The sequence below is a fragment of the Conger conger genome, chromosome 10, assembly GCF_963514075.1.
Source record: "Conger conger chromosome 10, fConCon1.1, whole genome shotgun sequence".
NCBI lineage: Eukaryota > Metazoa > Chordata > Actinopteri > Anguilliformes > Congridae > Conger > Conger conger.
The window spans coordinates 21,564,485-21,708,663 of NC_083769.1; the positions used below are offsets into that span (position 1 = coordinate 21,564,485).

The 144,179-nt window shown below is 44.3% G+C and overlaps 2 protein-coding genes and 1 non-coding gene across 4 annotated transcripts; 2 read left to right on the top strand and 1 right to left on the bottom strand.

The window, feature by feature from the left end:
- The first annotated feature begins 468 nt into the window (after window positions 1–468).
- Window positions 469–31,264, top strand: calcrl2 (calcitonin receptor-like 2). Its single transcript, XM_061257249.1, has 13 exons — window positions 469–577; window positions 20,342–20,448; window positions 22,106–22,262; window positions 23,616–23,723; window positions 24,148–24,260; window positions 24,673–24,764; window positions 25,304–25,430; window positions 26,076–26,229; window positions 26,872–26,932; window positions 27,484–27,550; window positions 28,073–28,291; window positions 29,083–29,124; window positions 29,350–31,264. Exons 2-13 carry the CDS (start codon window positions 20,389–20,391, stop codon window positions 29,581–29,583), a joined length of 1,434 nt encoding a protein of 477 aa, XP_061113233.1. The 5' UTR covers window positions 469–577; window positions 20,342–20,388; the 3' UTR covers window positions 29,584–31,264.
- Window positions 31,265–35,492: 4,228 nt separating this feature from the next.
- On the bottom strand, window positions 35,493–35,564 carry trnaq-uug (transfer RNA glutamine (anticodon UUG)). The gene has a single exon. It is a non-coding gene; the product is annotated as a tRNA-Gln (tRNA).
- A 17,115-nt stretch (window positions 35,565–52,679) lies between these two features.
- LOC133138521 (vitamin D3 receptor A) lies at window positions 52,680–104,378 on the top strand. 2 transcript variants are annotated; one of them, XM_061257347.1, is made up of 10 exons: window positions 52,680–52,764; window positions 53,791–53,926; window positions 84,330–84,477; window positions 89,905–90,035; window positions 93,120–93,304; window positions 93,826–93,925; window positions 94,112–94,295; window positions 95,724–95,875; window positions 96,122–96,238; window positions 99,371–104,378. In XM_061257347.1, exons 3-10 carry the CDS (start codon window positions 84,332–84,334, stop codon window positions 99,622–99,624), a joined length of 1,269 nt encoding a protein of 422 aa, XP_061113331.1. In that variant the 5' UTR covers window positions 52,680–52,764; window positions 53,791–53,926; window positions 84,330–84,331; the 3' UTR covers window positions 99,625–104,378. The 2 variants fall into 2 exon arrangements, with proteins under 2 accessions (XP_061113331.1, XP_061113332.1); XM_061257348.1 differs by lacking the exon at window positions 53,791–53,926 and having other exon boundaries at window positions 52,686–52,764.
- The last annotated feature ends 39,801 nt before the right edge of the window (window positions 104,379–144,179 follow it).

Here is a 144,179-nt window from a genome sequence, read left to right on the forward strand (position 1 = left end):
TTGCATGTTTGCACACTCGTAGATTGAAATAGCCGAAATGCAAACCGTATTGTACATCAAATATCACTGTGTCACTGCGTGCAAATCTAGGATATATCAGTCATTTGACTATCAATGAAAGCTGGAGGAGTCGGTATTGGAAATATACGCTTAACATCGTGGGTTAGAAACAACGGTGACACGCTTGAAGCAACTCCATCAATTATAAATGAGATGCATATAGCAAGAGGATTTGTGCGCGGCAACTTTGGAGAACGATGTTATGGTGCAGAGTAGGCTATAACGTTAACCTTCCGACTATTTGAATACAAATACTGTGTTTGGGGGAATAACTTGAGAAGAAAAAAACATTTGATTCCAAAGAATTTAAGGGGGTACGAGAACATACCCCTCCCCCAAAAAAAAGAAAAAAAAGAAAACACAAATAGACCGTATTTAACATCCGGCTGTATATTAAAAAAAAAAGTTGGGTCAGTGACGCACAAGCGAGCTTTTCTGAAAATGCACGTTTTAAGTATGCGAGAGAAAGAAGATTAGGGGCAAGAACTAATTTCCACGGACCTCAAACATTTTGAAGGTATGGTGCATGCTTTTATCTATGATTAATGCAAGGGAGCTTGTTGGTTTGTTCTCGTGTTCTGTAATGTTTTACTTAAATTATTTTTTAATTAAATGCTAATATTGTATGGTGGTAAGCAGCCTAGTTAGCGTAAATAGTGTAAAGCAATGTGTCCTCTCTCGTAGCCTACTCCACTTCATACATTAGTATTTAAAAACTATTCCACGATTTTAATCTACAGGTTTAAGATTAGTAATACAAAATGCATAAACGTTTTAGAATTAAAAGGGTGGAACTCGTCTGCGGGATGTCATTAACTGGATCATACTAGGACTCTTTGTGTTGGAACTGATTCTCCTAAAATGAACACACATCAGAAAACCCGACTGATTCCTCCGATACAAATTGATATTGATATGTAAATTCTGATACAGAAATGACACAAAATGCACAAAGAAAATCGTCACCGGCTGGTTAAAATAAAAACCAAATAGAGCTAAACCTTTCTTGTCAGGTTAATACAATATTTTTAAGCTGTTTGATTCCCCCGAACTCGTATTATCACACTGAACATACAAATCTGAATTACTTGTTTCTCAAGACAATACTCACAATTTGAATCTGACACACTTAGTCTGGGAGAAAAAGTGAGTTCTGAATAGTTTTATCTTATCCTCTGGGTGGGCTCTTTAATAGCCGGGTTCAGTTATACACAACTCTTATTCTGGTGTGGAAATGCAGGCATACAAAAAAGGGGGAGTCGGGGGTGGTGGTTGAAGGTTACTTTGAATACAGAATAAAATACAAATTTAATGTGAATCAATTCATGTTAGCTCATTCAAATGTGCCAGTTTAAAATAGCAATGTAAGTGATTGGAGAAGAACACAGACAATGGATGAGCTGCAAGTAAGGACTATATAGAAACATCGAACATTACAGTCTAATCCAACCTAAACAAACTGGTTAAAATGAGACTTAAAAAGTTTATTCACTGTGGTTGTGGGTGCATGCTCTATGAATCCACTTGGATGTGCTTTTAAAAATGGAAGAATAAATTAAATTAGGGCCCTTCTTTCCTTCAGAACACTTCTGCAACTACACAGAAAGATTTTGAGATTTTACCTCTTATAGAGTATGTTTGCTCCCCATTGGACTCGAAAAGAAATTAAGAAATTTTATAATCTCTATAAACTCTGTAACCCTGGGAATTCAATGTGTGTTCTTTGGCACAACAATACAGGAACCAGGAAGTACTCCAATACTTGAATTGTGTTTAAAGTGCAGGACCCCACCCTTGGTGAACTGGTTTCCGCTCATGTGAGATAGAGCTGCCAATCAGTCGAGTCTCAAGCAGTTGGTGGTGAGGCTGACCATTTGAGTTGACAATAGGCGATAACATTAGAAAAACGCAATGGTGGTCCCTCACATTCACAAGTGGGCCATTGACACTTTGAAAAACAAAACCTGTCTGCAGCAATGAGGCCATCCTTTTGTGTGTTGGAATGGCAACGCTGAAGACATCATGGTGGTTACAGAACTAAATATGGTGGCATGGAGCTGGGGCAGTACGCGATGAGGGAATACGAGGGGGGGAAAGATCTCTGGATTCCTCCTTATAGGTTCATTTGGTGGAACAGTGTTGAAGAAGGTGTCGTGGGCCCGGACCCCGTGCTGAGCTCAGACCTCACGTTCCCACGAGCAGTACCCCACGAGGAGGTGTCTCGGAGACAAACTCTCTTTTCCTTTAAGTACTTTCGAACGTCCTGGAGAACTGGTAAGTTCTACTGAACTTCCAGCCCAGTCTCGGAAGTGAAGTGGTGTGACGCAACACTGTTATATGATCTCCTGTATTCACTGTAGTTTTTATAGTTGACTCAATTCCACTCAATTATAATTATGATTAAGCATATTTTATTGTTGTCAAGTAAATAGAATTATACAGTTCACAGGTTAAATATGATCTTTCAGTTTGATAGTCACATACATTGCTTTATATTCTTTCAACCATATACCAGTGCCTTTACGTGATTCATATAAGGTTCATATAACCCCTCTGTTTTTCTAATTCACCTTTCCACCAGATGTTAATGTCAAGATACATCCTTCAAATATCCATCCTCTTTGGCCTTTACCTTATCCTATGACTCCCCCTTCAGGGAGATAAAAGCTATTCCTAGAATATTGTGGGCACAAACACCCCTAAACTTTTCTACTTTATTCCTACCTTATATAGTATCTTACTGAAAAATAAAAGACATAAAAATGAAAGGAAACTTATAACTTTAAATCAACTAACAATGCTACCTTCTACCTTATAAATAATACAAAATATAATTACCACCCATGCCCTAAATATAGCTGTCTTGCGCCGTCCTGCCCTCCTCGTCAAGCAAAGTCCAAAGAGCCTTTTTTTAATGTCTAAAAGCTCACTCCTTATATATCCTGAAACTTGTACAGAAATACAACACTAACTCTCGCGCCCAATCTAATGGGCCTATTCATCATCACTGTTATCTGTCTCACTGCCATTTCCCCATACCTTAAAGGGAGTTTCCCAACACTTTATCTCATATACCCCTCCAGTAGGGAGTTTCCACCATCCTAGCACTTTCTCTAGATGCTCCTTCGTGTGTCACCGTAACGGATCCACAAAGGACATTCAACTTATGGCCGAGTGTAATTCATCCCCCAACTCCTCTACAGTCAGTCCTTTGAATCTATCCGACAAATTGTCTGTGCTATAATCAGGGAGGCCCTTAAAGCCTCTTAATCTTCTTTTGGTATTAACATCCCTCCCTTCTTCCTTATCTTTCCTACATTTTTCCATCTCCTCATACTCTTTTATTTCCCAATTGTCCACATTGTTTTCCTCATCTCTTTGCTTTAACCAGGCCTTATGCTTCTCCCCTGTAGGAGCAAGACCACACTTCTCAACCAAGAATGTTATTATACATTCATGTTATGCATGGCCTCAGTCAGACCTTTAGCCTTGCTCCTTAGTACCCTAAATCTAAGTCCTCCGACTTCAGACTCCTCTGCTGACAAGTAGGGCTGCACATTATCTCTGAACCACATATTTTTCCTCTTACGGGCGTTCTTACTACCACCTCAATGGCGTGTGCGAGGGGTTAACAATGCATTCCTGCCCAACCCATCTTCCATCAATCTCTCATCAGGCGGGCCTAGGGCCGGGTCCTCGACAAAGGAACATGACTCCATTTGGCTACTGTAGATCCAGAAAAGCAGCAGGTCTCCTGTGGAAGACACACTTTGAGGGTGTGCTTGTTTCGGGGTGGAAGCCTGTTCCTAATAAGCACTGGCTGGCTTCAACCTCAGTCACCAAGAATGAGGGACACCCCTATATAGCTAATATAACTCCCCGCAACCCCCCTTGACCACAGCTCTCGTAGTGCAACTTATTGCTTTATGAATGCCTTGTTGTCAAGTGTTCATGTGCTAGGTCAGCCATAGGGCATCAGGTTTGTGTTCTCACCATAAATCAGAAGCTAAAACAAACCAAGGAAACAGGGAGAGTTGAGGTAACTGTGAAACCCATCACTTTGATTGATCAGTGCTGATTAACAATGAACACCAGCTCAACCTGCAAGGACCAGGGCTGGGGCCATTCAGATAGATGGCCTCATTCTAAACATAGCACAATGAGAGTCAAAGTGGTGTGCTCCTACGCAACAGACATACAGTCACACACATCCCCAGTGTGTGTACCAAATTCACCCACTCAATAGTACACGGGTCAGTTTGTTTGCCATGTGTACCTTCACTGTGTGAGATTGACTTGTCCCTTCACTCACCTGGAAGGCAGGAATGCATTACTGAAGGGGAGATACCAATGGGGGAAGGAAAAAATCAGGAGAGATGGCTTCCAGGGCTGGGGTAAAGACCATTTCAGTTCAGTCGATGAACTGACAGTCATTTTCTGTGCTCAGAAATACCCACAATGTTTTATTGGGATTTTTAAAAGGCTCCAATCCTGATATCTGTCTGCAAATAATAAAGCTCAGGAGAAGTGCTGAAGAATGGACATTTAAACTGGATAGAGGTCATTTTTGGTACTTAAAAACCACAGAAATGCCATCTTATGCATACCAGGACCTAAAAATAAAACACTGAATATTTTACTCTCAAATAGCGTAGCGCCTGCTGAACAGCAAAACCATGAACATCACACAGTTTTAGTTATCATGACACAGAAGGGCTGTTTCTATCTGCGGTGGGGCTTATGAAGTATGGTCTATGACATATCCAGGAACTCATCATAGTCTGCCTCAGAGTAACTCCAAAGTGTGTGCTTATGCAGTTGTGGCAAGTGTGATTAATGTTTCTGTACTCTGGAGGCAGGGAGCCAAACTACAACTCAAAGCTGAATTGTCATATTTCATTGTCATTTGATTAATGATTTAGAGGGTTGAGGTTTAACTTAAGCAATGCTGTCGTGCAACAGTATGACTTTTGAGGTATCAGCACCCCATTTTGCTGGACGCAGAAGCAATTTTCAGGTATCAGTTTCAATTTCCCCTGTAATTGCTCATAGTGGCAAGGTTTTTTGGTATCTAGTGCATGGACGTTTTCAGTGGTTCTCTTCACTGATCTTAGTTTTTCATTGACAGTAAAGGATATAGTGGAAGTACAGAATATCAGTGTCGATTTCACCTTGCATCGAAGTTTGAAATGTTTGATGTTGAAGCTGAATGACGGGTAGTTGTGTCAAGAAAGAAAAGCCCAGAGCCCATGTTTAGCCATAGGGTAGCAACAGGAGATTGCTGGTTCTAAGCTGAGGTGTGATGCTGCTTTGGGTATCTTTTTGACAGGCTCTTAAGTAAATGCTGTTTGTAATTCTCTAGTTGAATCAGTATCTATCTCACAATCTTGGTTTTCCTCCTACCTCTCTGGTCATTCCTACCATGTGACTAGGAGGGGCTCAGTCTCTGACCCTAACCCCCTACAAACTGGAGTCCCGCAGGGCTCAGTTCTTGGTCCTCTGCTCTTCTCGCTATACACCATGTCTCTTGGTTCTGTGATCTCTTCCCATGGCTTTTCTTACCACTCTTACGCCGATGACACCCAACTCTTTATTTCCTTCCCCCCCGATACCCAGGTCACCACACAGATCTCTGCCTGCTTGGCTGATATCTCTGCGTGGATGACTTCCCACCACCTGATGCTTAACCTTGCCAAAACTGAGCTTCTCTACATCCCTGCTAAGTCCTCTCTGACAATCGACCTCTCACTGACTGTTGAGGACTTTGTAGTTTCCTCCTCCTATATGGCAAAGAATCTTGGGGTGACTCTTGATAACTGCCTCACCCTGGCTCCACAATATCCTCCACTGCCAGAACCTGCAGGTTCTTCCTCTACAGTATACGCTGTATCCGTCATCTCCTGACGGAGAAAGCCACCCAGCTCCTAGTCCAGGCGCTCGTCATTTCCCGCCTGGATTACTGCAACTCCCTCCTAGCCAGTCTCCCAGCTTGTGCCATCAAGCCCCTCCAGCTGGTCCAGAATGCTGCAGCCCGCCTGACCACCAGTCAGCCCAGGTCGGCTCATGTCACCCCGCTCCTCATTGGCCTCCACTGGCTTCCTATTGCCGCACGCATCCGATTCAAGGCCCTAGTGTTGGCATTTCAGGCTGCTAAGGGGACTGCCCCACCTTACACACAATCCTTAATCACTCCCTGCTTCCCAGCCAGACCACTCCGGTCTGCCAGCTCTGGTCGCCTTACGGTTCCCTCTCTACGAGCACCTAGCGGTCGAGCTTCACTTTCACGCCTGTTCTCCGTTCTGGTTCCTCAGTGGTGGAATGACTTGCCTACCACTGTCAGGACAGCAGAATCCCTCCCCCTATTTGGACGCAGTCTAAAAACAAACCTTTTCAAACTGTACCTTAGTCCTCCCTCCTGATTTCCCCCGCCACCCTTTCTGATATTCCTATCCCTCTTGTCTAACCCCCCCCCAAAAAAAAGAAATAAAAAAATTGCACTTACCGTAAATCCTCATGCTGCACAAAGCATAGGCCTTTATTTGGGGCAGGCTTGTATTTGAGGCAGGCCTTTATTTCTTATTAGGCTTCTGTTGTAGGGCAGGGACATTTTATTCTTAGAAATAAAGTAAAAGGCTACACTTAAAATGGGCCAACACTTTTCAACACTTCCTGTAACCATTCAGAAATCAATTAGTGTAGGCTAATCTGGAACACCGTTTGGTAAGTCATAGTGTCAGTCTTAACAGACTTAGTTTATTGCAAATATTCTCAAACACAATAAATCACATGCAAGTCCAGAATCCATAAAGTAGCAACTTGCCAGACACGCCTTCATGAACAATAACAAATTAGCGTAGATAACAGCAAGTTAAGGATTTTTTTTTCCTAAAGTGCATTTTATTGTGAGACATGCGTTTCGTTTGGAGCAGCATACCGGTAGGCTATCAAAAGATTTTTGCTTTGGTTTGGGATTTAATTTACTTTTGGACTGTTTGATTCTATTGCTAAATGTTGGGACTGATGGGCACTGAAATCTGGGGGGTATTTGATGGTTCAAGTTTTATGTAGTTGAAAGAGTGTCGGGATTTCCACCCATCTGTTTATTGCGAGCCAAGGCAGCCGCTTTCATTCATTCATTGAACGTGAGTTGTGCTGTAAATACACGGAAACCTTATTGCGTAGCCAAGTAGCCTAAATTGAGTTAATTTTTTATTTTGCCTGATTTACTTTTTATTAAATTCGTAGGCTGGAATGCCTCGCGGCAACAATTGTGTTTAAATGTATACTGCTTCAGCCTTTGGCAAGCTACTCAGAAGGGGGCGGCAAGCGACAGGTAGCTTGAGACCAACGTGTTGGAGACCCATGTTGTAGGACAACGACTTTTCATTGGCAACAGTATTAAACCAACCAACAATATAAAATATTAAGAAGAGCTCTTTTATTTCATTGAGTTAAATCGAAACAATGTCTTCTAGTGCTCATGGACTGATAGCCCTACTGGTAGGCAATATTACCTCGGCTTGTATTTGGGGGCCGGCCTTTATTTGTCCGAATCGACCATGGATTGAATTAAAAGCGTCTGCCAAATGACAAAAATTTTTTATGTAAATGTAAACAATCTTAAAAAGTACAAAGTAAATGGGTACGGAGGGGTAATTTAATTCCTGATCCTGATCTGTATCCCATGTGGATACATGATCCATTTGTATGGCTGTTTCTGTCTGTCAGTTTAATTGTGTGTAGGAGTGTGTGTTTATGTGAGTGAGTGCCCCCTCGCTAATATTTTTATTTTGACATTTTGAATCAAGTCCTGGTAGAGATAAAAGATAATGTGATCTAGCAAATAATACAATGAGTTTTCCATGATCTACACAACAACAAATGATCAAACATTTACAATATCCCTGTGGGAAAAACAAGTGCCCCGAGCTTCAGTTACTGGTAAATCCAACTTTCATAACAATGACCTTAATCAAACCTTTCCTGTAAGGGGTGGTCAGTCTTTCCCATTGCTTATGATGAATTTTGAATCACGCTTCCTTGCATGCATTTCTTGCTTCAGACTCTAGCTTTCTTGCTAGCAGAATTCTTTCCACCCATCTGAACAGCCTCTTAGCTGTTTCAGAATATTCTACAGTAGAGTCGAATCCATGGTGGACCCATTGATTACTCACTCACTTCATTTTGCAGTGGGGTTCATCCACAGTAATTTTCCAATATTTATAGTTTCTGGGGCAGTAGTGGTGAGGGGGCAGTAATTTGTGAATAGTTAACTCCCATGGGGGCAGGAGGGTTAATGAGCGATGCGCATGAACTATGCGGAGCAAGTTTAGTCACTGTAATCTACTGTCCAATAGCCAGCCTCAGCAGTCACATACACGCGTTTCCAAAATCAACAATTCACTCAGTATCTCATACTCATCCAATCATGTGCACACATCACCTTTCTGAAACCAAGTCAGACCTTCCCTGGCTGCATGCTTGCTTGTGAAGTTGACTGCACAAATTTCCCTCACCCTCCACCACCCCAGCTACCACCTGTTGTTTGGATCTGCTTCTAGCTACTCAGGGGGTTTCCAGTATTCCTCCTGTTTAGTAGGGGGAATGTATTATGCCCTGTTAGATTGGGTAGTGCATGCTGGTGTGTGCACTGTACTACCTGAAGCAGATCCATTCTGTGCCAAAACTAAAAAAGATTTATCTAAATGTGTGAGTTGTCCTGACTGAAGTGGTAATTTGTGAATAGTTCTCTCCATGGTGGGGCAGTTAGTCATAATTTGTACATGATTATCTACAGCAGCAGGAGAGGTTGTGGTATTAATTGAATGGTTTATTTGAATGGCAGGGGCAATAGTGGTAATTAGTGAATCTTTATTCCCAATGATGGGGACAGTTGTAATGAATGAATATCATTTCTGACATTCATGGCAGGGGTTCTCTTGGGTATCAGGGGGGAAGAGGCAGGAACGTGACCAACCCTGTGGAGATCAGAATGTGCTGTCAGCATTAGGTGGGTTTTGGCCAGTAGAACATGGCGGGGATTCAGAACAGACCAGGAATCTATTTCTGTGTCCATTAATGGAGGGAAAACAGAACACAGTGTCACAGCGTGAGTTCTGGCCTGAACATACAAGGCCAAGCGCACACAATGGGACAGATTTGCAAATGTTTGTGTATTGTGCATTTTTTCTTGAGACGGATGGGTCGGTAGAATGAAAATCATTGATTTCATACAGTGACAGACGTTTATTCACCGCTGGCTGATGCAACGTGATTGTCGCATTTGTTGGTTAACATTAATTAGCATGACTCAAGGCCTGTCACTTTAATTGAGGGACTTTTATGAGCAAGGAAATTGTCAAATCCTTTTAAGTGTCATGGGAGGACTGGGAGAAATGGCAAATTAAATGAAATGGAGATAAAATAGCCTGAAATAGTCTGTCCATGTTATTGGATTTGTGAGTACCTTGGACCTGATGACAAATAATGGAGGTTTGGATGGATTGTGTTAATTCATATTTAAAATATAAAAACAGTACTTTTCAAAGAAATGATAACGGTAGTGGACAGCAAGCAGGTTATGTGGTGGATGACTGATCGTTTCTTAATTGTGAGAAAAAGGACATTTTACAGTGAAAGTCTTTGTGTGTTTAATGAAATTCAAAAATATTATTTTATTTTACAAAGTAAAATATATTGTTTTTGAGATGAAGACCACAGACTCATGTCCCCTACATGAGCCAGAAATGGCTTGCCGGGTCTTAGGAGGACATTATAGAAAGCAGAAAGCAGGTATTATGAATTTCCAGGGCCAAATGCCCCTGTAATACAATGGAAACAAACCAAAAAATGTCCTTGTATGTTGCAAATTACCAGTAATACATGTGAAGTTATAATTCATTAACAAACCGTCAGTTGCTTAAAATCAACAAGGTTTTCGAGACCACTAAAAATAGCCATAGAAGGTACAGGAAAAAGCGTGCTGCTCTTTCAATTTTATTGCGCTTTTTCAATTAAATACAAGCATTTTTGTTCACAGATGCTTAATAACCTTGAGCCATTCATACAAATGGTTTGTTTTGGAAAAAACACAGAATGATGTGGACTGATGAGAGAACACTTAGGTGGATAGGGCCCATTAAGGCAAAGTAAAGGACTGTGCTCTTTTGAAATTTAAAGGATGACATAACGTAGTGTGGCTCACAGAATGTAGCTCCATAACTATACAATCTCAGAAATAGAAGGTACAGTGGAGGTGCACATGTTTTGTTTAGGGCACTGCATTCTCCAACTTAATCCTGGGGCCCTGTGTATGCTGGTTTTCGTTCCAATCACTACTGCAATTCCAGAATTATTTTCTTAATTACTCTCCATGTTCTTGCCATGATCAATAAAATAATAAAAAAGTATGTGTGATCGGAACCGAACCAACAAATTCCACCAGATTTTTGAAACACGTAGACACGTAGCCTTTTTTCATATCCACGTGTGTATGTTAATAATAACCAAGTAATCGTAAATCGAAGGTGCGTTCATGTTGTAATTAGCATAAATTGATGACCCTAAAATACCATATATGGATTTTCGCCGATTTAAAGAGATTGCTTCTCTGAAGCGGAGATTGAAGTTCTGTTAATAGTAGTAGAAGTCAAAAACATGTTTTATTTTGTGATGTAAGCAGTGAATTGTCAGAGCTGGGGAAGACTAAAACGTGGCAATATATAGCCTCGCTGTTGTAAACACTTTCTCAAGTAACACGCACTATGCAGCAGGTAAAAAGAAAATGGTTTGACATTAAACAGGAAGCAAAAGGAAAACTTTCCACAGAGAACCCTGGAAGGCAGCAGTTTCAGCTCCGCCAAACACAGATCATGTGCAACTACATATTATTACGTCACAGGCAGCTTTCCTTTAATGCATTTTTATGAAATGTATCTGTATCGATGTTACTGACCTAGCTAGTTTGCTAGCTAGTTGCTGATGTAGCTAGTTCGCAATTAGTTTACTAATTCTACAAGCTGCTGCCTTCCAGGCTTCACTGAGGGAAGGATAGTACAGGGATGGAGGAACGCATTGGCAAATTATAGGAGAGAGACAAATGAAGCACATCAGCCACGTGTGATGCCACTTCTATATCATGATGTTTGTAGGTGTAAACTTGAACTTGAACTCGCTGTGATTGTTTGTTGTTTCTTCTGTTTGCCTTGCCAAATAAATCTTCTTGGTCTTTGAAGATGTGCTCTTTCCGAAGTAGGCTATGCCATGCCCCAAATATAGACTGGTAGGCTACTTGCTATTATACAGCAAACTTTTTTACGTCTTTTATGGAATTTATATTCAACTCCACTTAAGCATTAATTAACCTGGATCATCGGAATGAAACATCACCTATTTTAATTTGAATCCTATTATAATTATAATATTCAGTTGGCTTATTAAAAGAATTTTGCCACTCTAAATAAAAAAATAAAAAAATTAATGGAATAATAAACGCAGAAAGTACGCTTTACAATGGTAGTTCATTTCCGCGCACAATACGAACAGCTGCGACCACATTATTTGAGCAAATGCATTTTCGAAGGATTTACGGTAATTTTAAATCGGCTTACATTTGATAAATGAGGCCCATTGTACATATTGTCCTACATTGCAAATGATTACTTTGAGGTTGAAAAATGAACTGATTTGTTCCACCAAAATAGGCACTTTTTCACACCGTTTATCTGAGAGTGTGATGTGGTTTCACAGGCAAGGCAGAAGGAAAGGGTACTCAGGTCCGTTTTTGGGGAAAATACTACAGAGGCAACTGTCATTTCTTTTTTATTTCTGAATGCCAACCGGAGGAGGTTTGGGGGAGGGTTTATTGTTGCTTGGCCAGAAAGTCAGGCAGAGGGGTAGGATAAGTAGCTCAAGCCGCTCCTGTTAAATAACAATACCTGTCGTGACCATTTATATCAGTGGGAGACTGCAGGTGGGTTTGGATCCGCTTCTAATACCCTTGCTTTATACACCCAAAGAGTTTCTGCATTTTGGGGCTTAGCGGTTGAGAGAGGGGAAACAGTTTTTTAAGACGTAAATTTGCAAGAGGAGGGGGAGGTAAGTCGCAGCTTCTCGGATCCTGCACTTTTGTGCCGGCACAACAATGGGCTATTTTAGAGCAATTTTATTTTTAGCAGGAAAGCGTGGAAACTGCCCTTTCCTCTGTCCCGAGACTTGAAGGGTCTTCACAGCCTCTCTTGAAAACAAACACCTCTCCCCTCTTCCAGCCCTGCAGTCAATGGGCCAGGAAATCCGGGACCACGTAAAACTGTGCTATCATAGAGGTATCATTAAGATAAAAACAACATCTCTGTAGGTAGGTTAAAAATTCTCCGTCTGTTTGGAATCAGATTGCACTGGAAGAGAATTTGCACTGAGGTGATGTAATCTTCTTCATATAAAGTGTTCGCTCTGACCAGAGACCTAGTCTGCAGCTTTGCTTTTTTGGGCATAAGGCCAAGGTATTTAGTATTGTGCGGTGTATTTTTTTCAAACCCCTGTTCGCCCTGGTGCTAGGCAACAATAATTCTTTTCTTTTGCTAATTTTGAACTTGTTGAATAGACCGGGGACTTAGTGTTTTTCAGTATATTTCTATTCAATTGTCAAATAGAATTGACCGCAAAGGTTAGTGGCATTTTTTCTTCTCGGCGGGCAGCACCTTTTGACTTCCTGACCTGTCCCTTCAGCATGGCGATTTCATCTGAATCTCAGTTTAAGTGTCTCCTCTGCCGTCACCTGAGTTGTGATTCAATGTTGGCTCAAAACAACGTATTACTGATTGCAGGTGTGAAGTCTTACAGATAAAATACTCACCTGTTGCTTCTAATTTACAGAGAGGTGCAGAGTGATATCTTCATAGTGAAATATCGCAATTTTGCCAGTGTGCTTTTTCTCCTGACTACATCATGATTTGTTTCATGTCTCTTAACATTTGTACTGAACATGCAGTGAAATAGCCTTGAGGTTGTTTGGAAGATTCACTGAACAAGCAACTGAATAGTATGCATTTGAATGGTGTGGATTTTAATAGGGTGCATTGGGTATTGTGTATTTACTTGAATGGTGTGTATTCATTTGGATGCTCTGTATTTGAATGATGCACATACAGTGAGCTCAGTAATGTTTGATTGGCATATTTTTGTCTGGATTTTCCGCTGTAATCGGCAATTTTATTAAAACAATTTACATGTGGTTAAAGTGTAGATTCTCAGCTTTTATCAAAGGGTATTTTATACATTTTGGTTTCACCATGTAGAAATTGACACCTTAGAATTATATGGTTCTAACTGACATTTTTGACAAAAAGAGTGTGTCATAAATATGTTGTTTATTGGCCAATTTGATAGGACTTTGATATTGTACTTTTAGTACTTTTAGGGTCTCATTTTGAGCTTCTGTATGAGGAACTGCCATGCAGTTTTGCTGTGTTAGGTTGTGAAATCTTTCAATCTCAATATCTCAAAACTACCCAGAACACAGATAGAACCTTATAACTTCAAGGTCACAAAATTAAAGCTTTTTATACATATGATTTCTAATTTAAGTCTACAATGTTGGAGCTAAATCAAGGACTAAAATATGCCGTTGTCCCAAATACTATCAAGCTTGCTGTATTTAAATGTTGTGTGTATTGTAATGGTTTGTATTGAATGCTGTGAATTGCAATGTTGAATATTTATGTATTTGAAAAGATATCCAGGTCTTTCCACCGCATTGTTCAGTCAAACCACAATATACCTTGTCCTTGGCTCTGACAAATAGGTTTATTCAGGGACTACTTTTTTCTTATTTGCAACCTGTCAGAGTTTCACAATCAGTTTTGTATAAAGACAGATGAGACAGCTCTCTTTTAAAGAAGAGTCAAATATGAAACCCACTGCAGTCTGAACAAAAGGGTCTGATTCATCGATTCCTTCTTCCAAGTTTGTCTCCTTAAGCAAGCAAGTTCTTGCACTTTCGCAAGAAAGGAATGTTCTTACTTGCTTAATTTTTTCAGTTCCCTGGGGATGTTTTCTCAGTCGAACACAGTCCTGCCTGGGCGAGTGTCTGGGGGACAGTAGTTTGCCCCTGCCGGTCAAGCCACTCAATATTTCTGTGGGAAATATTTATATTTCCTCTTGTCCTCTGTTGTTTCCTCTGAAGACCATGTACCCAAAGACAAATGGATTGGTTCTAGTTTGAAAGGCCATATTTTTCCATGCCACTCAAAACATCCTGTAGAGATTGTGGAGTGACTACCCATTAACCCTTGGGACTCCTTCCTCTGACGTAAGTGCACAAGAGGCCTCTTCAGTCTAACCCAAAATTAGCACAGTCCATGTGAGGTCCAAAGGTACATAAATGTCTGTTTTTCAGATCCCTGCGCAGTATTTTTCAGTGTTCCCTTCAACGATGGTCGATATTGTGATCAACTAGGCCTGGAGTAGGGGGAGCATTTACGATAAGTGAAGTGTTGGGATTGATGGACAGGGTGTTCCCCCGACTTTCAAATCAGTTAACTGAGAAGAGTAGCAGGTTGGGGTGGAGCTGAAAATATTACCGGGTTCAGGAGCACCCTGACATTAATTTAATTCAGACATGCCTTCATTTATTCACATGATTCAGTAATTCAGTAATTACGATGTCATTCCTAATAGTCCTACAGCATTGTGTGTCCTTAACCATAAAATATTACAAAATGATGGCAGTGCAGTGCTGAAATAGTTTCATATTAGGCCTCTCCTGAAAGCTCACACCAGTATAAAAAGTTCAACAAAATGACTGGAGTGTAGAGGAGGTGGTTTTGCTGGAGCTCCTCTGATTCCGCAGTGTCGTGGCCTCTTGTTCCTGCTCGGCAGAGCTGGGGGAGCTGGTTGTTTTCCACACTGTTTCCCGGGTTCCCCCACCCACAGTGGGCCAGGATGTGAGAGAGGGAGAAAGGAAGTGGAGGGAAGACATGAGAACGGCTCATTTAGAGAGTATGGCCTGAACCCACTCAGGGGGTAACCAAGAAAATAAAAAGCAAGACTTGCTCTAGACCTATAACAACCACAGGAGAATTAAGGTACTATATAATTTCAATACATTTACGTTTTTGTCATTTGGCAGACGCTTTTAATCCAAAGCGATTTACAAGTGCATAGGTTCTCCCACAAGTTAAAGCATCACATCCATAACTAGTAAAATACACATGAAGTGTTGTTTTACATTTTTACATTTACATTTACATTTTTGTCATTTAGCAGACGCTTTTAATCCAAAGCGACTTACAAGTGCATAGGTTCTTCCACATGTTAAAGCATCACATCCATAGCTAGTAAAATACACATGAAGTGTTGTTCTAAACATATAGTCATCATAAGTGCAATTTTTTTTTTTTTTTGGGGGGGTTAGACAAGAGGGATAGGGATATCAGAAAGGGGGGCAGGGGTAATTGCATGTTAGGTGGGGCAGTCCCCTTAGCAGCCTGAATTGCCAACACTAGGGCCTTGAATTGGATGCGTGTGGCAATAGGAAGCCAGTGGAGGCCAATGAGGAGCGGGGTGACATGAGCCAACCTGGGCTGACTGGTGATCAGGTGGGCTGCAGCATTCTGGACCAGCTGGAGGGGCTTGATGGCACAGGCTGGGAGACCGGCTAGGAGGGAGTTGCAGTAATCCAGGCAGGAAATGACGAGCGCCTGGACTAGGAGCTGGGTGGCTTTCTCCGTCAGGAGATGACGGATAAGGCGTATATTGTAGAGGAAGAACCTGCAGGTTCTGACAGTGGAGGATACTTGTGGAGCCAGTCACCCCAAGAGTCACCCCAATATTCTTTACCATATAGGAGGAGGAAACTACAAAGTCCTCAACAGTCAGTGAGAGGTCGATTGTCAGAGAGGACTTAGCAGGGATGTAGAGAAGCTCAGTTTTGGCAAGGTTAAGCTTCAGGTGGTGGGAAGTCATCCACACAGAGATATCAGCCAAGCAGGCAGAGATCTGTGTGGTGACCTGGGTATCGGGGGGGAAGGAAATAAAGAGTTGGGTGTCATCGGCGTAAGAGTGGTAAGAAAAGCCATGGGAAGAGATAACAGAACCAAGAGACATAGTGTATAGCAAGAAGAGGAGAGGACCAAGAACTGAGCCCTGCAGGACTCCGGTTTGTAGGGGGTGAGGGTCAGAGACTGAGCCCCTCCAAGTCACCTGGTAGGAACGACCAGAGAGGTAGGAGGAAAACCAAGAGAGTGCAGATCCTGTGACACCCATCCCAGACAGCGATGAAAGCAGAATCTCATGGTTGACTGTATCAACGGCGGCCGACAGGTCGAGGAAGATGAGAGGGAATTGGCTTTAGCAGAATGGAGTGCCTCAGTGAGCGCGAGCAGGGCGGTCTCAGTGGAGTGGCCACTCTTGAAGCCGGAAGAGAGGGAGGTGTTGATTAGAGAGGAGAGAAAAGGGAGAATGTCATTAGAGATAGATTGTAGAAAGGGAGAGGGGATGGGGTCAAGAGGACAGGTGGTCGGGTGGTGGGATGTAAGGAGTTTCAAAGTGTCGGAGTCAGAGAGGGGAGAAAAGGAGGATAGGGGGTTGGGTAAGGTAGGAGGGTCACCAGGGGGTGAGGGTGGGGAGAAGGAATCGCGAATGGCATCGACCTTCTTTTCAAAGAAAAGTGATGAGGGAGGTGGGGGGGAGGGGGGGCCAGAAGAGAGGAGAAGGTTGAAAACAGTTTGTGGGGATTAGAGGCGGCCGCGTTAATTTTCGAGTGAAAGAAGGAAGATTTAGCTAGAGAGACAGAGGAATAGAAAGATGATAGGAGGGCATGGAAGGAAGCTATATCACTGGGGAGACAGGACCTTTTCCATTTTCTCTCTGCTGCCCGCAGTTTGGTTTGGGCAGCTCGTAGAGCATCAGAAAGCCAAGGACTGGGAGGGGAGGCCCGAGCTAATTTGGTGGTGAGGGGACACAGAGAGTCAAAGGAAGATGAGAGAGAGGACATGAGAGTTGTAGCAGCATGGTAGGGAGGAGAGGATTGTAGACGAGAGGGTGGAGGTAGACAGGTGGCGTAGGTTCCGTCGACAGTTGACAGTGGATGGTGGGAGAGATGGATGGGTGTTAGAGGAGAGTGAAAGAGAAAAACAGATGAAGGAGTGGTCAGCTATATGGAGTGGTGTTACAGAGAGGTTGGTTGTTGTGCAGCTCCTTGTGAAGATAAGGTCAAGGAGGTTGCCTGCTTTGTGGGAGGGAGGGGAAAGTGTGAGGGTAAGGTCAAAAGAAGAAAGGAGGGAGAGAAAGGTAGACTGGGTGGACTCTGAGTTCAGGTTGAAGTCACCCAGAAGGGTCAGGGGAGTGCCATTGACTGGTAAGGAGCTAAGGAGGATGTCCAACTCATCCAAGAAGCTCCCCAGAGGACCCAGGGGGTGGTAAACAACAATAATAAAGAGTTTACATGGGAAAGTAACAGAAACCGCATGAAATTCAAAAAAGAAGGATGAGGAGAAGACACTAGATCTCCATGAGGATGAGATTAGGAGACCTGTGCCACCTCCTCTGCCAGAGGTTCTGGGTGTATGGGAAAAAGAGAAGGCAGAGGAAAGGGCAGCCGGGGTGGCTGTGTTCTTTGGTGAGAGCCACGTTTCAGTTAAGGCAAGAAAGTCAAGGTTGAGGTGGGAGGCATAGGCTGATATGGAGTCTGCTTTCTGGACGGCGGACTGGCAATTCCAGAGGCCACCAGCCACACAGAGATCAACACCAGCGGATCTGGGAGGGAAGATTAGGTTAGAGATATTCTGGCCATGTTGGCGGGAAGCAAACCTCCTACCTGATTGGGACCTGGGGAGAGGAGAGAGGACAGGAATGGGAAGGAAACACATGGAGAGGGAACAAGGGTGGACAGGAGGACTACTATGCAGTGAAGTGAGGGTAGGCAGCAAAAACAAAATCAAACATCAGGCTCTCTGACAGCCTTGATGGACACCCGTAGATAGACACCCTCGACTTTGTACGCCCGCGACTTTGTATGCCGAGGCAAGTAGACGAGGCTGCCGCACCCAGCTGCCGCTGGTGCGCTACACAACTGCTTAAATAACTAGCTGACACTGAATCACATAAAATGCTACCAACCCACTGGAGAACACTAATGCACACTGAAGTGAGTTCAGCTGTGCCAGTAATTATACCCTGAACAGGGTGCAAACTATTGGCTCCTCCTACAACAAAAGCTGTGGCCTGCCAGCCAGTGAAAACAATAGCCTAACTCACCTGAGAGAAATAAACACACAACCCAGTTTCACTGTAATCTAAATAAACACCACTTGTACTAACTAACAAACAAACAAACAAATAAACAGCACAATAACACTATAGTGACAACTAATCTTAAATAGAAACAGCACAAACAAATGATACTTAACTAATCCAGGAGAAAATGCTACCAACCCACTGGAGAACACTAATGCACACAATATTAAAGGACCGAGCACTAAGGTATGTATTTAATGTATTTTCATGTATTGCTTTTTTTTAATGATGCACATTCTCAGTAAGCAATCACTTCATATCCGGTTTGCAGATATGTGTGCATTTGATGAAAGCCTGCTGAACGAGCAGACGCAGCAAAGCCAAACCAACCCAATGTGTCATGCTTAATTACCTCCCTGGGGTACAGAGTCGTGGGAGAGGGCCACTAACCATGTGTCCTTCACCCCAGCGCTGGGCCCAGATCCCCCTGGTGCTGCATATACATGGACGTACTGCTGTTCCAGTAATCTTAGGAAGCACTGCTGAACTCTACTTTCATCCCAATGCCAAACCCGCCAGCCCTGACTTTCTGCTCGTCACCAGTCTCAGAACCGGCAAACCAGCAAACACAGGATACAAACTGCAGCCCTAGCTTTCTCCTTCTGTTCCATATAATGATGAAACACAACTGGACATCTTCTTACTGCTCAAGAGAATCTTCCTCTTGAGGAGTTCAAGTTATACTGATGAATGAAAGAAGGGAGATGATGCAGTTCTGCTCACTAATATGAATCTTACTTTTTTCCCCTGAAACTGTAAATCAAATCTTCACAGCTGAGGTGGAGCCACTGCTCTTAACAAAACACTATACGTTATTTTGTTTTGAAATGTACAATATAATGAGTGAAATATGTACTGTGTGTTGTGTAGTTATCTCCAAATAAGTATGGTTGTCACCCCCCATCAGAGTGCTTAATGCAGTTAGGTTCACCCAGTTGGGAAACAGGGTGACTACTGCAAGTCCCTACCTGAGCACCATAGCTCTTTGTTTGTTCAAATGTGGCTGTCTACACAAGATATGTGGTTTAAAATTCTTAAGAATGAGCGAAGTTTGAAGTCTGTCGTGCGGAAATGGATCAATTCAACACTTAACACATGCAAAACATGTCATGGAAATTACCATATTGTGCTGTACTAAACCTGTTAGAGACAATATTTACAGCTGTCGCAAGATCTAATCATTAGAGTGACTGTTATCATACTGTACTTACACAGTGAGCTCACTTCAATACACAACAATATTCACTCTAGGAAATGAATACGGTTGTCTCTCCCAAAAGCTCACTGTGTGAATGTAGCCATAGAGACACTTCTCTAGTATACGGATTCTCACCCATACAGTAAGCTTGTTTTCACACTCAAACCCAGCTCTGAGCTTCTGCTGCCATACTGTCCCCTAAAAGCAGCTAATGCACATTGTGGACCATTACAAGACCATTCTTGGCCACTAACAAGAATGAATTGGTGCATTGACCCTGTGTACTTCCTGTATTCCAGTTTTTCTTCTTTTTTCTAAATATTGGCACTCAACAAGAGGCCATACATGTCCAATTCCCACTCTAATTTGGAATGGTCAGTTAGCTATTTGTAACTAACTGGACATACACAATATCTGCGGTTCCTCTCTGAAACACCTGGCATCGGCAGTGTGCTTTGCCATGCTAGTCCAAACAACCAGCAGGGTGTGCTGAAACGCAGGCCCCTAACCGACTGAACCCTTCTATACTTCATAGCTATATTTTCCAAAAAATGAAAATAAATACTTTTAGAAATAAGAAAATTCTTATGATATTGCAGACAAATGGAATATATTGGTGCTGTGTTGTTTGCTCGGAAGAAGAATTCAGAAAGAATTATTTGATAAGTGTCCAAAATTCAGTTTTAAAAAGCCAAATAAGGGCCTTGCTGAGAATAATATGCTGTTCTGGGTGATATCAGGTTGTACAAAGTTGCTTGAATTGGTAATACTCTGGGTTTCCTTTCTCAGTTGTTTAGTAAGGCTCTCTGGTGCCCCCTGTCTGAGCCTCAGACAGCATGAAGAGACAACAGTTATTCTTGGTGCTGCTGCTGCTTCTATTACTTGTGTTTTGTCACGTAAGTGTGCTTTTGTATAAATTGAGAATATATATATATATTTCTAAATTGAGTATATATGTGTGCTTGTTGTATGTATGTTTTCATTGTGTATGGGCAAATATTGTGTGTATGTGTATTTGTATATGTGTTTGTGTATGTTGCTAATGAATCCACAGGGAGTGGATGTGTGTGTGTGTGTGTGTGTGTGTGTGACTGTCAGAATATGTGTGACTGTTGCTTGGGTGTGTATATGTGTTTTTATATGTTGTTAATGAATATGTGTGTGAATGTATGTGTGGAGGAGAATGTGTGTGAGTTGTGTGTGAGAGTGAGTGTGTTTGTGTGGATGGTAGAGGTTGAGGCCCTGTAAACGGTGCCTTGCAGGACTGTGTTTGTGTGGATGGCGTGTGAGTGACTGTGTTTGTGTGGATGGTAGAGGTTGAGTCCCTGTAAACGGTGCCTTGCAGGACTGCGTTTGTGTGGATGGTAGAGGTTGAGTCCCTGTAAATGGTGCCTTGCAGGACTGCGTTTGTGTGGATGGCGTGTGAATGAGTGTGTTTGTGTGGATGGTAGAGGTTGAGTCCCTGTAAACGGTGCCTTGCAGGACTGCGTTTGTGTGGATGGCGTGTGAGTGAGTGTGTTTGTGTGGATGGTAGAGGTTGAGTCCCTGTAAACGGTGCCTTGCAGGACTGCGTTTGTGTGGATGGCATGTGAGTGTGTGTGTTTGTGTGAATGGTAGAGGTTGAGTCCCTCTAAACAGTGCCTTGCAGGACTGTGTTTGTGTGGATGGTAGAGGTTGAGTCCCTGTAAATGGTGCCTTGCAGGACTGCGTTTGTGTGGATGGCGTGTGAATGAGTGTGTTTGTGTGGATGGTAGAGGTTGAGTCCCTGTAAACAGTGCCTTGCAGGACTGCGTTTGTGTGGATAGCGTGTGAGTGAGTGTGTTTGTGTGGATGGTAGAGGTTGAGTCCCTGTAAACGGTGCCTTGCAGGACTGCGTTTGTGTGGATGGCATGTGAGTGACTGTGTTTGTGTGGATGGTAGAGGTTGAGTCCCTGTAAACGGTGCCTTGCAGGACTGCGTTTGTGTGGATGGTAGAGGTTGAGTCCCTGTAAATGGTGCCTTGCAGGACTGCGTTTGTGTGGATGGCATGTGAGTGTGTGTGTTTGTGTGAATGGTAGAGGTTGAGTCCCTCTAAACGGTGCCTTGCAGGACTGTGTTTGTGTGGATGGTAGAGGTTGAGTCCCTGTAAATGGTGCCTTGCAGGACTGCGTTTGTGTGGATGGTGTGTGAATGAGTGTGTTTGTGTGGATGGTAGAGGTTGAGTCCCTGTAAACGGTGCTTTGCAGGACTGCGTTTGTGTGGATGGCATGTGTATGAGTGTGTTTGTGTGGATGGTAGAGGTTGAGTCCCTCTAAACGGTGCCTTGCAGGACTGCGTTTGTGTGGATTGTAGAGGTTGAGTCCCTGTAAACGGTGCCTTGCAGGACTGTGTTTGTGTGGATGGTAGAGGTTGAGTCCCTGTAAACAGTGCCTTGCAGGACTGCGTTTGTGTGGATGGCGTGTGAGTGAGTGTGTTTGTGTGGATGGTAGAGGTTAAGTGCCTGTAAATGGTGCCTTGCAGGACTGCGTTTGTGTGGATTGTTGAGGTTGAGTCCCTGTAAACGGTGCCTTGCAGGACTGTGTTTGTGTGGATGGAAGCCCCACAGTGCTGTCCGAGGTGCAGCCCACCACCCCCGGCTCCACCTCCCTCCACTCCTCCCGGGGGCGGATCCTGTCTGCGCAGTTTGAGTGCTACCTGAAGATCCTCAACGACCCGCCTCGATCCGATGGAGGTGACACGCTCACAGAAACCTCATCCACAATATACACTCACATATACACTGAATCCCTACAGCAGAATTCACATCCTCCTGGATAATAACAAGTAAAGAGCCCCTTTCCTATATGGTGTGCAAAACATGTTACACAATACAATATAGGTTTAGATAAAATAAAGCATATCAAAAATTTTCACAAAATTAGATTATATATATTATATTTGGATTATATTTAGTCAGATGTCCTGAGTAAATCTGGTGAAGTATTTAATAAAATTGGAGTAGTACCTGCAGATTCCCTGTCCTACCTTGTTCTTTGCAGATCGGCAGTCTATTCTGGAGTTAGATCAAGCCTCGATATATTTAAATTAATTTCAAAAGAAAGACTTGAAGCAAATTAAGCCCCAATAAGTCCTTGCTTCAGAAGCCTAGTAGCTGAATTGTGAACAGTAATGATATCGTTCTTATAATTTCCATTGCATTCAGTACTTTACAATCAGAAACTCGGAGAATCAAGATATACAGCTATCGATACTTTGATTTCATAGGTTGTGTTACAGTTGATTGGGATTAGTTTATGGTGTAGGTGTATGTATTCCTGTTTGGTGAATGTGTGTGTTTGTGTGTGCATATGAGCATATGTGTGCTTGATAACCGCCTTGTAAATGTTATCATGTTTATATGTTAACATTGTTATGTTGAAGCTATCCTGTGTTACTGTTGTGTTATTGTAATTATGTGAAGGATTTGTTATGTTAATGTTATGTTTATTCTGGTATGTTTATTCTGGACCCTCACTTCCTTGCATTGTTTAGCAGGGTGGTTAGCTGCCAACAACACCACCTCCCAGTTTCCCTCTATTCTTTCAGATGTTAAATCTAGATTTAAATATAAAAATACTAATGTATACAAGGGTCCTATTCTTTATTACTGTATGCATGTGAAAAATGTATGAGTGTCATTTGGAAAGTTTTTAATATTTTCTTACACCCGTGATAAAAGGTCTTAGTATGGTACCATGAGCAACGGCATTTTAGATTTAGTACCAGGTTTGCACAGAAAAAGTATTTACTGTCACTTAAAAAGAAGCTCGAATTTATCTTCCCCCAAAAAGTACTGTCAGGAGACTACCATTACAGAGCATTACCCTTGCATTACCAGGATATTACATGCAGAGAGAGGGACTTACAAAGGTGGGGGTCATTCGCAGCAGAGTGCTAATGCTACCCGCTAGTCTCAGGAATACAGAAGTGTGATAACCCAGAGCACCCACTTACAATCAATGAATGCTGTATGACATTACTGTAAACTCTGTGTGTGTGCGTGTGTGTGTGTGTGTGTGTGTGCACGTGTGTGTGTGGCCTGCAGATGTGTATTGCAATCGCACATGGGACGGCTGGCTCTGTTGGGGAGACTCCAGCCCCGGCACCGCTGAACAGCTCTGCCCCGATTACTTCAACGATTTCGACCCCTCCGGTGAGACCCCGCGCGTCACCATGTTAGCTGTAGCGTAACGATGTGCACACGCAGCAGTCCGTCACTCTATCCCTTCCCTCTCTTTCCTCCCCCTGTTCTTCAGTCATTGGTCCTAAAAATGCCTTTAGTATTAAACATCAAATAACTGACATTTCATGCTTATTTACATCATGTATAGCATAGGGCCAGATTCTCAGACTCAGGTTAAGTGTAAAGACTAGTCCAAGGCTAAGTTTCATTTTGAATGGATTAGCCCCTTAGTGTCCCTAATTTTAAATGGTTACATTATTGGTATAAGTGTTTGTATAGAGTGGGAAGAGTGGGATTGTGTGTGTCTGGGGGGAGGGGGGGGGGGTTGTCTGCTGCATGCGTGTTTGGGGCGTGTTTGGGGCGTGTGTGGTCTCACATGTTCAGTACCTTTCAGAAAAGGTGACCAAAGTGTGTGACGCCGAAGGTCAGTGGTTCCGTCACCCAGAGAGCGATCGCATCTGGTCCAACTACACGCAGTGTACCGCCTACACCATGGGGAAGCGCAAGGTATGAGCACACCTGCACACCTCAGTGCCTGCTCGCCCAAACGGTTATATAGCAAGAGTGTAGGATTTCTGATAATTATGCTTCACTGTAGACGACAAACCAAATGTCATTATAGAGGAGAGCCCATGGTAATATGATTAGGATACCTATGTAGGCGGCACTCGCCGTTGAAGTTTAAAATAATTTAACTTTTTGCCGTTATATTTAACGGAATTCCGAACAGATCCATGTGAATGCAGCATCTTGTACTGTACGAAAGTACCGCTGCAAAGAGACATTTGGACGGAACCGTGATGCGGTGCCTATTGTTTGAATGAAAAAGCTCAATACAAAGAGTACAAACTCAAGGCTGTATTCTTAGTATGTATTCAGTATTCTGTATTCAGTGCGGTGTTGGCTCCTCTCTCCTCAGCTGGCTCTCAGTGTGTACTACCTGGCCATCGTGGGCCACGTCCTGTCTGTGGTGTCCCTGCTCATCTCTCTCTTCATCTTCTCCTACTTCAAGTGAGTCATGTGAGCGGGCCTGCAGGCAGGATGCGTGCATCAACGCTCACATGATTAAATAGTTCTGTGGGAAATGGCGGAACCAGGAGCCATCTGCATGCCCGCTGTTAACGTCAGACATTCAGTCGGGTGTAATGAAATGGGCATCTTTACATCAGTTAAAAAAAAGAAATAAAATCATTTGTACAATTTTGTGTGTTAAGCCAAAACCTGTTCATGAAATACTTGAGGGACACCGAACCGGAGAATATTTATTTGTGGTGGCAGCCCTTGTAATTACAATCCAGACTTTATTGTCTTTTGATATGTGAATTATTACATTTGGACAATAATATACAGTGCCCCTCATAATGTTTGAGACATTATTTTCTTGATTTGGCTCTGTACTCCAAATTTTAGATTTTTTATTAAACTATTCACGTATGATTAAAATACAGATTCTCAGATTTTATTAAAGCCTTTTTTATACATTTTGATTTCACCATGTAGCCATTAAGCTTTTTTGATCATCAAACGTGATTGAGACTCTCTGTTTTAAGGAGTCTGAGTTGCCAGAGAATCTCCCTCCACAAGAACATGTTCCTCTCCTTGATGTTCAACTCAATCTTCACTGTCATCGTGCTCTCGGCCATGGTCCACGAGCAGCATCTGGTGGCCACAAACTGGGTGAGCGTACTGCCCACGCACTGCCACCAGGGGGCATGAGGTTTCACAACAGTGGTGTCAAACTTCTGGAAGGTCACAGTTGCCTACCGGTTCTTGTGGTATAAACATTGAGTCTGACGGCCTTCCATTCTAAAACTTGCCTGCAGTTTGATCAAGAACCTTTATGTCTTTGTGTCTGTGTGTGTGTGTGTGTGTGTGTGTGTGTGTGTGTTTGTGTGTGTGTGTGTTTGTGCGTGTGTGTGTGTATTTGCATGTGTGTCTGTGCGTGTGTGTGTATTTGCTTGTGTGTCTGTGTCTATGTGTGTGTGTGTACTTGCATGTGTGTGTGTGTTTGTACATGTGTGTATTTGCATGTGCATGTGCGTCTCTGCGTGTGTGTATTTGCATGTGCGTGTGTGTGTGTTTGTGTGTCTTCACATGTGTGTCTGTACATGTGTGTGTGTGTATTTGCATGTGCATGCGTGTGTCTGTGTGTGTGTGTGTATTTGTGTGTGTGTGTGTTTGTCTGTGTGTGTATGTATTTGCATGTGTATGCGTGTGTCTATGCATGTGTGTGTGTGTATTTGCATGTGTATGCGTGTGTGTGCGTGTGTGTGTGTATTTGCATGTGTGTATGTGCGTGTGTGTCTCTGTGTGTGTTTGCAGATCGGGTGCAAGTTGTTGTCCACCCTGACGGTCTATGCCTTCAGCTCCATCTACTTCTGGATGCTGTGTGAAGGTATCTACCTGCACACGCTCATCGTGGTGGCCGTGTTCGTGGGGGAGCAGCATCTGGGCTGGTACTACGCCCTGGGCTGGGGTGAGTACACCTGCCCCTCATCATCTGGTCACCAGTGCCTAGGCAGACCTCTCCACTCTGCAGCCTCGACGTGACTGGCTACTCCCCTCCTTCACTGCACGGTCTCCCTAACACGATGCATTGCACTAGTTTATGATTTTATGTTTCTCTCCTTGTTCTGAATGTAATCTGTACACCAGTTCAGTAATCAAGCTAGCCTGCTATGCTTTTGGAAGCAGGACATTTCACTAATTCACTTACATTTTGATAAAAATAACTTTTTGCCATAATATGCCAACTCACTATAATAACACAATGTATGTGGTTTGTAATTTCATTATGGCATATGTAACAGAAGTGGGATGAAATAGTGGGATGAAATAAGATACAAATAATGTTTTGCCATTATGGTGATGAAACGCACCTTAATTTTTTCTGCATAAAAAATGCAGAATCCTACATTAATGCAACCACTGCAATTTGCTCCACTTAGCAGACTGTTCTGTTCTGTTTTTATTTTAAAGATAGGGGCCTTGGAACAGAGCTTCGTATCCCCCTGTGGACCTCCCTCCCTCGAGTTTTGTGACTGACAGCAGTTCTAGGTGCTGTTTTGTTGTTGCTATTTTTGAGGTGATGTGTCAGTCAACATGGTTCCCCTCACAGGATTCCCGCTGGTTCCCGCGGTAACGCATGCTGTGGCTCGCTGGCTCTTCTTCGACGACAAGTAAGGCCCCGCACCACCGCTGCCCCCTCATCACGGCCCACAGAGCTTTCTGTCCGCATGGTTCTCACTGCGCAACAGCGCCCCCTCTGGTTGACCGGTCTTCTGCACCCACTGAGTAAAACACACAGTCCTCCACATTTACCATCATGCGCATCTGCCTATTTATAACAATGAAAGGCAGGCTTTAGCCTAGTGGCTAAGTTACCTGACTGGGACCCAGAAGGTGGTTCAAACCTCAGTGAGAATAACATAATAAGAGCTGTTGGGCACTTGAGCAAGGCCCTTAACTCCACATTGCTCCAGGGGGATTGGCTCCTGCTTAGTCAAATTAATTGTTGGTCACTTTGGATGAAAAGTGACAGCTAAATTATGACTGTAATGTAATGGGTTTGCTGAGAGAAAGAAGCAGGTTGTACAGTAGAGGGAATAGCCAGCAGCCCAGGAGGAGGCCACCAGCACCATAAGTCAGCTGGACCTGCCATCCCGATCTCAGAGAAAAGAGCTGGCAAAACAAATACTCCAACAGTAATGCTGTTATTCGTGTTTGTCAGATGCTGGATCAGTTCAGATACCCACCTGCTCTACATCATCCACTGCCCCATCTATGCCGCCCTGCTGGTGAGTGCTTGCACAGCACACAGTAATACCGTGTACCCTGAATCCTTATTAAGACTAGTATGTGTGGCACATGAAAAGCTAAACTATATAAAATATGTGAAATGTGTTATACTACGTGCTTATAGAATCCAATGAGCTTACTAATGCATCAAACTTTCCTTCATTTGTATTTGGCTGTGCTAAGCTGACTAAATGTCACAGTCTTTTGGAGACTGGACTTAAAAACCTGATCCTTGTTGCAGTAGTAGATGAGTACATAGAACAAGGCACTTAACACACTCAAACTATAGGTGTCAATTAAAATGCTGTGCAATTCATTCAGCGTTTGGAGGACCTCTGCTATACAAAGGATTAGCACAATACACCTTTCACCTGAACAAAAAGTGCTCAGTTTGGCCTGAGCACGGAAAGCTTTTTCGCTACAGGTGAGGTCAGGGCAGCCATGTTCTGGAGTTAATGCCAGGTCTCTCCTGTCTAACCCTGGCCCCGTCCCTGTCCCTGTACCTCCATGGCCCTGTGCAGGCAAACGTATTCTTCCTGCTCAACATCATGCGTGTCCTGTTCACCAAGCTGAGGGTGACGCACAGCGCCCAGTCCAACATGTACATGAAGGCTGTGCGGGGCACCCTCTTCCTCGTGCCACTGCTGGGGATCCAGTTCATCCTGGTGCCCTGGAGACCCCAGGGCCGCCTGCTTCGCGCCGTCTACGAGTTCATCATGAACATCTTCAACCACTACCAGGTGCGGATGACAACTGCCATTCCTGCGTGTTCGAGGAAGTCACATGAGCCTGCGTCAAGCAAGCTATGAGTCAAACGTGCAGTTTGCGGAATTAATATCGTCTTAGAAGCATAATAATCTTTCTTTCTTTCTTCCTTTCTTTCTTTCCTCTCTTTCCAGCTTGTGCTCTAAGCATGTGTACAGTCCCACGCTCCACAGTCTCAGCCCTGAGTCCACAGTCTAGTTTGTGAGTCACAGTGTGACTAGCATGCTATTACAGCTGTAGTGTAGTTTTTATTTTATTTTTTTACTTACGGTGCAGTAACTGCTCCGGCTTATTTCTTTGTTTTCTGGTTAGCTGCCGTTCCAAAATGATCACCAGTCACTGTTTTCCTATTTCCCATCATCACTGTTTCCTGTGCAGGCTGGCATCCCACTGTTTGTGCAGGCGCATGTGGGTTTTATTTCACTGCTGGTCATTGACAGCTTGGGGCCAGCTGCTGCCCACAAGGTCCATGAAAATGAAGCCAGGTGCTGAAAGTGTTTGCTCTCCAAAGAGGCGACAAAATGAAGTTTAATTATCCGTTCACTAGCATGTTAAAGCAGCTCTCTTATAGGGTAATTCCATGTCAAATTTGCACACTTTTGGACTGCTTGGTCACAGATGTTAATGAGATTTAGCATGGTCTTTTTGGCTGGAATATAAACTTACTCTCACACTTAAGGATTTTAACATAGAGGATTGTCATGCGACTCATCCCATCTGAAGCAGCAGTCGGTCCACCAGTCAACCCTAATATGTGTTTTTGCAGGGTCTGCAAGTTGCCATCATTTTCTGTTTCTGCAATGGGGAGGTAGGTACCACTGTTTTGGAACAAAAGTTTGAGAAGATTGTTATATTGACTGGTGCAGTTAGAAGACTGAAGCTTATTTTAATGCCTTTGAACAGACTTCTGCACTTTGCACATCATGCATTAGTAATATACAGTAATATACACAACATTTTGATCCCACTGAGTGAAATCTGACTGAAGTGCTTATGTCATGCACTGCGGAGTCACGCCCAAACCCTTCCCCAGGTGCAGGCAGCGCTGAAGCGACACTGGGCGCTGTACAGGTTCCGCTGCAAGGGCCCTCTGGCATCTAACGACTCCCACTCCAACTGCCACACTTCTGTCACGGAGATGAGCCGGGCTGTGGTGAGCCTGGAGCCGCAGAAACCACACACGCAAGCCAACGGCCAGAGCAACGGCCAGTGCAGCTCCAATGGACAGCGACATTCACTCAAAGCCTTGGAGTCCACCGTCATCTGAGCTCTCACACACACGCACACACGCACACGTACACACACACACCCACACACACACACAGCCACTCACATACACACGTACACACACACACCCAAACACACGCAGACACACACACACACACACAGCCACTCACATACACATGCAGACACACACACGCTCACACTCATACACACACATGCGCATGCACGTACACACAGCGACACACACACACACACACACACACTGGTCACTATTGAGGTCACAGTTGCAATGAGGGATCATATAATACTAGTTATACACACATCAGTATGCAAACTTGCAATTACACACATGCCCTTCCAACACCCTTCCTACATTATAAACCTTTACACCATGCCGTTCTCCCAGACAGAGTATACTTGCATTGAGCATGCCTCTGTCACACACACACACACACACACACAGACAAACATACACATACACATACACACACAAACGTATGTATATATGTTCAGTATATCTATGTACTATACATACCAACGTACGTATATATGTTCTGTTTAGTTGTTGCTCTTATTGAACACTACTGATATGTCAGTAGAATTTTGGAGAAATTCTAATAGACACACTCACACACACACACACGTGCACACACACACACAAACTTTGCTGTTGACAAAATAGGCGAAGTGACTGAATCAGACAAAGGTGACCTTTGACCTGAAGGAATGCACAGTGAAGAACTATGGTTGGCTCATTGGGTTAATGGTGGATGAGCCTCATGGCCACAGATTGATTCCGGACCGTAGCTGTGACAACTGTGGCTGGTAGCTCCAGAGGGTAATGAACAATTGCCATTTGCCTTGCCCAGTGTATGGGAGGGTTCACCGCCTGTTTCGGCGAGGAGTGCTACAGTGCTTGAAACAGGATAAACTATCTGAACTATCTTCACATTGGCTGTGCACATTAAAGGGACTATGCTGGCAGCTTAAAACCAAACGGCGTTTCAAACTGAAAGAGCGTTTGGCACAGTGACACCCCCTGCTGGCCATAACCATAGCCTCGCCAGCGAATCAGCTACAACTTTGGCAGAGTTCTTGGCATCATCCTGGTGTGGTTTATCAGGGCTGTGACGGGTTCTGCACATTGCTTGTATTCTGTAAAAATGTATATAAAGCTTAATGTTATTGGGCAACATACCAAAATAACAGTCCTGCATCCCTGCTGGTTTTCCCTTCCCACTCTCACAACAGCTTATATTTAGTTGTGAATATGTGAAATATATATTTGACTTTTATTGTCTGTGACAAAATCAGTTCTGTGCACCTGTCTGTAACTGAGTTTGCTTGGCAATGTTAGATAAATGTAACAACTTTTAAGCACATTTCTTATGCAAAAACATCATATCATTCAGTGTATTCTTTTTTAAAACGTGAGAACAAGAAAAAATAAAGCACTTGTCAGAATTAATTCTTCAAAGTTAAGGAGAAAGCAAAATGCTCTAAGATTGAATCTGGACTTACATTCCTGTAGAGACATTAGTTTGCAGCCTGAAGCTGCAGTAGACAAGTTGCAGTCGAAACTGAAGAATTCAAAACACAGCAACATTCCATTTCTGTTTGAAGAATAGAGCACTTTTTCCAACAGAAATGTATTATTTTTATTTTCATGTGACTAATTTGTATTCTGTTATCCTGTAATTGTAATAAAGAAGTCAATTAAGCTATGAGGTTGAAATTGTACTTACCTCTAGGGTCTTTCAGCGAACTTATCCCTGGTTATGGGTATGCACTTTGTTGTACGTCGCTCTGGATAAGAGCGTCTGCCAAATGCCAATAATGTAATGTAATGAGGTATGTATTTTATTTTCTTCTAAATTACGGATTGGATTTGATTCCTATTCCTAATTTATAGGGGAGAATATTGGTTCCCATTGACCAACAAGCTTTTAAAAGTCACTCATAAATAGATATTCATGAATAGATGCGTATATCTGTGGTCATCTTTGTGTTATTTTAAGGACAATGAAACTACGCACAGCACATGCAAGGATTTAATTCTTTGAATTGGTGAAGGATGTATTCATGAAATAAATACAAATTTAGACCTCTACTGTTGGCAGCAGTCTTATGCTGACTCATACATCTAGTAGGCTAGCAATATGAAGAAGTGCAGTTTATTCAGTTCATTATAAAATAAAAGCCCAATTAAGTCCTTTTTCTTGTTTTCTGAGCTCTACTTATCTTTTTCACAAAGACAAATAGCAACAAAAGAGCATGTGTTTGTTAACCATTCCTGTTCAATTATTTTGATGAAGGAGTTTCTGAATATTGAACAATATAGAAAGCTCACAGGTCCACCAGATAATCATGAATGTTTTTTGTTGTGTTTTTTCCCCCCTTATACATTTTACTAAAGGTCGCACCACCTTTAGCAGCAGGGCAACTTTCACGTCATTGGAGAGGAATTTTAACCCACTCTTCTTTGTATAACTGCTTTAATTCAGACACAATTTTCAAGCATTCTGTGTTTCAAGCAAACTGTTCCATTTATCTTCCATTTTCTAATGTCTCTTGACAGTGGAAACATTGAGAGCGTTTGTGTAACCTTCTCCTCCTTGGTGGAAATGAACCATCTTCATTCTGAAATCCTTGGACAAATATTTAGAGGAACCCATGGTTGTTAGCACCATACAGAAGGCATGGAGTTACTTCAGAATGAAAAGAAATTAAAATAAAAAGCAATCTTGCTTTAAAATTTGCAGAAAGGTCTCATGTTTAACTCTGTACCATTTACATTAAGGTTTGCTTTCGATCACACACAGATTCATTGTAACAGACATTTAAACCAGGGATGCCCAAATTAAAGTAGGTTAATTGGTTGATTGAGTAATTAAGGGGGCAACTACTGGAACCTGCTAGAATAATGATGTACAGAGGGCAGATGGAACACTGGAGCTGACTATCTGGTTTGTATAGGACATTTGTAATTTTAATAGATTCAACTCAATGTTATTTATTCCGTTTTATAGTGTCACAAAGATGCTTTATATGAAAACTGGGAAAAGCCTCAACCCCTCAAAAAACAAGTAATTCAAGAAGATTCCCAAGTGGGGAGAAATAAATGTGCAAACAAGGAAAGAAGTCTTAGAGGAGAGCCCAGCCTCCCACCCAGTGTCAGTAGTTGAGCTAAATGCTAACAGTGAATCAATGGGGAATCTACTTGGAAAGGAATCCTTGTGGTTGGGCAGATTATAACACAGGGTATTCTAGTTAAACAGCACACAGTCTGAACAAAGAGGCCAATTTGTGTTGAAAAGAGGAGTTGGGGCTGGAGCAGTCTATGAATTCAGGGTTGGGGAAAGGGGCACAGCCCCCAAGCGATGGGTTAGGAAGTCAATAAATATGATTTTATGAAAGGCCCATTGAGATGCCTGAGTGTAATGTAATATAGAAAAACCTCAGGGTGCTATGCCAGCTCATTGAAAAGATGAGAGGAAAGGGGTGTGCAGAACCATGAGAGTGATCCTGGATTGACAGCCACCCCATACAGCACACAACAGCCAACCAGAGCATTCAAATATAGTGACAGCACCTTCAGCTCAGCACACCCCAGAGCTCTGTGGTCTCGATTTGTCCCTCCTGCATTTATTTTAGGAACTGATTTAAAAGGGAGACTTTTCAACCAACATTTAAAAAACTGTGTGTCTAAAGTCCAAATAAGCATAGGGAGATTATTCTCAGGAAAGGAGCACTGTGGGAGGACACTCTGCCCCCAAATGGGATTTTTAGTTATTCTTGGAACCGTTAGCCACCATGTAAAATGAATAGTATGTGCAAATACTGTCTCATCCCACAAGGAGGAGGGTACATTTTTAAATGCTTTCCGTCGATGTAGCCGCATGTGTACTGAAGCTGTTCTGGATGAGAAATGCACCACTCTACAGAGCACAGCGCATACTCACCCTTCATTCAGCCATGCAATACCATAATAGGGAGTGAAGTGTCCTTCCCACAGTTCCACTCAGGTGCACCAGAAACTCCAATTTCACTGCAGTCTGCTAATCATGTAGCTACCAAATTCATTGGAATTTCATCTGCTGTAATTACTCACTGGGAAAGTGTAGCACAGAACATTTAATTTGCAATTCAGTAATTTGGCCGATGCTTTTAGCCAAAGCAACTTACAAAAGTGCCTTTCATGGTAAGCAAACACCATTTAAACCAGCAAAGGCACAAGGTTACACTTACATCCATTCCCCTGTTTGTCATTTCAGTTAATTTACCTGTGTATTTATACCCTTATGTTTCCGACATGTTGTTGCCAGATTGTTATGTGAAAAGGTAAATGGTTGGCATTTATATAGCGCCTTTATCCAAAGCGCTGTACAATTGATGCTTCTCATTCACCCATTCATACACACACTCACACACCAATGGCGATTGGCTGCCATGCAAGGCACCAACCAGCTCGTCAGGAGCATTTGGGGGTTAGGTGTCTTGCTCAGGGACACTTCGACACAGCCCAGGCAGGGGATCAAACCAGCAACCCTCCAACTGCCAGACAACTGCTCTTACTGCCTGAGCCATGTCGCCCCGCTTACCTTTGACTTCTCAGCATTTTCCTGATTGCCTGACCCGTGTTCCGACCCATTTTGTGTACCCTGACTTTTGTTTCTTGGTTTCTGATTTTGTACTCATTTTGATTTGCTGTTTTTGAATTCCGACTGAACTTTGTGATTAGGATTTCTGGATTTCCCTTTGTACCGTTGCCTGGTCGAACTGCATTCTTATTTATGAACTCTGACCAGTGACACCAACATTTTTTTGGATTATCTCTGTCTTGGTGCGCCTTTGCAAAATCTGTGGTCTTTTCCCTGTATGGGTGTGTGGCGGAGCCTGTTGGCTGGGGTCAGCAGAGTGTAGCTAGCTGCTGCAATGATGGAGATGAAGAAGCAAAGTACAGTGCTTACAAGGACACCAGTGCAAAGGTACACACAGGGCGGCAGAGATCCTCTTTGGTCACTCAATCTGTGATGCAGGTTGTTACTTTTGCGCCACTTAATTGCACTGGCCCACCCCCAACTCACACACAAACACAGACCCGTACTTATACTTAAAAGCACACACAACCATGTGCACTCATGTTCACTAACTGTCTCATAACTGAAAACTCATATGGCATGGGCAGTTTGCAGAGGACTTGACAAAACATTCCACAGATGTCTGTCCTCCATCCTGTCCCAGATTCTGCCGCCCTAACTCTCCTAGCAGTCTCAGTAGACCTCTGGGAGATGCAACAAAGGCAAGAACTGTGGAAGTAGTTTAGTGACACAATTTTAAAATTTCCATTCCTGATAACCTAGAATATTTTGTACATTTTCAGACCAGGGGAATAATTAGGCAATTAACTGCCATAAAACTAATATTCAACACCAATATATACTGCCCTCTGCTGTCCATGCACTTTAAAAAAATCTACCTATTGTGTAACAGCTGAAACCGGCTGCAGTGGTCCACATTATTGTTGCAATGAAATACAACAGGGTTTGTATATTACAAAGTATCTCGGCACAAATATTAATCAATAATATCCTATGATATGCTAATAAACTGGGCAAATAACAGGCAAACGTCCATAGAAATATAGGCTGATAAAAAGCATAAGATAGCCATGCCTGTTTGCGAATGGGAAAGCTTTTGCGCTTTTTTGGTTAAGATGTGCACATCGATTTTAGAATGTCTCAAAAAGGAAAATTGGATACAGCAGATTTAACGTCACGGGATGACTTGCTTACTGTATGCCGTTACTTGACTAATCAAGTTCAGTATTGTGTGGGAGGTCTTCCGTATCCCTTGGGATTTTGAACATCGCCAAGAAGTTGTGTGGTTGCAAATTTTGAATATATGTACAAGAGTTTTCTGAATATGAGCTTTTTCCATTGCAAAAGGACGAGGTCCCACCGAGATTTGAACTCGGATCGCTGGATTCAAAGTCCAGAGTGCTAACCATTACACCATGGGACCTGATAGCTGCTGCTATTGTACGAAATCGTTTAAAAGGTTGCACCACAGGTCGGGTAGTGACGCTAACGTAAAGGATAACCTAGGTAATTCAAATTGCTAAATAATTTGAGGATGTAGATAGATAGCTATCTACATCACCAGCAAGTTAACAAATATTTTAACACAGGAAGGGCACTTTGGTAACTAGTGCGTTAATGTGTTGGTCGCTATAGATGACTGTTGTTCCGATGAAACGTGTCGTGGAACATGTGCGTTTAACTGTCTGACATGTGTTATTCAAAATAACAGTTTCTAAATATATATTTTAAACACACCACACTGCAATGTTCGTTTTCTAACGCATATTAGCTAGTGGAGGTATTTTCTTCGGTCGTTTCTACCTCTACTTAGCAGGATTATCAGGGTTCAACTTGCTGTCCTTTGTTTATATAGCTCGAGTGCTGGCTAGCAAGTAAATAGGCTACATAGTGGAATGCAGACCTTACACGTAAGTGCAGTCTAGCAAAATCCTTAAAACCAAACAATGCAAAGCTGTAGATATTATCTCACTGTTATGCATTTCGACGTGAAATGTGTGCTTTGATCCAATGAAATATCAAGAATCAGAGTATAGGCCTTCCTTCCCACATACGCTCACTGAGCACTTTATTAGGAACACTAATACTGGGTAGGGCCTCCCTTTGCTCTCAAAACAGCCTCAATTCTTTGCGGTATGGACTCCACAAGATGTTGAAAACATTCCTTTCAGATTCTGTTCCTTGTTGACATGATTGCATCACTAATTTCTGTAGTTGTGTCAGCTGCTCATTCATGCTGATAATCTCCGGTTCTACCACATCCCAAAGGTGTTCTATTGGATTCAGATCTGGTGGCGATGATTGATTAGTATTAATGGGCCCAAAGTGTGCCAAGAAAACATTCCCCACACAATCACACCACTGCCACCAGCCTGGACTGTTGACACAAGGCAGGTTGGGTCCATGGAATCATGCTGTTGGTGTCAAATTCTGACCTTAACATCTGTATGCCTCAGCATAAATCGAGATACATCAGACAACATGCTACATTTTCCAGTCTTCAACTGTCCAGTTTTGGCGAGCCTGTGCCCACTGCAGTCTCAGCTTTCTGTTCTTGGCTGACAGAAGTGGAATCCAGCATGGTCTTCTGCTGTTGTAGGCCATCTGCCTCAAGGTTTGACGTGTTCTGCATTCTGAGATGTTTTTCTGCTCACCACAGTTGTACAGAGTGGTTATCTGAGGTACCTTTCTGTCAGCTCGAACCAGTCTCAGCCATTCTCGATTGATCTCTCTCATTAACAAGGCGTGAAAATCCCTGGAGCTCAGCAGTTACAGAAACACTGAAACCAGCCCATCTGGCACTAACAATAATGCCACGGTTGAAATCACTGAGATCACATTTTTTCCCAATTCTGATGGTTGATGTGAACATTAACTGAAGCTCCTGACCCGTATCTGCATGATTTTATGTATTGGAATGCTGCCACAAGATTGGCTGAATAGATAATCCTATGAATAAGTACGTGTACAGTGTTCCTACAGGTGTTCCTAATAAAGTGCTCAGTGAGTGTATTCGTAAGTAACAGTTACTGTATTTGAACAGCGGCTACTTGACTTCAGGTCAGGTATAGGTAGAACCAGTTTTTTTTGTCAGGGCCAATCTAGTATAGTTATCATTTTTATCATAGTTTTGATGTGATGTCAGATTTCTGATCACGTAGATTGTAATACTTTCTCTCCCCCCCAAAAAAACAAAAAAACATTCCCGATTTGGGTATGTTGATTATGATATTATTATTATATATGTATAATAATATCAATTATTACTTGCTGACATGTTTGAATGGGACTAGCAGACAATTTTAATGTCCCTATTTTTTCTAAATTGCTCATCTTACCAACAATACTATTTGTGGAGTTGTACACATGAGTACTGCACACAGTATGAGCTATTGCGGTTCACTGTAGCCTCCTGTGAATCTGAATAATTAAACGGATTCAGAGATGTTTATCTTGGCCTACCCATTCGCATATAATAGGCTGAACGAAACCAGTGTCGTGGCAATCACAAACCATCTGTTTCACGTGTCCCGTACACACGCACACGAGTCCGAACCAGTGAGCGAAAAGCATCGGCGAGGCGAAGCAGCGAAACTCAACTCCGGTCCTGGAGGCCCCGCAACCCATGACGCATTCCAGCTCTCTGTAATCCACCCAAAGCGTCTGAATTGGAGAGGGGAGCTAAATTGGTACAGTCAAGGCAAGGCTTATTTGAATCAGGCGCTGTCGGATGAATCAAAGACAGTTGTTGCTACACTAGCCCAAGCGGAAAGCCTGTGGTGGCTCTGATCCTCAGAGCCGGGGTGGAGAAGGATTCCGTTAGTGACTTAAATGAACCCTCTTCTACTGAGAACCCAGGCACATGGCTTGCACACTGATGTGCAGGGATGCAGAAATTCATAGCGAGGGGGAAATGCACTGTTTTGGCTTAGCCAGCAGGGCCAATGGGAATTGTGTGGCACAAGCATATTCAAATTGACGTCAACCTCTTAGTTGTATAGAGATAGCAACATTGGGGACATTGTACCGTTAGTCTATTAATATTTTAACCTTGTCCACTCTGCGACAGTGCTCTGAAGCCGGAATAAGGCTTAGGCCTCCTCTGTGATGTAGACTATTATGTAAAAATATTATGACAGCTTTACCCATGGCATAAGAAATTTAGAGAGTTCTCGGCGGTCGCTTTAATTATTCATGTCCGGTTACTGGGATGATCTCATCAGAGGCAAGTTGTCCAATAAAGTGTGGTTGTGAGGGCATTTATAATGCATGCAAATGTTTTGACACTGAAAATGGGGAAATTTCTGTCAGTGTTGTGACGTGCCTTATGCTCAGCCAAAACACAGAAACGTTGCTGCTTTTGAAGACGGACCGCACACGAGGGAACTGGATCCTTCTCCCTCGTCTTGCAGGCGCTGGTGATGCATAAATACTGCATTGGCACTGGGCAGCGCAAGGCCGGTGAGTGGCTGAAAGCGTTCTCTGAGTAGAACGAAAATTCACTGTTAGCTAGTGAGACACAGCATTGAATGAGCGCTCACACCTGCTCATAGATGTATGAAGGGTCTATGACAAACATACTGCTTTTTAAATCAGTTTACTATTTTACATTTCAAATGCACAGGCCAGATGTCTTCTACAGTGCTTTGATTTTTGCACACAACACAGCTTTAGAATATAATTTTTTTTAATACACTGATACAGGACGGGCCAACAGTACTATAATGTGGCTCTTTTAACGATATGTTCAGTTCTGGGAACACATTTTATGCAGACCTAGCGCTTTTTGTTCAGTACAATGCTAGGGATAATGCTAGCAACGACCCATTCACTCATTGGAGGTGTAAAGAACAACTCAAGATTCACCCACGTGCTGCTGTTGCTACTTTAATATATTACCACTAGAGGGCGATAGAGGTCTACATCTAGTTCTGGGCATTTATTTTAAAGGTTACTTTGTTTCATATCTTTCAATTTAATCAAACATTGAATGTGATGGCTTTTGTATCTGTGTCAAATATGTATTATATCATAATACGATGCTTTGAGCTTTAATACTTGTTTCACCCTCCACTGCACACCACATCTAAGTGCTTGTGCTGCCTAGTATTCATATTACAGCAAGGACTATTTTGAAAATAAACATTATTAGGCTTAAATCTAGCTTTATATTGTTAAGTTTTAAAAACACTGTCGATTGACAGCAGTTAAGTGATTGCCACTTGAGTGGGGAAAGGTCGTTTGATGTCTTATCCAAACTAGGTCAGGAGAAGTTGTCCGGCAAAGTCTCGCACTTCTGTTGTCAGTTTTCTTGTCCAGCACTGCAACAAATGAATAACTTAAAATAATATTTCATAAAAAAACCCAGTGTTGATCACAAGGGCTTGTATAAACCGACATAACCACAAAAATAAATTAATAATAACTTTTTTTGTGTCCTATTCATTTTTAAGGAAGTTTGTCTGTGGGCCTGTTTATCTCAGTGCTTATCTTCACGGGTCCTGCAGGAAACCTATTTGAAATGGTTTAGGATAAGATAGCCCCCCTTCTCCAAATAAGGACACGAAGTGACATCAAAAGTGGAACCATCGCCTTATTAGTCTGTGATCAGGGCTAGTCTCATTTAAACTAAAACTCCCATTAGTGTTAATCTCAATTTTATCTTAATTGGTGCTGTGGACACCAGGGGCTAATCCAGCCAGGGCCCGTTGGTCTTTACAGTGTGATTATTTTCCCTTGGCGCTCACACTTCAGGGTCGATGCACCTTTCAGCCATCCAATTCTGCCTGATCCATCATCCCACATGAACAGAGAGGCACTTGGAGAGGATGGAGTAAATGGTCTTTCATACACATTGAGATAAATCTTACTCATAAAAGCGATTGTTGGCAGTATACAGAGGTGTTTAGGGGCAGTCTTGGGGATGGTTGTTGGTTGGTTGTTGCTGTTTGTTACTTATTCGTTGGTTGTTGCTGGTTGTCCCTGGTTGTTGCTGGTTCTTGCTTGGTTGTTGCTGGTTGAATGTTGGTCGGTTATTGACAGTGGAGGTACTTTTCTTGTTCTTCAAGGATCAAATTTCCCCAAATGTGCCCTGAAATACAGAGATGTTCTCTTTGGGTACAAAAGTATGTTGTGTAATCAAAAAAGGTACACATTAATTATATATTGCTGGCTAGGGGTGCAATTTTATGTAGCTGCCTATATACCTTTTTATACACTTTTGAGAGTTTTTAGTACTGGTCGATTGTTGCTGGTTGATAGTTATGTCTTACTGGTTGTTAGTTTGGTTGTTGCTGACTGTTGTTGGGGATGGGCTGGCATTCAATGGTTTTGTCACTCATAAACTGCACCTTAGATCCCAAGCCCTCCAGAAACTACCATAGAAAGGAGTACCCAAATACAAACTTGCAAGCGCGGTATGACAGCACGTAGGCTCACAGGTGCACTGAGAACACACCTGGTCACTCACAGAACGAACAGCAGATGGACGTTGGTGGTGTCGGCTCGATGGTGAGACTCGTGTAATCATCTTAAATGCCTCTGGGGGGAAGGCGGTGTGGAGAAGACTCTGTGAAAGCTGGACATCTCAGGAGGCTCCTAACCTCCCCTTTACCCTCTACGTACAGCAGCTAATGTGTGATCAGCACTTCTCACTAAACACCTTCTCCAGCCTCCCCCTACACCTCCCACAACCCATAATTAATTCCAAGTGGCAGTTAGATTTCTGAGTTTGAATGTTAATGCTTGGGTAAACGGCTAATCTTTCAGTCTTAATAATTTTCTTTAAAAGACCTGAACCTGACATGCAGCAGTTTCAGTCTGGCTCTGACTCTGTAATGGCAAACAACTGTCTACAAGCTCTTTATTCTCTCTCTTTCTCTCTCTCCCTCTGTCTGTCTCTCTCTCTCTCTGCTATCTCTTCCTCTCTCTGTCTAGCCTCAGGTATGTACACTGTGCCCTCTTTCATCAAATGCACAAAAGAAAAACGTCATTTATGAAGCATTTTAAGCTATAGTGTAAAGTTCTAAAAGCAAGGAATCCCAGCAATGTTAAGCCAGGTCAAGGTCAAGCAAGAACAAACAGCCTGGCAAGCTTCAGTGTGGCTTTAGGAGCCCAGACTTATTTCAGTGCTTCGTTAGGAGTGCAGGTTTATGTCATTGCTTCATTAGGAGTGCAGGTTCATTTCGGTGCTTCTTCAGGAGTGCAGGTTTATTTCAGTGCTTCTTCAGGAGTGCAGGTATATTTCAGTGCTTCGTTAGGAGTGCAGGTTCATTTCAGTGCTTCTTCAGGAGTGCAGGTATATCTCAGTGCTTCTTTAGGAGTGCAGGTTTATTTCAGTGCTTCTTCAGGAGTGCAGGTATATTTCAGTGCTTCGTTAGGAGTGCAGGTTCATTTCAGTGCTTCTTCAGGAGTGCAGGTATATCTGAGTGCTTCTTTAGGAGTGCAGGTTTATTTCAGTGCTTCGTTAGGAGTGCAGGTTTATTTCAGTGCTTCTTTAGAAGTGCAGGTATATTTTAGTGCTTCTTTAGGAGGGCAGGTATATTTCAGTGCTTTTTCAGGAGTGCAGGTTTATTTCAGTGCTTCGTTAGGAGTGCAGGTTTATTTCAGTGCTTTGTTAGGAGTGCAGGTTTATTTCAGTGCTTCGTTAGGAGTGCAGGTTTATTTCAGTGCTTCTTTAGGAGTGCAGGTTTATTTCAGTGCTTCTTCAGGAGTGCAGGTATATTTCAGTGCTTCATTAGGAGTGCAGGTTTATTTCAGTGCTTCTTTAGGAGTGCAGGTTTATTTCAGTGCTTCTTTAGGAGTGCAGGTATATTTCAGTGCTTCTTTAGGAGTGCAGGTATATTTCAGTGCTTTTTCAGGAGTGCAGGTTTATTTCAGTGCTTCGTTAGGAGTGCAGGTTTATTTCAGTGCTTCGTTAGGAGTGCAGGTTTATTTCAGTGCTTCTTTAGGAGTGCAGGTATATTTCAGTGCTTCTTCGGGAGTGCAGGTATATTTCAGTGCTTCGTTAGGAGTACAGGTTTATTTCAGTGCTTCTTTAGGAGTGCAGGTTTATTTCAGTGCTTCTTTAGGAGTGCAAGTATACTCTAGTGCAATCTGAAAAGTGCCAGTGTGGGTGTAGGATTTTGTTTCAGCCCAGAGACCTGATTCTGCTCATCAAGGCTTTGACCGAAGACCAGGATCTCTTAATTAATTGAATCAGGTGTTGTACTGCTGGGCTAAAAAAACAAAAAACATTTTGTACCCACACCAGACCTTTTAGAATAAGATTGGACACCCGAGTGGGGGTAAACATAGACCTGTAACTATGTCAGAGGTTGGCTGTGCATGCAGGTAACCTGGATATCTTATCACACCATAGAGGCAGAAAATAAAAAGCTCATCTGGAATTGAGGCATTGCATAACAGTAGGGCAAAGTTTTTGAATCAGAGGTTTCGGAAACCACCTGGGGATTATGGGCCTTTTCCACAGTTTACAGGTAATGCTGACTCATGAGGTGGTTTGACGGTGTGCTTTGCTGGGGCCGTGTAGTGGCATCACTGAAGGAGGCCAATGCCCAGCTAACCGACCAGAGAGCAGCAGCGACGCCAGCCACGGGCGTGACGGAGAGGTCACACGGCCGGGGAGCAAGTCGGCGGGATGGCGTTTGCGGTGATTACATAAGCGGCCTCGTGTTTGCGTGCCGGCGAGCGGCCGCGATACCGCGCGAGGATGCCGGAAGAGAGGGCCGGAGCCCGGGGCCAAACCGCCGCCTCCGGCGCTGCCGGATACCCGCGCCACGGCTGACCGGCGAGCCAAGCGCGCGGCACGCCATCCTCAGGGCCGGGGCCGAGGCCCCCGGAGACGCACGGCGCGGGCTTGCCGTCTTGCGCGTAAAAACACCGCCACAAACCCGCGCGGGCACTCCCCAAAAGCTCCGACCAGCGACTACCGGCCTCGGTCATCCAGAACTGGAAAACGCTGATGGCTTCATATCGTGTCCCTCTCTTATTATATGATTAGATCCTTCATGTTTTTTTTCCACCGTTCATCCCTCCTGGCAGTTTTTGGCAGTTGACAGAGCCAAGCTTGGCAAGGACGTATATAATTAGCTAAGTATAACCCTGGCCAAGGACTTGAATGAAAAATGCTGCCAGATATATTTTTTAAAATATGTAAATAGGGCCACGCTCGCTCCTCAGTTGACACCGAGAGTCGCTCTGCGCGCTGGTTTCTCGTCACCGCTCCCCGACTACCTCCTGTGACGGCCCCCCACCCGTCAGGCTGAGGCAGGAGGAAGTGAATTCCTTGCGGCTTAAGAGCTCGATCCCTTGGCCGCTTTAAAGGGCAGAGTCGCAGGGGTAGGCCTCTATTGTTCCCTGGCCGGGTGAACTGAGGCAAGCTGGCCGCTGCCGTCTGACAAAAACAGCCTGCGCTGAGCGGGTTCCTGACGGGAAGCGACTGGCGACTGCTCTGCAACCTGAAAATGCCCATGATGGGGTAGGGCTCAGGACCAGCTGTGTGTCTGTGACCAGCCGTGTGTCTGTAGGGCTCAGGACCAGCCGTGTGTCTGTGACCAGCCGTGTGTCTGGGGGGCTCAGAACCAGCAGTGTGTCTGTAGGGCTCAGGACCAGCCTTGTGTCTATGAGCAGCCGTGTGTCTGTACCAGCTGTGTGTCTGTAGGGCTCTGGACCTGCCGTGGGTCTGTGACCAGCCGTGTGTCTGTAGTGCTCAGGACCAGCCGGGGGTCTGTAGGGCTCAGGACCAGCCATGTGTCTGTAGGGCTCAGGACCAGCCTTGTGTCTGTGAGCAGCCGTGTGTCTGTACCAGCTGTGTGTCTGTAGGGCTCTGGACCTGCCGTGTGTCTGTGACCAGCCGTGTGTCTGTAGTGCTCAGGACCAGCCGGGGGTCTGTAGTGCTCAGGACCAGCCGTGGGTCTGTAGGGCTCAGGACCAGCCGTGTGTCTGTAGTGCTCAGGACCAGCCGGGGGTCTGTAGGGCTCAGGACCAGCCGTGTGTCTGTAGGGCTCAGGACCAGCTGTGTGTCTGTAGTGCTCAGGACCAGCCGGGGGTCTGTAGGGCTCAGGACCAGCCATGTGTCTGTAGTGCTCAGGACCAGCCGGGGGTCTGTAGGGCTCAGGACCAGCCGTGTGTCTGTAGTGCTCAGGACCAGCCGGGGGTCTGTAGGGCTCAGGACCAGCCATGTGTCTGTAGTAATCAGGACCAGCCGGGGGTCTGTAGGGCTCAGGACCAGTCGTGTGTCTGTAGTGCTCAGGACCAGCCGGGGGTCTGTAGGGCCGGGGCTTTAACCACCAATCTTCCAGGTCTCAGTCATGCACCTTAGCCACCAGACTACAGGCTGCCCTATTTGCACTAATATTCATAATTCATCTTTCATATGGTTTCATATGTACATGTAGGCAAGTTACCTGTTTTCATTTGACAATTCTCTGCGATCTACAGGAGTATCTTCCAATTTTATGGCCATGTCCAGTGTTTAATATTTAAAATTATTATTTGACTCGGCTCAGCCTACGAGTGGGGGATGATCAATCTTGCCTCAAAAAAAAAAAGAAAAGCTGAAAGACTAATGACGACCTCAGCCCTGTTTATAATAATAAAAAGCTGCAGATATTATTCCCCTTTTTGGCTGTGAGGGACATAAATTAATGATGGCAAAAAATAATTGGCAATACACAGTTGTGCAGTAAATTTTCTGTGAATCCCTCTTGGACAGGCAAGTGTTGTAGTCCTGAGTACCACACAGTATACGCGCTACAATAAGATTACCTATTTTACTGGAATACAATATTCACTACGGATGCCTGATAATAGGGTTGTATCAGTATTGGGCAATGATTGCTAAAAATGAGCTTATCATTATCAGCGGATAAGCTATGATTATGGCATGCGGCAGAGTGGCGCCACCTTTGATGATGCTGTGAATGAAGTGAAAACGTTATGTTCAAAGTTACCATTTCAACTTCGGATTATTTATTCTGCCTTTTAAAAGCAAAGCCATAGATACCCTGTAGCTCTCTTGGTGGATGCTTTCTGTAATGATTAGTTAAGCAAGACATTTTTGTTATGCAAAAATACATTAGGTACATTTGTAATAAGTTCAGTTCTGTGTCCACCTACTTCTTTCATGAATATGGAAAAGTTTGGAGATATGCTATAATGTAAAATACGCTCTCAGCATAGCCCAGTGGTGCCCGTCAAATATTGGTAATTGACATTAGCCATTTTCAATATTATGCACCCCTAGTATTCACATTACTAGATTTAATGGGTTCACTGTTTGCCTGGAAAACAGTATCCATACCACAAGATATTTCACTATTTTAACTGGAATATAGTATAACCAGTGATCACTTTATTGTGGCAGCAACTAAATGCATAAAAGCATGCAGACAAGAGGTTCAGCTGTTTTTCAGACCAAATGTCAGAATGGGGAAGAAATGTGGTATAAGTGACTTTGACTGGAAAGATTGTTGGTGCCAGACAGGGTGGTTTGAGTATCTCAGAAACTGCTGATCTCTTGGGATTTTCACGTTCGAAAGTCTCTAGTTTGCAGAGAATGGTGTGAAAAACGAAAAAAATTCAGTGAGCAGACTGGTTGAAGCTGACAGGAAGGTGACAGTAACGCAAATAACCACACATTGCAACCGTGGTATGCAGAAGAGGAGCTCTGAACGCACAACGTGTAAACTTCTAAGTCGATAGGAACTTAATTGACTTAATAAGTCTAAAAAATAAATCTAATAAATACCCCACTGAGTGTATTCTCAGCAGTAGTGGTTTCAGTATTTCACCCCCCCCCCCCCCACACTGCTCCAGAAATTCCATGGGAGGCGATCACAAGCTTAAAGCGCACTTTGACCCCCACATGTACTGTGGGTTAGTATGTGTTCTGCTGTGATCCACATGGTGTTGCACGTCTTTCCCCCCCTTCCTTATCACTTCAGGAGTAGGCAGATGGGGGGATGGGTGGGTGGGAGTGTTGACTGTTGACTGTTTTTTTTCTAGGGTTGTGTAACTCTTGATATTGATCAGCGATAGACAAGTGACGAAAGGCCTGATCAGAATCTCAATTTCTTTTTCTTCCCCTCCGTCTTCATTCCCCCCGTCCCCCATGTCTTCCTCCCCTCTCTCAGGCATCTCATCTCACAAACATGTACCCTGTTGTGCTCTGATCAGTCTGGCACTGAGCTGCAGTGCTTTACCCACACAGTATTAACTCTAAAGTATACGTAGCCTTCTTTGTTTCCCTTTATAATGAGCCTCTATCTCTTATCGGCAGAGTCGTGTTGACCTATATCCATAAGTCCTCTGCAGCAGTAGATGTTTTCCGACTAGCTCCTTGCTTATCTGTGATGAAGTGATATATTGCCTTGTCCCTGGCACTGCTGTTGATGTAGTATTGCTGGGTCAAAGTGTAGCTGATTGAATGACATTGCGAGCTTTTAGCAAAACACAAAAAAAAGCAGAAGGTGGAATATGAGCAGGGCTGATGATGCCGCTGGGGTTGATGATGTTGAGGTTTCGCAGGAGTCAAGCAGCCGATTAATCAAACCCCAAATTAAAAAGGAGAGGATATCGCCGTGCTCTTCCTCCTGCCGGGACCTTAAATGTCCCGGACCTGGCTGCCGGCGCTCTCTCAGTCAGACATGCTCATTACGTCTTGTTCTTTCACGGAAATCATCTGTTCCTCCTCGTCGCAAAGGGCAGGACCGTTCCGGAGAACGAGACCGCTGTGGCCATCTGTAGGCTGATTTTCTAAAATAGTCGGAAGGCTCTGAATGTGTCTGTGGGACAGCCATGTTGGACAGGAAGTTTGGTTACCGCGGAGCATCTTGAAAGCTCTTTCAGTTCAGTGCATCCATTGGCCGAACCTGGGGAAAAACTGAGACTCCGTTGCACAATCATCAGTTTCACCGGATGCCGCCCACACATGCACACACAAGCTGTCTGAATACCTCCAACATACACAAACACGCTGAATACATACATACACACCCTCTCAACTTCCAACAGACGTACACATGCATGCTCAGAACCCTCAGCACACACATACACGCATGTTCAATCGCTCAATACGATTCACAATACTGTACGCAGATATTTAAGGGTAATGCCAAATGCACCCCAGCACTTTAACAGGTGGAAAATGCATGATAACTGCTCTCACCAAGTTGTTTTCATGTATTAGGAGCAGGATGATTCTGGTACTTGCCATGAAAAATATTGTGTACAAACAGATCTCATTATAACATAAGTTGAGTCTGAGTCAATGGTAACAGTAGTGGGTCTAGCTTAGTAGGCTACAGTTAACACTGTTGCACAGGTGGTCCCCTTCCAAAGTCAACAGTAACCCCACAGGCAAGCAGCCATTATCAGGGAGAGAGATACTTGATTGACCTCGAAGTCTTGTTCACTGTTAAAATATATTTTGGAGCTTTAGCACCGTTTTCCAGCAGGGGGAGAAATCGGTGTCTTTCTGGTGTTTTATAGTCCAGTAAATCTGGATACCAGCAAATCGAAAACCTTAGAATTATAAGGTTCTACAAAAATGAGTTAGTGTCATAAACATGTTGTTACTAGGGCACTAAATATATTTGTGAAGTTTTACACAAAAATACTGTTTAAAAGTATGAAAAAAAAGCTAAATTAGAGCCCTTTCTCTTTGGTATTAGAAAGTACCAATATCTCAAAAGTACCCAGAACGCAGATAGAACCTTATAATTCCAAGGTCACAAAATGTCAGTTGCAGTTTGCTCAGGAAATCAAATATGCAATTCATTGACATTTTATTTGTATCGCGCTTTTTACAAAGGGCATTGTCACAAAGCAGCTTTACAGAGACCCGGGCCTAAATCCCCCCAGAGCACCGCTAGGGCAAGCAAAAGCTCCTGGCTTGTAAAAGGAAGAAACGTCAAGCAGAACCTGACTCAGAGGAGGGGGCCCATCTGCTGCTGGCTGGCAGCAGTTAATTGGAAAAAGGCTGATGACATAATACATGTTTAATAAACAAACCAAAAAGTCAGTACATAAATGTCAATGACAATATGTAATTGAAGCCGGGCAAGAATGACTCTGTTCATGACTAGAGATGAGTTGGAAGCCAACAAGTGGCACTGTCAGGCAGGGGGCAGGCGTGGAGCTGGTGTGGAACCAACTGCACCTGGAGGAGTGTGCTCTCCTGGTCCTATGGGTACTTCTCCAGGCAGCTGCCCAACATGGGGAAAAGAGGAGAAAAGAATATTATCAATCGGTAGCTCAGATGTATTGATGAGCTCAGCAGGAGATGTGCAATAAGGAAAACCCCCCAGCAGAATATATCTATGACACACATAGCTAGAGGAACAAAGGTAAAGGCCCAACATAGTCATGAGGGCAGCCCTGAGACAGTCACCACCAGACCATGCCGATCAAGTCCACCATTTCCCTCAACTGTGTACTTGGACAGGAAGCCTTTAAATATCAGTCCAAAACTGGACTCTTTAAATGCTACAATGTTACAAATCTCTGTGGAAAATGTAAACAACACAAAATAAATGTGCCCTTTACTCTAGTCTGTCTGTGCCTTTTATTTTACCAATGCCTCAACATTACATTACGTGTCTTCATTGGGGTTAGATGTCTGTTCGTACCCTGAGGAAGACAGAGGTAATATTGAAGTGCTAGTAAAACGTTTTAAGAATTGACATTGACATTGATCGTCAGCACCTCGTTAAACCTGGGTATATGTTCCCCAATTTCCTACAATGGAAAATCACATACCTGCCCCTCTTATGGCAAATGTGATATTTCAGGCAAATAACTATTGCATATATCAATATGTATTCATAAATACTGATAAGGTTTATATAAAGAAAATAAACCAAAAGCTTGAGCATGTTCACACAAGTTGTCTGAGTTCTCAGGTTCCTGTCATGTTGGGCAGATTGTGTTGCGGATAGATTTTGAAGTCTAGACTGTGGAGCACTATAATAGCTTGTCTGCTCCACCCTTCTTATGACTTGAACCAGGATAAACTTTCAAATAAGAAGCAAACAATGTATCACGCTAGGGACATGTAATGCAATATAATCCTTACAAACTATGAACCGCACAACATGTGTTAGGCATCGCACTTAAGTGTGTACTGCACATTTGTGTACAGTTGTGTTTTGAAATACTTCAGTCAGTAGCACTGAAGTAACTCTGAGCCACTCAGGAATTACTCGGTATCAATAACATAATGTCATAATGCAGTTTGTGACTGTGAAACCTTCCAGCTATAGTCCACAGATGATTGTTGACAATACGGATCTTATGTTTTGATGATAGTTATTATAGGAATAATCATACATCATGTCTCTTTGAAATTGTTCTTAAAATAGAGGAGTGGCACAGTCCACAAGGTGGCCGAGCCCACTCTGTCCTCTGATCCTGTCTCTATTTGTAACTTCCTCTGCTAAACCTCTGTCTGGAAAAAGTGAAAAATAGATGATGAGGACAGACCATAGGCTCTCTTTTAAAAAACAAGCTCTTGAAATAAATGGTAATTCTGTGGTGAAACCTGAATTGAAGCAGCAGTGTTTGTGTGTGTATTTGGATGAGATTGTGTGAGTGTGTGTGTTGGAAGGCTTGGGGGGGGGGGGGATAAAATGTGCTTTTCCAGTTGGACTGAGATTTAAAAGCTGTGGAGTTGGGGTATCTCAAGATCTTAGCTGGCTTTTTTTTTAGGGGGCGGGGTGTTGTGGCAATTATGGAAACAGCGATTGAACAATCAATGGCGGTTTGGGCTTGCATGTGTCTTTAGGAAATCCCCCCTTTCAGAGTTTTTCATTGTATCCTCTGACTATAGAGGAATCGGGCACATCTGGGCATGGGCAGTGCGGCTCGGAGTGGGCGAGGGGGAAGGAGGGGCCGGCAGGGGGAACGCCGGAGAAAGAAAGAAAAAGGGTCACTCTCCCCTCCGCTGTGAAGTATGTTTTCACCATGGACACACCCCCACCTCTAAAGGAAGAAAGCGCACACAATGGCGGAGATTCCAGTACATGCACACACACATGCAGGCACCCACGCACACACACACACAATGGAACAATGTACCGTATGTACACACTGACTAGTAAATAATATTACAAATACATTGTATTTCTAAATAATTACTCCTCAAAAGAAAAGCAGCAATTTAAATTACATTTAAAGACAGGAAAATTAATATACATATCAATATGTGATTGATTATTTTGTTACCGGTAGTTCAGTGGTAAAATGAACTTTTTGCGATGTTTTATGAATTATTAAGGTTTTGTTTTATTAATGATCAAGTTATCATTTAATGACATTATGTTTGATTATTTCAGAATTTAAATGCACAGTCTCATATATTACAAAGTACACACTTATAGTTTGGCCTTCAACAACACACACACAGAACACGTTGAACATGCCATGGGCACATCCACAGATATATAAACAGACACACCGCCCACACAAAGGCACTGGTAAATATGGGAACACAAAGGCACATGCACATTAAGTGCATACATAAATCCCCACTGAGAAACAAACACTGAATATAGAATAAACCCGGGGCCTCTGGCAGTTAAACACACAGACACACACATGCATGTAACGACAAATATAGCCCCCTCTCTGGGCCCCGCCCATGCAGCTCTCTGGGAGGAATGAGCACGATGGGGTCCCGTGCTCTGGGAGGCACATGGAGGTCAGAGGAAGCACTTCTGCATGGGCCATGTGACTCAGCAGCAGCATCCTATTGGCTGACATGAGAGCATGGGATTACAGTGCTCCTCTGCCCATGATCCTTTTACAGCAATCCACATATTTATATTAATGTCTCCTGCTGGGAAAAAAATGATGACAGACAGCACTTGCTTCGACAAAAGACTCTTTCATTAGGGATTTTTTTTTTCTGCATCAGACATCTTTAATAATAACTTCAAATCAATTCATCAAATAATCACAAATAAAAATAATAACTAATTTTAATGGAGTATGAAAATAAGATTTCTTGTTTGTATATGTGAAAGAGAATGTACGAATTTTGCTATATATTTCACCTCTCTTCACTAATCTGTGCCCTGCCCCTGGCTTTGACCTTCAACCTTTTTATGGAGCAAACATTAGCCCACTGAGTACACACATCACCCATGTGACTTATCAAGCACACTCCTCACATCCGCCTTCTACAGAATGTCTAACCTGGATCCAACTATAAACATTACATTTAAATGCTAAAAGAAAATGCTAGAAGACCACTGTCTGAATCGTACAGTAGGTTTTCTCCACTGAAAATGGTTTAAATATCACAGCCTCATTGATTTCATTTACGTTAAGTGCTGACAAGGTATGATGTCACCAAAGCTAATGAATATTGAGGACGTCTATCCGTGCTGCCACTACATTTCTGTGTGATAGTCCTTCCTGGCTGTTAAATTCAAAGAGGAAAAGGGGTGTTCCATTGCTTCCATAAAATCAGTCATTACATTCTTGTGTGTGGATACTAAAAATAATTATATTTAAAGTTGAAACACATAGCCGCGTATTGCACAATTTCCAACTTCCACGACACAGTTTATATCCGTTATATAGGAATATCCGAATTTTATTTTACCTTTATTTTACCAGGAAATAGTCCCATTGAGATCTACATTTCTTTTGAATAACTAAGCTTACATATTACCCCTTCATATCACTGAATATTTACTGACGCTATTCAAGGTTACTGCCCTTCTTAAGGACACCAAAGTGATTTTCCCACCCAGGACGGGAATATATATCAGACCTGGCTCCAAAACAATTACTACTCCACATGATGAAATTTGATATTAGTCATAGTCTTGTTGACAGACAGTTGCGCGGCAGATGTTCCATTGCTCGATACGTGCAGTATGTTGATTTACTAGCCAGAAGCACAGAGCGCCTGGTAGGCTTCCGCAGCATATTTTGTTCGCGCATCATTTTCCAAGAACAGTGATAAATGTAACTACGATGATTATGACTGACCAGTGTTGTTTGGCAGCTCAGAGGACTATCCCGACGTAATAGTACGCTACCCAGATATACGGGAATGTAGCCTACCTATCAAATTCTAGTTAAACAATACACTGCACCGGTGGAATGCATGCGTTTGGCTCACAATTGTGCTGCAATCCCAATGTAAGTTTTTTTAGATATGCATTTTAATTTGATAATATTTAGTTTTGCCAGCTTTATGAATGTAACATATGAGATATCGATGAATATTTTGTCAATTGCTTTATAACATGTTTTATTTACCATAAACGTTTAATCTATTCTTCAACTCGCGCCCACTTCACCGGACCCAGTTGTTTACCTCTCGTTACCTCTGACGTCATGACACACCCCTGTTTAGGAGAGGGAGTTGTCCCGTATGTTTTGTACAAGCGTTAGATTCGACCAATCTAAGTGTAGGTATCGTACACGTTAACCAATTATCAACAGAGTAATCTCGCAGCTGAGTTATGATTGGATTTTACGAGACGTAGTGAAATGAGGGTTGTGTTTTTCTGCCAAGCTCTGGGCGGGACCAAGAAGTGGTGTCTAGCTGCCTAGCTAGCTATCTATTTAGGGTTGGCAGGAGAAAATAGCTCTTCGTCCTGACTAACGTAAGTTTTTAAACAGGCTTTTTCCATTTTTGATTGCGTTACTACATGAATGTATATTTTTCTTTCTATGAGATTCAGTCTTTGATGAACAGTTGCGAGTTTGCTTTTGTTATGAAAAGCGCTAGCACTAACAGCTCTAGCGTATGAAGCCAGCCAGGCTCTCTTGTTCAGTTAGCTTTGTTGGCTAACTAACTAGCTAGCTAACCTTAGCTAAATAATAAAAAAATATATATTATTGGTTATATTAGCTAGTCTAGATCATTTTATATTTTCAGCAGACTAAAATCTATGTATACAAAATATTAATTGTATATGGCCACAGACTGACAATGTAGTAAGCTAAAGCATGCGGTAAAATAAACAGAAGACAGGCTGAAGTTGGCCCTGATTTTAAAAACTTGCTTCAGTTGGCTAACCCGTGCTGTGTCGGAATGACGAGGACCTAGCGCTAATCTTCTGCTAGCCTTTGCGCGAAGACATGGCTAGCTAGGTAATCCGCTCTTGTGGCTTCTGTTCTGAACGTGATTGCCAGCAACGTTATAGGACATCAGAAACTTTGTACATCAGACAATTTAACGTGGGCGGACGAATATTTCACTGATTAAATGGCTAGATATGAACTGTCACTGGATATGCACCGACATCTGCAACTAAAAAATAGTTTTCTAAACTTGCTGTGAGCTGCGTTGGCCAGAAGAAGGGCGGCAGCTGAGCTTGCCGTGGTTTTAGCCTGCGTTGTCTCGACTGCTGGTGCAGTTTCTGTAGCCAGTTTTAGAGTACATTAGTCGCGTAACTCCTGGATAGCTTCGCTACTGTTCGTTAGGTGACTCTAACATTGCACTACATATGGTTGATAGTTGACCTTAACACTTCAAGTTGGCTAACCTGCAAGTATTTAAACGGGATGTAGCTAGACAGATATATAATGTTCAGTTGACTTAGCTAGCTAGTAATCTTAAAATGAGCTGCACAAAAACGTTTGGCTTGGCTAACGTTAGTTACATACGCATTTTGTTTTATTGACAGATCGCGCGACGAGGGACACCAAAATAGGATTCCGGCGCGTATCCAGCTGCTAAATTGTTGATTTTCAAGAGTGCACCCTGACTGCAAGTTCAGGAGTTATCATTTGCTTGGTAACTTCAAGGTGATGACACACCAGGTAAATTGGTATTAAATACGCTTTATAGTTGCAATTAAAATATTCAAGTGGTCTGATTTATATTGTTAATCACTTAATCAGATTGTTAATGTTCTACCTTTGTCAACAAAGTACTCCAGATATCCTGCTTGTCGCTTGCCTCTGGCTTCATGTAGCCGCCTTTTTAAGATTATGCTATTTCAATGGTATAGCTAGTTAACTTTAGGCCACCACTTTTGTTCATTGAATACCTTTGAATTCCGCATCCGTACCTTTTTTGAGGAGCAATTTATTTAAGTTATCTACACGTGGTATCTACGTATATAAGTTACAGTAGTGATCGGCTCATTATTTGTATTTCATTCTAATTATTATTATTGCTATTATTATCATTATAGTAATTACTATTATTGTCTCAGTCTGACACATTAAATATTCTTAGTTACTGTGGTATAGCTATATCCAGAAGGTTCTGTGTCATTTTCTAAGTGTATTGTCATGTGACCACTTTCCAAATGTATTTCAGGTAGCCTACTGTAGATATGATTACAATTTTGAGAGTGGGCTTTTTAAAAAGTAAACATTTGCTGATAACTAGGCCTAAGCTTCCAATTTATCGCCGCATCGTATGCGTTGCTGTAGATGTTAACCGTCTACTGCACAATATCAGGAAATGGTGGACATGTTTCCAACACTGTAGCTATTGCCATAATACTTTCCTCGTCAGATGAGCTAGTTATGTCCCAAGCATCACTGCGTTGCTGACAGAACTGAGTGGACTTTATATCTTTATTTGCCAATAATGAACACACATACGGTCTTGTCTCAGTTGGCTGTCCTTTCCGACATTCACAGTCGACAAGAGAGCGATACTATTCCGAACAGTCCAGGCGCATAAATAACCGACGTGCTAATTACATTTTATTAATTTGTTTATAATTATATTATGATGCATTTTCCCCTTCAGAATATTGTTAGGTGCGGTTAATAATTTAGCCGTTTTAACCACGGTTTGAGGGTCAGTTCTTGATATCCCAGTGATTTGTCATTGTGAACTTTGCTCTGTTTGGCAGTGAATATGTGTGTTATTTGATTATCTGAACTGCTCGTTCACTCGTGCCATTTCGAGATACGCACCTCTTGTTTTACAGCCAGTATTTTGAGTATCGTATTTTTCAGATGAACGTTTTCCCCGGCATGAATTAGTATACGACTCTATTGAACGCTGTTTATACGGCCATATGCTATTTTGGATAAGACTTCCCATACTCACAACACAACACACGCTGAGATTGAATACCGCACTGTATACACCGTCCTTGATCTTTGTTTACAGAAACCCACCACTTGTGAACCTACAGGGTCTTTTATTTCTTCCAAATTTGTTTCAGTATAAACTCTGCTGGCAGTTGTTTTAACAGGGGGATCGAATGCTGTCGGTCGCATCTGGCGCAGTTCATAAAATAGTGGTGTACAGAAAGCTACGGTCTTTCAGGCTAATCTACACCGCAGGCGGAACGGCAGCGACGCGAAGCCGCGAGTGCTACGTCCGTCAGAGAAGCCCATGGCAGTGGACGAGGCTATACGCCACTGCCAATGCCGAGCGGCCCGGGTGCCGACCTGCTGCACCCACAGTTTCGTAGAACTTGCCTGTTCTGCATTTTCCGTTTGCTACGCAAAAGGGCAACGCGTCTGTGTACATGGGTTTGCTGTAAAATGCTGGAAACACATGAGCTGATCTAAATCGCATCCTTGTATCACTGCAGCTCCGTCTCCTGACCCCTTATATACTAATGGAGAACTGATATTTTAATACACATGTAAAATAGCGAAGAACAAGCCAATTAATTTTCTGGTTGTTCTGACCGAAATAAAGAAAATTAAAATCTTGGAAGAAAGGCTGTGTCGTTTTCTGTCAGGTTTTGTGGAGGGGGCGGCGGGGTGACTGAAAATCCATAGCATAAATGCTGATTAAATGAGGTAGCCCCAGAGTAAAGGGGAGAAGGGCCACTATAGTTTGTGAGCTGGAAATATGAAGTTGACTGGAAACGAAACTGTTGCTCCCAGCCCATTTTATTACCCTTCAGGGGTTTGGACAACATAAGACAATCTGCACGGCATTAAAACAGCCTTTTCTGATTTCTGAAATGCACCATATTTTGTGAAAGGAGTTCTCCTCTAGTCATTATAGTACTTGTTATTCAATGCTTGAGTGACACTGGGGCAATTTATCCTTTCAAGTTAAACGTTTTATTCCTGTGCTGATGAAACCGCTTTAATTCAGGCTCTGATCATTTAACGTGCTTGGCGTGAATGCAGAAAACGTTACCGTGTGAGATGAAGGCAATTTTCCAATGGTTGTGTCCCAAAGATGTTTTTTCTGCCTCTGCAATCTAGCAAGTTCATCAGCTCTCTTGGTGAACAGGGTCAGTAGGTTCCGAACCACTACTTGCAAATCATTTATCTTCCTGTCTGTGTTGGTGTATTATACTGAGTGTGTTAAGGACTGGCCAATTTTTATGTTCATTTTTAGCAGAATGATGGTCTAAGCCAGCAATCTGGTTTCTGGAGCAATAGTAAGTTTGCGGTGAGGGCTGTGAATGCAGTGGAGGGGATTGATAGTACTCAATGAACAGGAGGCCTTATGAAGGCCTACCAGGGAGAGGGAGAGAGAGAGGCGGCTCTGAAAATAGCCCAAGTTCCACCGTAGAGGAGAATTGCATGTGAGAAAATGTCGAGGGGGGGGGGGGGGGGGGATTCAAGGAGCTGGCATGTCCGCTAAACCGTTTTTCGTAGGGACATGTCTTTTAATGGTAGTCTCGCATCTCGAAAGTAATTTTGTGATTAAGCATAAATCTAATAAGCAACATCAATAATGAAGTCACTGTTTCAGCTTTGGTGCCCACAAACGATGCTTTACTTGTGGCTGAAGTAAAATACGACTGCACATAAAATGTGGCTTGTTGGGGAAAATCCACCGGGGAGTATGCGCGAGAGACGTGAAGCAAACCCGAATGGGTGTCCACGCGTCCGAACGCTGCGACCGCTCTGCTCGCGGGCCTCCACGGGACTGTGACCGCTCTGCGACCGCTCTGCCACCACTCTGTGACCGCTCTGCTCAGCGCGCCTCCGGCGGACGGCCCGGGTCCACAAGGCCCACGCTCAGCCCCATTGTTCCGCCGAACAGTTGCATGCAGTGGTCATGCATGTGTTTCATAACAACTGAATTGTGAATCCCAGGAAACGGTAGAGGCCTGAGGGCAGGTTTCTGTGACTCCTGCGGTGGGAGGGATGTTGCATTCAAGTGTTTGGCTGGTTGCTTGTTTGAGTGGGGTGGGGGAGGGAATCTACTGCCGAAGATCAACAGGTAGCTACGATAGCACTAGCTAGGTCATTTTAGTGAAGCTTCTGCTTTGTGTTATGAGTAAAATGTGAATTGCCTGTCTCTTTAGCAACTAAAGGAAAGCCAGGAGAAAGGACGGATGTGTGCGAGTAACATAGTGACTACAAATGTGTGGCTACTTATCAAACATCTAGATAAAGCGAATGTATCATGTTGTCAGAGTAAACTCTGGATTGCTAATGTAATTTTTCTTATGAATTGTGCAGTCCTGTTATTTCTTTGTATGGGCTCGTTATTCATTTATTTGAAATGCTGGTAATGTGGCACATAATCCAGTTTTAATATAAATCACGGATTAGAGCCTCAATTGTGGATTTGGCTGTCCTAGGTTAAAATGGTTCTGTAGACCTATAGCACATCTCTGAAAAATCCAATTTAATTTCATAATTCTAGATTAGAGTTTCACTCAGATTCATTCTGCACTCCTCTGCCTCTCCACCCTATAAAATGGCAGGGTGTTCATTGGAGACGAGAGTCTGCTGGAAGTGTGGGTGGGTGGGAAGAGAATGTGCCTAAATTTGTCATTCTTGCAGTGCTCTGTTCTGCGTAGTCTTGACCACATTAAAAAGGTACCCAATTGCTTTTGAAAGGAGCAGAGTCCATTTTGTGTGCGTGTGTCTTATTTTCTCTCCTGGAGGGCAGAAGCAGGAGATGTGCACTTGAGATGCAATTTAGCTCCAAAAGTCCGCCTGTGTAATTTTCCAATAAGGAAGCTCGCATTTTCCAGAAAAAACGGCACGGAATAGGTTGAGCTGTAAAAGGCTGAGGATTAAGAGCCTTGGTCGAAAAAGGGAGGTTTCTTTTGATAATGGCCCTGTAATTATCTTCACTGTAATCAGTCGGAAAAAGAACAGTCTGACTGTGTTTCAGCGCGACTGGAAGGTATGCTCCTGTAGTCCTCTTCGCTCTACTGTGAATGAGAGAGAGAGATGTTTTGTGTGTGTATTTGTGGTTTCGAGAGCGAGTCAGAGATGTTGGTGGAGTGCCAGCGTGATGTGTGTGTGTGTGTGTGTGTGTGTGTGTGTGAGTGAGAGAGAGAGAGTGTCAGATGTGCAAACGCGGGGTGTGTGTACATGTGTGCGTGTGTACGGCAGTGTGCAGGCGAGATGCTGCGGGCGAAGGGAACCCCTGCAGACGGTCCGGAGTGTGTGACTGTGGCGGTTATGCATGCAAGATTATCGCATTGGGGCACAGCTGAGTGGAGAGAGCGGTTAAATCTGCGCGGCCCCACGCCAGCTTAAGAATGGGCCCATTCAGCGCAGACAAGCCACACATCACACCCTCCTTTTCTCTGTTTACATCGCACTCGGCGCAGCGCCATTGGGGAAGCGCGCCCGATAACCGCCGCGCTTCTGCATCGCCCTCCATTTCTCTCTGAAGGCGACTAAGCGCCTCCCAGCGAGGTTCGCGCTCGCCTTTTCTCGTTCTTGACACGAGAATCTCCAGTTTGGACCCAAGGCTCTGGGGTGTTCAGTCATTCTATCCCTCTGGCCTTTGGGAGACTGGAGCGCGAGGAAAGCGGCTCAGTGTGCAGGCCTGGGCCACGTCGGCCGGCTGTTTGTCCAGCCTTTCGGTCGGGCGGTGCGGGCGGAACCCGGGTCTGTTCAGGCACTGAAAACATGAGAAGAGACTCAGATGTGGGCTTTTATGCGAGTCATGTGGTTTCACCTACCCTGGGTGGGTGTTCCTACATACAGTCAGTCACTAGGTGGTTTGAGCCAATCGGAAGACTTGAGCTTACACGCTGGGTTTCCCTGGTCCCTGAATATTCTTGAAAGAGTTGTGGTCGCCCAAATGAAAAAATGTGAGCCTTTTCCACGACTGTTATAGCTTTGAAAATACATTCTTACTTACTAAGCTCACAATGGCACTTTCTATCAAGTCTTGGGATATCATGGTGCCTGAATTCCCCCTCCAAATGTCATCAGTCACTGTCAAATTTGTCCCGTAATAGACTAAATATTTTGTGTGTGTGTGTGTGTGTGTGTGTGTGTGTGTGTGGGGGGCAGCCCTGGTTGTGTTGATATCCTGGCTTCACTTTTCACGTTGTGCTCATCTGCTCTATGAGGGCCACGAGGGCTACAGCTCAGCTCTACCAGTCTCTCTCTCTCCACTCCTCCCTCCATCCTCTCTCTCTCCATCCCTCCCCCAAACTTCTCTCTCCCCCCATGCCTCCCTCTATCCTCAGGTTGTCTTACTACATAATAAAAAACAGCAATTTTCTGGAAAGGCCAGTGTGTCGGTTGTAATGACATTAATTTCTCTGTCACGCTGAGGAAAGTCTGTTTACTATAACTTGTATAGATTAGTAATATTCTGTGTGTATGGTGAGCTAGGAATCTGATGGATTGGCATGGGTTGCATTATCTGACTTCTCTGGAATGCATTGCCTATACAAATGTAGCTGGTTTCCACTTGCATGCTCTTCTGCTAGTTTTGTTATCTATTGCAGACGATACCTGTAGGAGAGTTGGTTAGCTAGTCTCCTCTGTACCGAATACTTGGCAAGCTATTTCGGCTTAACTAACCATGCAAAATGTTGGCTCCCAAATCCCAAAATGTAGTCTGGTACTGTTGGCCACTAATGCACAACCAAGGACGTGGGTGCTGCTCTCATTCATTAAGGTGCTGCTCTCATTCAGTAAGATGCTGCTCTCCTTCAGTAAGGTGCTGCTCTCATTCAGTAAGGTGCTGCTCTCATTCAGTAAGGTGCTGCTCTCATTCAGTAAGGTGCTGCTCTCATTCATTAAGGTGCTGCTCCCATTCATTAAGGTGCTGCTCTCATTCAGTAAGGTGCTGCTCTCATTCATTAAGAGTCAAAAAGTTAACAAAAATGTAACAAATGATGGCAACGAGGTGTAGTGGCTTGATAGCTAGTCTATAAACTCAAGCTTAGGCTATATCTAGCAGGGTAGACCGTTTACTAAAAGCTTGATGTAATATTGACAAAGGAATAATGCCAAAGCTAGCATTTGAAAAGTGCAATGTACCATCAGTTAGCTGGCTAGTCACCATAACGTGGTTTCCCGTTTTGGCTACCTTTAGCATGGTTAAAAATAACAGTGTGGAATCCATGATAGTGCAAAAAAACCACACTTATTAGTGGAGTGCGGCTAGGGTTTGTTTGCCACGTTAGCACTGTATATCTTTAGAAGCTCAGTCATGACTTACTTGATTTGCATCTTGTGGCTTCAAAAGCTATAGGTGAAAATGCCACTTTCTAATCTGCCTGGCGGACTCAGGTTATTTTATGTATTTGTATTGAAACTGTTATTGTTTCTAGAACCTGGGTTGCATGCCCGACGGTCTCGCATCTTGCGTTTGGAACAAGTAGGTTTCTGAAGGCGAATGCAACCTCTGTCTGCCCCCCCTCCCTCCCTCCCTCCCTGTGATTTTCCCGCTCTCTGAGTGTGGCCTCTGCGCGTGAGATGGCTGGGCTGTGTTTGTTCAGAGCTGGCTCCTCTGACCGCTGGCCTGTTCGAGGGGCCCCTGTTCGGGGCGGGCGGGGGCGGGGTCGGGTGCTGTTGGGGGAGGTGGGGTGAAGCCCCGTGTTCTGGGCAGGGATTGGACGAGGTGCTCAAGCCCCCAGTGCTCCCCTTCCTGTTTGTGTCCCAGGCACTATCCCCTCCACCATGGGGCCCCCTCTGTCCCCCCCCCCCCCCCCCCCCTTCTCTCTCCCCCCCTCCCTCTCTATCCTCTCTCTCTCCCCCCTTCTCTCTCCTCTCCTCTCTCCTCTACCTCTCTCTCCCCCCTCCCTCTCTCCTCTCTCCTCTACCTCTCTCTCTTTCTCTCTCTGCTGACTTTGGCCCATCTACGGAATACAGAGCAGCAAGGAGGCCCCAACATAACTGGGCTCCTTTTTCCATCTCTATCTTTTCCTCTCCCTCTTTCTGCAGCTGTCTTTCTCTTGCGACCGCACACTATTTTTCTTTCTTTCTAATACTTTCCCTGCATTGTCGTTTGCCCAGATGCTTGTGTGTGTGTGTGTGTGTGCGTGTGTGTGAGAAAGAGGGAGAGAGAGGGAGAGAGAGGGAGACCTGTTGTCTGACAGTGCTGAGCTGTGATTTGGGGGCCGGTTGAGAGCTGGTCTCCTGGCAGCTTTGCTTTATGTCTGTACTTGTAGTGAACCAGCCAGAGGTATGCACAGAAACAGGCTACACCCCCACCCCTCCCCTCAACCCAAAACCTTTCACTTTTCAACCCGCCCTGGTTTCTTTCTTTTTTTCATTTCAGCCAATTTAAGACATTTTTGTGTCCCTGTGTGTATGTTGAGAGGAATAATGGGGTAGTTAAATATTCTTGATCAGTCAGCTTAGGGGGTATAATTCTGTCTGCATGTCTGAGGGCCGCTGCAAGTCATTCCCATCTTTCCCGCGGCATTGCGCACTTCCTGCTCGTCAGAGCCCGGCTGACCCCCGACCAGCTGAGATTTCCTACGTTCCCATTCCTGCGCCAGGTTCGGATTCCCAGCATCCTCCGCCACGAGCGGAGGATGGCTGTATAGCATTCTGCTGTATAGCATTCTGCTATACAACATTTATGAGTTTAGGTGCCTAATTAAGCACTTTTTGGAGCTGGCCCCACTCACATTAGGTGCAGCCACATCGGGGAAGAGGAAAATTTTCACTCTCTTACATCAAAAGTTCTGTAGTTTCCCATGTTTATAAATAAAACACATTTTCCATTTGCTCTGTTACCTCTGCTGACTAATGTGAATGTTGCTGTTTGCTGGCTAGCATTTTATTTTCTCGACAACATAACTTTGTAACCTTCATTGTCTTCAAGGTAGTTGAACCTTGTTTTTAGATTAGATGTGAATGTCTTGTAACTTAATGTTTCTTCATTTTAATCTGGTTGCGAGTTTTAATCAATTTTGATCCAGCAGGTTGCCCTGCCTATCAATTTAATTGGTATTTTGTCTTTGACCAAATTAAATCAAATATATATATTTTATGTTACATGAATGAGGACTTGATACTCTTGGGTATTCTGAGTGCCTAACATTAAATGAGTGTGAAAGGTTGAAACTGCCAGATTCAGAAATGTCAGAAAAACACATTTTACTAACTCACTTCCCCTACAGTGTAAAATGGAGATTTTTAAATATCCTATCGTCCAAAGATGCAGCATTCCATGAGCTAACATGATCTGGTAGTCTGAAGTATTTTCCCTTTAGAATACACCAGAAATTAACATTTTGGAGCTGCTCCTTTAAATGATTAAACATGGTGATTAAATGTGACACTTGCCAGTTGTGTTAAGGCAACAACAAAACAAAAATGCATACTTTTTTTATTGTTCAGTCATTTAGATGTATTTTAAAACATATTTTTCAAATGTGCTCATTTTTTGGAGACTGAATTTTCACAAGCTAACTAACTTAATTTAACTATCAATAGCTGAGGTACGGACGCTGACTTATCCAATAATTATTTATGTTAGCTAGCTAGCCAAGTTAAGATAAAAGCACAACTATAACATCCTTATGAAAGAAAACTAGCTAGCTAGCTAAAGTTAGCTGGCTAGCTAAATGAATATGACCGGAAATAGTCTAATAGTCCTTAAAGAGCACTCTAAGTTCAGTGAACCTAACGCTAGTAAAATATTTGCATTGTCTACGTGGATAGGGGAATGGTTATCATCGTGTGACGCACTACTGAGAGAGCATTCTCAACCCGTTGATATTTCTATCGCCTATTTCTCCAAAACTAAAGAACGGACACATTTGATACTTTCATTGTGTTTCTTCAATGACCTCTTGTGCAACTGCCATATAAAAACCTCGAAAGTGTGACCAACCACCATGTAAAATCTTCTAGGGCAGAATATGAGCCCCAATCCCCATGCAGTGTTGCAGTTCTTGGGGTGCATTTCAACAAAGTTACGCCCTTGCTCTTGACCCAACTTGTTTTTATTCTGCATGCTAGATGCTTTATGGACTTTTGTTTATTTTTAGGGTGAAGGAGCATTATGTATTGCATTTGTAGTACAAATCTTATATATGTTTTGCATAGTTATGTGAGCATGTTTATGAAATATGAGTTCAAATATAATTCAAAAGCCATCTCTAATGTTCCTAATAATACATTAATTAAATGAATGGCAATATTGGAAAGAAGCATATAGCAGGGAAATTTGAAAAGGAACCCCCATATTTATAACTAACAAATGACTATGGCAATGATGACATCACCTGGCCCACCGCTGCGAAATACATTTCTAGTGGAAACACTGAGTCATGGAGGGGGAGCGTGCATGTAGCATTGCAGAGAATTATGAGTAGCGACATTTGGGGGTGGTAAATGTTTCGTGTATCTGCCGCCACTCCTGTCCTGGACTGGGTTTGGACTGGGAGCAAAGTCTCCTTTCTGCACCCTAATGAACATTGTGCAATACTTTAGCACCACTTCACCTCTTAATCTGATCTATAGCTGAAACTAGGGCTGGACAATATGGACAATATCATACGACACCTTTTATTGGTGGTATGATGGTATATATATATATATATATATATATATATATATATATATATATATATATATATATATATCTATATCTAATATATATATATATATATATATATATATATTTTTTTTTTTCAATCCAAAGTATATGAGAATTAAACTAAAATATACTGTAATTGGGATCAGTAAAAATGCAGAATAACATTCAAATATGAAATGCTAAACGTTAAAATCTATACAAAATAGTCAAGTAAAAAGAATCTAAGATTCTAGGTTTGGAATTAAATAGGCTGACCAGATGTCCTCTTTTTCCTGGACATTTCTTCTGATTCTTCTGGACCATCCAGATGGGGTTTCTAAATTCATAAAAATGTCTGGGTTAAGTTTTGCTTGTTCCATAGACCATGCCGTATATAAACAAAGAAATAGGCAGTTTTATCTTCATAACCCTTGTCCTTCCCCCCTTTTTTTGAAATACAATATGGTCACCTAAATTAAATTAAAAATTATGATTCCAGGTGGGGCCGAGCGATAAGGCGTATTCACAATGATGAGATGTTTTTATTAAGCCTGATGAAAATCATCACCGCCATAAGGCATATTGGCCTCCTTTCCTGTTTTTTCTTTAATCATACCTGATGCGGTAATAAATTGACAATCTTCAGAGAGCACATGATATGCTTCCGGGGGAACAAAACACGAAACGATACCTCTCCTATCGGCTGTTCATATGACATCATATGGGAGCTACAAGGTCTTGCTGCTGCATGAAGCACATCACATAACAGAAAAAAAAGTATTGTTATTATGCTTGAAAAGCAAACCTTTGATTGTCAATATCGTTTATCAACCCAGAACATTCTGGGATTTCAGTCGAGGACCCTATGTTGCGGGACTATAAACTGGCCTTTGCTTGTATAGTAGGTGTTTCTTTATGTAAAATAATGTAACCGTGCTGCCTGATACGGTTGCATTGTGCAAAGTGAACACTCTTGTTCCTCTTCTCTTGTAACTGCTATTGTTAACCTTACCCTTCCGGGGATGAATGATGCCCACATTCCACTCTTAGTATAGCGCTACGGAACCTTGAGTTACTTATTTATTTTTTCACTGACATTTTCTTTAAACTGCCTCCCGCGAGGAAGAAAAAAAGGATTCTTGCCCTCGTGAATGAATAATAAATATAATCATTCCGTCCCCTCCCAATAGATAAGTACTTATGATGGCCGTATTCTGAGAATTCGTACTGGTATACTAAAAATGACTGTGCACCCGGCCCTACTCTCCCCTCACTTCCTGCCGAGCGCTGCGTGGAACTTCCTGTTTCCCTCCATCCTCAGCACGGGGTGTTTGCGTGGCTTCTCTCGTGGCTTCACCTTTGATCCCCCCGTGTCGATTCTTGCCCGGTGAAGGTGGAGACTTAGTGTTGCGAGTGCGCCAAAAAGCCACGGGCCCGAGACCGGTGCTCGGGTGTCCTGCTCGGGTTCCCCGGGCGGTTTGTGGCACCCCTGAGAGAACCTCGACTGGCTCCTTTGTTTTCCTAAATGTTCCCCTCCGCAAGTCGGCCGTGTGTACAAACGATGGTAGCTTTTCACTTTATGAACAGGCTATTATTGTCCTAATCGGGTAATTGGGGTGTTACCTAAATGGACGTCGCTTAGCCAAGGTTGACAGCTGGCAAAGTTCCGTTGTTATTAGAGGCTGGCACACTGGAGCTGGTTTCCAGCTCCGCTGTCCGTATCAATGAGCCAGAACGGAGCATTTTCGCATTGATGGGACTCGATGTACCCCAGAGCCCTGGGTGGCATTTCAGATGCAGTTGTTTAATAAAATTGCTTCCTGTTTCCAGAGACCGGAAGATAATGCCTTAAATGAATGCGCTCTCCTTTGGTCCTCATCTCTGATTGGCCTAACCACAGTGTAAGGTGGTCTTGGTGCGTTATTAGGCCTTGAAGCATTCGAAACGTTTGTAATGGCCCAGTGGTATATCCGGCAGCTTGTTCTCATGTTAATCTGAGATAAAGGTTTATAGGCGTGTAGGCAGCTGGTGGAACCCCCACGTGCTGCAGATGTGCACCATGCAGGATGCTGCATGGGGATCAGTCTGCACAGCTGCGTCCCCTGTAGGTACAGAGACGCTGGTACAGGGCTGTAGGTACGGAGACGCTGGTACAGGGCTGTAGGTACGGAGACGCTGGTACAGGGCTGTAGGTACGGAGACGCTGGTACAGGGCTGTAGGTACGGAGACGCTGGTACAGGGCTGTAGGTACGGAGACGCTGGTACAGGGCTGTAGGTACGGAGACGCTGGTACAGGGCTGTAGGTACGGAGACGCTGGTACAGGGCTGTAGGTACGGAGACGCTGGTACAGGGCTGTAGGTACGGAGACGCTGGTACAGGGCTGTAGGTATGGAGACGCTGGTACAGGGCTGTAGGTACGGAGACGCTGGTACAGGGCAGCCTGCCTCTCTGTCCCGCTCCACAGGGAGCCGCTCAGCGGGCAGCTCCAGGGCTCCTCGGCACATTGATTTTGGAGGTTAAGATATGAAAGTGTTTTCCTGTCCGTCGTTTGTCTCATTTGTGTTTTGCGAGCTCCTCGCTGTGGCCCACGGTGGGGTTCCTAGAACAGGCCAGTGATTTCTGTGGTTTGAGTGATGCAGCAGGAGGAGGGGATGAGTCACAAGCAGGGAGATTTTTTCCCCTCCTGTTTTTTCCCTCATTAATTGACACCAGAGTTGTAGGCTAAAGGTGAAACTCTCATTTTTGCACTGACAGCTGTTCCCTTCTGGGGGAAAAGAGAGACCGTTTTGAAAAAAAACAACAACAAAAGAATTAATGCAGAGAAGATGACGGGAGTGTGGCAAGGGTGCGTGGTGGTGGCGGAGATGGAGGAGCCCCATCTCGTCTCGCCTCTATTGGCGTTCGCGCTTCGTCCACGTGCGGCCCAGCTGCCTCCGGTTTCCTCCGAAGAATCCCGCCCTGGGCATGGCCGCTTTTATTTTGAAGGGCTGCTCACCCTGGAGCCGCATGCCGCTCGTGTCTCAGCGGCCGCAGCGTAAGTGCGTCCTCATGGTCCCGGAGAGGCCCCGCTAGTCCCAAAAGAGGGCACTCGTCGCACCCATGCCAGGGACCCCAGCCTCCCGTAAACGCGCACTGCAGCAAGACGGTCACAGGACGGGACCGGACCTCGGGACAGGGAGGTGGCAGGCTCGGTTTCCAGATGGTGCGCTGCAGACTTGTGAGCGAGCTGTTTAATGTGAATGCCTCAGATAATCAACCTGGTCTGTCAATAGATTGTGTAAATTGCCGGCTGTGTCACTCTGGATGATGTCTCGATGTAATTTAGCGTAACCGTAGATAGTTGTGCCAGCTGGAGTTTCCCCATGTCGGAAGCAACATTCCGCTCACCGGTAAGTCGAACGAAAGACCCGTTCCGCAGGCGGTGGTTTCTGTTATTTGTTGATGTTGACTCTTTGTTGATGATGATGTGGGTTGTCCCTTGGGGTTCGAGAACTAAGCACTAAGCCAATCAAAGGGCAGAATATTGGCAGGCAGTCCTAAGCCTTGTCAATACAGCAGACAAGCCGCCTCCCACTCACCAGTCTGCTCTCCAGCTCCCCCCGCCATACCTCCTTATTAGGAGAGACGGTGTCCAAAAATGCCTGCTGCACGTAATATGAATGCCAGTGCAGAAGAACCTCATCGATCTTCTTCTTTGCCTGGTTTGAACTTGCAAGGACATGGAGATCTAGCCCCGGCTCTGCCCTCTTCTCCGGCCTCGGTCTGACCGACAGGCCTCCCCCCCCTCACCCCGATGGGGCTCGTGTAACACCAGCTCCTCTCTGTCATTCAGACAAGAGCCATTGTTCTCATCTTTAGCGTCTTCTCATGTTTATCACCGACATCGCTGCAGCCTTTGCTGTCAGACCATTGACATTAAATTTTGATCGGTCAGCTCAGGGCTACCCAGCGGGGAGACCAATTCTGTGGCACAAATTCCCACCCTTTATGTCATGGCCGAAGGGGAAGCCTGTTCTTTTCCCCGCGGCTGCCTGTCCATCTCCGCCCTTGTGTGTGTGTGTGTGTGTGTAGGCATTCACAAAATGGAGAAGGCTTGTTGAAAGTCGCCTGGCCTCCCCCCCCCCCCCCCCCCCCCAGCCCAAGCACTGTGTTTCTGTGTCTCCCTTGTTTGAGCTGAAGTGTAGAGTTGCAAACCTGTTCTCTGTTCTAATCCTCTCCATTTGGGTCAAGAAGGCAAAGCAGCCCCTGGGTGCTGTCGGCGACGCGCCTTTCTCAGGTTCAGGCAGACGTGTTCCTCCCCCGGCCCACGCCGCCTGCTCTCGGGTCCTGTAGGTCCTCCCTTACGGCTTGGACAGACGCGACAGACCCCGTAAAGCCAAAAGGTGGAAGTGCGATATGTTGGCTTAAGCAGGTACCTAGTGGCAGTTTCATGGACATGTTGTTATTGAAGTTGCCCGTGTGGGTTGGAATAACCCTTGTTGGTGCCCGTTGCATCCACCGCAGGTATGCCGAGTATGCTGCCGTATACTGTATGTGCTGGTTTATGCTGAGATTCCAAATATTTGGACAGTATCACATTTTTTGGTGTTTGTGCTCTGTACTGCAGCAAAAAGAACAATCACTATGTGGTTAAAGTGAGGACTTTCAGTTTTAATTTGAGGGTTTTTACATTCATAGTGGGTGAACCGTGGAGGAATTGCTGCTCTTTTTATGTGTAGTCCCCCCAATTTTAGGGGACCAAAAGTAATTGGGCAAATGTGCACAAATGTAGATAGTCATCATATTCAATACTCACAATGAACGCAATTGAGCCAATTCCAGTGGCAGCCATACATGCCCAAGCCATAACACCACCTCCACCATGTTTGACAGATGAGCTGGTAAGCTTTGGATCGTGAGCTGTTTTCTCCACACTTCATCACTCTGCTACTGGTTGCTCTTTGTCTCATCTGTCCATAACACTTTGTTCCCAAACACAACAGGTTTTTTTCATGTATGTTTTTCTAACCGTAACCTGGTATCGCGGCCTGAATTATTCCGAAATGAGCAGACACCTGGCCATTATATTCTTAAGGCTTGCAGGGATTGGCATCTTGTGGTGAACCGTCTGATATTAAGCAGTAGTCTTCTCTTGATGGTTGTATTTGGCACATCTACACCTACATCGTGGAGAGTGTTCTTGATCTGTTGAGCAGTTACAAAGGGAGTTTTCTTCTCCATTCAAAGGATTCCTCTGTCATCCACTACACTACTCTTCTATGGTCTACCAGGTCGTTTGCGTTCTTGCTTCTTAACAATGTACCAAACAGTTGATTTTCACGCACCTGATATACACTCAATGAGTACTTTATTAGGAACACCTGTACACAACATATTCTTGCGGGTATCACCCAATTGTGTGACAGCAATGCAATGCATAAACTCATGCAGATACAGGTCAGGAGCTTCAATTATTATTCACATCAACTGTCAGAATGGGGAGAAAATCTCAGTGATTTCTACCATGGCATAATTGTTGGTGTCAGACAGGCTGTTTTGAGTATTTCTGTAACAGTCTCTAGAGCTTCCTCAGAATGGTGAGAAAAACAAAAAACATCCAGTGAGTGGCGGTTCTGCAGACAGAAACGCCTTGTTGATGGGAGAGGTCAACGGATAATGGCCAGACTGGTTCGAGCTGATAAAGACAGAAAGTCGAACCTTGAGGCAGATACGCTACAACATCGGGTTCCTCTTCTGTCAGCCAAGAACAGAAAGCTGAGGCTGCAGTGGGCATAGGCTCACCAAAACTGGGCAGTTAAACACTGGAAAAACTTAGCCTGGTCTGATGAGGCGTACAGATGGTAGGATCAGAATCTAGCGCATGAATCCATGGACCCAACCTGCCTTGTGTTAACAGTCCAGCCTGGTACCAATGGTGTAATGGTGTGGGGAATATACCATGGGCCCGTTAATACCAATCAATCATCACTTGAATGCCACAGCCTATTTGAGTATGAGTATTGTTGCTGACCATGTGTCCCTGTCTTCTAATGGCTACTTCCATCATGATAATGCACCATGTCACAAAGCAGAAGTCCTCTCAAACTGGTTTCATGAACATGACAAGGAGTACAATGTTCTTCAGTGGCCTTCTCAGCCATCGTATCTGAATCCAATAGAACACCTTTGGAATGTGGTAGAACGGGAGATTCGCCACATGAATGTGCACCTGACAAATCTGCAGAAATTGTGATGTCAACATGGAACAGAAACTCAAAGGAATATTTTCAACGTCTTGTGGAATATTCCCTAATAAAGTGCACAGTGAGTGTATTTGCTATGTATCTGATTTATTTATTCAGATTTTTCAAATGATTGCCTGTTTTACGGGCATTAAAAATGTTTTGCTCAAAATGTAGATGGCACTCCTAGAATCAACTGTAGACATTTTGTTACCTCTTCAATGCATGAAGTAATGATGAAACTTAGCTCACCTGTCCAAGAAACATTTCAGCAGCCATTTTCTTTTGGTCCCCTAAAAATGGGGGGACTATGTATTTAAATGGCTGCAATTCATAAACTCACCCAATGTGGATGTACAAACCTTGAAATTAAAGCTAATTGTCTGTGTTTTAACTTCATAGTAATGGCATAGTTTCATTTCAAATTCAATGTGCTGGAGTACAGAGCCAAGACAAAATAATGCGTCACTGTTCAAATGCTTACTACACTGTATGTATATTGTCCATGTGAAACATTTGGAAGTACCTATAGTTGAATTATGTATGAACAGCGTAAATATGAACTATGTAAATATGGGCAATGAAACCATGAAAGATATGTGGTGGGCGTAGAGGTTTTTTTCCCTCTGGTTCTGTTCGAGTACTGCATATTAAGAGAAATGACTTTAGTGGCTCTCGCATCTGTTTGTGCACATGGAAAAAATGAGAAGAATGTTTCTGCCGAAAGTGGTGGCGGTGGTGCGGAAGCCTTCCATTTGTAGCGTTATGGGGGCGCCGGAGGGCTGAAGGGGGGGCTGCTGTTAAACCTGGACCCTGACCGCTTTCCTTGGAGTGGGGCTGCCAAAGAAAAGCTAAGGTTGGACATGCTAAAGCATTTCTAAATCTGCCTCGTAAGGGCAGTTAATCTGGCCTGAGCTTGCTGCATGCATCGGAACGCCTCTCGGGAACAGCGGTACCTGGGGCAAAGCACCTGTTCGGTCCTGGCTTTAAGTCCACTTGGCTGGGACGGAGGCGATGGTGGGATCAGCCACAGTTTGCTGTAAGTACCCTGTGGCACAGATGGTAAAGCATACGTTAGGGCTGATAATACTGGCGCTGTAGCCGTGCTAAAGTCCAGCTGGCTAATCATCCCTTGGGATAATTGGCTGATTAGACCCCAGCCTGTTCGCCTGGGCTAAGGTCTGTCGCCAAAAGGCCAAGAAAAGAAGAGTCATGTCGTTGCGAAGCACTCGCAGGGAGCAGGTAATGGCTCTGGCGGGATCATTTGAGCGTTTTTCTTTGGTGAGTGGACAGCAGGTGGCTAGGAGACTCTGGATGGGCCCGTGGGTTTTGTGACTGAGAGCCCATCCGTGAAAACCGACCGGACAATTTAATTACTGAAGTAGGTAGAAGAGCGTGACCCATTCAACTTTGCAAATTGGACGTCATTGGAAAGTGGAGCTCGTTGGCACAGGCACTTGCACGGGAAGCGGAGCAATGGCACCCGCACATTCGCTGCTTTCTGATGGACTGCGTAGGTGTGAAACGGAATGTCAGGTTATGTTATTATTCTTTTTAAACAAACAGTAACTGTGTTTATAAGCCATTATCAGGTCAACTCTTGCACTTTTCACCTGTGGTAAATGGCTTCGGTTGGTGCGCTTGGCACTGCTTTGCTGGCTTCCACTTCATTTGGTTTGCCCAGATTATTGTCTGTTGTGTTTTCCCCCCTGGCTTGGTGGGGGGCGCACAACCCCGCCCATTCTCCCTTCTGCTGTCACATTGGATGGAAACAGGGATGGAACTGTGACACGGCCTCACACGGTACGGAGCGTGGGCTGCGCCCTGTTCACACTGCACTCTGATTGGCTGTGATTTTACATTCGAAATGTGGGTTTACATACGGGAAAGGAGGGGCAGTGCATTATTGTGCTGTTTTTATTGCTCTAATTGCGCTAATTCAACTACATGGTGTGGAGTGCAAGTTTGATGAATCTTTGGCATGCTAGGTCTGGTTTTGATTGCTCCTCATTAGCTACGACTTGTAGGTATTCATATATTGTAAAAGGCCTACAAGTCATGTTCTGTTTCTTTGTTGCTTTTAAAAAATATATTATAGCTAAATCTTGCCAGACATCTAGCTGACTGTCAAAGGGTTTCTTTTTTGGGGGGGGGTTTTGGTTTTCTTCCTCCTGACTCTCTGTGAATGACTAACTCATCACAACGCATTCGGGCCAAGTTCTCCCCAGGTGTCAACAACAAGGTCGTAATCCTTTTTTAAAAAACCAGTCTGTCGTTCCTGCCAATTGGGAATGCCCGATCATACTTGTAAGCCTGTTCCTTTGCGGCGGAGGCCTGTGTTGATTTGATTGCTTACAGCGTTTTTGTCTGCCTACGATGCCTTTGTGACTGCTGATAGACAGCTTTATGTTGGGGCAGGACGGAGACTCCGTTGATTCTGAGGTTAGTCAGGCTTCCTCGCCATCTCCCGAGGCTGACAGGAGGGTCGTGTTACACTGGATGCAGCAGTGTGTAATGGCTGACAGGAGGGTCGTGTTACACTGGATGCAGCAGTGTGTATTGCCGGCCGGGGAGTCGTGTTACACTGGATGCAGCAGTGTGTAATGGCTGACAGGAGGGTTGTGTTACACTGGATGCAGCAGTGTGTAATGGCTGACAGGAGGGTTGTGTTACACTGGATGCAGCAGTGTGTAATGGCTGACAGGAGGGTCGTGTTACACTGGATGCAGCAGTGTGTAATGGCTGACAGGAGGGTCGTGTTACACTGGATGCAGCAGTGTGTATTGCCGGCCGGGGAGTCGTGTTACTCTGGATGCAGCAGTGTGTAATGGCTGACGGGAGGGTTGTGTTACACTGGATGCAGCAGTGTGTAATGGCTGACAGGAGGGTTGTGTTACACTGGATGCAGCAGTGTGTAATGGCTGACAGGAGAGTCATGTTACACTGGATGCAGCAGTGTGTAATGGCTGACGGGAGGGTCGTGTTACACTGGATGCAGCAGTGTGTAATGGCTGACAGGAGGGTTGTGTTACACTGGATGCAGCAGTGTGTAATGGCTGACGGGAGGGTTGTGTTACACTGGATGCAGCAGTGTGTAATGGCTGACAGGAGAGTCATGTTACACTGGATGCAGCAGTGTGTAATGGCTGACAGGAGGGTCGTGTTACACTGGATGCAGCAGTGTGTATTGCCGGCCGGGGAGTTGTGTTACTCTGGATGCAGCAGTGTGTAATGGCTGACAGGAGAGTCATGTTACACTGGATGCAGCAGTGTGTAATGGCTGACGGGAGGGTCGTGTTACACTGGATGCAGCAGTGTGTAATGGCTGACGGGAGGGTCGTGTTACACTGGATGCAGCAGTGTGTAATAGAGGCCTTCCCCGTTTGCTTCTCTCGGTGAGCTCTGCTTTTCCTCTTGCGGGGTGTCTTCCTGGCAGGGATGGGATGGCAATGTGTAGCCGTGTGGTATCCCAAAACCCTTGTGGGACCCAAGTGCAGTCGAATTCGGGATAACCTCCCTCAGACTGCTACCAGAGGACTTCAGTCCATTATTGATAACCCATTCAGACTGCCTTTTGATGGAGTACAGTGCATTAGCAACACCCCCCTCACACTGCCACTAGAGGAGTGTGGTAAATTAGTGATAACCCCCTCACACTGCCACCAGAGGAGTGTGGCAAATTAGTGATAACCCCCTCACACTTCCACTAGAGGAGTGTGGCAAATTAGTGATAACCCCCTCACACTTCCACTAGAGGAGTGTGGCAAATTAGTGATAATGAGTCCAGTAAATGCACAGGGTGATGCTCCAGGGAGGCTGGTGCTTTTGGCCACTTTCGCCCCTCCGTCGAGCTGTGAAGACGAGCAGTTTGGTCTCGTTCGTTAATCCGGATGGGGGGAGTGGCCGGGCTTTGTTTCAGCTCTGTCATATGAGCTGATGTCGCGCCCCCGACCCAATGTTTAATTGGATTTAGGAGGGGGATCATGTTGCTCTGATTTCCAGCAGAGGGATGCACATTACCCTATGCATTTCCACGGCACTTGCTGGAGTGTAGCTTTACCTGTAAATCATTCATGGGCCTTACCTGAGGCCAGCCTATTCTCCTCCAACACGGAGAACCTGTGCCCTGCGGCACCTGTCCGGAGAAATGAATGCTTGGATAAACACATTTACCTCCCTTTTATTACCTTTTGTTCTCATTTGAATAATTTCATGTCATTCTGTGAAGAAAAATGACATCTAGAAAGTGAACTAGTAAGTAGTTGAGGGTTGACCTTTCTGGATCCTATGACTTAGAATTGCCACCTGTTGGGTTTTAATAAACGGCACATATTGACGTCCTGGTGTTGGCTGGGAAATACATTTCAGGCATGCTGTGAATGATTTCCTGGAGACTTGTGCTTCAGTTGATATGCTGTGCATCGTATTCTGCCTTTGATTTTATACAAGTTACTTCAGTGATTCTGCCCCCGGTGGTTGGAATTTGAACAGGAGATTTACTCCAGATCTTTTTTCCAGACCTGTGGGGTCTCCAGTGGTGGAGCTTGGGAAATGAAGTTTGTTTTTGCTTTGTAGCAGGAGTTTATGAAAGGCTTGGCACTGCAGAGTGTTTTATTTTTCCACTGTTTGCTTGTGTTTTGCTGTCCAGGTTGGTCAGGCAATGTTTTGACATTCTGTTCTGTTAATCATAAAGCTGTACATATCAAACGGCTTGCCAGAACATTCCAATGTCATGTGGGCAATTCCAGTTTGCAGTCAATTTCGGTCATAAGGGATCCAAGCCAAGGCAACTAAAGTCATGAAACCTTGTTGATCAGCTGGTGTAGTGTGAGTTTATTCAAACTGCCGTTTATCTTTGAAATCCCGAGCAGTCTCTCCTGGGAGAATTTTAATAAGATCTTAGCCATTTGCAATTGGCTTCACCTTCTGTGAAGCTTAACAGTTTAGCCGGTTACTTCCTGTCATTAACAGAGTGTCTTTATGAATGAAACCATGGAGCTGATGCAATTGAGACCGTGTTGATACACACGGTTTGTGCTTAAAATGTATTTAATGGAGTTGGAATGACGTGCAGGGGCCATCTGGTGATGTCAGATTGAGGTGTACTGTGAAATTTTAAATCTTTAATGGCATGCAGCTCATATACGGTGTGACATTATTAATTTACATCTTTTACAGTCCCCTGTGTACTACTTATTTGCCAGATTTGTTTGTGGTAATAATAACGCATCATTTGATAATTACCGCAGGTAAAAAAAAAAATACAAATAAAGAAAGAAAAGAGAATGCTAAAAACTAAAATGGAGAAAACTTAAACACCTCCTCTATTACTGATCAATTCATGTGATTCAAGTACAAAATTGAACTCTATCGGCCCCTGTAGCACATGTATATCTCTCACCAACCTGAAACTTTCAGAACTACAAGGCAGTCACTGGAATTGATGGGTTTCCAAGCATTTCTATTCTTTCTGAATGACCTATTTTTTCACCAGTAGTAATTACCCAAATTGTGCTATTTTACCTTATATTTACCTGGTAAATGCTGAGTACTTTGTGCACTGTAAAAAGGAGCATTACCTACTTATTTTGCAATCTCTCTGCTCGGACCTGTGTGGGTGCACAACGCAGCGTGTGGTTGAGGGATTTTGGCGTGGGTGTGGATGTAGACTCCTCCACTGTGAAGCTAGGGGCTGCTGAATCCTCTCTCTTTAACTGCATCTGCCCAGAGTTGCTGGAGTTTGGCCCTGTGACCTCATTAAACATTAGGTTAAACATTAACGCCGGTCATCTCTTGCCTATCGCAGTGCTGAACAAATACACTCTAACACTCGTCCGCTATTGCCAGGGTCTGACCTCAACTTGAGAGAGAGGGAATGAGAGGGAGCAAGAGAGAGGGTTAGGAGATAAAGGGGGAGCGAGAGAGAGGAACCGGGAATTGAGAGCCAGAAACTTTTCAAACGGATTACATGCTGCACAACGCTTCTAGAGGTGGCCTTTGTTTCTGTCCTGGTGTGTGCCGCCTAATGGATTCTGATTGGTTGGAGGGCCCACTGTAGGCACTGCTCAGGTTAGTGTTGCTTTGTAAACTCTGTACAGTGTTGTTCTGTATGTCCCAGGTTTGTTAATGGTCCAGGGCGCTGCCGCTCTCCTGCTGCTAGAGTTGTGCGGGTCTGCGCTGTCTGCCTGTGCCCACTACCCTGAAGGCCAGTCTTTAATCACGACGGACTGTGGTCACCTTTGGTCTTTCCCAAAATGGCTGAAACCAGAGTCCGTCATTCTGCTGAATGCTTTTGAGGGCATTATCCGCGGGACGGAAACAGGAGGAGGACAAGCGTAGTTCACATGCTTTTAATCAGGGCAAAACAGCAGAAGGCCCTCAACGTCTTTATGTATTACACTACGATAATATTACTTGTTTATTTTATTTTTTTCTACTAATATGTGCATGTCAATGCTTCTGTCTTAGCAAAGTCTCCCCTAATTAACAGATTTGTCACGGAACCTGTGGTTAGGTAAAAGGAGGAACAATACGCACGTTCAAAATGTCATTGTGCCGTTACTGGGCAGAAGTGGAAGGCCTTGATGCCACGGATTCAGTAAAAGCAGGAAAGTTCTGCAGAAAATGGCAAATGTCATGCACGAGAGGGTCCTTCAGCCTGAGAACTACGTCACCGCCCATAAGCTGTAGCTCCTGTAAGAGCATGCATGGGCAGTTAGAAGGTGCCATTTCCTTGACAGATGGGCCTCAGAGGGAACGGTTGTTTTTTCGCAGTGGCTGAAGTGGACTGCTTATGAAGAAGCCTCTGCTGCCATTGCGTAACCCTCCATCCATCTCTCCTGAATGCGGTGATGAAAACCAACCAATCGCACGCTATTTACAGCCTTCCTGTGAGCTACAAAATTAGAGAAAATTAGGCTACTCTTCAGTGGTGGAAGGTTTTTGCACACAGGTCGACATTTTGGCGTGTTTGTTTTAGTATATATGGCTGTGCATTGGGTCAAGAGTTGCCTTTTTTTCCTCAGATAAATGCTATAAAGACATTTGTCCAGTGTTAGTAGGGTTGGCACTATGGAGCCTCAGAACTTGGACAGCAGTGTGAGCAAGAGCATTTTTCTCATGGAAAACATAGTTTGACTGTTTCATGTCACTACAGTGGAAATCAAACTTACAATGACTGAATTCTAGCTTGTTTGCCTTTAGTGATTAAAATTCAGAAATTATGAGGCTTTATGACCCAAGAAACCTGGAGTGGCACAAGCAAAAATGGCTCCTAAACAATTCTTTTTAACGTTAGTTTTTCGATTAAATGCTCAGGGTGAAACTGAAACGGTTTACTTTTGGCCTGAAGCACTGAAACTGTCTGTCATTCCCTTGGTGTCTTTCAACGCTATTGATGCCGAGTGGTCCATGCGTACGGTTGACTTTGCATTGATGTAAATTACATCAGAAGCTTTGCCACTGTTATTTGCTAACTAAATGTAGTTGCATGAATTCCACTGTCAACTAAATTGGAGCCTGAAATATCATCCTTCAGAAGCACTTCAACTATTGACCAATTTCAGTCTTCTAATCAAGTTTCCAGCAAAAATATTGGCCTGGCTATCGGTCAGAATTCTGACTGTTCAAACTTGAAATAACGAAATTAAAGAGCTAACTTGTTAACTTGCAGGCGGACCAATGTTCGAGAACCAGACTTTAAGTTGAAGGGGGTTGGTTTTTGGTAATGTTGGAGTTTTGATTTTGGTAATAAAATGCCCTCTCTATGGGTTTTTTCTCCCAACCTGAAGGACATGGCGAAATCCCAATATTTTTACGAGTTTCTCCAGTGTTTGTTGCCTATGATTTTGTGATCACAAGGAGGTGATGAATCGATTGTTTATCAAGCCCTGGCGCGTCCAGATGGGGCCAGTTTCCGATGCTCACAGACCCCAGTAATGTTTTGTGGTCTCACTGTAATTATTAACAGGCTGCTTTATGCTCTGGTGTTGCTTTAGACTCTGTGCCGAGGTGAAACACAGCTTAAAGTTCACTAGGAATTGGGTCACATCTTTGCTCGTTCCCCCAGCGGAGGGCTCTGGATCCTGCAGGAGAGATGTTTCTTCTTAAATGTGACTCACCATCTGGACCTTGCATTCCGTACTTTCCATTTTTACCGTCGACAGAAACCAGGCCCTGCAAATATATCGCGAGGTCTGAGGCCCACTGCATCATTCTGCAGAGCGCCCGCACACTGCCCCACAGATCGCTACCCGCACACTGCCCCACAGACCGCCCGTGCACTGCCCCACAGATCGCTACCCGCACACTGCCCCACAGAGCACCCGCACACTGCCCCACAGACCGTCCCGCACACTGCCCCACAGACCGCCCGCGCACTGCCCCACAGATCGCTACCCGCACACTGCCCCACAGAGCACCCGCGCACTGCCCCACAGACCGTCCCGCATACTGCCCCACAGAGCACCCGCACACTGCCCCACAGAGCACCCGCACACTGCCCCACAGACCGTCCCGCATACTGCCCCACAGAGCACCCGCACACTGCCCCACAGACCGTCCCGCATACTGCCCCACAGACCGCCCCGCACACTGCCCCACAGACCGCCCCGCACACTGCCCCACAGACCGCCCACACACTGCCCCACAGAGCACCCGCACACTGCCCCACAGACCGTCCCGCATACTGCCCCACAGACCGTCCCGCATACTGCCCCACAGACCGCCCCGCACACTGCCCCACAGACCGCCCACACAGTGCCCCACAGACCGTCCCGCATACTGCCCCACAGACCGTCCCGCATACTGCCCCACAGAGCACCCGCACACTGCCCCACAGATCGCTACCCGCACACTGCCCCACAGACCGCCCCGCACACTGCCCCACAGACCGCCCACACACTGCCCCACAGACCGTCCCGCATACTGCCCCACAGAGCACCCGCACACTGCCCCACAGACCGTCCCGCATACTGCCCCACAGACCGTCCCGCATACTGCCCCACAGAGCACCCGCACACTGCCCCACAGACCGTCCCGCATACTGCCCCACAGACCGCCCCGCACACTGCCCCACAGACCGCCCACACACTGCCCCACAGACCGCCCCACACACTGCCCCACAGACCGCCCCGCACACTGCCCCACAGAGCACCCACACACTGCCCCACAGACCGCCCCGCACACTGCCCCACAGACCGCCCGCACGCTGCCCCACACACTGCCCCACAGAGCGCCCCGTGCACACTGCCCCACAGACCGCTACCCGCACACTGCCCCACAAAAACACTGCCCTCTGCAGAAGTGCTGCTGCTTTGTTTCCCTTCCCCTGCTAGCGTGGTGCGGCCGGGGCTTTTATCGATTCCTAAATTGTCCGGATTTGTATCTTATTGATTCTGCCTTTCAGGCGACGGAAATGAACCTCAATTCAGTCGTGTGCCTGAAACGAATGGGAAATTAGGTCAATCTTTGCTCAGTAGGACCTTTAGCCATTAGTAATTGAAGAACTAGGCTTTGAGACAATACTCTCACACCTGTTAAACCGGGAAGGCAGTATGTTTAAAGACCTTTGATGTCATTATCACTGGAAGCGCATCTCTGGAAATACATTTGTTTTGCAAAGAATTTTCATTGAATTAAGAAAAGACACGACAGAGCGGTTTGGTAGCGTGGCAACTCATCTGAAATGACAGATGGAGCACACCGGCATGCGGAAAGACGGATGAAATGGTCTTGTCATGTCCACAACATATTTATCAATAATATGGGGGAGTTTGGCTAATCATTCATAAGCCCCAACCGATGGCTCAGCCACATATAGCCTACACTTGCTGTCATTGACCCCTCTCCACTGGACTTTACCACTGACCGCAGGAGGGCTTGGGGTGGCCAACCCCAGGGCGTGAGAATGGCATGGTCCCAGAAGCTGACCAATCGCAGGAACCGGGCGGGAGGTAGGCGGGTCCCGGTGAGGGGACGTGTTTAGCGCTGCCGGTGGCCCGCGCCCCCCCGCCGCGGGGAGCCCACCGTGCCGAGTCTGGCAGGATTAGGGGCTGTTTTTACCCGGCCTCTGAAAGGGCCTCTGAAGGGCTCTGGGCCCTCGCTCCAGCAGCGACCCACCGGCAGCTTTATTCCAATTTGTCACCCGGCCAGCTACATGCCTGCCTATTCATCCTGCTGTCACAGCAGCGACCGGTCCAAAGTTCAGCCCTGCCGCGGAGCGAGGGAGGTGCACGCATTTGGACCAAGGCCTGCGCCTTTATTGGTAAACAAAATCTCTTCCTCTCTTGTTACCAAACCAGTAAGCAAAACGGTAGATTGGTTGTATTGTCTATTGCTGTGCCAAGTGTTTGAGAAAGGTTTCACGTTCTCATTGTTTAACACCCTTCTCGTTGCACAGAGGCTAAATACCTTATTTTCCAAAGCGGGGGGGGAGAAATACGTTTTGGAAAACTTTGAAGCATTGGCTAAATTCAAACAGTAATTAAGGGTTAAACGGTAGTGCTCAATCCTTCTGTTGCGAGACCTCAGATCTGCATTCAGCACAACGTATACATTGTTCACTGGGTGTCACTTGGCTGTGTGTGTACGCGTGTGGCTTGGACCGTGGCCCAAGACTACTCAAACTTCCGCTCTCATCTCTTGCCACATTGTTTGGAACACATTTGGCCCCTCATTCTTTACAGTTGTGGTTATCGTGGCGCTGTCATCGGCTAATTGTGGGCCACGTCTCTAAGCCAGTAACCACGCTGCCAATATACGATGATGAACTGTATTATTAGTGGGAGTGTCCTGGATTCTAATGGGCAAGAACTGCATTGTTTATGATTTCAGGGACACGTGCTACAGCTTGCACCACACTGGCGATGGCTCTCCTTGTAGCAGGACACTCGCACCACACACTCACATTTCAGACTGAGCCGCCACCTCTGGATTTCTGCCGACCGGGATTGCTACTTGTTTGAAACGGTTTTAAAAGGCAGGTTGCGTATCAGGTTGCATCACATGCCGAACCAGATGCGTCAAACTAAGCACAGCCATATGGGATCCCCTGTTATTCATGTGCCCGCCAAGCTCCAGCTGCAGACTCTTACCGTATGTCGTCTGCTGTGGCTGCTATTCTCAGCCATGGCAGGTTTCTGTCACGTTGAAGGAAATTCTGGTGAACTGGCTGGAGACGGGGCTTATCCTGTTTAGGTGCTGTTGCAGTGTGTGGATAGGACCCACAATCTGGTTTCTGTTACCTAGGCACCCACTCCATATGGTAAAAATGGGCTCCTGCCCACACACTTAATTCAGTGGGACAAGACTGTCTTTTAGACCCCCTGGTTTTTTGTCACAGAAAACTATGATTTTTGGCCGCTATAACTTTATAAACACCGCAATTAGTTAAAGATACAATAGGTAAGATTTTTATGTTAAAACATTGCTACAAGACCTGTATATCCCTTCCTATCATTGAAAAAGGCTCACTGACATGTTGACTCACCCTCTGCCTGTGTTTATAGTCCTTCAGTTCAGGTTTGAAAATACACAGTTGACAGGCAATCACTCTGCACCAAAACATTGTACAGCTGTGCAATAATTCAAGCTCATTGGTTGAAAATTGGTTCTAACTGCCACAGCCAATGGCATGAGGGCTTATTCTGATTGTTCGCGTGTAGCTGCCCAAATTACACTCCAGACAAGCGATCACTGAAACTCTGTGTACTACTGCTTATTATCCAAGCAAAGACTATATATCTAGTTATAAAACAATACCAGTTCGCTATAGTTAGCTTGACGAATTTACAAATGTCCACCTGAGGCAATACGAACATAGTAGCTAGCGATCGCACAACCGTTGTGCCTATTGTGGATATTTGTAAATTCAGTAAGCTAGTAATAGCTCATTTGTTTGTTGTTACTGATGGCTAACTGGTATTGTTTTCTGACTAGATAAGTAATAGTATACAGAGTTTCAGTCATCGCTTGTCTGGAGTGCAATTTGGGCAGCTACACATTCTTTTTATCTCTTTACGTGTTGAATCTTCCGTGTTTAGCTAAACCTTGATTTCTCTCAAACTCTAAGTTACAGTTGCATTGTTTGTGGTAGACTATTATATCTTCGTTATATAGCCAGCTAGTTTCATAGCCAAATAACTTTTTGCTCATAATATAGTTAAAACTTCAAAAATACAAATAGTGTTGTGTAGCACACAAAAGTCAACATTTCATAAAGTCACCTTTTCGGCAAACATTTTCTTACGAGAACATTTTCTTAAAAGACAGCAGGCTCTGTTGTGTTTGTCACTGTCAGCTTTCCAAAACAGTGCATGAGAACACTGAACTGAACTACCAATAGCTTTTGTTCATTGTTAGATTAATACTTTGTGATGTGAGTGTTGTATGACATGTTATTAATATAATGAATTATTGTATGAAAACTGAATCCATCAAATTGGGTTTTTATGGAAAATGGCATTGCTAACCATTCAGAGAAATGGATTCACAAATCAAAGGATGATTGCATAGCCTAATTACTTTGAGCCATTTGTACAGTGGATTTTCTTTTAGTATTGCTTTTGATTTTGGACCCATTCATGTAAGGTCCCATAGAGTTAGACCATGACCGGCAATGTAATCTGACCTTTTCATAATTTCATTCATTCATTGAGAAAGGAGATTATTGTGCACATTAAAGGGCTTTGAATAGCTGAGAATTGTCATTAAACAAAACAAATAAATAAATAAAAACTGGGATGCCCCCACCCCAGTTTCATCTAAAGTTAGGCGCCAGTGGATGTGGATGGGACGCACTCTCTCTGGGCCTGTTCGGTTTAGACACTTTTGCAGTGTATGGATGTTCGGTCTGTTTTCTTTTAAGGCACTCTTGCAATTCATGGATGGGCCCCATGCTCTGGTTTTTGTTAAGGCTCTGATTCAGTGTGTGGATGGGCCCCACTGGCTGTGACACACCCCTGATTTTCCCCCCGCCCCCCTTTGAAGTGCAGAGCACGTTTGCACTTTCCTGAAATTTACAGAAAGGAGTTCAGAGAGATGTGAAACGCGCAGATGAGACATCCAAAACTGGTAGAGAATTACGGTTGATAAGACAATTAAATGAAATGAAATAAAAAATTAAAAAAAACACTTTGAAAAATCACGGAGGCGTATTATGCTTGGTCGCATAGGTAGAAACGCAGCAGGATGTGAAAATCTGTTCTCTCATTTTGTGTAACCATGGTGAAGGGGGGAGGGCGGAGACCCCGTGAATAGTTTGGGAGAGGTGTGGAATGAGCGAAATTATGACACCCACGCGCAGTTTCTGAGAAGGGAGACGGTGCGGCGGAGGAACACGCCCCAGTGCCGAGCCACACGGAGCGGCAGGGCACACGCATTCCAGCTAATCATCCTGGCCGAGCGCCCTGCCGGCCTCTCGCACTCTGAAGCAATTACAGCTTCAGCTGCTGCATTAGGCTCTGCTGGAACACACGTTCCTGGTACGGCTGCTTGAATACCCAGTATATTGACACCTCTCTCTCTCTCTCATTCTCTCTTTCTGCCGCTGCTGGTTAGAAAAACAATCTACTCACTTCTTGGAATAAGACCACCCCCCCCCTCCCCTGCCGTCCGTTCATCCTTTTCTGTTTAGGTGAAAACACAGTAATAATCACTCTTAATGAAAAGGATGTTTGTGTTCTTCAGCGTGCAGCTGTGATCTTGTGCTGTTCCATGCTATTTATTTCCCCTGCATGATATATGACACTATTACCAGGCTCTCTGTTGTTCAGGTCACTGCGAGGTGACACTCTCCTAACTGCAGGTGGGGTTTTTTTTTTTGGTTTTTTTAAAATATGTTTGGTGAATATTAGCCACGCCCATTGACCATAGATTACAGGCCACACCCCCATGGGCTTGTGTCATATCACTGCACCCCTGTCACCTGACTTCCTCCCCAATCATGTTCATTGGAAGGCAGTGCATGCTGGGACAGAATTATTTTTTTAATTCAACAAAAACTAAAATGGCAGTTGCCTGTAATTTTTTGTGGATGGCTGTGTATTTCCAGGCATACTGTAATATTATTGTGGTGTTACATTATTATATATATATTGACCTGCTGGGTTTGCAATAACTGTGTGCCTGTCCCCTGTAGCTGGTGTGCTGAGCTCTACCTGTGTGGGGTGCTTTCACTAGCACAGCTCCATACAGGCACAGAGCCTTGCTCTGTGGGGATGGTTACACAGGCGCTCAGTAACCTCTATGGCACTCAGCTGACAAGTCCCTCCTCTTTCCATCTTTCTCTCCCCATCTCCATCCCCCTGTCTCAGTGATGGACACCATGGCAGTGAGCACCTCCGCTTTGGTCCCAGATGAGTTCGACCGCAATGTGCCGCGCATCTGCGGCGTGTGCGGCGACAAAGCCACGGGATTCCACTTCAACGCCATGACCTGCGAGGGCTGCAAGGGCTTCTTCAGGTGAGCCTGCGGGGGTACTTACCTGAGAGGGGTAAACGTGATTCTCCAGGAGAGCCTACAGGTGTACTTACCTGAGAGGGGTAAATGTGATTCTTCAGGAGAGCCTACAGATGTACTTACCTGAGAGGGGTAAATGTGATTCTTCAGGTGAGCCTGCAGGTGTACTTACCCAAGAGGGCTAAACGTGATTCTTCAGGAGAGCCTACAGGTGTACTTACCCAAGAGGGCAACTCCTTTGTTGCCTTGGCCGTATGTTTTGGGTCATTGTCATGTTGGAAGACCCATCCATGCTCTCACTGAGGGAAGGAGGTTGTCGCCCAAAATTTCCTGGTACATGGCCCCATTCATCCTCCCCTCGATACGGTGAAGTCGTCCTGTCCCCTTAGCTGAGAATCACCCCCAAAGCATAATGTTTCCACCTCCATGCTTCACAGTGGGGATGGTGTTCTTGGGGTTGTACTCAGCATTTCTCTTCCTCCAAACACGGTCTCTTCGTGACTGTGGTCCCAACTGCCTTCAGGTCATTAACAAGCTCCTCCTGTGTAGTACTGGGCTTGATCCCCGACCTTTCTCATGATCATTGATATCCCACGAGGCGAGATCTTGCGTGGAGCCCCAGACCGAGGGAAATTGGCGGTGACTTTGTGTTTCTTCCATTTTCTAATAATTGCTCCAACAGTTGTTAACTTCTCACCAAGCTGCTTGCTTATTTTCTTGTAGCCCATACCAGCCTTGTGCAGGTCTACAATTTTGTCCCTGATGTCCTTAGACAGCTCCTTTGTCTTGCCCATGGTGGAAACGTTGGAATCTGATTGATTGTGTGGACAGGTGTCTTTTATACAGCTACATAACGATGTAACGAGTTGACACAGGTGTTTTGGGTAATGAGTTGAGATTAGGAGTGCTTCTTAATGGAAAACTAACTTGTCTGTGGGAGCCAGAATTATTGCTGATTGGTAGGGGATCAAATATTTATTTCATGCAAAAATACGATAAGAAATTTATAAAATTTATATCATGTTATTATTGTGGATTATTTTGTGATATTCTGTCTCTCAATGTTAAAATGTACCTATGATTAAAATTCTACACAGTTCCATTCTTTGTAAGTGGGCAAACCTACAAAATCAGCAAGGGATCAAATAATTATTGCTCCCACTGTACCTGAGAGGGGTAAACTAGGTTCTTCTGGTGAGCCTACATGGGTACTTACCTGAGAGGGGTAAACTAGGTTCTTCAGGTGAGCCTACATGGGTACTTACCTGAGAGGGGAAAACGGGAATGCTCTCCTCAGTGTGAGAATAGCAGGTTCATAACCTTCTCCATCAGCACGTGTAGAGGGTACTTGCATGAGGGTGAAGGGGAACACACACGTTTTCAGATTCAGATTGCATGTTTGATATCCCTCTTTAACCCATAGACGTACACCTCTCTTAATTTTTTACATTCATTATACCTCCGTGCTGGTGACAGCCGTGGGTTGTCCCTCCGTCCAGTTGTTGTAAACGCAATATCTCAGGAACATCTTGAGGAAATTTCTTCAAATTTGGCACACTCTTCCATTTGGGCTCAAGGATGAATTGATTAGAATTTACTGGTCAAAGTTCAAGTCGTTGTGACCTCACAAAAGACGTTTTTGGCCATAACTGAAGAATTCATATGCTAATTATGACAAAATTTCACACAAATGTCTAATGGGATAAAATTATGATGTAATGACTTTTTATATCCAAAAGGTCAAAGGTTGACTTCACTGTGACATCCCAATGTTTTGTTTACCCCTGTAGCTGAGAACTATCTTGGGTTATTTTGTTTGTTGATTAGTGATGATGCAATCATTAGTTGTAGATTTAGTATCAAACACTTTTTGTTCGAATTTTCTTCAATTGTTGTTGTTTTCACAGAAAGATGATGGTGCAAATCAAATAAATTCATACAATGTTGTTGAAACGTGCAATTTTATATATCAAAAAAAAAAGAAAGAAGAAAAAAATCTAATGTTTTTCTTGGTCTTGTCATTCCACTACTCTGCCTTTAACTAAATATTAAGGTTATAATGAGAACAAATATTTAATTAAACATTTAATGTTGTGAACTGCAACTTCACTGCTTTGAGGCGGATGACGTTAGCAACGTCTTTTTCCAGTGTCACAGAATTACTCATACATATGGTGAATTACAGCCATTTTGGCCAGGACTCCCTTGTAAAAGAGATGTACATCTCAATGGCATTATCTCCTGGTAAAATAAAGGTAAAATAAAAATAACAAACAGATTCCATGACATTCCATATGGCGAAATATATGGTCCGCATCTGCAGTTCAGAAGGTGCTCATGAAGATGCTGCAAACAACTGATCCCAGAAAGGAGCTGCAGTAGCACTGCCATCCAGGTCATTGTACATTGAACATTTTAACATACCACATGTTAAAACATAACATGTAACATGCAAAGTTAATGAACCTTTAAAAAATGATTTGCTCTTTTGTTTCCCCTGCAAATTACGCAACCTGGGAGGGATTTCCCTGCATTTTTCCTGAACTCAGTTCTCTACAGTACGTGCGTTTGAGACAGGATAATGTGAATTTCTAAACTTCGCTTCCCCGTTTGGTGAAGTTTATTTATTTGCGGGAGACCACTCGTGGTTATCAGGGAGCAGGTGACAAATTACGGGAGATGTGGGATGCCTGTGTCTATCAATTCATATTTTTGCCAAAATGCATCAGGAACTTCAGTAGGCCTCCCCAGTAGACTACTTTAAATGACACAGCAGATACAGTTCTCATCTGGCAACCACATGACACAAAAATTATTTCCGAACTGATTTATAACTTAATGAATTTATGAACTGAGGAACAAACCTAGTTTGTTAGCCCTATTATTGTACATCATGTAAATGAAATCGCAATGTATTTATCTGTTTTATGCGTATCTGTAGTATCTGTACACACAATAACCTCTCTAACCCGTGCCTGCTGGTGTATGGAGATGTGAGAAGAGGAGGCGGATTGAGAACAAGCCAAGCCTGTTTTTATCACACTCGATGACTACCACTCGCTACTCAACTGTGTGATACAGCCATGTGGTGTGCCTTTCCTGTGTGACCTGTGTACTAGAGCAGTGTTCCACACGCCTCAGATAACCCCATCTGCATTTATTTCTGAGTGCTTACGTACATGCTCATGCATGTATTTGTGTGTTTCTATGTGTATGCCGTGTGTGTGTGTATGCTGGCTGTGTACAAGGCTTGTCTGGGTGAAGGGTGATTGGTGTCAGCTGCTGCGGCCATGACTGCGGATGGAGTGTTTGTTTCTTTGTTAGGACTGGGTGGGGGGTGGCGGGGGTAGGAGTGTGTGTTTGTTCTGTTCTAATGCTCTGTTTGTGTAGCGTCTGTTTGTGTTTGTGTGTAAGGCCTTGGCTTCATTAGCAGCCGTCTGTAATTGAAAGTTCTATTTATTCTCCTGCCCCTTTCTGCCCTGCCGGGCCTGGCCCATCTCCACCTGGCTGCTGGCTGACTGAGTGACCTGCACATGATATACAGCCTGTCTGAGATGGTCTCCACAGTCCCAAAATACCCCCTAATGTGTGTCAATCTGTATCAGGCCTGTGTGTGTGTGTGTGTATATGTATATGTATATGTATATATATATATGTGTGTATATATATATATATATATATATATATATATATATATACATACATATACATATACCCCTTCACTTTTTGCACACAATATTGTTTTATTTATTTTAGATTGATAAAATTGTCATTTTTGCCCATACATCACGTTGGCTGTCGTATGCCTTTTACTCGAGAGTGGGTAGCCACTCTAGCGTGAAGGTCTGAAGGATTGATGGAGTGCTGCTGAGATGGTCGTCCTTCCAGCAGGTTCTACTACTACTACTACTGCTGCTCTGTTAGTGACCATTGGGGCCCTTACTCTGTCCGTTACTCCGTTATGCCAGACTGCCAACTCTAGGAAGTGGTGGTTCCAAACTTCCATTTCACAATTATTGAGGTCGCTGTGCTCCTGGGAACACACAAAGCTTTATAAATGGTTTTATATCCTTGCCCTGATCTATGCCTCGCCACAATTTTATCATAGAGGTCTACAGAGAGTTCCTTGGACTTCATGGCTTGGTTTTTTTACTGACATATTGTGAATTGTGGGACCTTATATACTCAGGTATGTGCCTTTCTAAACTATGTCCAATCAATCAATTTGCCACAGATGGGACCCCAGTCATATTCTAGACATATCTCAAGGATAATACCAGCAAACAGGATGCATTTGACCATAATTTGGAGTGCCACAGCAAAGGGCTGAATATGTATGTAAATAACAATTTTCCGTTTTTGATTTTTAATAAATATGTTTTCTCTTTGTCATTATGGGTTATTGAGTGTAGATTGATGAAAATGGCAATTTTAACCATTTAAAATGAAATCAACAACACAACAAAGTGTGCAAAAAGTGAAGGAGTCTGAATATACACTGCTCTTCATAATGTTTGGGACAAAGACCCACCCTTTATTTGCCTCTGCTCTACAATTTGAGATTTGTAATAAAAAAAAATCACGTTGTTTCACCATGTACAAATTATAGTGTTCAGGGCACCATAATGTTTGGGACAAAGCAATGTTATGTGAATGAGGGTAGTGTTTAGTATTTTGTTGCATATCTTTTGCATGCCATGACTTCCTGATGTCTGTGACCTATCAACATCATCAGTGTCTGGTTATCTTATTTTTAGGCTGTCCTACAAGTGATACTAAAACTCTTTGCTTTTGAATGGATCTTTGGGAATTCAGGGGTGGGACTAGATTCAGCTGTAAATTATGCTGATACAGTGTGGAACGCATTTGTTAGCAAGAAAATAAATGATGGGTCATTGTCCCAAACATTATGGAGGGCACTGTACCTCCTCACATCAAATGTGTGTAGGTCCTGCCAAAAGCCAAGTTTGGCCGGCTCACGTGGAGCAGCAATAATTGGCTCGCTGCTCCAGAGGGAGGGACTTGGCAGGTTAGTGGATAGCCGCACAAACAAGCACCTCGGGCGCCTCGGAATCACGGTTACAGCTTGGGAGGCGAGACGGCTTGAAGAAGGCGTGTTGCTCTCCCGTTGGCCTCTGAGGGACGGGGTGTGGGCGGTGTATCTAATACTAGCTCTAATTGAATCAGACGGGGTCCAATTGGCTACCAAATTGCGAGAAAAAGGGAAAAAAAATTGGATAAAAATATTTTTTTTTTAAATAATAAATGAAAAAAATGTGTGTAGGTCCTCACAATGTCTGAAAAGTGTATGGGTATGTCATCATAAAGTTTCTGAATGTTGTGTGTATATTTGCATGGCCTCATGAAGATGTGTGTGTGTGTGTGTGTGTGTGTGTATGACCCTCTTGTCCTGCCCATCCTCCCACTCAGACGCAGTATGAAGAGGAAGGCCAGCTTCACTTGCCCGTTCAATGGCAGCTGTACAATCACCAAGGACAACCGCCGCCACTGCCAGGCCTGCCGGCTGAAGCGCTGTGTGGACATCGGCATGATGAAAGAGTGTGAGTCCCCCCACAACCCCCCCGCCCCAGCCTCCAATCCTGTCCACACCCTCCCCTGCCCCCCCCCCCCAAACCCTGAAACTATTATAACCCCCCCTGCCCCAGCCCCCAAATCCATCCACCCCCCCCCAAAACCTGAAACTCCTACAAACCTCCCTGCCCCAGCCACCAAACCCTGAAACTCCTACATCCTCCCCCAAAACCAGCCCACCTCCCAACATCCCAACACCCAAATGTGCATGTTGCCCCCACGTCTCCCAAATCCACAGAGCCATTCACGGCCCCCTCCCGAGCAACACTTGCCACATCCTCCCTTATGATCTCCAGTGCACACAGCAGTCTGTTTCCCTCTGATCTGCTGGGAAGTGTGCTTTAATCACTATCGCAGATAACACCTGACTGTAACATCACTGCAAGCCAGGCGCGCGCATACACATACACACACACACACACACACACATATACAAACAGAACAATGAGCAGGGAGATAAACAAGCCAAGCACAGCTAAGCTGATGGATGCAAAGAGAGGCGGTAGAGAGAGAGGGAGGGAGAATGAGAGGGAGTGAGTCCAACAATGACTCTTTCTGTAGTCTCTTTATACAGAGGTTTTGCCTGACCCGTATTTCATTCAGGAGAGAGACAGAGGGATGAAGCACTGTGATAGCTTTTAATGAGATCCACAAGAGAAAGAAAATGCATCAAAATGGTCTCTTTGTGTCCAGAGAGGCAAACATTTGAAGCCGCTGGGTCAGCGTGCTGGGCGATTGTTTGTGCTTCGGGAGGAAACAAGGAAGTGGCTTGGCAGTCTCTGAGGGGCTTGGCCTTGTTACCAGTCTCTGATTGGCCAGAAGGCTACCAATCAGGGAACTGGAGGATTATGTAAAAGTGAAGGTATGGCCTCAGAAGTCATGGAATTTCCCTTGCATTGAAGGCCGGCAGCACAAAACATAAAAAGATAAAAAAGGAAAGATAAATAAATGTCCAAGACAAAAGGGAAGTCTGTGGAAACGCAAAAGTGGCCGGTCCCTTGTTTTTCAAAGTCCCCTTTGTTTTTGTTTTTCCGGGTGATCAAAGCCGTGGGCGTGTGCCCTAAACTACCACCCCCCCCCCTCTTCAAACGGAGAGGGACAGTGCGGATTGTCCGCTGCCGTTTGAGCGCGCTCCAAGAGATTGGAAGAAAATCACAGCACAGATGTACGAGAACAGTGCAGTCGCACTTTATCTCCCTTTATCTCACCGTTGAACTGGCACCATCTGACGCTCGGCATGCATTCAGCAGGCCCGCATTGGGAAGCAGTGCTTTAGACCAACACTGGGGCCCTACAGCCGCTCAAGACCGGGCTGGCCGAGGTACGGGAACCTCTGCATCCAAGACTGGCAAAATGGCCTGTAGCCTAAGCTTCCTTCTGATGTACTTGAGTCCTGAAAACTCCCATAGCTTCTGTGAATAAACCACGAAGCTTGTGTGAAGCCTGCACTGGACATAACACACAGCCATTAATCTGCCACAGAAAGGTCCGTTTTCTGCGCGCGGGGTCCATGCATCCAACTTCCCCCCTGAGTGGAAATCAATATCAAATCAAGAAGTGTTTTTATAGCCAATTTTACAATATGTTTGACGTGGTACGGAGTGTACACCAGCCTGCAACCTGCTCAAAAATAGGCCTAGGGTGACAGCAGCAGGGAAAATGTCCCTAGGTAGCATACGTACATACAGGCCGAAGAAACTTGGAAGAAACCAGTCTCCATTCTCCAGCTGGCTCAGGGTGTGGGTTCACAGTAAGTAGGATGGTCAAGTACATTTTCTAAGAAATTTACTTACTGTGCATAGAGTAGCCTGTAGGCTTAATGCAAATACAGTGAAGTCCATAGTATTTGGTCCATATAGAAATTGCATCCCTTTTTATAAGTCCCTCCATTTCTGGGGACCAAAAGTAATTGGACACTTGACAGTCAGCTGCTTTTCATTAGTGTATGAAATCACTTCCTTAGTGCAGGTATAAGAGAGCTTTCAGTATCTAGTCTTGATTATAGGCTTTTGATTGCCCTAACTACCATGTTTCACAGATGTGGGGGGGGGGGGGGGATGCTTTGGTTCTTGGGCAATTCCTTTTAGCCTCCAACACTTTGCTCTTGCCATTTTGCCATCACTCGGCCAATCTCGGTCTCTTCTGTTCACAAGACCCTTTTTCAAAACTCTGCTGGTGGTTTAGGTACTTCTCAGCAAACTGTAACCTGGTCATCCTGTTTTGCAGCTAACTAGTGGTTTGCATCTTGCAGTGCAGGCTCTGTAGATCTGTTTCTGAAGTTGTCTGTGGACATTGGTCACTAACACACCCATGCCTGCTTCCTAAAGTGTGTTTCTGGTCTGTTGGACTGGTGTTTGGGCTTTTCTCTTCATTATGGCAAGAATTATTTGGTCATCAACTGTAGAGATCTTCCTTAGCCCTACCAGCTGCTTTGCAGTTATTGAGCTCACCGGTGCTATCCTTCAACTTAATGATTTTCCGTTCTGTTTTTTTTTTTTAGTACTTACCTATTGTTACAGACTTCTGGTTATGTAACTTCTAGTTCCAGACACATGTGGAAAAGGAAGATGTCGCTGTATTGGGAAGTACCGGTGATGTTCTGCAGATAGCTTATTTTAACTCATGTCTGAAATGTTGTGTAAGGAGGACTTACTTTTTCCCCGGTTTTCCCTATCCAGCCAATTTAGCATGTTATTTTATAATGGTATTTAATGGCAGTGACATTTTGAAAATGGCATGACACATATTTTACAATACTTTCCAAAATAGATGAATCTTATAACCAAGCAACTAAACATTTAAAGGGATAGTCCACCCTGAAAATGAATGTTTTTGATGCATTGCATATCCTTTCCTTTATATAACCTCTTAAATTATCCTGTTTTTATTGGAAATTTGCTAACAAGCTAGTGCTTAAGCAGTTGCTTGTGAAAATACTAAAATAAAGTGGCCCAGTCATACTAATAGAGCGACAGGATGTGAACATGGGCGAATCGGCAGCAGTGATGTAGACGTTGGTTGGGATAATAAAGGTGGGTCTATCTGTGTGTCAGTCATTTTGACAGATGAGGAGGTGCAGAGGAAGAAGGATCTGATTCTGAAGCGGAAGGAGGAAGAGGCAGCGCGGGAGGCGCAGAAGCCCCGGCTGAGCGATGAGCAGAACCAGGTCATCGCCTCGCTGGTGGAGGCGCACCACAAGACCTACGATGACTCCTACTCTGACTTCACACGCTTCCGGGTGAGGCCCAGCCCCCTTAACCCCTTAACCCCACCCCAACACTTGAGACTGTTCATCACTTCACCTCACCCACCTCTACCACTGCCAGATCACCACACTCTTCTCTGCCATCACCTCACCACCGTACTTACCTTTGCCTTTTCTTCTCCTTTTCTTCTCCTGTGTGTCTCTGTGTGTCTCTGTGTGTCTCTGTGTGTCTCTGTGTGTCTCTGTGTGTGCGCCTGTGTGTGCGCCTGTGTGTGCGCCTGTGTGTGCGCCTGTGTGTGTGTGTGTGTGTCTCTCTCTGTGTGTGTATGTGTGTGTGTGTGTCTCTGTCTGTGTGTGTCTATATGTGTGTGTATGTGTGTGTGTGTGTGTGTGTGTATATATATATATATATATGTGTGTGTGTGTGTGTGTGTCTCTGTGTGTCTCTGTGTGTCTCTGTGTGTGTCTCTGTGTGTGTCTCTGTGTGTGTCTCTGTGTGTGTGTGTGTGTGTGTGTGTGTATATATATGTGTGTGTTCACATGTGCTTGGGCAGCCACCGGTGAGGGAAGGTCCTGTGACACGCAGTGCCAGTCGTGCCGCCTCTCTCCACTCTCTGTCCGACTTCTCTTCAGACTCCTTCAGCCACTCCCCAGGTGAGCCACAGCAGCACACCCCTCCCTTACATGGGGCTAAGAGCCCTTCTCTCCCTGAGCTGGGCAGAGCTAAAGACCTCTCTCCCTGAGCTGGGCAGAGCTAAAGACCTCTGTCCCTGTGCTGGGTGGAGTTAATGACCTCTCTCCCTGTGCTGGGCGGAGCCTAACAGTGTCCCTCCACTGCAGAGTCGGTGGACATGAAGCTAATGAACTTCAGCAGCCTCCTGATGATGTACCAGGACAATGCAGCCAGCCCCAAATCCAGCGAGCCCGAGAGCCCCAGCCTCTCCATGCTGCCTCACTTGGCCGACCTCGTCAGCTACAGCATACAGAAAGTCATCGGCTTTGCCAAGATGATCCCTGGGTTCAGGTGTGTGTGTGTGTGTGCGCGCGCGCGTGTGTGTGTGTGCGTGCGCGAGCGTGCGTATGTTTATGTGCTTGTGTGTGGGAGAGGGTCAAGGGTCATTTTCCATGCCGCGTTCTCTGGAGTGAACACCGTGTCTCCCATTACAGCCGCAATAGAGGTTTTAACATATTTACAATGGAACATTCAGCTGGAGCGGCAGATAGGAATTATGGGTAAGCAATGAATAAACATTGCTGTGAACCTTGCCTGTTGCCCGTAATTGATGTCGGAGTGCACTTACGCAGTCTGCTGCCCTGCCAAAACACAAACTTATTATGATCAGTCAGTTATCCGGCGGTCTGCCCTGGGTACAGCAACACCAAGACCTCTACATCTGCAGCAGAAACGTGTTGCCAAAAGTTCAGCCTTCTAGAAAATTCCCAGTGTTTTCTTCCGTTGTTTGCTTGAACCTTCACCGCACTGAAATTGTGAACATTTGTGAGACTGGAGAGAAAGCGCAATATACTAAGAGGGACAGGGAGTGCCATTTCACCCCTTTCTAGTTTGGCTCTGAAAGGCGTTTTAGAAGTTGAAAAGAGTCGACTCCGTGTTCAAGCGGAAAGGAAGCTGCTTTCTGCCAAGTACAAAAACTGGGCGTAAAACGAGTCCTTTTTAGTCGTGATTCGTGGAACTCCCAGCGGTCAACATGAGCTCATTTGTGAACCGTTCTGTGGCAGAACCGTTCTGTGGAGGCAGAAATGTTTGGCGTGCCGTTATTCCCGTCGGCGAGCGCGGCCTGTGACTGAAGGCAGGAGGCTGAAAATAGGACTCCGAGCGTCACCTGATAGACTCACCTTCAATGGGAGCATTGTGTGTACTGCGGAGGGGCCGTTGCCTTGGAAACCTGGGGGCCACTAATATGGCTGTACATCCCGTTCCTCTCGTTTCCAGCAATAGAGGCGAAAAAAAACAGCCGGGGTGCTGACACAGGCCGCCACGCCTCCGGCTCGCGTGCATGTGCGTATGACTCATCCCCCGCCCGGTGTGTGCGGCCTAAAATGGCCCGCTGTCCTCCCGCTCGCTGCTTGTGTCCCGTTCCTTGTTTAGTCTAAAGGCTGCGTAGCCGGCCCTGGCTGCTATGCAGATGAGCACGCATTAAAGCCGTCCTTTAGCGCTTTGCATCTTAATGAGAAGAAAACGCACTGCACAGGTAAAGCACATATCCGTTGTTTTGACTCGGACGCGAGCTGTGATCTGATTACCTTCTTTTCGACTCCCTTTGCAAACACAGGGCTCCCAGACCAGGCCCTGTGTATGTTAGGGTGACGTTGATCAATTAGCTGTTTGCTTCACGTTACATTTGAAGTGGTTAACTCTGCGGGCGTTGTCAGGGTGACGTGTAGTGTCCGTGTAGCAACCTGTAGAAACCGTGTTTCTCTGTTTGACGCACAGGGACCTGACTGCAGACGACCAGATCGCGCTGCTCAAGTCCAGCGCCATCGAGATCATCATGCTGCGCTCAAACCAGTCCTTCAACCTGGAGGACATGTCCTGGACCTGCGGAGGGCCTGATTTCAAGTACTGTGTCAATGACGTCACCAAAGGTGAGCGTTAACTGTGGAAGCTTAATGTCCATAACATCAATCATTTCATCAGATATTATTTGCTCCTATGGAAAATGCCTATGGATTTGTCACAGCATTATGTATAAATGACAAGTTTGAATCGTAAGGGATTTAGACGTGCCGCAGATTTGGGGGACGCCAGCGTGTTCCTCTCCTGTGAGGCTTGGAGGAGGCGGAGGAAAGGAGCGCGTTTAGGGGTCTGACCGCAGTGTGACTCCCCCGCAGCCGGACACACCCTGGACCTCCTGGAGCCGCTGGTGAAGTTCCAGGTGGGGCTGAAGAAGCTGAACATGCATGAAGAGGAGCACGTCCTGCTGATGGCCATCTGCCTCCTGTCTCCCGGTACGTCCTGCGCCCTGGGGGGCAGGGCCCTGAGGGGCCCAAACCTCTCCCCTGGGATGTGGCTGCGGGTTTCATGGTGTGGGTTTCTGGCCGCTTGCAGGTGTTGCTTGCGAGAACACTGCCCCCTCTCCTATTGGCCAGCACTTTACCGAAAGCATGCCACAGTGTAATGAAGGGATAAACGTGTTGGTATTATTTGGCGCCTGTGGTTAAAGCGGACAGCTGATATCTTGTTTAATCATGTTCTCTCTAGAAGCGGCTATGGGTGACAGGTCTGTAATGAAGTCTGCTCAGCATCTCGCGTTAGGCTGCAAAAAGAACACGTGTCACTAATTCTCTAAACCCCACTGTAGCTGGCCCATTAATATGCCCATGTCTCCAGTGTTGCTGTCAGTGGCATTTGATGCTAAGATAATCATATCGGTAATCTTAGCCACTGTCTTCAGTCACAATAATAAGAAAACGCTTTCATCTGGGGCCAGAACAATAAACACATCCTCCACGCAGCCTGATGCAAGTGACTTATGTGTGCTTTCAGCTATTCGTTTGTGCCAACAGCGGTTTCATGCAGGGAGGACGCTGTCGAACCCTTGATAATAGTAATACTGTCTGCATTTCTTATGTGCAGTGCACAGTGAGAGTATGGATACACTAAACAAACAATGGACCAGACATTGTTCTAAATTGTTCTAAAATTGGATACCTAGCCGTGACTGCCTTGTACCCTCTAGTTTTGGTATTTGTGGTTGGCACAGTGAGAACCGGGGCCTGGATCGCAAAGCAGGATTACTGCTCTAGCTGGATGACTGCACTGAGTAAAACCCGGAGTTCTCCTATATCTAGAACATGGATTGAAGTTCTGGGTTTTACTTGGTGCAGGTGACCAGCTTTTATGATTGTGAGAGGCTGTTCCACCAGGGTGTCCATATCATTTTGTATAAAGTCTTGTGAATTTTTTTAATGTTGCCAAGAATACAGTCCCCTCCTCTATTGGAACAGCAAGGGCGATTACATTGTTGTTGCTATAGACTGAAGAAAATAATTTAGTTCAAGGTCAAAAGATGGTATTTTTATCTAGATTTGTTAAACTTCAAATATCATATCACCTTTTTTACCAGACCACCCAATTTTTAAGTGAACAAAAATATTGGAACATGTGACTGACAGGTGTTTCTTGTTGTCCAGATGTGTCCTGCTAGATTGATTGGTTAAACAATAGGCTTGGTTTTAGCCTTGGGTTTTGCTTTTGGAGACTGCATTTGTGTTTGAAAAGACAAACCATCATGTCTTTGGGAGAAAAGCAAGCCATTTTGAAGCTTAGAAAAGAGCGGAAATCTATCAGAGCCATTGCACAAGCATTGGGGATATATTGTACAACAACTTGGAATGTCCTGAAAAAGAAAGAAACCGCTGGCATATTGAGCAACAGACATCGAACAGGTCGACCAAAGAAAACAGCAGTTGATGACAGAAACATTGTGAGAGCTGTGAAGAAAAAAACCCCCAAAACATCAGTCAGTGACATCACAAACAATCTCCATAGGGCAGGGGTGAAGGTATCTCAATCAACCGCTCAAAAAAGACTTGGACTATACCACAAGATGCAAACCACTCATCAGTAGTAAGAATCGGAAGGCGAGATTACAATTTGCAAAGAAGTACAGATGTGAGCCACAAAAGTGGAACAAAGTTTTATGGACTGATGAGACCATGATTAAGTGAGGAGAAAGGGATCTGCTCATGATCCAAAACCTACAAGTTCACCTGTGAAGCATGGTAGAGGAAATGTCATGGCTTGGGCTATGCTTCTGGAGTGGCCTCACTAATCTTTATTGATGATGGGACTTATTGGGAGGAACTTCATTAGGGAGGAAAAGTGGAAGGTCTTAGACTGGCCAAGTCAATCACCAGGCCTTAACCCCATTGGGCTTGCATTTAACCTTCTGAAGAGGAAGGTTAAACCACTACGCTAGGGCGGCCTGTAGTGTAGTGGTTAAAGTAAAAGACTGGGACACGCAAGGTCGGCGGCTCTAATCCCGGTGTAGCCACTATAAGATCCACACAGCCGTTGGGCCCTTGAGCAAGGCCCTTAACCCTGCATTGCTCCAGGAGAGGATTGTCTCCTGCTTAGTCTAATCAACTGTACGTCGCTCTGGATAAGAGCGTCTGCCAAATGCCAAAAATGTAAAAATGTAATGAGATTGAAGGGAAAACCCCCTGAATCACACAACTGAAAGAGGCTGCAGTAAAAGCCTGGAAAAGCATCACACAAGAAGAGTGCAACCGTTTGGTGATGTCAATGGGTCACAGGCTTGACCCAGTTATTTCAAGCATGCTTCCAAATTGTTATTTACTTTCATTTACTTATCCAATACTTTTGCTCACCTAAAAATTGGGTGGTCTGATGCAAAGAGTTTAACGCATCTAGGTGTAAAAACCAGGAAATAAATATTGTATTTGTCCCCCATTGAAGACATGCTGTCAAATTGACATGTTACTTGCAAAGATATTCTGCAAACAACTACTGGTTCTGTTGTTTTGCAACATGTCTGTGTGACCTTTGACACTTTTGTTTAGATTACCTGGTGTGTGTCCAAAGGGTAAAAGGCAGTTACATTTTACTGAGTGTTACATAATTCATTTTCTAAATCTATCTTGTCTTGCCTCAAGTCATTGGCTGAGTAGTAATCTGCCATGCATATGGACAGTTTCTTTGCCTGGTAAATATGGGTCTGCTGTTTTCTTTAAATGAAAGCTCAGGTGACTCGCAGCATTGGATCTTGTACTTCTGTCCTCCGTCATGAATGGCCTGTGTTTCAGTTTAGAACCTCCCGCCCTCAGGTTCATAGTCCTGCTATAACCCATGTGGGGGCAACCTGTAGCCTGGTGGCTAAGGTACATGACTGGGACCCCAGAAAGTTGGTGCTTTAAGCACCAGTGTAGCCACGATAAGATCCGTGTAGCTGTTGGGCCCTTGAGCAAGGCCGTTGCTCCAGGGCGGATTGTCCCCCGTTTATCAATCAACTGTTGCTTTGGTTGAAGGTGTCCGTTAAAATAATGCTCCCTTATTGGTTATGCTACCTTATCTCCACCTCCTCACTGGTTCGCGCTGCCCCATCCCTGCCCTCGCAGATCGGCCGGGGGTCCAGGACCACGCCCGTGTGGAGTCGCTGCAGGACCGCCTGTCGGAGGTGCTGCAGGCCTACATCCGCGTGCACCACCCGGGCGGCCGGCTGCTCTACGCCAAGATGATCCAGAAGCTGGCGGACCTTCGGAGCCTGAACGAGGAACACTCCAAGCAGTACCGCTCGCTGTCCTTCCAGCCGGAGCACAGCATGCAGCTCACGCCGCTCGTCCTGGAAGTGTTCGGCAGCGAGGCCTCGTAGCCCCGCTCCCGCCCCGGAGGTGGGACGGAGCGGGAGGGGCCGGGACCGAGGGGCGGGGTCACTGCCGGCCTCCGAGGCCGCAGTGAGTGGGGAGCTCCCCGCGCAAGTAGAGAAAAGGGAATCGTGAGAGATTTTATGTATACATATATAAATATATATATATATAATTATCTATATTTAAGGAAAGCAAAGTTTATATTGAAAATCAGTGGAGGATTGATCCTGTGTGTGTGTGTATGTGTGTGTGTGTGTGTGTATATGTTTGGCTGTTCTAGAAGGGTTCTAAAATGGCAGAGTACACACGCACATACTTGCATACGTACCCACAGGAGTAACAGACACACATGCACACAGACACACACACACGGCTGGCTATAATGAGAAAATAAGGCCTAGAAAATGTTTTCTAGGTTTGTATATGAGGATATTTAATGACCACTTGTGGGTGTGCAGTTCAGGGTGCGTGAGGAGGGTTCATAATCTCGTACGAGGCACACCGTCCCTGTGGGGTACGCCCTCCTCTCCATGTAAACAGCCTGGCAGAGGGGCACGTGACCAATGCCGGCCAATCGGGATCCTCTCACGGTTTCGAGAGGGGCTCGAAGGGCAGGGTGCAGAGCGACTTTGCGATTGTAGGATCCTCACAGTTCCCCAGCCCGGGAAAGCTAGGAGAGGCCAGGGTCTGTCCCGCGCGTGGGTGTTTGTGGCTCGTACCCAGGACCTCTGAAAGGTGTGGAGGGGGCTCGGCCAGGCCGTTGAGGAGCCGCGTCACGTCATTAGCGTGTCGCCGTGCAGGGACTCGTACCAGCTGAGAGTTTGCAGGGGCATCCCTGTGCTGCTAGCTTAACTGCCCATTTGGCAACATGCTGTTTATTCAATTGGCACAGCGGAACCTCAGACACATGAGTAACTTAATCCAAGTCCCCCTGAATGTGTTTTTCAAGTTCAACAGGTGTTCAAAGACCAGCTGATGTTCTCGCCGTTCTTTAAATCTTTCGCCACCCCCTCCTCCCACCCCCTCCAGACTGCATTCAGATCTGATTCTGTGCCACAGGTCCTGTAGTGTCACATCACTGAAATAAAGTCAGCATCTTTCTGTGGTTTGTTGGGTGGTGCTGCCCCCTGTTGGTTTGAATCTGTAAATACCACAGTATTAGTTCTGTACATACGTAGGGCGAAGTACGTAGGTGATACTAAGATAAACCATTGAAGATACTCTCAAAATATATGCAAATATTATACTGACTATTTTCTTTTATTTCTTTTTTATTTTTAAGTAACACTATGCTTTGGCAAGTTCATATACTGTATTCCTTTTCAGTGTGAATACATTATTTGGAAAAAGGTTTGGTCAAATTTGAGATGAGCAATGGGGTGTGTTGGAACATTACTTTAAGTGTGTTTTTACCTTTTTGTTGTTTTTTGTGGGGAAATGGAAGAAATTCAGACTAAACCTAATGCTGCTCTCTACGGTAAGCCATACCATCCGTTGTATATAAAAATCACACCGACCGTGCCGTTGTAACCCAACGGTGTGTCAACCATAACTAAACTGTACTAGCCACCAAAACAGCCGATTATGCTTTCCTCTACGCACCAGCGAGCGTCGCTGGACGGAAGCCGCAAGCTCGTCTCGGAGCTTTGAAGCAGCCGCTGGTTCCGAAAGGGCTGGGGAGAACTGCTGTGCTCAAAAGGCAGGATTTCCCATGCTGCTCTTGGGTTTTTTTAATTTTTATTTTATTATTGCTATTGTTTTCTCTTGGAGGCGCGCTGAGAAGGCAGCGCTTTTGCTTGGAGCTTGCCCCTGGGGGGGCTGGGTAACAAGGAATCGGTCTTTTGATGTGTGTGCGTTTGGGCGGGTCTGACTGATCCTCGGGGCCCCGAGCATGAACGGATGTTTAGGGGGGGAGGGGGTGTAGAACAGTGGGGCCCCTGCGGTTATGAGGCTCGCTGTGGGCGCACTCTGGGCAGAGAAAGGACATCCATAGGCCAGACCGTGTGAATGTGCCCCTGTGTGCACATGAACACGAATGCCCTGGTAACAGAGCGCTGCGTTTCATACCGTGCTGATGACCCCCCCCCCCCCACATACATGCACACATAAACTTGCATGCCTGCTATTGCTCTGAAGTCCATGCGTGTATAGCGCCCCCTGCATGAGGCAAGCAGGACCACATCCTAACCAAACTCTCTCAACCAGGACAGACTGCCTTGTACCGTATCCTAACCCCCTCAAACAGAGCAGACTGCCTTGTACCTTATCCTAACCCCCTCAAACAGAGCAGACTGCCTTGTACCTTATCCTAACCAAACTCTCTCAACCAGGACAGACTGCCTTGTACCGTATCCTAACCCCCTCAAACAGAGCCTCAGACAGTGTTACCTGGGTCACACACAGGATGCCTACGCAGGTTTATGCCTTTTTACGGTTCATTTTTCTGAATGTCATTTCATTTGTACTGGGATTACATAGACAGAAACACACACGTACATTTTTTTCCTGTATCCAGGGCTGCTTTTACCATGACATGTGCCAAGGAGGGGTGCCTCCTGTAGCTGAACTCACAGCTGGCCAAATGTTTTCAAAGGTTTACTCAGACACATTTTTGCTGCTCAACCAGAACAGTACAGTATGCACAAGTTACGGAGTCAATCAGAGTCCGTTATCGTGTTCTAATAATCGCTCGTTTCTCCGCCGTGAGCAACCCTACCCTTTTCCCTTTAGAGATGCGTTGCTACAGTAACGGCTGCAGTGTGTGAATGAAGAGTTTTAAGGGGCGGGGCCACCATAATGAACTACCTCTCATCTGCACAAGGATTTATTTTTTGCATGTGTTTTTATTCAGATTTTTTTTTTGTTCTTTTTTTTACCTCCTGTTTTTGCTATAACTTCACATTCTACGTGCTGGACAGTTACCTCAGAGCATCTCAAGAAGTGGAGGAACGGATCTAAAAGACTTCACCCCAACTCTTCTGGGCTGGAGGCCACGCTGCGAGCGGCAGGGCTGGGACTCAGGGCGTCTCGTGGCTGTGGACGGCCGGGGGCCGGGCCGGGGAGCTGAGCCGTGGCCTCCACCCAACTGGACCCAGCTCTGCATGCTGCAGCGCCTCCAGCCATGTCTGCTGCTTTTTATTACGTAGCACAAGATGGCCGCCTGCTTATTAACTTCAGCTGATCTGTGCGTGCGCGTGTCGGAGCATGCGAGAACTGTACGAACTATAGGAAGAATGTAGTGTTTTGTTTTTTTTGTAGTACACAAACGGGTATATTCAGGGCCCAGTTTTGGTGTCTGTCAGGTCTGCTTTTAAATAAGCTCTAACACCTTTGCCTCCCCCCCTGTCCTGCGCTCTTAGATTTTTTGACGCAACTCTCCAAAATGGCAGCCTTCTCCGGATGCCTCTGGCGAGAAACGTGCTGGGTTTGGGGCGGGGGGGGGGCGCGACCGTGGTCACGCTTGCAGGAATAGCTCCAGTGCCCGTGGCTCGTAATCGCTTGCTTTGAGCGCGAGACTGCTGACCGCGTCTGCAAATTCTGGCCGTCCCCCTTCCCCAGACAGGAAGTTGGCAGACCTAGCTGTGGCACAGCGCAGTGAGAGGACGAGACTCGTGCAGTGGGGCTGATGCCACGGACATATCGTCCAGCGCTGGTTAACAGATTTCTGTACAGATTTCAAAATAACTGACCCGTTCTCCCCCTCTACCTCTATGACAGATAAGACTGACACATTTAGTATGCACATCCCTGCTACCAGCAGTTTCCCCAGTGTAACCTACCTGTCTTATACCTACCATGTCTGTTGTGTAATGTGTATATAAGTGTAACACATAAAACGTATAACTAGGCCATAAATGGACACTGTTAAGCAGGAGGGAATTATTTTGTACACATGCATACACACACACACAAACACATACAAACATATGCATAAGCTTGCTTAGTTACCACAGTGTGCCAAAAACCTGGAGCCTTATTTCTTGATAACCTTTGGTATTAATCTTGACGTATTGTATTGCTGCCGATATATGTATTCATAACCGTTCAACTAAGAAAAAAAATGCTTCAAAACTGTGCCGACTCTCGTACAGAGGACTTGAGCGGGAAGTCTAATCTCAAAAGCCATCGCCGCGGTCCTCCAGCTACGCGCATTGCGCTCGCGCGCATAGCCGCGAAAAAAAAAAAAAAAAAAAAAAACATGGAACCGTCGTTGAATGTAACAATGGTTGTAGACTCGTGTCACTAACATTATGCCTTAAAAACAAGCTCTGATTCGGCTTGCGCGGGATAGCTGCGGTGCATGCTCGCATGGCGCCCTGCTGGTTTTCCCCAACGCAACTTTTGTTTGTTACTACGCGCGTGAAGACCGAAAGTACCATGTTTTCTATATCCACAGCATCCAGTCGAGAAACCAGATTCAGTCATTTTATAGCTGAACGTAGCCTACTAGCATTTTCTTTTCTTTATTATTTTTTTGAAGAATCCCCCAGAAAAGCACTTATATACTAGCTACCCATGAATTCCTGTAATTAACTGATATGGACCTTGCATATGAATCAATGCAGGCCTGAAGCTGTTGCTGTTAGTGAGGTAATTGCTCTAATTTGATCATTGATAATCTTTATTGCAATTCTCTTTGTTCTGTCATGGTCTATTATGTTTTTGTTTCTATTCTGAAAAACTGATCAATTGACTGTATTGTAATTAGTATGTGAAATGTTTTGAAAAAAAATCAAATAAACCTCTGTACATACCACAAGTGTATTTTGTTTGGTTTCCTGACTTCATGTTTAACCCCCTTTTCTTGACACAAGTTGAAAATAAAATGATTACTATTCTTCAACCATTTTGACCATAGGCACAATCCTGGTTTTCTGAAAAGGAACCCTTTGGGGTTTGTTTTCTGAGAGTCAGAATTACTACAAATACTAAAATGTTATAGATGCTCAAACAGTGAAAGTGGAAGCTTTTTTTCCTAATGAAAATAATTTCACAGATACTACACTGGACAAGTCCCCTTTCAAATTTGATGACAATATCACCAAAAAAGCGCATTCTTCATAGTTTAACTTAAAAGTTAAAGTAAAAAGTGAAAAAAAAAAAGTTTAAAATGTTGTAAAAAGGTAGTTTTCCAAAAAAAAAAGACACAAAAGGAAACAAAATGATATTATGGGTCTTAGATGTAAAATACTGAATTTTGCTTACTAAATTATACAACACTTTTTTATCTTTAAAAAAAGGGTTTAGACTTACGCCTACCTCTCAGTCTCAACCGCCCTCTCCTTGCGCTCCCCTCAAACAGCAATGAGAAGGTCGAAGAAGATTATGAAAAATTCACAACCCCCAGCAAACACATTCAAACACATTCCACAATTTCACATGCTATTTAATATTCAAAAGCTTATAAGCATACTGAATAATAATACAATATTTTGTGTATTTAGATTCTCACCGATATAAAACTTGGTGTATTTAGATTCTCACCTCTCTTGTGGGCATTTTCACTGTCTTCCTTAAAAATAGTAACTCAGAAGAGAGAGTCCTTGGAAGTCCTCCAGACAAAGTTCTCTATTTAGACTTGGGCATGGCAAAATACATTTTTTTGTTGTAAAATGTCAACCCTTAAAATCTCAAGAACCATTTTTGCCAAAGCGCTACAGTCTCAGCATGCATACTGAAAATGCTAGTTTTGTTATGCAGGCAAATAAATGCTGTGCTTTATGCAAGCCTAACAAATTATACACCGTTGGAAATGTAATGTCATTTGCTAAAATGCTTTTCAATCGTCACCTCAATAAAATGCCAGTAGTCAGTTCTTTGCTGACCAGAAGTTATACAGTGGGCTCCAGAATTGTTGCCACCCCTGACAAATCTTCACAAATGTGCTGTACACTAAAAAAAATAATAATTATTGACATACAGTGGTGAAATTTATCATTACATTAATGGAATTTGGCAGACGCTCTTATCCAGCGTGACGTACAGTTGATTAAACTAAGCAGGCGACAATCCTCCCCTGGAGTAATGCAGGGTTAAGGGCCTTGCTCAAGGACCCAAAGGCTGTGCGGATCTTATTGTGGCTACACCGGGGAGGGTTACAAAGGGTTACAAAGCCCTTTCTAAGGCTGTTTGAGACTGGGCAAAAATGGTATCCATGGGAGAGGTGCAAGGCGAAAACCTTTGCTAAGCAGGAGGAACATAAAGGCGTGTCTCACATTTGCCAAAAAACACATCCCAAGCCTTTTGGGATAAAGTTCTGTGCACTTTTTTGGAAGAAATGGGTCCCGTTACATCTGGCGTGAAGCTAACATAGCATTCCACAATAAGAACATCATACCAAGTCAAACATGGTGGTGGTAGTGTAATGGTATGTAATGGTATGCAGCAAGACAACAATCTGAAGCACAAGAGCAAGTCCACCTCTGAATGGCTCAGAAAAACCAAAATGAAGGTTTTGGAGTGACCCAGTCAAAGCCCTGACTTAAATCCCATTGAGATGCTGTGGCAGGACCTTAAACAGGCAGTTCATGCTCGAAAACCTTGATGGTGTTGGTGAATTAAAGCAATTCTGCAAAGAAGAGTGGGCCAAAATTCCTCCACAGCGATGTCAAAGACTGATCTCCAGTTATCGGAATCATTTGGTTGCAGTTGTTGCTGCCAAAGGTGGCACAACCAATTATTAAGTTTTGGGGGGCAATTACTTTTTCACATCGGTGATATAGGTGTTTCATAACCTTTTTTCTTCAATAAATGAATAAGTGTATTTTCGGTTTATCCAGGTCATGTTTGTCTAATGGGCGGCACGGATGGTGCAGTGGGTAGCACCTCACAGCAAGGAGGTCCTGGGTTCGAATCCCCGTCGGTGTGGAGTTTGCATGTTCTCCCCGTGTCTGTGTGGGTTTCCTCCGGGTACTCCGGTTTCCTCCCACAGTCCAAAGACATGCATGTTAGGCTGATTGGAGAGTCTAAATTGCCCATAGGTATGAGTGTGTGAGTGAATGGTGTGCGTGCCCTGCGATGGACTGGCGACCTGTCCAGGGTGTATTCCTGCCTTTCGCCCAATGTATGCTGGGATAGGCTCCAGCCCCCCTGCGACCCTGTTCAGGATAAGCGGGTCTAGATAATGGATGGATGGATGGATGTTTGTCTAATACTACATTTTGTTTGCAAACAATTGTTTCAAATCTTCAATCTATTTGCAAAAATAGAGGAACCCAGGGATGTAAGCTTTATTTTCCAACATGCGTAAAGTAGTAAACTTTATTAATGATTCAATGGAATCAAGCAAGGTCTTACATTTTTCAAATAAGAAAAATATTTCCCCAAAAACAGGTTCCACAATTATTGGCAATTGCTTTGTGCAAGCACCCCATCTCATTACTGTCCATTGGGATAATATACACTTGCATCCTCTTCCTGGCAAGTCTGGAACCATTCCATATGTTTCACGCCTTTTTATTATTGCACTTACAGTGTTAGCCATGACACTCAATCTGTGTCTTCTGAATTGACCGTTCCTTGGCTTTTTCCATGCCAATGGTTGACATTTTTGCATTTGCATGCTCGTTACCTGATTTTTATACTCTGGTGGAATAAGAAGTGATGGAATGACAATATTTTGTTTGATTTTATTGACAATATTTGTTAGGGGTGCCGATAATTTTGGTACCTGTGGTTTTCATAAAAAATTTGATTACTAAATAAAAAACACTAAAACATGAGAGTAAATGTATTGAAATGGATATAGTTTTCCTGTATGTGTGAACATAAAGTGATCGCTGAGTGTATATTTTATTAGATAGACCTGTACACCAGCTTGTTAATGCAAATATTTAATCAGCCAATCATCTGGCAGCAACTAAATGCATAAAAGCATGCAGACATGGTCAAGAGGTTCAGCTGTTTTTCAGACAAAATGTCAGAATGGACAAAAAATGTGATCTAAGTGACTTTGACCTTGGAATGATTGTTAGTGCCAGACAGGGTGGTTTGAGCATCTTAGAAACTGCTGATCTTTTTAGGGTTTTTCCACACACAACAGTCTCTAGAGTTTGCGGAGAATAGTCCGAAAAGCAAAAAAACATCCAGTGAACAGCAGTTCTGTGGACAAAAATGCCTTGTTAATGAGAGAGGTCAGTGGAGAAGGGCTAGACTGAGCTCATGTTTGTAGCTGCACTATGGATGTGCTATAAGGGGCTGATTCAGATTTGAGTATGTGCAGGCAAGGTTAGCTTCATTTCAGTACAGTTGTGCACCTCACCAGTTGAAGTGAGTTGGGTGTAATATGCAAGTGAAGCGGGGCTAGCTACATGCCTGGGCCGGAGGAGTTTGTGACTGAGAGAAGCGTTCAGACTGACTTGGACACATTTGAATCATATCTGGTGTATTCCATCAGGAACTTTTTTACGTAACTTCAAGTCGGCTCAATAAAAATAGAAAAAACAAATGCTCTGAGTTATTGTTCCTACTTGTACATTATCCTGTCATTGTTCAACTGCACAACAATTTCTGTCTGCTGTTAATTCATTTGACCCATCTCGGGACAGGACTACATGAGTCTTTCAATTATTAATGGATTACCACAAAACTGACTGGCAATGCACAAAATATAAATGAATAAATAAACCCATAATGCAAATGTGAAAAATACTGTATGTTATTAATGTTTCAATGGAACCAACCAAAATCATACATTCATTTAATAAAAAATACAATTAATTGAAATCAGTCTTCACATTCTTGGGTTTGCGCTTATCAACTGGATTGAAGTCCGGCCATTGCAAAACATTTTGTTGTCACAGAACCATTTCTATGTGGATTTTGAGGTATGCTTTGCGTCATTGTCTTGCTGTAAAGTTTACCTACGGCCAAATCTCAGCCTTGTGGCAGAGGCGTCCAGATTGTCAGCCAAAATTGCCAGTCAGGGGTGCCAGTAATTCTGAAGCCCACTGTTTATCAAATTCCATTTCACAAAATCCAAAATGGTCATTAACATCTGGACCACTTAAAACCGTGAAAAGGTATTTTAATGTTGGCTTTTCTTGATGGCATTACATCAACTTGTGTACATTGGTTTCATCTTCTTTGCTGTCTAATTTTGCAAGGACAGTTACATTGTGGAAAAAAGTGGATGTGTCTCCAAAATGCTATAGTAGCCTACTGGAATAATTCCTGAAACTCCAATAATGACCCCTGACCCTTCACCATTACCATCCTGCAGCAGTATTGGCAAGTAAGTGCACACAAAGAGTCCTGTCCAATGGGTTTACATACACTGGAGATTCATACGATTCTTACCCTACTACATTGTGCATTGTTTCATTACACCTAAGTACCAACCATCCCTGATTTGATAACAAGGGTCGAGACTATTGCTAATGCAGAACGGGTGTGCAACAGTGTCAGGACAAGCACTCGAGACTAGTTATCAAGCTACTGGCATTGTGGCAGAAACCAAAAAGCCACAAATTATCGCAATCAGTTAAATTTCCATCATGCAAAGCTATCAGTGTAATTCAGGCCCAGGGAAGGAAGGGGAAACTGAATGTGAACAAAAATAGGTTGATGGCACCTCTGTCAAACAGCACAATCAACAGGCAGATTAACATCTGCAGGCATTGTAACATTCTGAGAAAAAATAACATCCAGTGGAAAACTTGTTGCAATTATTTATTTTTGCCTCATGAAAAATTGGTGTGGCATGCGTATTTTTTTGCTAAGTATGCCACACCTGAAAAAAGTTAAGAAATGTTGGCTTGTATCGCTATTTACAGGATGTAAATGTTTATATACACACAATCTTACAATAATTTATAGCCTATAACACCCATTTTGCATTCAATGGCCGATATAGGTTCCATTTTACATTTTGAAGGGAAAAAAAATAAAATATTGTCATTTCAACGTATACCTTGCACAGGGAGAGTCTGTAGAAGGTACTCACAATTGTGAAAGGGAGCCAAAGAGCAAAGAGTTGCTTCTGTTTTGAAGTGGACCTACCCCACTAACACTCAATAAGTCGGGTGACATGGCTCAGGCAGTAAGAGCAGCTGTCTGGTAGTCAGAGGGTTGCCGGTTCGATCCCCCGCCCGGGCAGTGTTGAAGTGTCCCTGAGCAAGACACCTAACCCCCAAATGCTCTTGACGAGCTGCTCTTGACGAGCTGGTCGGGACCTTGCATGGTAGCCAATCGCCGTTGGGAGTGTGTGTATGAATGGGTCAATGGAGAAGCATCAATTGTACAGTGCTTTGGATAAAGGTGCTATATAAATGCCTGCCATTTAGTAAGCACTTTATTAGGTATTTTAGACATTGTTTTGATAGTATGGATTGAACTGCTGCCATACGATTGGCTGATTAGATACTTGTATGAATAAGTAAATGTACAGGTGTTCCTAACTCAGCCCTTAAGGACTGTGAGCTGCTGATCCTTGCAATAAAGCTTTTTACATTACATTACATTATTGGCATTTGGCAGACGCTCTTATCCAGAGCGATGTACAACAAAGTGCATACCCATAACCAGGGATAAGTTTGCTGAAAGACCCTAGAGGGAAGTACAATTTCAACTGCTACCTGTACAACAAAGATAAGGACGAGGGCCTTTTTTTTTTTGAGAACAAAGAAACAAACAAACAGAGCAAAAGTGACCTAAGTTAACTATCCAAACACTGCTTACCTAGCCAACTAAAAATACAGATACACAAAGCAAGTCACAGAGACAACAATTAAGGTTCACAGGGAGGTAGGGAGGGATGGGGAGAGGTGCTGCTTGAAGAGGTGTGTCTTCAGCTTGCGCTTGAAGGTGGGGAGAGATTCTACAGTTCTGACCTCAACGGGGAGTTCGTTCCACCACCGTGGAGCCAGAACAGACAGTAGTCGTGAGCGTGATGTGGAGGTTCGGAGAGGGGGAGGTGCCAAGCGGCCCGTGGAGGCTGAACGAAGAGGTCTGGCAGGGGTGTAGGGACTGATGATTTTTTGTAGATAAGCTGGGGAAGACCCTTTAACTGCTTGGAAGGCTAGCACCAATGTTTTGAATTTGATGCGAGCCATGACAGGCAGCCAGTGGAGGGAAGTAAGCAGGGGGGTGACGTGTGAGTATTTGGGAAGGTTGAAAACCAGACGAGCTGCTGCATTCTGGATGAGTTGGAGGGGTCTGATGGCAGACGCTGGGAGGCCAGCCAAGAGGGAATTGCAGTAGTCCAGGCGGGACAGAACCATCGCTTGGACCAGGAGCTGGGTCGAGTAGGGGGTGAGAAAGGGGCGGATTCTCCGTATGTTGTATAGGAAGAACCTGCATGACCGGGTCACCGCCACAATGTTCTCGGAGAGGGACAGTCTGCTCTCCATCACCACGCCGAGGTTCCTTGCACTGGGTGACGGCGTGAGTGTGGTATCCCCGAGGGAAATGGAGAGATCCAGATGGGGAGAGGATGACTATCATTTCAGTCTTGCCTGGGTTGAGCTTTAGATGGTGGTTGTCCATCCAGCTCTGGATGTCCCTCAGGCAAGCAGAGATACGGGCTGAAACCTGCGTATCAGACGGCGGGAACGAGACGAAGAGTTGGGTATCGTCCGCGTAGCAGTGGTAGGATAGCCCATGTGCAGTGATCACAGGGCCAAGGGAGCGAGTGTAAAGAGAAAAAGGAAGCGGGCCTAGGACTGAGCCCTGGGGAACTCCTGTGGCGAGGGGCCGAAGTGTTGATACCGAACCAGCCCAGGCAACCTGGAAGGAGCGACCAGAGAGGTAGGACTCAATCCAGTCCAGGGCTGTGCCACAGATGCCCGTTGCTGACAGGGCAGACAGGAGGATATGGAAAAGTGGATATGGACAGGTCAGAGAGGGGGAGAACAGGGAATTTCCACGAGGGAGAAGCTGAGGTTCGAGGGGTTCCGACGCCGTGGAGGCCCACGTCGCAGGGGGGGTCTTTGAGGGAGAGAGCAGACTGGGATGGGGTGAAACATAACATCACAAACTGGGACGGAGCGACGCTAGCCTATTTAAATGGCCTACAATTGCTCACAAGCAATATGAAATCAAAGCTAATCTACTGATAAATTCCACAGCTATTTAAGCTATTTAAGACAAATGTTCAATCACTCTATAGGTATGCAACCAGTAGAAGTGATTAACAGGTAACAGACAAACAAACTGGCTCAAGCCCTAACCCTTGCTGTTCAAATGAGCAGTTTAAAAATCAACGTTACCGCGTCTAGAGGAAAGTCCGCAGCGATACTAAACACCTGGTCAGAATGATGCACTTACTGACTATGTTCAACACCATTCATTTTTGATGACATGTGATTTTAATTCTCATGTCAAATAACTTATGAATCAATTAAAATATGAATTTCCTAATAGTTTTTTTCCTTCTTAAATCAACATTGATGTCTCCCAGATTTGCCGTTTCAGTTCAATGTTCAGTTCACATTCCAGAAACTAAAGCCTCATCACCATCCTTACTTTCAGAGCTTTCTCTTACTCTTAGTTTGTTATTTACGTGTTTTTCTTTTTTCTTCATTTCCATCAAGCTTTTTCTATGCTCCCTGTTTGTAGAAAAACTACATTTAAAATACCTCTGCAAGCAGTGATCCACCAAGCAGCTAAACGACAACGTAGCTAATGAGCCCGCAAGAAACCATACCAAAAGCAACAACGCAGTAGGGTGAAGATAGCTCAATGTCTTTGTCGTTAAACTGTGTTTAGGGTACAGGTAGAATATTATAGACAATTTTCCAAGCGCCTGAAAATCCAAAAGCCGTTTTTATGTGTCGACTGCAAAACTGTTCAGAATGGGATAAGAATGAGAGTTTTCACCCTCCATATTTAATACGAATTCGAAGTCCACATGATAATAGCAAGACAACGTTTCCTCTAACGTTAGGCCTCCCTTTCATCCTCCTCGTCATCTGCACCCTTCCAGTTTCTCTCGAATCTTTCTGGCCAAATACAATACAATTCTATTTTCAAGAGAATATATACCGCTAACTAACGTTGATGGGAGACTGTCATTTTATCAACCGCATCTCATTAAAAATATGATATGCCTTAGCTAACGTTCATGGTAATTCATGGTTATCCAAACATTGAATAGTAAGCCAAGGCTACATAATAAAGTGACCGCTAACTTCAGTTAAGTTCTACATCCTACCTGCCAGCTTTAAAATGTATCCAGGGAAGAATTTATTGTCTCTGACTTTCCGTCTTCGTGTTTAAAATTAAAATGCAACTAGGGCTTAGCTATGATATGAGGACAGTTTATCTGATATTGCCACCAACAAATCTAACACGTGTTGTTTCTAACGAAATTAGGACATAGGCTAACCAAAACTGTCTATCGTTAGCATAGCTACCGGTAATGTTAGCTAGCTAACAATAGCCCGAATAAAAGTTCACTTTGTTAACTAACTAGCTAGAATTAAGTTCAGATATATTCGCTAATACAACTGTTCTAACAAAATGTGCAAATGGCTTTACAACTGTGAAATACTAACTGTGAAGGAATGGCCCTTCACCAGCCACCAGAGTTGGTCAATTAATAGAATTTAATTGGTTGATTGATTTATTTGAGCCAGGTGTTGGTGTTTAAAATTGAACACAGCTGCACATATTTGCCTCTGCCATTTAAGTGTCTATCAGTTTGAAAAGGAGAGGGAAAAGGCTAGCCCCGATGTTCATTTCTGGGTTGGTAAAATAAATTATTACTTTTTATCTCAGTTGTTGTTAAAGCTTTTTTTTTACATTTGGTGTCAGAAGTGGGATTTAGCCCCTATCCCTGTGGGGCGACCCATAAAAAAACCAAAAAAGGATTTTAAGGATTTTTACACTGAGTTTTGATTGCACTTGGACGGTGTTGTGGACATGCCAATAACTGGATTTCCGATCAACGAGGTCCAAAGGAAGATCCAGATGGGGGTGATGGTGGACCATTGAGGACCCAGACAGAGCAGCGGGGCCCAGAAGTGGGAGCAGCTGGAAAACCCCTTGATTGGCTGGGGAGCTGTAGCTGGCTCTGTTGGAAGGGGTACTGGTCTGGAGCCCTATGGGACAGCAACTCTGAAGGCCAGTATGAGGAGCCTGTAGCCCATTGGGAGGTAGTATCCTGGCCCTGCAGGTTAGTTTATGCCAGAGGGAGGAGCTACCAAGTGTCCCTAATCGGGGGGGCTAACCTCGAAAATCTGGGAGAGGAGCTACCCAGTCGGATTTCACTATCATGGACTGTTCTTGGTAAAATACAACGTTCGGAATTAACTGCTTGGGAACATCTTCCCCTTGTCTTGCAAACTGTGGTATGCAAGACTGGAGAAGGGGGAGGAAATGTGAAGGTGTGGCCCTTCACCAGCCACCAGAGTTGGTCAATTAATAGATTTATTTGAGCCAGGTGTTGGTGTTTAAAATGGTACACAGCTGCAACTATTTGTCTCTGCCATGTAAGTGTCTATCAGTTTGAAAAGGAGAGGGAAAAGGCCTTTTTTTTACACTAACTATAGTAATAACTATTAATAACCTGTGTAAGGTATTCACGTTAGGGACCATGGATCATAGTAACGTTACTGGTTGAAGACCTCGGGAATGGTAACACCGTCCGTGAACTTTAGCTTTAGGGGCATATTTAGTTTTGGTGGATACAGATTATACATTGTACACTATTGGGACTGAACAATAGTTTGCGCTTACCTCATAAATCTCAGATAGCCTATTTCTTTTTTCTACCATTATGTTACGTTATATTTTACTACTATTACAATGGCCCATTTGGCTGCGGTTTTCTGCCATATCCAATCCGAAGGAGGCCACGTGCAGTCGTACAGTACACTTTTAGGAATATTTGTAATTTAAAAATGAAAGGCGTATGTGAATCTGACATTTTTTCATTCGTACGCCCACTTTATGAATCATGCGCATGCACAATTTAGTAACGGGTCATACGATTTTAAAAACGTAGAATGAAATCCACGCGAATGATATGCCTGAGGCCCCTGGTTGGTTCAACTCTGGTCCTGGAGGGCCGGTCTGCGCGGCGCCAGATGGGTTTTGTTCCAAACAATTATGTTATTTTTCTGGCCGCTTTATAAATGATGTTGGTTCACCCCTGTAGTTGAGTACGGTACATTTTTTAGGATACACTTGCAGTCTGCAGCTGCAGCTGTAACTGGTACATGTACAAATGTCTGATCAAGACATTATTTAACTAATTAAATAATTAACAGCTGAAGTTTGCACAAAATCCTGAAGTGTATCGGCTCTTGCTGTGCACCCATGGTTTAAACAAACATAACCAATATGGGACTGGGCACCAAAACGTGTCTAGAAACTGTTCTGGCATAAAATGTCCACTAGGGGGAGGTCCTGGATAAATGTTGATCCTCTTGCGTTATTTTACAGTTTTCAACAACCACTTCGGCACTAATATCACAATCTTGAGATTATTATTTGTGTGTGTGTGTGTGTGTGTGTGTGTGTACGTACGCACACACACACACACACACACATATATATTTTTTTCTTTTCTTTTTTTTTTCAAAACGGCAAACAAAAAAACCAAAAAAACTGATAATCCCCCCTCCCCCCAAAATCAATTGCCTGAATTAAATAAGCATAATCCAAAAATAATTTATTTGGTGAACCAAATCATTTGTTCACAATGACACAACTTGCTTTTTTTAACAAAAAACAAAAACAAAAACAGTCAGCACATGTAACACATCCTGTCCTACGTTGAAAACCTTGTTGAATCAAACAACTAATTTATCCGGAAATACTATAGGAACGTTTGTTTGGATCCTATAGATACCTATAGCTCCACTGTTTAGTTGTTTTTAAAACTCTTTAATATTGCAGCAAAAATATACTTGATACATGTTTCAGTATGGTTCTTTTTGTGGTTCTAAATAAAGGGAATAATGGAAACGGTAGAAGATACTGGAATAATTAAACAAAATCAGAAAAATAAAATTTCAACATAGGTTTGTATCAGAACCTTTCACAGTTCGCACAAGAGCACCGTGGACCAAACGGAATGGTTTCTTCATTGCTTTTCCAAAGAATGCAAAAATGTAATTTCTCAGTCCGGCTGAACCACCAAAAAACAATACGTTTATACAGCAAATAACTGCTAGAAAATCCCAAGTCCCATCAGAGTGGAAGGAGGCATACCTCATTAAGCTCCCGAAGAACGGTGACCTCAGTTCCTGCTCCAACTACAGGGAGATAACACTGCTGTCCACCCCAGGCAAGATATTCAACAGAGTTCTCCTGAACAGGATGAAAGACACCGTCGATCCCCAGCTCTGTGACCAACAAGCAGGCTTTCGCAAAAACAGATCCTGCACTGACCAGATCACAACACTCTCATTTTGGAACTAGAATGGAACTCTCTACATCACCTTTATTGACTATGATAAGGTGTTTGGCAGTGTGGATAGGCAGACCCTTTGGAAACTATTGATACACCATGGGGTGCCAGAGAGGAACTCCTACGAAGGGATGCCTACTGTCACCTTTGCTGTTTTTGTTGGCCATAGACTGGGTCATGAAGATATCCACAGCTTGGAAAAGGAATGGCATCCAGTGGACACTCTGGACACAGTTGGATAGTTGGATGACCTTGATTTTGCTGATGACCTGGCCCTTCCTTCCCACCCACAACACCAATTACAGGAGAAGACCAACACGGTGGCAGAAAACTCAGCACACCTGGGCCTCACCATCCATAAGGGGAAGAGCAAGGTCCTCACAGTCAACGCAACCAACACTACCCCCATCACACTGGAAGGTGAAGCACTCTTGAAAAAGTAAAAAGCTTCACCTACCTTGCAGCGTTTTCAAACTGTACCTTACTCCTCCCTCCTGATTTCCCCCCCCCCCCCCTCCAATATCCCTCTTGTCTAACCCAAAAGAAAAAACAAATTGCACTTTCAATGACTGTATTATTGGGTTAGAACAGCACTTCATGTGTATGAGTTATGGATGTGATGCTTTAGCTTGTGGAAGAACCCATGCACTAAAATGTAAATGTAATGTAAAAGTCCGTATCATGAAGGCAAGGGTCGCATTCCATCAACTAAGAAAGGTCTGCGGAGCATCATATCTGACCACTAACATCAAGATCAGAATGTATGGATTCTATGAATTCGCTGGCCAGATACGATCAACAACCAGGAATTGTGGCAAAGAACGGAACAACAACCTGCAGAGGAAGTGATCCTCTGAAGGCATTGGAGATGGATTGGCCATACCCTTCCCAAGCCTGCATCCGGCACCATGAGTCCTGCCCTCTTCTGGAACCCACAGAGGAAAAGGAAGAGAGGCAGACCAAGAAACACCTGGCGCCGTGACCTGGATGCAGACGTAAAGAGGACCGGCCAGACATGGGGACAGCTGGAGAAATTGGCCCAGGGCCAGAATGCCTGGAGAGTCTTTGTTTGTGGCCTATGCCCAAAGCAGGGCTATAGGCAGTGATGATAATGATGATGTCATGATGCTAGAAAATGCATCTACTGTAATGCCACTGGTTGTTAGTGCTGTTAGATTACTGTTCTATGATTGACCAAAAAAATCTTGTTGGATGAAATCTAGTGCTGGTGTTTTGATCTAATGATTTTATTATGACGCATGTTTTCAGTGTTTTGGTAGTTCTGGTGCATTTTGTGCATTAATTAAATAAACTGTTGTGCCAAGCTGCATGTTGGTGCAGAGAGTTGTATGATGACTTTTGAAGAAGTGAATTGTTAGCAATTGTAAAAAAAAAACAACTGTAATCATAGCAACAAATAATTCTAACTACAAAGTGGGAAAACAAAATCCGAAAGTGCCAAAGTGCTTGTAAAAGAACTGTATAGTTTTGATGCCATAAGCCTACTGGAGATTTTCACATATTTTATAAAATCCCCTGGTATCATGTTTTCCTCTGTCAAATTCTCAGCTAGTAGCATACATAGATAAAGCAATATATTAACAGCATGAAATGCGAAGTGTAAAGAAAAAATTACCTCTTTAATTTAAAATGTACATATCATTGTTTTGTGTTGGTAATTTGTTACTGTTTGCAATTGTGTACACAGGGCTACAGTTGTCAAAGTCATTTGCCATGACATTTGCCATATGGTTTCACTGAATTCTTGCAATGTATTAGCTAATACCACAAGAAGTATTTGTGGGCTTTCACCAGTCATTCAAATGCGGAAATACACCAATTTTAAAATATTTTTTTAATACCGTAACTAAAGTGTGATCGTGCAGTCTGCATTCTGAAGTTACGTTCAACATTCATAATGGTGTGGTTAGGCCCAGGGCTCCAGTTGGCCAGTGTGTTAGTGTAACACACTGTGGAAACACATTTGATAACAGCTGTGCTGGACACAGGGTACTGTAGGACAGTTGTCAATTTGTTTTTCTGCAGTCCTCTCTCTGAGTGGAGAAGTGGGAGATATTAAAGCCCCTCACCTCTTAAAACCCCAACTCTTAGACTAAATCTGTAAAGGCCACTGAGGATATTAGCAACATATTTGCATATAGTTGCAGCATGCCAGATTCTTTGGCATTGTAAACCACAGACGAATGGTTTGCCCACTTGTTATTTTACAGCTCTTGAGCGCCCAGCTTCTTACTGCACTCTTATATACTGCGTGCTGACTAGTGTGCATTCCCACTATGTCACACCAGTCATAACCGGCATGTTTGAGTCTAATTAAAAAAATTACTAACGAGACAGTTTCGTATACTAAGCGGATAGGAAAAACGGTGAGTCCAGTGCCTGAGATTATCTTGTAGCAACGCATTCCTCTGTTTTTTAGCCCACAATGCTAATAATTATTTCATCAGCATACCTTAACCTGAGCCAAGCTATCTGAGAAACCCTGATATTTATTGAAGCTGATGAAGTTTGTTGGGTATTTTCCTAGAAGTATTGTGAGCCGCCGGTAATTCCGGGGAAACAGCGGTAATGATATGGAGGCGTGTACTCCAAGCACCCGGTAGCAGCTTGGACGTTTTTTGGTGAGCCCCGGGCCTCAGGCCTTCACCTCAAAATTGTATTGCCGTGCTGCTGGACCTTTGCCGTGGATTGCCGTGGTCATTCCACCCAGAAACTTCGTTCGAAACTCGACTTGTAAATAGGCCTAAAACTTTTAAAGTGTTTTTTAAGTTCGCTCAGTTGTACCTGAGCATGCTTCAGTGTGAGACAAGCTAGTCTGTATGATGCCTAGACTGTAACCAGTATATGTAAAATTACTAATTTCTTATTAAAGATTATATTTTTGCATACATGTTGATTGAATGTGGTGCCTCTCTCATGATGACGGAATGATCCAGTTAATTAGAGACATCTGAATTCATAAATGTGGAGGAAGAAATCCCTTTAAATATAATATTATGTATTCAGGTTCATAAACTGAGTAATCTACAGCTATCCTGGGTTCAGTATTCAGAGTGCTGGACCACTAACTGTCTGTTTTCTTTTAATTTTAATTATAATTGAATGTATATCCTTCAATAGAATTAACTGCTGCTTAATAGATAAAATTGGCTAGACAAAGTCTAATTAGCCCAACAGTACATTAGTGCTTTGAAAGATGGATTTTGTGTGTGTGTGTGTGTGTGTGTGTGTGTGTGTGTGTGTGTGTGTGTATGTGTGTTTAGTACATTGAGGGGATCAGAGGGCCAGGCAACACTTAAATGTAAAAACATTTTTGTTTTGGGTTTTTGGCATTTTGTTTTTGTTGCCATTTGTAAAGGGATGCGATTAAAAAATTTTTTTAATCTGACCCACAGTTTTGAATATGTAAATTGCCCCTGTAAATAGAAATGTTCCCCATGGTCATACTGTTAATGGCTTGATTTTTCAGTTCAAGATTTCAGCAGCTGTTTCTCAATCCTGCACACCATGACATTTTTTCCAAACATAAGGCTCAGAGTGTGTAATTAATTTGTTCTGCTGGTATGCGCTGCCTTCACAGAATTGACACAGCACTACTGTTGTGTATGCGTGTGCACACAATTTTCTTACTGGGTGTGGTATTTCACTGGTGTCAAGTAAATCTATCATTCCAGTAAAATTGTATATTTTCTCCAAGTGTTTCAGGGAAGAGTGCATGCTGGTCTGTTCTTCCAGAACTGACTGGGGACATTACAAAGATAAGTTTGGGCTGACGGCATACGAAAAATTCAGTGCATTTTACGCAGGATAATCTTTGTCTTTAGCTTGCTTCATTCCATCTCTACTGACCAACAGTTAATTCCTAAGCCTGATATTTATGGCTGACTTATAGGGATTGTTCACTTTCTGGGGTTTAAAAAAAATATTATTTCAGTTGTAGTTTGTTTTGGAATTGGCCAAGTTTTAATGTGCAATGGGGGGACATTTTTGATACTTTCAGTTTCCGATGACCTGCCAGCTTTATAATGGCTGGTTTAGGGACATTTAGGGGATTGTGGTCTAAAGCAAGAAAATGCACTTTAGTTGACTCCAAAGTAACTTGTTTATCATTGTTACACTTCCAGATGTTGTACATGTGTACAGTATATTACCGAATTACCTCACATTTAACCTTAATTTTGGTTGTAACTGTTCCCCATGGCATATGCAACCCGAGACTTAGCACAATATAAAAACTGATATTTATGTTTATAATTATGAAAAACACTGTCAAATTAATCTTTTCATATGTACAGCCTCTATAAAATAATATATTCTCCATACAAGCTACTTTGCATTTGCTTGAACTATATTATTTTGTGTTAGACCACAGACCTCAAATTCCCCTGTACCAGCTACTATGATGTTTGGTTGCCAGAAACATCTGTAAGTATGTAAAATACCCTTCATTGCACATAAAAACTGTCTGAGCCAATTGCAAAATATAGTGAGGTTGAAATAATTCTTTACAAAAAAATAAAAATAAAAATAAAAAAACCAGGAACTGAGTTCAGTGTCCTGACCAAAACCTGCATTAATGACATTTCCCTGTGGGTAGCGCCACACTCCAGTGCAGAGGCACTGAAATCCTTAGGGCTTGAATGATCACTGTAAAATGAACACATTATGCATCAGTGAATTTAACCCTTGTATCAGTCACAGTGGCTTTTGCTGATGCTGTCTTTAGCTAGGGTTATTGTAAAATCTAGTATACGTACATATGTGGTGTAAGCTGTATTATCTTACCATCCTGGCAAAATATAAATGGGTGAAGGATTGAGTGGCTGGGTTCTGTAAGCGGTACCCAAGCCTGCGTTGTGCCTGGCTGTCGACTCTAGTGTCAGGTCTTCTGTGGTCCTCCCAGTTTAGAGCGCATACGTACGTGCATTTGCATGTGTGTGGTTTACCCCCCTTCTCCTCCAATGTTTTTTTTATATCTGTGTCTTAACAAACTCAATTTGGGTTTGAGGGCACATGGCCTCTCATGGAAGCTGCAACAGGGAGAATGTTTGGCGTCTTTGATAAAAGTCATCCAGATGCCATTAAGGCCATCCACCATGTGATTCATGGCAGAATGTCTTAAGTTTATTTGGGTCTGCTGTTCCTCTAAGATGGAGCAAGCTAACCCTGTTCCTGGAGATCTACCATCCTGTAGGTTTTTACTCCAACCCTACAAAGTCTACCTCATTTAATAGCTAGAGATCTCATTGAGCTGCTAATTAATAGAATCATGAAGTGGAAACCTAACAGAATGGTAGATCTCCAGGAACAGGGTTGTGCAGAGATGGGGGTGCTTCACAGATTCACAGTGAATCTTAGACCCGTCTGAGGAGGAAAAAAAACTTCTTGTGAACCTTTGAGTTGTTTTCCAAAGGAGGTCTGACTCATAGTCCCAAGGTTGCTGAGGACAGAACGAGGTCAGTAACTTATTTAAGGCATTGTGGTTACATAGAGGCAAATGACCACTCTACAGATTTAAAGGGCACGGAGGACTACTGAAATAAAATACTTGCAGTACATGTACATGTGAAAAGCATACTTTATCTACTGTTGGGAAAGCCAAATGGCAATGTTAGGCATGTCCCGTCATTGTAATGGTCCGTGTCGTTTCAGAAGGCGAGGATCCACCAAAATGCATGAAGTGCGAACAGCCGCTTCTTTTTCCATATTGCAGTGTGCCAGCTCAGTCACAACGGTTACAGACTGCAGCTGCCCCATTGGCCAGGGGAACCGCTGTCGAGCACAAGGTGACTATCATGCCCGCGATTTAACATTGCAATATATTTCACTTTACTCCACAATCCCCCACAGGACTCAATTTCAAGGGTTCTGTTTTGCATTGTTGTGACATTGCCGCTGTGTTGTATATAATGATATGATTTAATCATTTCTTTCTTTGCCGGGGAATGCCCAGGCTCTGCCCCATGTTAACCGCAGTGGGCATGCGCTGTACTGACCAGCTCAAGCTTAACCACTTCTAACAAACCATGCCAGTTGAGCTGTAGGGCAGTGCTCTTCCTCTCCATGGCGTCTCCCTCTGCCCGCGCGTCGTATCGCACCGTGCTCTCCGTTTCGCCTCCTGCAGAGAGTTAGTGCCCATGGAGGTCAGCGCATTTCCAACGGAGTTGCAATTAATACCATTCTGGTCCCAGGGACCCAATTCAGGTTCTTCTGCGGGGTGCTTATCCGGGCCAATCCAAAGAGCGTCCAGGTCAGGAGATGTTTAGAATGCGGCCGCTCACCCAGCCCTCTTCAGCCTGGTCTGGGAGTTCTGTTATAGGGCAGAGGTCTGGGAGTGCTGTTATAGGGCCGAGGTCTGGGAGTGCTGCTATAGGGCAGAGAAGGAGGGCAGCCCAGCCAGAGCCCAGATGTTACAGCCACTCTCCTGCACCCACTTGCCTGCATCCAGCTCCTCATTGTTTCAGAAAAGGAAAGAAAAGCAACTTGGCTTCCTATTTCCTCCACCTCTTCCTCTCCTTAGTTTCCATGGCAGTATTGGGGGCCAGGGCTGGGGGGCTTGGGGAGGGGGCAGTGGAAGGGACTCCTTGAGGGAGTAATAACAGAAAGACAGGAGCTGGAGACAAAACATTTCCTGAGAGGAAAGCAGTTTTTTTGTTTCACTTTTTGCACATATGCAAAATATCAACCGCCTGCCCCCTGCCCTCTATCTCCCTCATCTGATATGAGGCACTGTTTGGCACTTTATTTGCTTACCACTGTATATGTGGGTAGTGTCACTATATATATGGACAGTGTCACTGGAGCTGGATTTTAATGGAGACATCTGTCAGGTGCCAATGATGCAAAGAAAATGGAATGTTGAGAATTCCTCATTACTATAGGACATAATTAAGTCCCTTATAGAAGATAGAGTCCAAGATATTTAAGTCCTAATTAGGATGTTTTAAGTCCTACGTCAAATAATGACGTTTTTGATAATTTGGACCAGCTTGTGATGTCGTTTTTTCCAGTGTTGGCACCAGTATGCCCTGTAAGATGTGGCAGATTTCTGCTCAGGCACTATATTGTATTACATCATGCGTTTGTGCAGTAGACGCCCATGTCCAGGGTGGCTCATGCAGCTCACATCTGGCCTGTTTACTGTGTGCAGCAGGATATGCACTGGAGTGGCTCGCTCAGGCTGGGAGCCTTGACCAGGCTGCAAAGTTATCTACCACACCACTGTCTCAGCTTCCTAACAGAGGCAACCAGATTTTCTGCCAAAATTTCCTCATACTCTGTCATCTGAGCATAGCACTCTCTTCCAGTCATGATTCCAATGAGGTTTGGCAAAGTCAGGATGTTTGGTTTTGTTTATCGTGCTCAGTAAAGACTGTCTTTGTGCCACCCTTCCAAAGATGCTGTTGATATGGAGGTGTCTTTTTATGTTTCTTTTTATGTTGATTGTGTCTTTGGTGACCCCAAGACACAGTCAATCTCTGCAATTCTTAAACTGCAATCCTTGAGTTACTTATGGCCTCCCTCACCATCTTCTTTACCGTTTGTGGGAAGAATATGCACGTGTGTCCTCTTTCTAGCAAGTTTGCAACCGTTCCATATATGTTTTATGCCTTTTTATTATTGCCCTTACAGTGCTAATTGGTATGTTTAACCATTCATGTTTTTTTTGTCAATTACCACCAGCGTATTCTGACTCGACAGTTCTTTGACTTTTCCCATGCTGATGGTTGACAGGGATTTTGCATGCTTGTTACCTCATTTTTATATGTTAGTGAAACTCTAGGAATTGATGGAATTACATGATATAGTTCCTTTAGACTGAGATTAACTAAAAGTAAAATGATCTTGCCAATTTGATTTTATTGGCAATATAGGGGTTTTCAGATAAAATGAGATGACTAAATACAAAACATTGAAACATGAGAGTAAATGTATTGAAATAAAAGTATATAGTTTTTCCATATGTTTGAACATAAAATATAGATCATTATCCATTTTGTTTATTATATCTAGCCTTTTTTCCATTTTTATTAAGGGTGCCAGTAATTCTGGAGCCCACTGTAAATTACAGAACCAAGAGATTGCATGAAGAGAAGAGTAGTGGGATAAGTAGGGAGCCTTGGGGAACACTTGTAGGACGACTATGGGGTCTAGCCAACATGGAAGGGGTTGAGAAGGGTATTCTGTGACAGGAAGTAGGACAGTTGGCTAGATGTTGTATATTCCATGGTTTTGGAGACAACAGGGATTAGGGACACTGGCTAATAACTCTGAACAGCAGAACGGTCCAGAGTCTGTGTCTTCAACAGAGGTATGACTGAAACCTATGATAAAGGCACGCATTGCTGGGCTGAATGGTCTGCTCTCGCCATTTTGTTATCTTATGTTAAACTTCCTTGACGGCTATGAGTACTCTGCTCATGGACAGTGATGTCTTGGATGAGATTAATGACATTATGCCGGGTGAGGTCATGGGACATGGGGTCCACGGCATGGTTGGTTGATGTGATGTCAGCAGTTGAGATGGAGGAGAAGCTGGAAAGAGAATGTAGGGGAGAGGGGAAGAGTGGGTGGGTGGAATGAGATTGAGGTTGCAGAAATGATTGTGGCACCTGGGTAAAGAGCAATGGTCTTTGATCTTCTCCTCTCCAAAGTCATGCTCAGAGGGGGCGGTGAGAGGGAAGGATGGTTGAGAAGTAAAAAGAATGTAGGACACTGGGCTTGATATGGAGCTTTGGCTTTTGGATTTTGGATTTAAGCAGACTTTAGCAGGTGCAACACTAGAGGAAAGGTAGACAAAAGAGCTTGGTCAGTGGACAGGTTTGCTGGGGTTTGGGTTTCTTCCATTGCTCTTCTGAATATAAGGCAGCAGGGAGAATGATGAGGGTAGATGATTGAGTGTGGAGGCAGCAGAGTTAGACAAGGGAATAAATGGAACGCCAGGGGAGAAATAAGGACAATATAAGAGTGTTTGCAGCTAAACACAGTGTCATGGAGGAGGGTAGGAGAGGAGGGAAATATATATATGTGGTCAGAGAGCTCGGGGGGTGACTGGGGTTGGAGTTGAAGCACACTCTCAGGAAGACTGGGTCCACTCATTTCCTTATTGTCTTCTGCACAGGGTGAAAAGAGTGGAGGAGAGTCAGAAAAGCTGCCGACTCGGGGCCATCCAGGTGAAGGCCGAAAATACCCAATAGGAACATGGTGGTTCCTTCCTCTGAGGAGGAGGTGAGCAGGACATCTAGGTCCTCCAGGAAAACCACCCCCCACCGCCCCCCGTCTATGGGACCAACTCATGGTGGGTTAGTGATGTTAAAAGCATGGGATTCAAATAAAGAGACAAGACAGTGGGAGAGCAGAATTCCCAAGGCATGGTTGGAAATGAGCAAACCAGGTCCACCGCCAGGCAGGGTGTGTGGGAGAGAGAGTGGGTGGTGGGGAAGGTCATCCAGGTTTCTGTGAAGGCCAGGAATTGGTCCGAAGGAAGGGAAATGGAGCCCATGACAAAGTCAGCCTTCTTGTGCCAGACTGACAGTTCCCCAGGCCTCTTGCATTGGACTGCTTGCCTGCCTTAGCCAATGAGATTGGAACCTCTCCAACACTGATTGGACTCAAACAGCGGGTGTGTCCTCTGGGAGTGATGATTTCAGGTCATGGTATTTTTATTGTTTTTGGTTATGTTTTTATAGTTTTATGTTTCTCTTCTTGGGGCCTGGGCTGCTGTGGATGTAATCTGTATGTTTTTAAATTTAGCATGTTGTTCCTTGGTTACCATGGGGTCTATGCATGTTTTTGTAATGTTGCATCGCTGGTCTTGGACCAATGCTGGCCAGGTCTGGCACGCTTATTAATCAGGTGATTACAATTGTGTTTCTCCTATAAGTCACTGTGGATAAGAGCATCTGCTAAATGTACATAATGTAAGGTAGTCTCATGTCTTTTCAAATGTTCTTACTCTTAAATAAGGCCCTTTTTGGAGGCAGATGAAAGCTGCAATTCTTTAGTTATTAGAAGGTTTTTTACACAATCGTTTATCCTGTGCACTTGCTGTTTCTGTTTATCAGGACATGGCTGTAGATGGAGTCCGTCTGCAGCTTGGAATCTGGAGTCTTTGAGGGCTCTCAGACCCTCTCCCTGTTCTGTGAGGTCTCATTCCTGGAGCTCTAAATGTGTCTTGATTGGACCAATACACCCTCTGTCCCCAGACCTGAAGCCATTACAGAGCTGGGACCTCCAGGAACGGGCACCCCCGGCTTTATGCCTCAAGGTCAGTGGAGTGTTGGTGTGGAGTGTTTGTATGTACGTGTGTGGATTAGTGTGTGTATGTATGTATGTGTGTGTTTGTGTGTGCATTTGTGTGTGTGTGTGTGTGTGTGTGTGTGTATGTGTGCACATGAGTGTGTGCGTTTGTCTGTGTGCTTGATTGTGTGTCTGTGTGCGTGTGTTTGTGTGTGTTTATGTGCATGTGAGTATGCCTCTGTGTGTGTGTGTGTGTGTGTGTGTGTGTGTGTGTGTGTCTGTGAATGTGTGTGGGTGGGTGGGTGGGTGTGTGTCTGTGAATGTGTGTGTGTGTGTGTGTGGGTGGGTGGGTGTGTGTGTGTGTGTGTGTGTGTGTGTCTGTGAATGTGTGTGCCTGTGTGTGAGTGTGAGTGTGCACGCTGGACTTGTTCCAGTGGCTGGTATTTATAACTGTGCTGTCACGCCGTGGCTGTAGTCAGACCGTGGGAATGTGGTAAAGGATTTCTGTGGTATTTTTAATGTTTGTTATTAAATATTCCCACACGGGACCATGACCAAACCCTCTGCTTCCCCCCTTCCACTCCCCCCTCCCTTCACCACCATTTTTCTTTTTTTTTCTCTTTGGGAGGAAAAGAACCTGGGGATCCAATAACTGCTCAGCTCGTGTTACTGAGCGAGCAGGAGAGAGAGGAGTCGACAACTGCTGCATAACTAGGACTAAATATCCCTCCATTTGTACTGTGGTTGGCTGCCTAACAAACAAGGGCCAAGGGGCCGGGAGGGGGGGGGGGGGAGGGGGGGGGGTTGGCGGTTCCTCATTAACACCAGCTAATCGCTCATAGTGATAGGGGTGGAGTGAGGGGTAATGGAGAGCACTGGGGCTCCCCTTTCTCTGAACTCTGAAGTGCAAGCCCTGTTTTTTCTTCTCCTGTGTGCTTGCTGAGAGGTCAGCGGTGTTTTTCTGTGCGCACCGAATGAACTGATTGCTTCTTTGTTTTATGAACGCGGTTATGTGAGACCCACCCGACGGCAGTAAATTCACACACACAGCCCGCGAGCAGAAATGTTCAGGGAGCGACGGTGGAATCACGGGCGAGTGACTAACGCTGCCGCTGTCACAACTATGGGCAGAAATGCAGGAAATGTATCCACGCTGACTTATAAAATAGATTTTGATGCTATAAATAACGTATGTCTGGAAGATTTTATGTCTTCAGTATGAGAATATTCAGCTTCTATATGTACATAGCCCTTATTTTTTTCAGGCTCTTAATATAGTATATGAGGTTGATTCACGTGTTTGCAATTCTCCAGTGTGCTCCGTTAATCCTGGGAATCTCGGAGTGCGTACACAAGCGTCAGCCCTCGTGCATCGGCCATGCTGAACCCAGGGAGTCAGATCGGCTGATATATGAATATGTACTTTTCATAAGCCTTTAAGTAAAGCCCCAGGGGGGTGGTATTTGAAGACGGGTCATTTCGTTTTCTCCCCTCCTCTCTTCCTCTGGGTACTTGGTCTCCTGCAGCATGTTGGGCAGTTACCCAAGGCCATTTGAGTGTGTGTTTGTGTGTGTGTGTGTGTGTGTGTGTGTGTGTGTGCATGCGGATGAGTGAGTACATATGTGCATGAACGTATGCGTATGTGCGTGCGTTTGTGTGTGTGTGTGTCTGTGTGTGTGTGTGTGTGTGTGTGGATGTGAATGTGAATGTATGCAATATGTGTTTGAGTATGTTTGTGTGTGTATGTGTATGTATGTAATATGTGTTTGTGTATGTGTATGTGTATGTATGTAATATGTGTTTGTGTATGTGTGTGTGTATGTGTATGTATGTAATATGTGTTTGTGTATGTGTGTGTGTGTATGTGTATGTATGTAATATGTGTTTGTGTATGTGTGTGTATGTGTGTGTATGTGTATGTATGTAATATGTGTTTGTGTATGTATGTGTGTATGTGTATGTATGTAATATGTGTTTGTGTATGTGTGTGTGTATGTGTATGTATGTAATATGTGTTTGTGTGTGTGTATGTGTATGTATGTGTGTGTGTGTATGTGTATGTATGTAATATGTGTTTGTGTATGTGTGTGTGTGTGTGTGTGAATGTATGTAATATGTGTTTGTGTATGTGTGTTCGTGTGTGTGTGTGTGTGTGTAATATGTGTATGTATGTAATATGTGTGTTTGTGCGCATACTGCGTATGTGACAGGAGCTAAAGCTGCAGAAGCTGTATCTATGGAACCCTGTGAAGCAGGTCATGACAGTGCTGTACCAGTCTCACACGGGACCTTTCACGAACAGGCCTGTGGGGGTGGTCGTCACAGCGACCCAGCCGCTCCGCGGTTAGCCTAGCTCTGAGTGTCACTGGCAGGTCGCTATTTTTGGGCGGGAGGTCCGGGAGGCCACCGTTGCTGTGGATGGGAGGTGTACAAACCGCAGAGGCTCTGCTGCTCTCTCACAGCTGCGTGCCCCGGGACACCTGCGCTCGGAGGCGTGCTGACGGAAGGGGGCCTGTGGTCACCCTGACCCAGTTTTCACAGCACACTGTCACGGAGTGTCCCATCCCCCCCTCTTTTTCATTCTGATCTGCAACACTTTACAGACAACGCTTGAGACGACCCGGGTATGTGTGATGTGAAGGTCTTAAAGCTGTGAGCTTCCCTGGTCCTGGAGCGGCACATATGTTTCGCTCCAACTGAACCCCTGCTGCTACATAACTGGATCAGTTATGAGGTCTGATGAGCACAGGTTCACCTTTCACTTACATTATATTGCATTACATTCTATTCCAGAGAGTAATTTTTGACTTAACGTCCATTTATGTGCCCTTGAGTGCCTAACCTGAATTGGTTTAGTTCCAATTCAGGTTAGGCACTCAAGGGCGCAGCAGCAGTGTCTTACCTGGGAATGAAAACTGCAACTTTTAGGATACACGCCTGGTCCCACCACACTGCTGGCCCGATATACTGACACGGGCCCCTGTTCTGATGTAACGATACAACTTTCCCTGGGGTCAGAGCCGGGGCAGAAGCACACACTGAATCTGGAGAGGGGAAAGAATGACACAGCCCCTGTCATTTTAAACTCTGTATGTGAGGGTCTCCCTTTTCCCTGCTTCTGCTGCTCCTCCATGTATCAGGAATTCTTCTTATGAGCTTTTTAGGAGCTTTATGTTACTTGGTTCTAAAATGGAGTTGCTGGTGCCTTATGTTAGCTCAGCTGCTCTATGGCTGTATAACATTCTCTCCTGTCACTAGTGTTCTTCATAATTTAATGATAGAAGTAAGGAACAAAACCTCAACTCGCCCAAAAAGATTGGATTGGAACAAGAAATCTGAATTGAGCTTCAAGGCCTGCTGTCTAAAGGAAGACACAATGACAATCTTCCTATTATATTATTATATATTTATGTATTATTATATGATATTAGTGTATTATAATTAATTTTATAATATAATATTATTATTATGTAATATTATTAAATAATTATATTGTAATTATATTATCTTCCTCACTCTTATCAGAACCTAATCGTGAGGCTGTGCGAATGCATTTCTGTCATTTGCCTCTTCCGCTCTGGTTTTTCTGGGTGTTTTTCATCATCTCTGCCTGGCTTCACCCCAGATCTGCAGTTCCCACCTGTAATTCAGGGTCGAAGTGGGCCCACCGCACTGCACCTGAGGGGATGTCAGAGCCCAGCAGGGCAGCTAAACTGGGCTCGAGAATTCCCCTCTCGTTAAGGGCCGGCAAATAATTTGGGCAACCACACATTAGCCACAGCGAAGTAGGCCTCCAGTCAAAATATTTGAACAAAAATAGCCGTGTAGTGGCAGATGCGGAGATGTTAAGCTCTGTGTCACTGTGATGTGTGACTGACCCAGGGCCTTGCAGTCACTGTGCTGTGTGCTAGCCTGCCATACAGACTGACCCAGGGCCTTTCAGTCACTGTGCTGTGTGCTAGCCTGCCATACAGACTGACCCAGGGCCTTGCAGTCACTGTGCTGTGTGCTAGCCTGCCATACAGACTGACCCAGGGCCTTGCAGTCACTGTGCTGTGTGCTAGCCTGCCATACAGACTGACCCAGGGCCTTGCAGTCACTGTGCTGTGCGCTAGCCTGCCATACAGACTGACCCAGGGCCTTTCAGTCACTGTGCTGTGTGCTAGCCTGCCATACAGACTGACCCAGAGCCTTTCAGTCACTGTAATGTGTGCTAGCCTGCCATACAGACTGACCCAGAGCCTTTCAGTCTCTGTGCTGTGTGCTAGCCTGCCATACCGACTGACCCAGGGCCTTGCAGTCACTGTGCTGTGTGCTAGCCTGCCATACAGACTGACCCAGAGCCTTTCAGTCTCTGTGCTGTGTGCTAGCCTGCCATACAGACTGACCCAGGGCCTTGCAGTCACTGTGCTGTGTGCTAGCCTGCCATACAGACTGACCCAGAGCCTTTCAGTCTCTGTACTGTGTGCTAGCCTGCCATACAGACTGACCCAGGGCCTTGCAGTCACTGTGCTGTGTGCTAGCCTGCCATACAGACTGATCCAGGGCCTTGCAGTCACTGTGCTGTGTGCTAGCCTGCCATACAGACTGACCCAGAGCCTTTCAGTCACTGTGCTGTGTGCTAGCCTGCCATACAGACTGACCCAGAGCCTTTCAGTCACTGTAATGTGTGCTAGCCTGCCATACAGACTGACCCAGAGCCTTTCAGTCACTGTGCTGTGTGCTAGCCTGCCATACAGACTGACCCAGGGCCTTGCAGTCACTGTGCTGTGTGCTAGCCTGCCATACAGACTGACCCAGGGCCTTGCAGTCACTGTGCTGTGTGCTAGCCTGCCATACAGACTGACCCAGGGCCTTGCAGTCACTGTGCTGTGTGCTAGCCTGCCATACAGACTGACCCAGGGCCTTTCAGTCACTGTGCTGTGTGCTAGCCTGCCATACAGACTGACCCAGGGCCTTGCAGTCACTGTGCTGTGTGCTAGCCTGCCATACAGACTGACCCAGGGCCTTGCAGTCACTGTGCTGTGTGCTAGCCTGCCATACAGACTGACCCAGGGCCTTTCCCGTCGGGCCAAATAAGAAGTGCAGGGGCTGCAAAATGGCCCAATCTATATTACTGCGCCTACTGTAAAAATATAACCTGATAACCTGGCAGAGATTATTTTACAGTACTGAACCATACTCACAAAACCACCTGAATTTAAACTCATAAAAATATATTTTCTATGTTTTGATATTTCAGTCATTATTGATAAACGTAATGAAAAGATTAATTTAGATATTAATAAATAAGTCAGGCTATTTGGACTGTTTTCAACCTTGTGAGCGCCTAGTTTGTTCACAGTGTCTACATAACACTTCAGTTACGGAAAGGTTAGACCTGGTCACAATGTAATATTTCTTTGTCATTCATCTAGGTATCTTTATGTATGATACTGAGTCTCAGTGTGGTTGAACATTTCTTTCTCTCACTCACTGAAGCCAAACTTGAGCAGCACTGGCCTAGTACTGTGACCAAATCCCATTTCAAATATATGACACTCAGTGACCTACAGAGGAATGCCCTAAAACTTGGATGTATGGCTTGAATTTTACTGAAAATATTTTTGTATGGTTGTATGCTTATTTGTGACATTTCTCATATGGGTTTTGTGGGAAATCTATCTGCTGAATTATGCTTTTTATAATCTTTTATGGTTTTTCCAAGGTCCATTTTTAAAAGTTTATCATTTGTTTCCTGTGTTGAAAATGGGAAGAAATTAATATTTGTTTTCCCATTCCCTTTAGAGATTATATTTCTTTATAAAAATACTCATTTTCAGTCCTTTCCCCCTTACATCCTGTTTTCTCTCTCTCTCTCTCTCTCTCTCTCTCTCTATTTCTCTTTCTCTCCCTCTCTCTCTGCTTTCTTCCCTTTCCCAATTCCATCTGTGAAACATGCAATCACTGAGCTGCAGATATTTTAAAAATCTCCTCATACATTCAGCCAAATTTAACCTTGTGGTTTTCTGTGTGTTTATTTATTTTTGTATCTGGAAGGAAGACAATTTTGTGTCAAAACAGAAATGCTGTGCGTGTCCTCTCCCTTCTGGGAGCCTAATGGCGATGAAAAGGCCAGATCTATTTCTGGGACACGGTTAGCGTCTGAGCCTTTCTCATCCCTGGGGCTTGCTGATACACTCTCTGAGCACTTCATTGGGTATTTATTATACGTATTGGTGTATAAAGCTGCTGTAGCCTATCCACTTAGAGGTTTGACACATTGTGTGTTCAGAGATGCTCTTCTGCATACTTCTGCTGTAATGTGTGGTTATTTGCGTTACTGTCACCTTCCTGTCAGCTTCGACCAGTCAGGCCCTCTCATGACCCACAGAACTGCTGCTCATTGGATGTTTTTTTGTTTTTCTCACCATTCTCTAGAGACTGTTGTGCGTGAAAATCCCAGGAGATCAGCCGTTTCTGAGCTACTTAAACCACCCTGTCTGGCAATCATTTCTTGGTAAGTGTCACTTAGATCACATTCCTTCCCCATTCCTTCCCATTCATGCTTTTATGCATTTAGTTGCTGCCACATGATTGGCTGACGCATTAACAAGCTGGTGTACAGGTCTACCTAATAAAGTGATCATTGAGTGTATATTATCCTCTTTTTCATTTAATCCACTTGCAGATCACTGGCTCCCTGTGGTGAGAGACTGGCCCTTCATCTCTTACCTGATTTTCACATCAGCATTGTGGATGTCCATGTGATATCGGTGTACAAACATTCAAGTTTCTCTAAATTGGTATTTTGTACAGTATTTGTGAAAACTGTAATGCAAATTCAGAATGCTTTATTGGCATGAAATAACATTTGTAGATATTGCTAAAGTGTACGTACAGAAACAGGAAAAGGAATATGAATACAAACATGAAGTACAAACAACATTGACTCTCACTCTCTGCTGCTCTCTCTCATTGATGTAAATGTCAAACAGCACCCACTCCCACACGCTGTCAGTTCAAAGCTTACAGTCACACTGCTCAAAATCATTTCCAAATTAAACATTTGGCTGATTTTGCCATTTTTTAGGAGATTTATGAATGTTTCACCCAACTGCTTCACTTTTATGTCTACATTTCAAATATGATTGACAGCTGTCTTTCCTTTTGTTCTAGTTTTTGTTATCACACCGATTTTATTCTTTTACGGTTTGACAGAAAGCACAAAAACAGGTAAATGCAATAAAGAAAAGGCTCAATTAACAAGCTGTAATACAGCTCACGATCACTGGGGGAACTCAGTGCCACACAGTGAATGTGCTCCCTCTCAGCCCACATGAAGATCTTACTAAGGGTGTCCTGTAGGTGCCGTCAATCATGTAATCAATTTAAAAAACGCACCAGGAAGGCAAAACCAAGACACCAATCTGCCACTAGGGCACCAGAAAGACTGGGAACAGTCTTCATATTTGCCCATTTAATCCATGTTTTTCTCCAAATTGGGACTGCATGGCATGTTCCTTCACTGAAGTCTTCCAAAGCACCCCCCCCAAAACCAACAGAAAGATGTACTGCCTCCCATTTCTCCCTCTTTCTTTCTCTCTAGCTCTCCATCCAACCATAACAGTTAACTGTATAATAGTGTTTGGTTTGTCTTTCCCTAATTTTCCTTCACACTGTTTCCCTCTCTCCCACTCTCTCTCTCTCGCTCCCTCTCTATGCTCCCAGAGGAAAGCTGTTTCAGGCTGGGGCAGGAGGAAGTGTGTGGGGGAAGATAGGAATCCTGGAAAAAGCTACCACTACACACACACTCACACACACACACACGCAATCACATATACACACTTATTGACATGCACACACATTCACGCACACATGCACACACACACTCTCTGTAGGGCACTATGCTCTGAAAGTCTGTACTATGTTCTGAAAGAGGAAGAGTGCTAGATGGAGCTGAAGGTAGCAACAGCCATAAAAAGAACAGTTCAGAGGATAAACAAGGTTTCATTGGCCTGGGCCCTGACTTCAGTGGGTCACAGAGCTCAGTGTGCCTGGACCGTCCTCCTCTGCAATAGAGCCCGTTACCACGGTAAACTCCCGTCACTGAGAAGCACCTGGTCGCTGTCTGCACCGGGGTTCCGTCCTGGGCCTGACACATCACAGGCCTCCCCGTAACCAATCCACATCAAACGCCGTTCCTTCCGTATCCCCGCCCTTCTCCCTCAGGCAGGGCACCGAGCATTAGGCCATAGGCTAAGGTTTATAGTTAGGCGATGTATGATCATTGCAACCAGCGATCATCACATTAAATGGTCGGTTGCAACGACTTTTAGTTTATTCTAGAATGATCGCAGAGACATACAATTAAACACATTTTATGTACTTGACCCTATCGCTGGCTCAATTGTCAACAACTTTATTTAACATTCTGACCTTTAATTATCTTTAGCGAAGTAGCTAAACTAGCTAATCAACTAGCTTCCATGTCTTAAGCCTGAAACGGCAGTGCGGCTGGGCGGGCATTCGCATTTTTGGTCCAGTCAAAGCCTTCTGGAGGGATCTGCAGCAGCTTCGATCGCGCCCTTCCGTCTGTCCGTCTGAACCCCTGCTCTTCCGGAACGATCCGCCCGGCCGATGGGACGTGGCCACCCCACCACGGAGGCTGCACGACTGTGACTAACGGAAAACACAGAATGCGAGCGCAAGAAGACAATGGTCTGTGTGTATCTCCTGCTTCAGTGATCTCCAGCCGTGGAAATATCTCCACAGTTGGCGCCCTATTTCATACAGAGGGGCAGTGCGTGGGAATGTGCGTGCGTCTGTGTGTGTGTGTGTGTGTGTGTGTATGGGTGTGTGTGTGTGTGTGTGTGTGTGTGTGTGTATGCGTGTGTGTATGGGTGTGTGTGCGTGTGTGTGTATGGGTGTGTGTGTGCATGTCTGTGTGTATCTGCGTGCCTGTGTGCGTGTGTGCATGGGTGTATGTATGTGTGGGTGTACGTGTGTGTATATATCTGTGCATGCCTGTGTGTGTATGGGTGTGCGTGCGCGTGTGTGTGTGTGTGTGTGCCTTTCCTTTTTCATGCATGCTTATACACTGTAATTGCGTGTCCATCAGGTACTTTGTTTATTCATTTATGTTTCCCCTCTTCTTCCTCATTTTGAACACCTAATCATATTCTGCAGTTGCGTTCATGGCTGCAACCCTGCTATCGATTCAGGAAGGCTCAGATGCTGCTTCGTTTGGCCCTGGTCGGTGGTTTGATCACCGGTGTAGCCACAATGAGATCCGCCCAGCCGTTGGGCCCTTGAGCAAGGCTTAACCCTGCATTGCTCCAGGGGAGGATTGTCTCCTGCTTAGTCTAATCAACTGTAAGTCGCTTTGGATAAAAGTGTCAGCCACATGACATGTAATGTAATTACATTACTGTTATTTAGCTGCTTTTTTACAAAGTAATTTATAGTTGATTAGACAAAGCAGTGGATCCCTCCTGGAGAAATTTGGGGTAAAGGGACCAACAGCTGTATGGATCTTATCCTGGCTGCAACGGGGCTTGAATCAGGGTACGTTAACCATTAGGCTTTGTTTATCAGTATCTTTTTCAATGTTTTATCTGCGTTCTGAGTGGTTTTGAGCTATTGAGCTTCAAAGATACCAAAGTGATGGAGGGCTCTAAGCAGACAAAATATTTCTGGGTGAAACTTCGCACATATATTAAGTGCCCTATAAACAAACATTTATGACACATCACTCATGTCAAAAATGTGTGTCAGAACCTTCGGATTCTGAAGTGTATGGTCAAGGCCGAGCAGAGGGGGCTGCTGGAGTGCTGTGAGGAGGGCGTGGCTGCGGGCCACGGGGCCGGGCCTCGGTCTGGAAGCAAACGCAGGTCTGTGAGTCAGAGCTCTGTTTTCTGAGGATATGAATTCTCAGCATCAAGGCCTGAAACGGCCCCGGCTTTGTTTTTTTCCTCTGGCGGCCTCTTCGGGCAGTTTAAGTGCCTTATTTATTTTAGTTTGCCCGTGAGAGTTTAAAAACAGAATGTTTAACCAACATGAAACATTTCCTGTTTTGATTACCCTCCTCCCTCCCCCTGCTGCCCTCATCTCTCACTCACTAACCACCTCATCTGAAATCTCCCTAAAATTAAAATTGTGCGTGTTGATCGGAATGTGTATATTCATATATGAAGTATGCCTGTGTGTAAAACTGTTTCTGTGTGAAAGTGTGTATACATTTGTGCCTAGGCATGTAGGTATTGTATATACTGCACGTGTGCCTGTATGTGTGTGTTTATGTGTGCCTGTATGTGTGTGTTTATGTGTGCATGGAGGTGTTGCTGGAACATCTCAGATGGAAAGATGTGAACTAAGGTGGGCGATTAAAGGCAGTGTTACAGTGAAACGACAAGAAGCTGATGCGGAGAGAGGCACAGTGAGAGATGAGAGGAAGAGAGAGAGGTGGATGAAAAGAAAAGGGGGTAGAGAAAGCGAGTTTCCGGCAGTGTGCACGCGTGTCAGAGACGAGCTCCCTCCCCCACCCCCTACACCCCGCCAAACCACAGATAGCTCCCCTGAACCCAGTGCAGCAGGACCAGTGCTAACAACCCCTCCCACAGAACACTACTAACACCCCCTCCCACAGAACACTACTAACACCCCCTCCCACAGAACACTACTAACACCCCCTCCCACAGAACACTACTGACAACTCCTCCCACAGAACACTACTAACACCCCCTCCCACAGAACACTACTGACAACTCCTCCCACAGAACACTACTAACACCCCCTCCCACAGAACACTACTGACAACTCCTCCCACAGAACACTACTAACACCCCCTCCCACAGAACACTACTGACAACTCCTCCCACAGAACACTACTGACAACTCCTCCCACAGAGCCCTACTGACAACCCCTCCCACAGAGCACTACTAACACCCCCTCCCACAGAACACTACTGACAACTCCTCCCACAGAGCGCCACTAACACCCCCTCCCACAGAACACTACTAACAACTCCTCCCACAGAACACTACTAACACCCCCTCCCACAGAACACTACTGACACCCCCTCCCACAGAACACTACTGACAACCCCTCGCACAGAACACTACTGCCAACCTGTCCCACAGGAAACTCCTGATAAACTCCTCCCATAACACACATAGAGGAGGACCTACTGACAAACCCCATCCACAGCACACATGGGGGGAGGGCCTACCGATAAACCCTTCCCACAGAACACTACTGACACCCCCTCCCACAGAACACTACTGACAACTCCTCCCACAGAACACTACTAACACCCCCTCCCACAGAACACTACTAACACCCCCTCCCACAGAACACTACTGACACCCCCTCCCACAGAACACTACTGACAACTCCTCCCACAGAACACTACTAACACCCCCTCCCACAGAACACTACTAACACCCCCTCCCACAGAACACTACTGACAACTCCTCCCACAGAGCGCCACTAACACCCCCTCCCACAAAACACTACTGACAACTCCTCCCACAGAACACTACTAACACCCCCTCCCACAGAACACTACTGACACCCCCTCCCACAGAACACTACTGACAACCCCTCGCACAGAACACTACTGCCAACCTGTCCCACAGGAAACTCCTGATAAACTCCTCCCATAACACACATAGAGGAGGACCTACTGACAAACCCCATCCACAGCACACATGGGGGGAGGGCCTACCGATAAACCCTTCCCACAGAGTTCAGGGAGCCTCTCCTAAGCATGCAGTATGGGGGTGTTCAGCCTAACTCTCACACATGCAGGGACACACCAGAAATAAAAAAACAGCTCTGTCAAAGCAATTGCTTATGATTAATAATTACTGTAAAACAATATACGGCTCGGACCTCACTCCCCCCAAGCATACATCAAGCTCATGGCTGATTTCAACACACACTTCAAAGGAAAGGACATGGCTTGAGTCTGCGTCATTAATCCAGGCTCTCCTGATATCACAGGCCTGATTTATGGTGGCTGGGTCGCAGGATAATATAAACTGCAGTTTGTACTGGAAATTGTTATGTTGCTGCCCAGTGCGAACGACTTTGTGTACAATTTAGGCATTTGGCAGATGCTCTTAGACAAAGCAACTTTAAAAATGTCAATTTTACAAGGTAAGCAAACGTCACGAGCGTTATGGATGGTTTGTTAGATCAGAGGAAGTGGATCCGTAGGCAATTTTGGGATGTCTAATCCAATCCTTTTAATCTAAACTTAACCCCACCCCTGACTTTAACCCTAACCAAATGATAAATGTCTTTGTTCTGAAAGCCCTGCTCTATAGAGTAAATCACCCTCACTTTTTCATATTAGTCACAGTATACATTTGCAAATACGTCTGTTTCTTGGTACGGGTCCATTTTATGACGGTGTTTCCTGGCAATGTCCTGCATCTCCACTCTGTTGCATCTGACCCAGTAAATGTGAATACAGACAGTGGTTAAAAAAGTCAGGGTGAGAATGAGAGCACATGCATGCATGTGCAGCTGTGTAGGGAATGGATTGGCGATGTGGGGATGGAGACTGGTGCATGCTGGGTACACAGGTTTTAGAGAGGCCTTTCGACAGTGCTGCGATCTGTTCTGTTTATTACTGCTGAGCTGAGGGGGGAGAGTTCTGAGTGTGAGTGTGTGTGTGTGTGTATGTGTATGTGCTTGAATATATTGTGGCTGGCGGGTGTTTGAAGGGGTTTTACAGTCAGGGCGCACACTGCACCTGTTTAATGTGATTGTTATCTCTCTCTCAGAGCACCTGACACCGTGTGAAAGTACTCTGAAATGGGGGATGTCACAGCCAGATGCCGCTCTTTTTGCTCTACCCCCTCCACCTTAATAAGATGCGCTTCATGTCAAAACCGCACTCGATTCTTTAGAATTTCATGTAGTTCAGTGGCAAGTTAAGTTAAAATGGCTTAGAGACACAAGTTGCTCAATACCATAAAACACGATGACAGGCCTTACAAAGACAGAAAATAAGTTTCTTTGCTTAATTCAGTGGTGCATTAAAATCCCTGAAAGATGCTTTAATTTGAACTGTTTTAGTTTATCTACATGCGGGAATGATATGTGAATTTAAGCATGCCAGTGAGTGGGTGTGTGTTTCTACAGGACAATGCTGCAATGCTTTGGCTTCAGTCGATCATGTCCCATTTCTCAGGAATGGAGTGTAGGAGCATGTGTGCTTGTGTGTGTGTGTGTGTGTGTGTGTGTGTGTGTGTTTATGCATGGGTATCTTAGCTGCAGCATTTGCAATTTGCTAGTGAATGCTGTTAGCTACGGTTTTAAGCTTTTGTTTAGTGTGTAGTGGAGTCAAAGGTAACATTAGCTTTTTTTCTATGATACTAGGGCATATCCACTTGCAATCTTACTACATTGAACTAACTTTGAATTTGGCAAGCTGGAATGAATACTATATATAAAACCACCATTAGTCTATACATACAAATGTATACTTTATTACGTAGACCTGTACACCAGCCTGTTAATGGAAATATTTAATCAGCTAATCATGTGGCAGCAACTAAATGCATAAAAGAATGCAGACGTGATCAAAAGCTGTCCTTCAGACCAAATCTCACAATGGGGAAGAAATGTGATCCAAGTGATTTTGACCATTGTAGTTGGTGGCAGACATGGTGGTTTGAGTAAGTCTAATAAAGTCTAATTTTTCAGCTTGGCAAATTTAAAGTTAGTCCAACCTAACCAGTTAGCAAGCCAAGTTAGCAAGCAGCTAACTTGGCCAAAGTGTCTGCTGTCTGGGGTGAGGCTGAAATGAATACAAAATATGAAGCCATCATTCATCTATATTAACAGAGGCATGGTCGCTTGAAAATGAATGGTGAAAAGTTAGCTTGTCTGTTAGCCAGTGACTCTCTAATGTAAGGCATTGCGCAACCGCGAGCCATGCGCCTCACGGAACATACAGATTATACATTGCCAGAGCCATATGGAGTCAAAATGGAGTGTGACTAGCAGGGAGTGTTTTTCGTGTCATTTAGCTTGTGTCTACTTCAAAGGCATACTTTGCTATCTCGATAGGCTACAACCAAATATTAGACCTGGTCCGTATCATTGTTTTCTCGTTGCTTGTATGACGTTACATCTCTGTCCATCTTCATAAGCCAATATCAACCCCTGCTGAAAAAGACACCTTGAGCTAGGTTTTGAAACAGCTGGTTGGCCAGTATGACCAGCTCTATAGGCTAATCCCAGAATCCCAATGTGTCTGATCTCAACACCGTGTACTGTAACAGTTTTATGTTCTTGGCTATTGTCGGCTGCATCTCACATACATTCAGAAACATTTCTGTACATTAGTGAAACGTAGCCTATGCTATATGATGCTTCATATGTCAGTTATCAGGGGGAAATGTGGCCGATTACTGAGATTACTGATCGCATGTATATATTTCCGGAGCACAGAGTGCAGGAGGGTGGTAGTGGAATTAAGGAGTATGCGCTTTCCGGCTAATGGGACGCACTCCTTGTCATGACAGGCTATTTCTGACCACTTTCAAGATGGCAGTTAGCTAGCTCAGCTAACATTAGCTATTGATGGCTAACTATCTTGTTAGTTACTAGTAGCTAGTGATACAACTGTAAAAAGCTATAATTAAGCTAGTCAACTTAAATAAAAAATATTTTTTTACACCAACTAGTGTGTTATCTATCTATCTATCTTTTTTTTAAGATTCTACATGTCCTGTTAAGACGTGATCATGAACACCACTACGTACCAACATATTTAAATAACAAAACAATGTACCCCCACGGTCCAATGAGCTTACAAGATTTCCATTTTCACATTTTACTTTTGAATGCAATTCGCTTATGATTATCTGCTTATATAAGTATATCATACAATGAAAAAACTGGTTTAAGCTGGTGCGTTTAATATTGCGGCTGATTGGTGTATGTAGCACACTGTATTTACTTTATATCAGTGGTCACTTTATCTTGCATTCCAAACAAGCAGATATTTTGAGGATAACTGTTGTATTAAAAGGTGCTGATTTGAGAAGCTACAGCAACTGTGACTGACCCTGTGGAAATAATTGCTGCCACCCACACACATACACATAGACTGACCCTGTGGAAATATCTGAATGTGTTTCTAAGCCGATCAGCTTTTGCCGTCTAGCATGTGTTGGTTAGTATCATAATATTTACATGGTCTTGGATAGCAGGTTATAAAAAGTAAAGCGCATGCATTTCTTTCATCTCTTCTCTTTTAGCTCTTGCTTAGTGACCTAGCTAACTAGTTGGGTTAAAACAAACCTCCGCTTGCAATGGCACGAGCCAAATGGTAGCTGAAATTTTGCAAAATCAGCCATCACAATGCTTCTGGACAATTACCCTAACTTCAACTATTTCATTTTTGACCGGAAAAGGTGGAAAAGAATGTGGTTCAAGGGGTTCAAGGCTTCACTGAAGCTCTTGCTGCTGTGACATTTACAGTCAGGTCCATAAATATTGGGACATTGACACAATTCTCATCTTTTTGGCTCTATACACCACCACAATGGATTTGAAATGAAACGAACAAGATGTGCTTTAACTGCAGACTTTCAGCTTTAATTGAGGGTATTTACATCCAAATCAGGTGAACGGTGTAGGAATTACAACAGTTTGTATATGTGCCTCCCACTTTTTAAGGGACCAAAAGTAATGGGACAAACTAACAATCGTAAATCAAACTTTCACTTTTAAATCCTTTGCAGTCAATTACAGCCTGAAGTCTGGAACGCATAGACATCACCAGACGCTGGGTTTCATCCCTGGTGATGCTCTGCCAGGCCTCTACTGCAACTGTCTTCAGTTCCTGCTTGTTCTTGGGGCATTTTCCCTTCAGTTTTGTCTTCGGCAAGTGAAATGCATGTTCAATCGGATTCAGGTCAGGTGATTGACTTGGCCATTGCATAACATTCCACTTCTTTTCCTTAAAAAACTCTTTGGTTGCTTTCGCAGTATGCTTCGGGTCATTGTCCATCTGCACTGTGAAGCGCCGTCCAATGAGTTCTGAAGCATTTGGCTGAATATGAGCAGATAATATTTCCCAAAACACTTCAGAATTCATCCTGCTGCTTTTGTCAGCAGTCACATCATCAATAAATACAAGGGAACCAGTTCCATTGGCAGCCATACATGCCCACGCCATGACACTACCACCACCATGCTTCACTGATGAAGTGGTATGTTTTGGATCATTCCTTTCCTTCTCCATACTCATTCTGGTACAAGTTGATCTTTGTCTCCTCTGTCCATAGAATGTTGTTCCAGAACTGTAAAGGCTTTTTTAGATGTTGTTTGGCAAACTCTAATCTGGTCTTCCTGTTTTTGAGGCTCACCAATGGTTTACATCTTGTGGTGAACCCTCTGTATTCACTCTGGTGAAGTCTTCTCTTGATTGTTGACTTTGACAGACATACACCTACCTCCTGGAGAGTGTTCTTGATCTGGCCAACTGTTGTGAAGGGGTTTTTCTTCACCAGGGAAAGAATTCTTCTGTCATCCATCACAGTTGTTTTCCGTGGTCTTCCGGGTCTTTTGGTGTTGCTGAGCTCACCGGTGCATTCTTTCTTTTTAAGAATGTTCCAAACAGTTGATTTGGCCACACCTAATGTTTTTGCTGTCTCTCTGATGGGTTTGTTTTGATTTTTCAGCCTAATGATGGCTTGCTTCACTGATAGTGACAGCTCTTTAGATCTCATGTTGAGAGTTGACAGCAACAGATTCCAAATGCAAATAGCACACTTGAAATGAACTCTAGACCTTTTATCTGCTCCTTGTAAATGAGATAATGAGGGAATAACACACACCTGGCCATGGAACAGCTGAGCAGCCAATTGTCCCATTACTTTTGGTCCCTTAAAAAGTGGGAGGCACATATAGAAACTGTTGTCATTCCTACACCGTTCACCTGATTTGGATGTACCCTCAAATTAAAGCTGAAAGTCTGCAGTTAAAGCATATCTTGTTCGTTTCATTTCAAATCCATTGTGGTGGTGTATGGAGCCAAAAAGAGGAGAATTGTGTCGATGTCCCAATATTTATGGACCTGACCGTACATGTAAGGGCCATTATGTATTTGATGGGTAACAGTCTTAAACTCCTTACGGTTCTCTATTCTTTTTAAATAGTCAAAAATATATAGTAATTTGTATATTAATAGTTCAAGTTATTATGGCAAAATTAGCGGAGTTCAGAATTCTAATGTGGAATATTGTAAAATGCAGATTTTGAGTTTACTTTCTGATAACACAAGATATCATTGGTCAGGGAAACCACTGTTTATATAGATATGATTACATTACCTTCCGGTAATTCAACAATAAAAGAAAAATATATATCACTGTCACATTCAAGGCATGATAATGAAATAATAGAGTCATAGAGGAATATCAAAATCCATTTGTTTCAGTCAGTATATCTCCATATCTTAATTTGAAATATACACATGTATTTCTAAATATTAAACAGTTAAATAGGTCTTAATATCAAAATCAATGGAACAAATATGAACCAGCTAATTTCAGCCCAAAGTCTTTCCTATCTTTACCATTAATTTGTGATTGAGCAAGGTAATGTATGTATGGAAACAATCCTTTTGGGGGCTGCTGTGGCGCAACGGGCTAAGATGCAGCAGATTTGCGGTTGCGGTTTGCTGCGGTTACACACCGGGGACCGAGGTTTGGTTCTTGGTCCTGCCAAAAGCCAATTTTGGCCAGCTCACATGGAGCAGCATAATTGGCTTGCTGCTCCAGGGGGAGGGACCTCTGTTTGCTGTTAACAAAAATCAGTAGAAGCCGTACAATATGACAGGAAATGCATTTAAAATAAAACTATACATGTTACAATAGAAACTAATACAATTTAAAGGATTATCTCTTTTAATTTCTTTTACAGAGCATTAATTACTA

What these genes read in the sequence shown, in the direction of transcription:
- calcrl2 (XM_061257249.1), top strand. Translation starts at nt 20,389, where the DNA reads ATGAAGAGACAACAGTTATTCTTGGTGCTGCTGCTGCTTCTATTACTT. An exon ending in ACACCATGGGGAAGCGCAAG is followed by an intron (nt 24,261 to 24,672) that starts GTATGAGCACAC and finishes CTCTCTCCTCAG; the next exon opens with CTGGCTCTCAGTGTGTACTA. An exon ending in TCTGTTTCTGCAATGGGGAG is followed by an intron (nt 29,125 to 29,349) that starts GTAGGTACCACT and finishes ACCCTTCCCCAG; the next exon opens with GTGCAGGCAGCGCTGAAGCG.
- LOC133138521 (XM_061257347.1), top strand. Translation starts at nt 84,332, where the DNA reads ATGGACACCATGGCAGTGAGCACCTCCGCTTTGGTCCCAGATGAGTTC. An exon ending in GGCTGCAAGGGCTTCTTCAG is followed by an intron (nt 84,478 to 89,904) that starts GTGAGCCTGCGG and finishes CCTCCCACTCAG; the next exon opens with ACGCAGTATGAAGAGGAAGG. An exon ending in CTGACTTCACACGCTTCCGG is followed by an intron (nt 93,305 to 93,825) that starts GTGAGGCCCAGC and finishes GTGCTTGGGCAG; the next exon opens with CCACCGGTGAGGGAAGGTCC.